Raw genomic sequence first — 144179 nt, 5'->3', positions numbered from 1 at the left:
GCAAATTTGTGTATAACAGTTGTTGGTGTCACAATGTAGCTGAATGCAACTTCAATAGAGGTCACAGTTCATTTAAGTCGCTCAGTCGTGTCTGACTCTTTGCGACCCCATGAATTGCAGCACTCCAGGCCTCCCTGTCCATCACCAACTCCCAGAGTTCACTCAGACTCACGTCCATCGAGTCAGTGATGCCATCCAGCCATCTCCTCCTTTGTCGTCCCCTTCTCCTCCTGCCCCCAACCCCTCCCAGCATCAGAGTCTTTTCCAATGAGTCAACTCTTCACATTAGGTGGCCAAAATATTGGAGTTTCAGCCTCAGCATCAGTCCTTCCAAAGAACACCCAGGACTGATCTTTAGAATGGACTGGTTGGATCTCCTTGCAGTCCAAGGGACTCTCAAGAGTCTTTGCCAACACCACAGTTCAAAAGCATCAATTCTTTAGCGCTCAGCTTTTTTCACAGTCCAACTCTCACATCCATACATGACCACAGGAAAAACCACAGCCTTGACTAGACGGACCTTTGATGGCAAAGTAATGTCTCTGCTTTTGAATATACTATCTAGGTTGGTCATAACTTTTCTTCCAAGGAGGGAGCATCTTTTAATTTCATGGCTGCAGTCACCATCTGCAGTGATTTTGGAGCCCCCCCAAAATAAAGTCTGACACTGTTTCCACTGTTTCCCCATCTTTTCCCATGAAGTGATGGGACCAGATGCCATGATCTTCGTTTTCTGAATGTTGAGCTTTAAGCCAACATTTTCGCTCTCCTCTTTCACTTCCATCAAGAGGCTTTTTAGTTCCTCTTCACTTTCTGCCATAAGGGTGGTGTCATCTGCATATCAGAGGTGATTGATATTTCTCCTGGCAATCTTGATTCCAGCTTGTGCTTCTTCCATCCCAGCGTTTCTCATGATGTACTCTGCATATAAGTCAAATAAGCAGGGTGACAATATACAGCCTTGACATACTCCTTTTCCTATTTGAAACCAGTCTGTTGTTCCACGTCACACGACCATATTAAATTGGATATTATTTTGATTTTACCCATATGACTGACACTAATACGGACATGTGTTTTTTTCCCACAGTGCCAAGAAATTCAAGACACTATCTGGGTGTCCTACAGGCTACCTGAATTCTGTCACTACTTCTATCCGAAGTAGCATCATATCTCACAGCCTAAGTGCTCAGTCTCACAAGGCTACCCCCACTTCAGATGTTTATTGCAAGTCAAGATCATTACCTATGCTTCTGACTGACTAGCAATAAATTGGAGATTCCCATGTTTCTCTCCTTGGGTTGGATTAATTTGCCAGAGCGACACACAGAACTCAGGAAATCAGTTCACTCGCTAGACTACTGGTTTATTACAACAAATATGAAAGGATATGAGTCAACAGCCAGGTGAAGAGATACATAGGATGAGATCCCAAACACAGGGGCTTCTGCCCCTGCGGAGTTTGAGGACCATCACTCTGGCTTGTGGAGAAATTTGGTTTTTCCACCTGAAAGCTCTCCGCAAGCCCATCTCTTGGGATTTTTATGGAGGTTTCAGGAAGTCAGAACAATTGATTAAATCATTGGCCTTAGGCAACTGAACTCAATCACCAGACTTTCTCCCCTCCCCAGAGGTTAGAGGGTAGGGCTGAAATTTCCCACCCTGTAATCACTTGGCTGGTCTCCCTGGCAACCCGCCCCCATTCTTAGGTGAAGTCGGGGCTTTCCAAAAGTTACCTCACTTAAATAACAAAAGACACCTTGATCACTCTCTTCACCTCGGAAATTCCAAGAGTTTTAGGAATTCTATGTAAGGAACCAGGATGAAGAGCAAACATATATATTTCTTAATAATCACAGTCACACTTGTGCCATTTAATTTTTGCACTTGGCAGATGGATTAAATATTTTCAACGGGGGATAGGTAGAACTCGGGGGTGAGGATCTTACACCCGAGTGCCTGCAGGCTCAGGCAGGAACCTCCCACCCACCCGGCCTTCCCCATCCAGCTCCTCACTTCCAGGCCCAGCCTAGGCCCCTTCCCCCAGGCTGCCTCAGCCCTTTCTAACTTGTTTTCTGAGAAATGTGCTGAGAACTGGAAAGGCCCCTTCAGGCTTTCACGGGGTTGGAGTGGATGTGATTTCCCTGGGAACCAGAACCGAGGGCTCCGGGCGTTCCCGGACCGTGAAATCCCTGCCTCCCACGGCTAGGCCGGGCTGGACGGAGTCCTCGGGTGCTCCCGAGCCTCCAAGCCACCCTGCGGGTCCCTGGGGACCTTGTTGGCCAGCGGAGCGAGAGGAAGCACTGAGGCTGAAGAGCCAGGCGACTGGCGGGCATCCCACATAAACACGCTCCATCACTGTCAATTATTTACGCGCCATATGGAGGCCGGACGGGCTTCTTGACCCGCGCGTTAATGAGAAGCCGGAGGATCCTGGCTTGGCCCAGATTCCGGAGGCGGGGCGGGCCGAGGGGCTAGTGGAGAGCAGCATGTCCCTGATTGGAAACCTGCAAAAAGTCTCGTCTTCTGCAGGAACAGTTTGAACCCCATAGCTACGCACTAAAGGCATCCCACACCCCAGCTTTCTTCACGGTTTTTACCTTCTGACCTCTGCGGCACGTGCTCTGCGCCCCTGTTCCCCACTCCCGCCCCCCGCCCCCCGTTCCCCCCGTTCCCCCCCCCCGTTCCCCCCGTTCATCCCCCCCACCGTCCCCCGCACACCCTCCCCCCCCCCTCCGTCTTTCTCAGCATCAGCACCCTTTAAGGCAGGGCTCAGACATCACCTCCTCTGTGTGGCCTCCCCTCTCACCCACCGGAGGGTGAACTTGCTCCTTCCTCGTGCTCATCCCCTATCCCCAAGCTCTGCTCATCCTATTTAGCAGCGCGGCGTCTGCTCTGAACCAAGCCACCAGCCGCATCCTTTCCTGAGAAGTCTTGTTTCTTCGAGCAGAACTAGAGACAATGATGGTCTCTCTCTAAAGCTCTGTGGCGAGGATCGGATACACAGGCAGTTTTACACAGAGCTTCACACCCAAGAATCACCCCGCAGATGAGAATTCCTCATTATTATCAATATAGGACTATTCCTCTGTGGTGTAATCACTTCCATCATAAGCTTCAGTCTTCCTAGACTCTACCCGGCTGGAGTACAGTGGCTGGAGTCTTACTCATCTCTGTTAAAAAGCAAAATTCAGTGAGTAAATGTGAAGATCTAATTGGCCTTACTCAACGACTCATGGATCAGGCAGCGTACCACGGAGTAAGTGGGCTTCCCTGGTGGCTCAGAGGTCAAGAATCCACGTGCAATGCAGGAGACGCAGGTTTGATCCCTGGGTCAGAAGATCCCCTGCAGAAGGAAATGGCTACCCACTTGACTAGTATTCTTGCCAGGAGAATTCCAGGTGGGCTACAGTCCTTGGGGTCGCAAAGAGTCAGACACAACTGAGTGACTCACACACACACATCAAATAGATAGGTACATGGAGGGGCTGGACCAAGTGGAAGGTGTTTATGGGCAGGACGGGCAAAGGAAAACATCATTTCAGCAAAGGAAAATGTTGCAAAGGAAAACATCATTTCAGGCCAGAAATTCTTCTTTTGGGGAAAGGACCAGCAGGCATCTTTGTCATGTGAATTGCCTGTCAAAGGAAGGGGGTGGGGAGGGACACACCCCTGTGACAGATTACCTCCTTGGTGCCAACCAGAAAATTCCAGACTGGGTGATTAAGATTACATTTTGGGGGAATGTTGAAATTGCAGGTAAGTCAGGTTTTAAATCCAGTTTTGATATCATGGGATTTAGCACAAGTGATGCCATTTCGGCTCCCTGGTTCTCTCCTTAATATCTCTAAACCTGCTTCTAGCCCAGTGCCCAGCACTTAGTAGGTGTTCAATCAAGAGTAAATTTTCAGTGGGAGCACACATGTAAATATCTAGCATCTACTAAGTGCTTAGTATCTTCCAGGCTGTGTTCTAAGCCCTTTGCATGAAAGAACTCATTTAAAACAACAGTCCTGTATGATTGCTGTTTATCAGTATTCTTTTAACACACGCGGAAACATGACACGGACGGGAGAAGTAAATTGTGCAAGGTGAGTGTTTACCAGAGCTGAGATTCAAACTTGGACAGATTCAAACCTTATTGTTCCATCAGCTCTCATAGTACAACATATACAGCCCAGATCGGGTGCTCATTGGTAAATGCCTGGCACTTGGTAGGTGTTTAGTGAATGTTGAATAAGTGTTTGGGGCCTTTGTATGTTTTGATTGCCCAGACTAAAGCAGGCAAGTCACACAGATCAGCTCTCCAAAAGGGGTGGGGTGGTGGGGGGAGCTTTCTATTTGTTAGACTTATCCCTAGAGAATGTGTTTCTAGAGTCTCTAGTACTGTGTGTCTTTTCCCGAGATGCCCTGTTCTAGACCCAGCACTTGACCTTCCAGAGGGGAGGAGCAGGCGGCGTCTCCCAGACAGGCTCTGTCTCTCTGCCATGTTCTCTGCAGACTACACACCTCTTCTCTCCTTCCAGAATGTTCCTTCCTCTCCCTCTCCAGCACCTTCCCCACTGGCACCATGATCCATCTGGAAAGCCCTTCCTGACTCTTCTCTGGGAAGTCCTTCCCAACTGCCATCGCACACTGAGCTCTCCCACACTGAACACGTGGTTTGTAAACACACACCTGTGCATGTTCACAACACAGTGGTGAGTGGCAAGGCCTTTCATGCCAGACTCCTGGCTTTCAGTCTGGCTCTGCCATCCTGTACAAGTCTCCCCAGCTGAGCCTCACTTTCCCCATCTGTGAAATGGTGCTAATCTTAGTACCCATTTCATAGGGTTTGGTGAGCGTTTAGAGTATGTACAGAGCACTTAGCCATGGGATATGAACATAGCGAATGTTTCATATGTGTTCCTGTTCTTTTATTCTTCTAAAATGAGCTCTTCCTTGCATATCTTTGCATCTCCAGTGCCCAGCACACTGCAGGTACTCAGTAAATGAAAATGCAACTTAATTTCAACAATGTGAGCATGTATTGAGGACCCACCAGGTAGCAAGGGCTAGATACGTGTTGGGGGAGGTGAAGCTAAAGGTCAGGATGCCTGTGTATGGAGATAACCAATGAGTGACTGGATGAGGGGACTTCCCTGGCAGTCCAGTGGTTAAGACTTCACCTTCCAATGCAGGGGTTGTTGTTTTGATTCCTGGTCAGGGAGCTAAGATTCTACATGCAGGGAGGCCAAAAAACCAAAATGTGAAATGGAAACAATATTGTAACAAATTCAATACTGACTTTAAAAATGGTCCACATTAAAAAAAAAAAAAAGGCTCAGAGAAAAAAGAGAGGGCTTCCCAGGTGACGCTAGTGGTAAAGAACCTACCTGCAATGCAGGAGACATAATAGACATGAGTTCAGTCCCTGGGTTGGGAAGATGCCTTGAAGCAGGGAGTGGCAACCCACTCCAGCATTCTTGCCTGGAGAATCCCTTGGACAGAGGAGCCTGGCAGGCTATGGTCCATGGGGTCGCAAAGAGTCAGACATGACTGAATCAACTTAGCATGCAGAGAAAAAGAGCCAGGATGATGCCAAGGTGGTACATTCATCAGCTCATCTATTCATTAAGGCATTTGTTGTGCCAGGCTCCAGGGAGGCAAAGATGAATAAAATTCACTCCTAGTCCTTAAAGAGACATGATTGGATATATATAACTTACAACATAGACAGATAACTACCTTCTTAGAGGCGTGAACAAGGTGGGCTCCGGGCTCAGGAGACACAGCTGCTGGACTCAGGATCAGTCTGTAAAGTATGGGGCAGGGGAGCTGGGTAAGACTGGCTGTCTATGCACGGGGTGGCCCTTTTGCCTGGGACATCTCTCCTTCTCATCTTTCCAGCCTCAGATGACATGTCCTATCCTCAGTGAATCCCCTTGGAAAGCCCACCTCCTCATCGCTCTGGCACTGCACAGTTCATTTCTTCTCAAGCACTAGCCGTAGTCCTTAGTGAGTGAAAAGCAGGGAAGGAAAGGCAGATAAATTTCTTGAATATCTACTATGGGCCAGGCACTGGGCTCTTCAATTGATGAACACTACTTAACAAATTTTCCCCCTGTTTCCAGGGGTGTCCGTATTGACACTTCAAGAGGGCAAATGCCTTTGCTCAAGGTCACTGGCCAGGAAGTAGTGGAACTGGACTTGGAATTTCAGGGCCAGCTGCCTCCCCACACCCAGAGAGCTTTCATGGCACCAGGAGAGGCCAAGTAGGCAAGAAAGGAAACGGACTGATTCGTTTACTGCCCCAGGGCATTTTCAGCAACAAGTAAGTGATTTCTCTAGTTCCCAGTTGGCTATTCAAGCAGAGACTTGGCAGCTGGGAACCAGGCTGCAGAAAAACAGGTTTTCTTCTTAACTCAGCAGCACCACCTGCAGGATATGAAGGAAAGCTGCAAAAAAGGTTCAGGAGAGAGGAGGGAGGGGATGTGGCGAAGGAACCTGAGATACCGTCTAATGACCTTTGATCTTAAAAAAGGAGCACATTGAGACCAAGAAAGGGACTTAAGGTCACAGTGTTAGTGGTGTCAAATTTGAAGCTGTATCTCTCCAGACTCCTGGTTCAGTGCCCTCTTCCCTTCCACCCTCCCGTCTTCCCTCTCCCTACTCACTCCCCTCCACCCTTGATTCTCATTCTCTCACTAGGTCTCTCCTTTCTCTCTCATTCAGTAAGCATTAACTAAGCACTCAATAGAGACTTCCCAGATGGCTGTAAAGAATCCACCTGCCTATGCAGGAGACTCAAGAGACTTGGGTTCGATCCCTGGGTAGGGAAGATCCCCCTCGGAGTAGGAAACAGTAACCCATAACCCATCCAGTATTCTTGCCTGGAAAATTCCATGGACAGAAGAACCTGGCGGGCTACAGTCCGTGGGGCTGCAAAGAGTCAGACATGACAGAGACGCACATACATACGAGCACTCAGTATGCCCTGGGCATATTCATCCTTGTGGGACATAAATATTGATAACTAAAATGCGCCTTTTAGGATTAACATTTAATTGTTGCTTAATTGCCATTAACCATCTACTTCATCATTACTCCCAAGACATACTGTACATTACTGTGTATCAGACACTAGGCTAAGGCGTGATCTCAGTAGATCTTCACAGATGAGGAAACTAAGGCTTAGAGAGCTTTGGTTTAGTAGTTGTGGAGCAAGGATTCAAAACCAAATCCTTCTGATCTCAGAGCCAGAGATCTTAATCACTCTGTTATAGTTACTCTTTAAAGGATCCAAGGTTATGTGAAGAAGAATCCATACTCTAATTAGGATGCTACTGCTATTTAAAATAACTGCTTATTTCCTGTCTAAGTGGGGTTGCTGACTCTCCTCTCAAATTCATTGCTTCTGAAATCCCTTCAAGTTTACATTGAGAGTCTCTGTACCAGGCACTGTGTTGGGTGCTAGAGTCACAGAGATGACTGTAGCTCAGCCAGAAGCTTGTGACCTTGTAGGTGTTAGTCTTAACACCGCCACCGGCAAGATGTTCTAATAGAAGCATGGCACAACTCCGGGGGGTGCCATTCACACCACAGCTGACGGAAATGGCATCTCCTAAATTGGCCAGTGCTCTACTTGTGGGACTGTATTTGGTGTCCTTGGCCCAGTGGGATGGGAACAAGAAAGAGGGGCATGGGGTGAGGGATGGGGACCAATCGCTTTCACCTTGCAGGGCAGGGAAGCCTCACGGCTGAGGCCACTGGAGTGTGAATGCCTCAAAGCTCTACAGACTTGGATTTCCTGTTCTCTGCAGCTGGGAGGTAGGGTCAGGTTTTGAGGAAATACGTCTCTGCGTTTTGACCTGCAGAGCAGAAAGTGTATTTCGGTTTCCATTTCTGCATTAGCACCAAAGTTGCATTTTAAGTTCCTGGGGAATTTGCCCTCATTCTCATTTTTGGGTGGATGGGTAATTTCTTTCTTTTTGGGTGGTTGGTTATTGAAATTGGAGCTCACGAATCGCAAGAACCACGTCCAAAACCAGAAGATCTAGTGTGGGCAGCCTTGCAGCAGTTAAAGAATTCTCTGCCCAAATCGCAGGAGAATGAACCCACTGCAGCCCCAGAGAATGGAGCCTTCATCTCACAGATAACTGGCCCCCATCTCTCAGCATCTCCCCTCACTCTCCTCACCATCTAAGAGCACTTTATGTGTGTGCACGCAAATTTTACTGTTTCACTTGTACCAGAAAAACAAAAGACATTTTTTTTCATTTTCCTAATATAAAAGGATTTCATAATAATGCCTATTCTTTGAAGTTGCTATTTCAGACCCCTCAAGGGAGGGCATGCTGGCAATCACAGGACTGGGCTGGGCTGGTTACTGGAAGGGTGTTAAAGGTGAGGGTACAAAGGTGTTAAAAAAAAAAAAAAAGAACCTGCTTTCAGCCTTCCAGGTGCTCTTCCTCCATTGCTAGCCCTGCAGCCACAGGAATGATCACTGTGGGAAAGAATAGCAGTAGGGGTGGTGGGGGTCCCCACGCCCATCACACCTTGGATGGCAGAGCAAGGACATGGGGGAGACTCTCTTCTCTTCTGCCCTGGGAGAAAGATGCTCATCAGCCTGTTGTGTGTGTGTGTGTTTACTTGCTCAGTCGTGTCTGACTCTCTGTGACCCCATGGACTTCAGCCTGCCAGGCTCCCCTGTCTGTAGGATTCTCCAGGCAAGAATACTAGACCGGGTTGCCATTTCCTACTCCAGGGGATCTTCCTAACTCAGGGATCAAACCCACATCTCTTGAGTCTCCTGCATTGTCAGGTGGGTTCTTTACCTCTGAGCCACCTGGGAAGCCCTCTTTTCTTCTCATGTTGTGGGCTCAACAGCCAGACTGGGACCACCGTCAGTCAGCCAAGATAACCTTGTTTCAGGGGAAAGTGAGTTCTCAGGTTCAAATAGCCACCTTAGAAATCAACTATTGCAATACCTCCTGTTGTGAAGCTGAAGTGCCTCTGCTAAAGTTAACGCTGTGAAGAAAACGCTATGAACTGGGAATTCAGAGGCCCTGGATCCAGGCTGCCCCTAGCCAGCTGATTTGGGGCAAGTCGTATCATTTTCCTCTTTGAAGCCTCACCTGGAGAATGAGAGATTGCGCCGGATGAGTTGCCAGGCTCTTTTGGAGTCTGAGTCTCTGGGGCTTTGCAGTGCGTCACTTCCATTTCCAGCGTGTTACCGCATTGCTGCTGGAACAGACTGCTTCTTTGGCCCAGGGCTTCTTGGCTCCAGGTCCACTTGTCACTCCCGTGTCAGCTGGTTTCTGGCTGGGTCTGGCACATGGGAGGCACTGGACCATTGTTGAAGGGCATCGGGAAGGGAGAAATCGGAAAGGGCATTTCCTCTCCCCGCCGCCTTCAGGAGCGCGAGGCAGAGGTTGCATTTCTTTCTTGGCTCTGTCTCCTACCACGGTTCCAGCTTCTTATAGGGTGACCCCAGGCCTTGGGTTCCTATGATCCTGCCGCTTCTCACTGTCCCTCCAGCTAAGGGACTTGCTGCTATTATTAATCGTTGGGTGGCCCCATTACTTCTTGGTGGGGTTTCCAGCCTTTCCATCAGCTGCATAGCCCATTTCCCATGTTAACATCACCTTGTTCCAATTACTCAGAGTGGGTTCTGTTTACTTTGACTGAGTAACTTTAACTTTTGCCGGCTTTACTTTGTAACAGCCATCCATAAGGATGATTTTGATAACGTGGATGATTATAACCCCTTACTTGGGATATAACCTCACGTATTAACAAAGCTTTGCTTGGGTTCTGTCATCTGAGTCTAATAATGACAGTGTGACGTAAGATGGGTATTTATCATGAATTCCACTTTACAGAAGAGGAAATGATCTCACGGAGCTCACACAGCTGGGGAGTCTTGATAGAGTTGGAACCAGAACTTAAGGCTTTTGACTTCTCATCTAGCTTTCTGCCTCTCTGCTTTTCATCATTATCCCACTCACCCCACTGGAATGGTGACTTAATGTCAGTCCTTTAGAATGGTGTTATCTAAAGTGTGGGACACAGCCCTTCAGTCGAGGATGTGTTAATTACCTGTTGCTGTGTAACAAGGGACCCCCACACTTTGTGCTTTATAGCAGCATCATTTATTATTTTGGAAATGGTCCATGCCTGCAAAGATGCTTTCTCCATTCCATGTTTTCTGAGTTGATTGTTCTTAGAGCTGGGCCAACCTGGGAGGGCTTTGAGATTATACTTTCCAATTTGAGGTGGGGCTGGCTGTGATGTGATGATAAGTAGGCTGGTGTGAAGCACTGAATACACAGGCTTCTGTCTTCAGCAGACCCAGCGAAAAAGCAGCCTCTAACCAAGGGACAAGAGCAAGGGGATGAAGCTTAAACTTTTTGTGTTAAGCTCATTAAACAAAGACTTCTCTGGTGGCTCAGATGGTAAAGAGTCTTTCTGCAGTGTGAGAGACCTGGGTTCCACCTCTCGATCTTGGGTTGATCCCCTGGAGAACGGAATGGCTACACACTTCAGTGTCTTGCCTCTGTCCGGTGAATTCCAAGGACAGAGGCGGCTGGCAGGCTGCAGTCCATGGGGTTGCAAAGAGTCAGACGTGACTAACACTTTCACTTCTTTCGTTAAATAGAAAAGAAAATTGTTTCTTTCTCTTCATCTATATTCTTCACCCAGTGTTGAGTGTTTAACAACACACTAGAAGGTGAGGTGAGTTGCTGTACTATAGGGAGTTACAATACCATTAGGAAAAACATGATTTTATATTCCTAAGTCCCCAGGGACCACATGTTTGGGCAAGAGTCAGGGTCACCATATCCGTCACATCCATCACCTTTATCATCATCAATACATTATAGTTATTTATCCATGCCCACCCGGTGCTAGTCTCTTCCACCACGGCCTTGGAGTCCTTGCCAAGACTTTCGCCTGTTATTTCTGGAAGTCCCAGGGGATGACTTGTGTGTACCTGTGAACTCTGTCCTTCTGGCTCCCATGTGGTGTTTACTTTTCCCTTCTTCAGCTCCAACTGTCTGCTCTGATGTCTACGGCCAGGCTCTGGAGGCTCTTGCCAAGGCTGGTGTGTCTGCGTCAGGGCCACTGTCTCTGTCCAGCGTGTCACTGTGTTCCCTGATGATCCGGGAAAAATGCCTGCCTCTGTTTGCATCTGGTGTGTAAGATAACGCCACCTTGCTCTCAATAGACAAGGAGATTTAAATGGAATATTTCTAATTTTTGTTTTCTTTGGTTTTAACCTCTATGCTTGCAGATTCTGAGTCAAGTTCCAAGATGTAAAGAGGCTACTGAAAAACTTCTGAGCCACTGCACTCAAGCTGATCCTCTTGGTCTCAGAGATTCTAATTCATTTATTTCTGAGAGCTCGGCACTGGCTGGCTACAGACTCTGGAAGCATTCACATCATATTCATGGTCAGGGTAGGCATGACTAGTGAACGAGGCCCTGACCTTGAGTTAACTGGTAGTCAACACTAAAGAACTGATGCTTTCAAACTGTGGTGCTGGAGAAGACTCTTGAGAGTCCCTTGGACAGTAAGGGGATCAAACTAGTCAGGCCTAAAGGAAACCAACCCTGAATACTCATTGGAAGGACTGATACTGAAACTGAAGCTCCAATACTTTGGCCACCTGATGCGAAGTGAAGAGCCAGCTCATCAGAAAAGACCCTGATGCTGGGAAAGATTGAGGGCAGGAGGAGAAGGGGGCAGAGGATGAGATGGTTGGAGGGCATCACTGATTTAATGGACATGAACTTGGGCAGACTCCAGGAGATGGTGAGGGACAGGGAAGCCTGGTGTGCTGCAGTCCTCGGGGTCACAAAAAGTCAGAGATGACTGGGCGCCTGAGCAACAAGAACAGTGTTGCAGGAGTCTGTTGAGACAGAGACTTTGTAACCAGGGGTTTTATTCATTTTGGACTTGCTCTATATCATGCTTCACACTGTCTGCCTAATGTAAAATCATTTGTGCTCTTTTAGTATAACCGCAACTTTCTTTGAAGAACCTGTCTTAGTTTGGGTTCTCCCAAAAGCAGACCCCAGGCAGAGATTTTAAGTGCCGCAGTCAGAATGGAGGTGATCTGAGGAAGCTTCATTTGGGGAGTGAGGAACTGATCCAGGGAAAGGAGGAAGCCAGTGAATGTGCGCAAATGAGTCACTTGTTACCGTGGGCACCTGGGCCTGAGGTGAACTACGGGCCCTTTAAGAGGCAGTACTGGCTGATCTCGAAGTTGCCCCACGGAGGGGTAAGCTCACTGGGGTATTTATCTACTAGTTCTTGTTCTGTATCAGTTGAGGGTCACTCATGGAGGCATTATCTCCCTGGCCTGCCCCCAGAGAGGGCTGAAGGCACTACTGTGGCATAGAAAGAGCTCAGACCCAGAGATGTAGGGATCTGGGGCAAGAAGGCAGTGGAGTTTATGGGGACTGTCACCAATCTGCTGATGATCTGCGGGATGGGCTGATGGGATTAGGATGGGACATTGGTGTGTATGAAGTGCAACCATAATATTGAAAAAGAACAATAGCCTATAAAAGGACTTGACTTTTCAAGTGCATTAAATAACCAGGGTTCATATGGAGAGACCATCTTCCAGGTCAGAAGACACGATAAAATCGACCCAGGTGAAGATGCTGTTGGAGTCAGGGACCACAGCTGCCTGTACCATCTTGCATCAGAATCCCAGCCTCTGACCTATCCTTGTCAGCTGCCTTGAATTGGTAGGACACTGGACTTGTTGATGACCAGGTGACAATGACAAGGGAGGTACAAGGCAGGACCCCAGAGAGAATTTTACGGCCCTGACCAGCCAGACACAGACAGTATTCTTGCTCTAACAGGTATCCTCTGAATGAAGAGAAATGAATCACCTCTTGTTTAAAACATGGCAAGTAGCTGAGATTATTAAGAGCAAAAATAAACTTCCTTGTCCGGAAGGGAAGGAGTTGGTCAGATACTAAGGTTTGAACTTAACTCTTTAATAACCAGACTATGAACAGACAGAGAACGGAGAGTTACTTTTCAAAATCAGATCACTCATATAAGCAAAGCTATTCGTAATTGCTGACATTTATTGAATGGTTACTCCATGCTGGGCTTTCTGCTGTGCTTTTTATGTGCCTGACTTCACTGAAGCCTCACAATATCCCAGTTAGAGAGCTATTTTGAATATCTCCAGTTCCTAGATGCGGGAAGTGGCACTTACGTTCAGTAACTTGACTAGGTCCTGGGAAGAGCAAGTGCAGAACTGGGATCTGAAATCAGGTATGACTTTATGAACTTGAGGAGTTCTCTAAGATGATGACTAAGATCAAGTGTGTCCTCTTAAATGGCTTGCATATAGGTTGGCCAAGGAGTAATTGGGTGGTTATTGTTAGGTTGGGGGCCTGGGTATGCTATCAAGACATCTCAGTGTTGCAAAGGACAGATGCAAGTCACTGTGTGTGCATGGAAGTGTCTGTGGGTGCTAGATGGTTGGAAAAGACCCTGTGGACCACTCCAGGCCCTAACATCCCAAACGTGGTTCCAGACTTCCCAAGAAGCAATCCAGCTTCCAAGGAATGGAAGGCTCTGGAGTGATGATGTCCTGGGAATTGGGTGACTGTGATGCTTATTTTGGGTTCCACCCTTTGCTGATTGTTTGACTTCAGGCAAGGGACTTACTCACCAGGGAACCTACTTTTCTCATCTGTAAAATGAGGATAATGAGTCCTGACTCCTGCCTTCCTCACAGGGAGGGCAGGAAGCTTCCTGAGATCACCTCACTAGAGTCTTTTGATCTGCTTGAAAGCATCCTCCTTAATTGCCCGGCTGGGCACTCGAGCAGCTGGGCGAAAGTTTTATGACCTGAGATTCCCACAGCCCATAATCCACATGCTCCCAGAAGCCCTCTGAGGTTTTCAGTGAAAGATTCAGCCGGCGAAGGTTCTGCCAGGCCATCAACAGAGATTTCTCAGGGCCTTAGTCATGTAATAGGCGGTTTCCCATGGAAGTGCTTGCCAAGGCTTCCACTTATTCATGTAATATTTCTTAAGAGCTCTGATGTACACATGGCGATTTCTCACCCCTCCCCAGACTTGTGAACAGCAGTCTTGCCTGGTGTCATGGAATCCTGCCAGTCCTCCAGGACAGCTCTTGGCCACTTTAGCTAGAGCTTGAATGTGCTCTGTGTCCTCTGGTTTCAGTGGTTTTTAAAAAATTTTTTTATTGGAGTAAAGTTGTTTTATAATGCTGTGTTAGTTTCTGCTGCACAGCAAAATGAATCAGCTATATGCGCATATATCCCTTCTTCCTTGGATTTTCTTCCCATTTAGGTCACCACAGGGCACTGGTAGTATTAGTACTCTATTTTATGCATGTGTACGTGTGTGTGCTAAGTCGCTTCAGTCATGTCCGACTCTTTTCGACCCTATGGACTGTAGCCCGCCAGGCTCCTCTGTCCATGGGATTCTCCAGGCAAGAACACTGAAGTGGGTTTCATGCCATCCTCTGGGAGATCTTCCAGACCCAGGGATCGAACCTGTGTCTCCTGCAACTCCTGCATTGCAGGCGGATTCTTTACTGCTGAGAACCAGAGAAGCCCTGTCTATTGTATACATAACATCCACAGTGTATACATGCCAATCCCAATCTCCCAGTCCATCCCACCCCCTTTCCCCCTTGGTAAGGTTCCAGTTTTCAAAAGGCTTCTTCAAATGAGTCATATGTCCACCTTCTCATTTCTTGTCTGAGCCATCACAAAAGCTTCGTAAAGACTTTCTCTGCCCCCAGCCCTGCTCTCTCTCTGTAGTCATGCTAGACCCTGATGCACAAGATGTATTGCTTCTTTCCCCAAAACCCATCAGTCCTTCCCCAGTGGCCACAGGGTAAAAGGGGAACAAATGAACCTGGCTTAAAAACCCTGCTCTAACTCAAAATCTGGCCCCCATTTCCTCTCTCTCCTCATTTCTCGTGTCTCCCCATTGTCATTTCATTGGCTCAGCTTGCCATTCTACTTTATTTGCTTATCATCTTCTGTGTGCCAGGAGCTGTGTTATAGTCTGGGAAACTAAATAAGAGCCCGGTTCTCATGAGGCTCACAGCCTCACAGGAGATAAAGACACATACACTGGTGAGTGCTGGGTAGTTGAGTAAGCACCATGGGAATGAACGCTTGACGGGAGCCCATTGGAAGGGAGACTGATCTGCCTAGGGTGAGGGTACCACGTCCAGCCCTCTAATTGATTAGGATGCGGCCTGCCAGAGTAAGAGGTGGATGGTGGGAGTGGAAAGTGAGTCCCGTCAAGAGTGAGTTCAGCCTGAAAGAGGGAACAGGACATTGGCGAGACCGACAGTGAAGTGAAACGAAGTGAAAGTTGCTCAGTGGTGTCCCCACTGTTTGCCACCCCATGTCTGTCCCCACTGTTTGCGACCCCATGGACTATACAGTCCATGGAGTTCTCCAGGCTAGAATACTGGAGTGGGTAGCCTTTTCCGTCTCCAGGGGATCTTCCCAACCCAGGGATCGAACCCAGGTCTCCCTCATTGCAGGTGGATTCTTAACCATCTGAGCCACAGGGGAAGTCCAAGAATACTGGAGTGGGTAGCCTATCCCTTCTCCAGGGGATCTTCCCCACCCAGGAATTGAACTGGGGTCTTCTGCATTGCAGGCGGATTCTTTACCAACTGATTTACCAGGGAGCCCTGACAAGACTGTGGCAATTCACGTTTTGTGGAGGAGCGGGGTTTCCGAAAGCCCTGGTGAGCCTTGCCTGGATCCTACCCTGGAAGGAAAGGAACTGGAAGCAGGAAAGTCACGTGGTGTCTGCCCTGGTGACTCTGGGCAGCCTGGCAGGTGCTCTCGGACCCCCGGCCTTTACTGGGGCCAGTCTTTCTCCCCCCGCCCTTCCTTCCTTCCCCGCCTCTCCCTCTCCTCCCCCTGCGGTGGTTCTTCTCATGTTTCACGGTCCCCTTCAAATGCCGTCTAGATCTGGGGTCAATATTCATTGTTCCTTCCTCTGGGCCCTTAAAGTCCTTTTATTGTGTGTTACCATTTATTGTATTCCATCATATCTTTTATGTCAGTTGCACCTGTTCATCTCCCTCACTGGACTGAAAGTTCCTTAAAGAGCATATTAACTCTGGAATATTTCTTTCTCATTTCCCACAGCACTTAGTATACAATGAGCCAGGCTTTTCTCAAGCTCCAGTTCCTCTGCTTATTAGCCATGTGATCTTGGACAAGTCACTTTATCTCTACAACCTCGAGTTGTCTCATCTGTAAAATGGGGATAATGATTTTTATTGCAGAGGATAATTGGGAGGATTACCTGGTTAGCACTAGGCAAACATTAGTTGCCCTCCTCCCTCCTCTGCTCTCTGGCTCATAAAGATTTCTGTAACATCCTGGGAGAGCATCCCTGAGGGAGGGGTACCCCAATATTCCCATGGGTCCAGATGTCAGATCCCATCTGTATTGGTTTGCTGAGCACCTGGGCAGAAAGGTGGGCTACCAACATTACTGCGTGGATACTTGGTTATCAGTGGCAGTCAACACCACCCATTCTAATCTGATCTTTTTTTTTTTTTTGACACCTTCCATGGAACACTCACCCTTAATTTAAACAAAAAGGAAATGGTGGAAAGGAATTGCAAAAAAAAAAAAATTAAATCATGTGAGTTTCCTTGGGTAGATTATGCACGCATCCAAGGTGGGCTCCCAGGGAGAGGAGGAACTGCTGTCTACCCCTGTCTTTCCCTTTTCTACCGGGTCGCTGCTCAGCCTGTGCACAGAGGCTGTACTCAGAGATGACAAGGGTCATCGTCATGGCTGTGGTGTCTGTGACGTTACCACCATCAGCAGCAGCAGGACCCCCCCCCCCCGCCCTCGTCACTGCCCTTCGGGTGGGGGCTGGGCGGACCTCCGCTTCCTCACTCCCTCTACCATTCTCTGTGGCCTCCATCGGCGTGGGTGCAGACAGAGCCTCATTAAGTCACCATCCTGAGTTTGTGCAAACTCGATTCTTACTGCAATCCTGGGAGGCAGGTTGAACAACTGCCATCATCTTAATTAGAGAGAAATCTTGGTACAGAGGAGTCGAGTGACTTGCCCAGGTCATGGCGTGAGCTGGGAGAGAAGTGGGGATCAGACAGGGCTGGGGCTGGGTCTCAAGTGGTTTGAAGCCTGGAGACAATTGTTCGAAACAGAGAACAGCTCTGCTTCCCCTTAATATAATGGTGTCTGAGGAATTTTTTTTAAAGCATCATGCACACGTGCTAAGTCACTTCAGTCGTGTCTGACTCTTTGAGAACCGCTGGACTGCAGCCTGCCAGGCTCCTCTGTCCGTGGGATTCTCCAGGCAAGAATATTGGAGTGGGTTGCCGTGCCCAGCCCCAGAGGACCTTCCAGACCCAAGGATCACACCTGCAGCTTTTGTCTCCTGCATTGACAGGCAGGTTCCTTACCACTAGTGCCACCTGGGATGCAAGAGAGGAAGCTGATTCCTTTTTCTACTTTAGGTACTTGGAACATCCATTGTGTGCCTGGGACATCTACGTGTTGGCTGCTTAAATAAAGACTGAAGGAGCACATAAAGAATGAAAAGGATATAAGGGTTTGCCCTGGGATTTATGGGGCTGGTATGATTTCTGGAATATTCCACAGATGCTGCTAACCTTCCTGCCTTGGCTCAGAGACATGTAAAATTCCATCAACATGTTCATCCTCCATGAGAGTGCTGAAGGCAGACCGTCCTTCTCTTTACTGCTTTACTCCTGTTTCCTCATGGGAAGGGCAGTTCTGTTGTCATGTTGGGAATGCTGGGAAAGACTGATGAATACTGGGTCACAGTAGTCTATGGAGCAGAGTTAATACTGAATCTTCGCTTCTCTTTCTCCTGCTGGACCTGTCTGGATTCTGATGCTGTTCCTTGCACTTTGAGTCTTCATGCTTTAAACTGCCTTCCCTCCCCTGCAGGTGTTTTAGGAAAAGTTTTGGCCAAAGAACAGAGATGATTCCTTTATTTGTTTGCCAGTCTCTTAATTAATTAAAAAAAATTGCCTCAATCAAGTTGGTATACAAGGTTTAGAATTCCAAGAGACATATATCAGCAAATGGGTTTTTCAACAAGATTTTTTTCCCATTTTCTGTGCAAGATAAAGTTGAAATCAGAGCAGGTGTTACCTGTACTGCCTTCTCAGCTGTCTGCTGGAGAGAGTTCCTTCCTTGACCCATGGGTGCTATGCGGGTGAGTGCCCTTTCTTGGGATGTAGAAAGCACTGGGGCTATGGTTCTCAAACCCAGTGGTGCATGAGAGTTACTCTGACTGCTTGAATCAGAGTTCCCTGGAGATTGGCCCAGGCATTGGACTTAAAAAAAAAACCTCTGTTTAGAATACGGATATGGATGATATATCCGTGTTCTAGCATGCAGTATGAACCACTGCTGCAAGGCAGTCTGCATTGCTAAAGATTATGACATTTAAATGAAGTGAAAATTTTCATTTCTGCAGACAGTTCCTTCTATTGTCTAGTGGGAATAGGTACCTAGTAGGAGAAGCAACCTGGTACCTAGAGAGAAGTACCTAGTACCAAGAGGAAGAAGCACCTTAGTACTCAGAGACAGAAGTACCTAGTACCAAGAGGGAGAAGAACCTTAGTACTTAGAGAGAGAAGTACCTAGTACCAAGAGGGAGAAGAACCTTAGTACTTAGAGAAGTGACTAGTACCCAGTGGTGTGCTCAGTTGCTCAGTCGTGTCAGACTCTGTGACCCCATGAACTGTGGTTCACCAGGCTGCTCTGTCCATGGAATTTTTCAGGCAAGAATCCTGGAGTGGGTTGCGATGTTCAACTCCAGGGGATCTTCCCAACCCAGGGATAGAACATGCATCTCTTGAGTCTTCTGCACTGGCAGGTGGGTTCTTTACCACTGTTCCACCTGGAAAGCCCCATACTATACCTGATCTTAGCCAAAAGGTCAAGAAGCATCTTAGTACCTAGAGAGGGAAGTACTAAGTGGGAGAAGCACCCTTGTACCTGGTGGGAGAAGGGATGAGAAATGGTTCTTTCAGCTCCAATACCTCCTAAGAGGTTTCTATAAGCCTTCATCTGTTAATCCTCTTGCCAATCCTTAAATAGGTGCCACCATTCAAATGGAATTCAGTGAAGAGACTGTGGTTCAGAGAAATTTAGGGACATGCCTGAGGCTTACATGGCAGATAAGGGTAGAACCAGGAGTTGAATGCAGGCCTACTTGGCCCCAAAGGCCAATTCCTTTGCTCTCTACCTGTGGGTCACAACCAGTGGCCCTTTCAGCCCCTATGATGTCAGTTTAGAACCCCTCCTACTCTGACGCCTCTGAACAACAGGATCTATTGTAGTTGCAGCCTGGGCAAACCTTGTGACCATGGGTCCTTTCCTCTTAACCAAAGGACCATCCGATGTTGCTAAAACTCCCCGAAGTCAGCCTCCATATTAATCTCCACGCCTGACCCACACATGAGTGGCATCCCATTTTTGATCTGATATGTATCTTGATTTTCAGCTCAGAAAAAGCAGTCCCCATAACTACAGCTCCCACTGAACTCATTTCTCAGAATCCCTCCAAGAACCTGGGACTACTGTGTGTAAGAAACATAGGACTGGGGACTCTGCGATACTTCCTGACTCTTCCCCCCCGTTCGTCCTATTCTTTTCAGCTGGGTGACAGCTGTTGAGAGGCTGGCATGGCCGCTTAGGAGGAAATAGAGCAAAGCCTCTCGGTCTCCATTAAAGGCCAATTTTACAAAAAAGGTACAATAAGATAGGTTTCACAGAGGCACGATGATATACACTTAGGCTTTTTAAAAAAATATTTATTTGTGTTTATTTTATTTGTTTGGCTGTCCTGGGTCTCGGCTGTGGCACATGGGCTATTTGGTCTTCATTGCGGCCCATGGGATCTTAACTGTGACATGTGAGTCCTAATTTCCTGCCCAGGGATTGAACCCAGCCCCCCTGCATTGGGAGCATGGTCTTAGCCACTGGGCCACCAAGGAAATCCCTATACTTAGGGGTTTGATTCACTGGAAACTCTAGATGTACCAGCAATAAGATCTGACCTCCCTCTTGCACACACACCTGATGTGACCCGAGTGTGTATTCCCATAAGTGGTCCTGTTCTACTGAAAGTCAGGCCATGTGGGGGTCATCACCAATCCTGGGTGCTGGCTTAGAGAGCAGCGTGAAGACTGAAGGTACTCAGAGATGGCGCTCTGACATAGCAGAGGGATTTGAGACGGTACAGGAAAGCGAAAAGAAATAAAACTAAGAAAGTTTGTATAACTTGGAAAAAGGCAATAGGTATATTCTTTATGGGGTCCATCTTGAAATCAGTCCTGAATATTCACTGGAAGGACTGATGTTGAAGCTGAAGCTCCAATCCTTTGGCCACCTGATGTGAAGAACTGACTCATTGGAAAAAACCCTGATGCTGGGAAAGATTGAAGGCAGGAGGAGAAGGGGACGACAGAAGATGAGATGGTTGGATGGCATCACTGACTCAATGGACATGAGTTTGAGCAAGCTCGGAGGGTTGGCGATGGACAGGGAAGCCTGGTGTGCTGCCGTCCATGCAGTCGCAAAGAGTCAGACGTGACTGAGCAACTGAACTGAACTTATGGGGTTTCCTTGGTGGCTCAGATGGTTAGGAATCTGCCTGCAGTGTGGAAGACCTGGGTTCGATTTCTGGGCTAGGAAGATCCCCTGGAGAAGAGAATGGCAACCCACTCCAGTAGTCTTGCCTGGGAAATCTCATGGACAGGGAAGCCTGTTCTCTGGACAGAGGAGGCTACAGTCCCTGGAGTCGCAAAGAGTCAGTGTGGCCTCAAGGGCTGCACACTGTGTGTCAGGCTAGAGCAGGGTAGACGACAAAAGAAGCCTCAAAGATCACACTGGCTTAATACAATCACAGTTCATCTCTTGCTCTGCTAAAGGGCAAAGCAGATGGTGAGTTCCTTTTAGTTTTGTACATGGCATTAACACCATCTGGAATACACAGCCTGTGGGGCAGCTGCTGCTGAGGAAGAGAGAGATGGAAGAGGCATATTAACCTCAAGTTACTTCAGCTTAGATGTGACCCAGTGTATCCCAAAGTAGAGAGCATGGTTTCATGGGCCCATGTGTCCTTCACTCAAACGATTGTCAACATTTTGCCAATCTTATTTCATCTATCGCCTCCCAGTGATTTTAGAGTAGGGAGCAGAATTTTTTAAATAAATCCTAGAATCCTCTTATTCTACACATAAACATCCCAGTATCCAAATTCATTTTGGTGGTGGATTTTGGGGGCAGAAGCAAGGCCTAGACCAGCCCTCTGTGGGGAGGGTGCTGCCTTTTTTCTGCCACAGTCAAAGGAAGAGTCACACACATGCATCCATCCTGTCTTGATTCTGAACTATGGCCTCCCTTCCCTGTGAATAAGGCCAGGATCTGCCAGACTCAGGCAGCTGCTGTGGAAAGAAGCAGTTCAGAAATTCTGTCTGTAACCAGGACAAGAAAAAACCATGTCTTCAGTGGATCCCTTAGTGCAATCACCCCCCTTTTGCACTGAGTCCCCTGCCCCCTGTGGGGCCTCTGAGACCTGCCGGATGGGTGTCCATGTCCGCTGAGTCACCTGTATCATTCTTTTTATCTTATTTGCCTGTGTTTGTCATTTTCAGGCAGTGTGACTCACCCGGCAGAGAGGAAAATGCAGAGCCTGGAGAGGTGAGTCTTTTGTCAAACCCTCACAGCCACTCCTCTGGAAGCAAAACCCTTTTGCTTTGAACTTCCATCTGAGCACCCCAAAAAAGGGGCCTCAGGGGCTTTTGGACCTTTTGGAAGGGCCAACCAGTCAATCCTAAAGGAAATCAGTCCTGAATTCTCACTGGAAGGACTGATCCTGAAGCTGAAACTCTAATATTTTGATCACCTGATGTGAAAAACCAACTCATTGGAAAAGACCCTGATGCTGGGAAAGATTGAAGGTGGGAGGAAAAGGGGACAAGAGAGGATAAGATGGTTGGATGGCATCACCGATGTGATGGACATCAGTTTGAGCAAGCTCTGGGAGTTGGTGATGGACAAGGAGGCCTGGTGTGCTGCAGTCCATGGGGTCACAAAGAGTCAGACATAGCTGAGTAACTAAACTGAACTGAACCAAACTGGTCAGAGTGCCAGACTCTGGGCTGGGTCCAGGCAGCCTTCTCGAAAATCTCCCTCCCACTCTCCAACCTGCCTGTTGGGTCTTTCCAGAGGGCGTGTCATTCCAGGACTGGGCCCTTTAGAAGCGGAGGAGAGAAAGCTCTTTACCCCACACCCTAAGAAGCATCTTCCTCTAGAGAGGCAGCCAAGGCGAGAAGCAGGAAGGGCCACTGGAGCACCCACTCTTTGCCCCTCTCAGGCTCAATAACATCCATGCCTACAGAGTGTTGGCCTCCTGGGCTAGGTATGGGTGCTGTGCTTGGTTCCTCATCTGTTCCTGCTTGGAAGGGAGTGGAGGAGTCTTTTGACATTTTGGACCACGGCAGACACTGGGCCTCCTGCTTCCATGGCAGCCCACCACCCTCCCATCACCCAGGGCTTTACTCTTTACACAGCAGCCAGAGTGACCGTCCCATGTGGTAGAACAGATCACAACACACCCCTGTTTAAAAGTCTGCAGGGACTTCCCTGGCACGTAAAATAAAATCCATTTCGTCACCATGACCTACAGTCTTGGGAGGCAAAGTGGTCCCCCAGCCTTGGGGTGGAAGGTGGGAGGGGAGGCCTGGGTAGAAATACAGAATCTCAGGGCCCGCTCCAGACCTGATGAACCAGAAGCTGCATCCATATCACATTAAAGTGTGAGAGGCGCCTACGACCTACGTGGGCCCAGCGGGTGGAGCCCAACCTTGACCGCTTCTCAGAATCTCCTGGGGAGTTCATAGAGCGACAAGGCCCAGCCCCCAGGCCTACTGGGATCTTGATTCAATACCTCTTTGCTACCACCTGGAAGGTAGGCGTTATTGGTCCTACATCTGCAACCCAAGAATCCAAATCTCAGCGACTTACAGGGTGCCTGTGGACTCCCGGTCTCCCAGTCTCATGGCTGGGGCTGCTGGATGCGTACATTGCTGGCTGCCAAGGCAAGAGGAATCGGGGGGACGGGCTCTGGATGCAGGCTTGTCTGGGTCTGATTCCTGTTGCACAGCATCCAAACTGGGCAGATCATTCATCACCTGAGCTTCATTTTCCTTATGCGTAAAACAAGGATAAGAAAGAACTTATGTCATGGTGATGTTAAGAAGATTAAATGAGGTAATTGTTCAGCATGGCATGCTGAGCACTTAGTAAATGTTACCTGCTACTATTATCATGGTTATTTATTATTCCTCACCCTCAATTCTTGGCCCTTTAAGCAACAGAAGCTCTGAATTGTCTGGTTCCAGGCTTTTTGTCTAGAGGTTAGATGGCCGACGTGGCACTCTGAAAAAGGCACAAGGTTTAGAGTTCTCTGGTTTGTTGTGTGATTCATCTTATTATGCATTTACTTGCTTATTTAGGCTGCACTGGGTCTTCACTGAGGCACCGGGCTTCTTCTCTGGTTGCGGTGCTCAGGCATAGTTGCCAAGCAGCACGTGGGATCCCAGGTCTCTGACCAGGGGTCAAACCAGGAGCGTCCCCTGCATTGGAGGGCGGATTCTTAACCACTGCACCGACAAGTAGTGTGATTAAATAGGCCACAGGGCCTCTCTAATCCTCTGTGTTCCTTATTTGTGAAATGGGGACCTGAACACCCATCTCCAGAGTTGGGGAAAATATAGGATGTGAGGTCAGGTACAAGGCCTGATTATAATGGGCCTTAACCAGTCTAATCTTGTTAGACTGTAAGTCATTCTATCACATTCTATCAAATGTGTATGCTATCAAATTGTGTCCTTGAGATGTCACCCTATATATAGCAACGTAAACTAAAAAGCACAATCTAAAAGTGGAGAATTGTGTTTTATTCGGTGGATTTTTCTGAGGCTGAAGTCTGATATACAGCCTCTCAGATCACTCTGAGGGACTGTTCCAAAGAGGTAAGGGAGGAGCCAGGGTACATAAGAGTTTGGCAATAAAAACCAGGTGACCGGAACATCAAAAAATTACTATTAATTAAAGGAAACCTTATCTCTCAAGTTAATGAATTTAGCATTTTTCTTTGTATGGGGAAGATGCAAGAGTCTGGGCTCATTGAAATCATTCCTTTCATAGGCACCTTGGCCATCTAGGGCTGGTGTCCTGCTTTTCTCCGTCCTGAATCCCCTCCAGGTATGCCAGTTGAGAGCAGCTACAGCGGCTGCTGGCTGGCTGCAGAATCCTTTATTTACTGAATGACGGGAGACATTGGTCATCCACAGCTATAACCTTGAGCAGCAGGGCCCTGAGGGTAAGATGGGTTCTTTCCTGGCAAGAGTCCAGGGTTGACATCCTAGGCAGATCCCACTGTCTTTTCTAATGTGGAGGGAATTGAGAACCCAAAGGTGAAATGCGATGGGCCACTGACCAGGGACACCTCAGCCCTGTCTGGGAGGCCAAGAGCACAGGTTCTGGAGCTCCCCTGCCTGGATGCACATTGATTCTACCCTTACTAGCTGTGTGACTTTAGGCAAGTGGTTTAACCTCTCTGCTCTTCATTTTCCCTGACTGTAAATTGAAGCCAAACTACCTCCCCTATTGAGTGGCTGTAAGGGTGGAATGAGTTAATACACGGAAACACTTGGAGTCAAGCTTAGCACAGGGCAAGGGCTCTGCAATTGTTCTACACTCACCCCCTGGTTAGCCGAAGTGTCTCTCTCGTGAGCCCACCTAATGGGACTTGCAATGTTTTGTTTGTTAATCTCGTTTCCCCATGAGACCATCTCTGTGTTCCCAGTGCCTAGGATACGTACTTGGTATTTATTGATATTATTATTTTCATTAGGAAGGATGAGAGTGCTCAGTGATGAGCTGACATGAGCTAGATGCTTGCAGACCAGTGTCACAGGAATTAGATCCGAGTCAGCAAGCCCTATGGTCAGTCCAGGAATGCCTGATCCTAGGCCTGGAGTCACCCAAATCGCATCAGTGGGGAGAATTACTTACCATTTGTGCTCTGCCAGGGGCCAAATATGTGTACACTCTTCATTCATGCCCATGGTGTTGGAAAGATGGGCGGGTGATAATTCATCATCAGAAAGGAAACATTCTCATTGCCAGTCAGTCACTGAACCCTCAGACTTTAATGACTCTCATCAAACTCTCTTTCTGTCCACGCTGAGTCAGGCAGAGAGGAAGCTTCCAGACTCGCAGAGTGGAGCATCTGTCAGAAAAACAAGATTTCCTCTTGCCAAAACTGGCATTAATGCATTTTATGCAATTGAAATAGTGTCTTTTTTTTTTAAACCAAATTCTAAGTCACTGAGGAGGGGGTGACAGAGGATGAGATGGCTGGATGGCATCACCGACTCAATGGACATGGGTTTGGGTAGACTCCGGCAGTTGGTGATGGACAGGGAGGCCTGGCGTGCTGCGGTTCATGGGGGTTGCAGAGAGTCGGACACGACTGAGCGACTGATCTGATTCAACTGAAAGTCCCTGAGGAGTCCCTTCTTTTGAGAAGGTGAGAAACTGCCCCTCCTTCCATAGGCACATTTTCATACTAAGTTTTAATTTAGCAAATGCTCATATGGCACTGTTCTGCCAGGCACTGTAAGTACTTTATAGCTATTAGCTCAGGATGTGAGAGTTGGACTGTGAAGAAGGCTGAGAGCCGAAGAATTGATGCTTTTGAACTGTGGTGTTGGAGAAGACTCTTGAGAATCCCTTGGACTGCAAGGAGATCCAACCAGTTCATTCTGAAGGAGATCAACCCTGGGATTTCTTTGGAAGGAATGATGCTAAAGCTGAAGCTCCAGTACTTTGGCCACCTCATGTGAAGAGTTGACTCACTGGAAAAGACTCTGATGCTGGGAGGGATTGGGGGCATGAGGAGAAGGGGACAACAGAGGATGAGATGGCTGGATGGCATCACTGACTCAATGGATGTGAGTCTGAGTGAACTCCGGGAGATGGTGATGGACAAGGAGGCCTGGTGTGCTGCGATTCATGGGGTCGCAAAGAGTCGGACACGACTGAGCGACTGAACTGAACTGAACTGAACTGAACCTTCAAAAGACCTATGGAGGCAGGTAGCATGTCCCTATTTTATAGATGAGAAAACCAAGGCACAGAGAGGTAATTAATTGTCCAAAACCCACAGCTGCTATCACAGAGTCAAGGGTCTATTAGCTTGGCTCCAGAATCTGCATTATATCCCTAGACTGTGTCGTTTCATTTAATTCTTGCAGTCCTCATGTAAGTCTGCAACCATGCTGCAGGTAACTTCCTCAGAGGACACTGAGGCTCGGAGAAGTTAACTTGGCTCAAGGTCACTCAAATATAAGTGACAGAGCTACAGTGGGAATTCACTTTTGTCTGATTTCAAAGTGATTGCAGGCTGAACTGATGGCTCAGTCTATGGAGGAAGAATGTTCAACCCTCATAGGTGCTGATACCATGGATGCTTTCCTTACATGTCCTGTGAACAGCCAGGAACTCCCGCTGTTTGAATTCTCCTTTCTCTTTTTCCATTTTCTCTCTTGTTTCCACTTGTCACAGTGGAACCGACAGTTGAACCTTGGACGATGATGCTGATAGTCAAGAGCATCTTTGCCATGCCATTCACTGTAACCGGAGTATTGCTGATATCTTCCTCTCGGTTTCCCAAGGACATTGATGTACTGGTGGCTCCTTGAGGAACAGGAAGAGCCCTGCAGAAGTTAGGAAGAAGCTGGTGGTGCTGACCACGAGTCTGCCTCTGGTTTGCAGGGCAAGTTGGACAAGTTACTTAATTTCTCTGATCTTCAGTGTTAGCTTTTAGAATTGGCTAAGATTTAGGGTTGGTTGAATAGATTTTTAAAATTAATTACTATTATTATTATTATTTTTTTTACCAAGTGTGGGGCTTATAGGATCTTAGTTCCCAGACCAGGCTCACAGCAGTAAAAGTGCTGAGTCCTAACCACTGGACCACCAAGGAATTCCCTAATTTAGTTTTTTTCTTTTAAGCTGAAGAATATTTAAATCATAAAGAACACTAAAAGTTGCTCTAAATACAAGATTGCATCACAGGGGCCATGGAGGGCTCTGCAGAGCATAAGTCTGGAAATCACTAGATCAGGAAATATCAAGTTTGCACGATTACATGAAACCAACAGGATGAGTGTATTCATTTCCTAGGACTGTGGCAACAAATGACCGCAAATTTGATGACTTAAAGCAACAAAAATTTATTCTCTGACAATTCTAAACTAGGAGGTCAAGATCAAAGTGTCGGCAGAGTTAAAGTCACTCCACAGGCTCTGGGGAAGAAACTTCCCTTGTCTCTTCTTAAACTTCTGTGGCTCTGACCCTCCTTGACTTGTGGCTGTGTAACTCCGATCTTGCTTTCCATCCTCACATGGACTCCTCCTCTGTGTTCTGTGTCTTCTGTCTCTTACAAGGACACATTGTTGGATTTAGACTCCACCTGGATATATTCCAGGGTGTTCTCAATTCAAGATGCTCTACTTATATCTGCAAAGACCTTTTGCCTAAATACATTCATATTCAGGGTTCCCAGGGATTTGGAGATGGACTTATCTTTTTGGGACCACCACTGAACCCACTGCAATCAGTAATAACTTTTAAGCATCTACTATGTGCTAAGCATGCCAAGGATACAGAGATAATTAAGACAGAAATGCTATCCCCCAAGAGCTTCTAGGCTCCTTTGACAATCTCTGCTGAATTTGAGGCCTTAGATTTTATGCTTTCCTCCCTCCTCTGCTCCCTCCCTCCCTTCCTTCTTTCCTTTTAAAGATGAGTTTATGAAGATATAATTTACAGACGGTAACCTTTGCCCTGTGTAGGTAAACAGCTGGGGAAATAGGCTCAGAGCAGTAACACAATTCCCTCCAGTGTACACAGGGAAGAGATGGCAGAGACTGGGGCTTGAACCTATGTTCTCTACCATCAGACTCTGATCAGTCTCCATGGTCTCTACTTTTTCCCCTTTGTTCTTGTTGTTTAGTTGCTAAGTTGTGTCCAACTCTTTGTGACCCATGGACTGTAACCTGCTAGGCTCCTCTGTCCATGGGATTTCCCAGGCAAGAACACTGGAGTGGGTTGCCGTTCCCTTCTCCAGGGGGTCTTCCTGACCCAGGGATCAACCCACATCTCCTGCACTAGAAGGTGGATTCTTGACTGCTGAGCCAGGAGGGAAGCCTACCAGAGCCACTAGGTAACTCTTCCACGGGGTGATTCCAACTCCTTGCATGAGGAGGCTGACAAGATGCTTTCTAGCTGCTCTGAGAGCTCTGACCTTGGAAACTCCCATGGTGAAGCGGAAGAGAACACTCTTCATTCAGAGGAGACTTCCTGAAATGGAAATTTCTGTGCCTCCTGTTAGCATCACCTATCTGTGTCTTGTGCCCTGTTAAGTGGATTTACAGCTTAGGAGATCTCATTTCCATTCAACTAATCCTCACGAAATAGACAAGTGATTGAAACGACTCCTGTGGAGAAACTGCAAGCAGACGACCCTGTTAATAATGGTGCTCTGGGATCAGCATGAGAATGGCTGACCCGATCCCTCTGCACCTCCTCGTGCTCACTGCTTCCCAGCTAATTACAGGAGAAAAATAAGGGCTGTCTATCAAGCGCAAAGTTTGTCAAGAGACTTAAAAAAAATTGCAAGCTTCCTTGGCAGCTCAGTTGTAAAAAGTCTGCCTGCCAATGCAGGAGACAAGGGCTCGATCCCTGATCTAGGAAGATCCTACATGCCTCAGAGCAGCTAAGTCTGTGAGCCACAGCTGTTGAGCCCACACGCTCTGGAGCCCGAGCTCCACAACAAGAGAAACCACCGCAGTGAGAAGCCTGTACTCTGCAACTAGAGAGTCGTCTCCACACTCCGCTCTCTGCACGACTGAAGTCTGTGCAGTAACGAAGACCAGCACAGCCAAAAATATATATACAAATAATTAAAAATTACTTTAAAGCGATTAAGAATAATATTTGAAATATTCATCCAAATGAATGAATTCACTACCATTAATGATGATGTCCTTGCGTGAATATTGTGTGTTGACATACCTAATGAAAATGTGAAGCCATTGCTAGTGGTGAAACATCTAAAAACTTTTTCCAGCTGGTTAAAGCCATGGTACATGAAACCCAGCTCTTTACAAAATTTGGTTAAATGTGATAATTTAAAATTCGTTGCTTAATAGTGAACGTAAAATGTCATCATCTGTTGGTCAAAGCCTTGGTCATCTTGCTAGGGTGAAATGGCTGAAGAAATATCTGAAAACTATAGAGTTACACATTATAATGGATGCATAAGACCTGTTGCTGAAGAGCTGAAGAAAACTTAAATAATTCAGTGTGTGAGGTTTGCTATCAGTTCAGTTCAGTTCATTTCAGTTGAGTTCAGTCGCTCAGTCGTGTCCGACTCTTTGCAACCCCATGAATCGCAGCACGCCAGGCCTCCCTGTTCATCACCGTCTCCCAGAGTTCACTCAGACTCACGTCCATTGAGTCCGTGATGCCATCCAGCCATCTCATCCTTTGTCGTCCCCTTCTCCTCATGCCCCCAATCCCTCCCAGCATCAGAGACTTTTCCAATGAGTCAACTCTTCGCATGAGGTGGCCAAAGTACTGGAGTTTCAGCTTTAACATCATTCCTTCCAAAGAAATCCCAGGGCTGATCTCCTTCAGAAAGGACTGGTTGGATCTCTTTGCAGTCCAAGGGACTCTCAAGAGTCTTCTCCAACACCACAGTTCAAAAGCATCAATTCTTCGGTGCTCAGCCTTCTTCATAGTCCAACTCTCACATCTATACATGACCACAGGAAAAACCATAGCCTTGACTAGATGGACCTTAGTCAGCAAAGTAAAGTCTCTGCTTTTGAATATGCTATCTAGGTTGGTCATAACTTTTCTTCCAAGGAGTAAGTGTCTTTTAATTTCATGGCTGCAGTCACCATCTGCAGTGATTTTGGAGCCCCAAAAAATAAAGTCTGACACTGTTTCCACTGTTTCCCCATCTATTTCCCGTGAAGTGATGGGACCAGATGCCATGATCTTCATTTTCTGAATGTTGAGCTTTAAGCCAACTTTTTCGCTCTCCTCTTTCACTTTCATCAAGAGGCTTTTTAGCTCCTCTTCACTTTCTGCCATAAGGGTGGTGTCATCTGCATATCTGAGGTTACTGATATTTCTTCCAGCAATCTTGATTCTAGCTTGTGTTTCTTCCAGTCCAGCGTTTCTCATGATGTACTCTGCATATAAGTTAAATAAGCAGGGTGACAATATACAGCCTTGACGCACTCCTTTTCCTATTTGGAACCAGTCTGTTGTTCCATGTCCAGTTCTAACTGTTGCTTCCTGGCTATACACATTGTAATTTGGAAAGTACTAATGTTTCCAACATATGTTGTTTCTAGAGTCTTCAATTCAGTAATGAAAGACATTGGAGGACTCTTTTTCATGAGCTCTTAAAGAGGTATCAGAGGGAAAAATACAGTCTCAATAGTGTGAGTTTCTTAACAAAAGCAGTGTTTTTGGTATATATGTTGAGTGGAATGAAAACAAATAGGTAAGTTTCAGCAGCTAGTACTGAATGTGAAGTTTCCTGCAGCATTGTCCATAGTGAGCTGTTGAAACCAGGAGGTTAAAGTTGCAAAGCACAGAGCACAGTGGGGCTTCACTGGTGTAAATCATTGTTGGGCTTCCCTGGCAGCTCAGTGGTAAAGAATCCACCTGCCAAGCTGGAGACGTGGATTCTATCCTTGAGTCGGGAAGATCCCCTGGAGAAGGGAGTGGCAACCCACTCCAGTATGCTTGCCTGGAGAATTCCATGGACAGAGGAGCCTGGGGGGCTACAGTCCGTGGGGTTGCAAAGAGTCAGACACGACTGAGAGACTAAACAGCGACAGCAGCAGCTGATTGCCCAGAGGCAAGGTGTTTAAAGCATGGCAGAGTCTTTGAAATGCTTTGCAATTAGATAGGAAATGCACCTGAAAATATTTTGTTCAAGCAGAGATTCTCTCACTCTCTTTTGGCAAAGTCATTTGAAACAGTGAGTGAACATAAAATCAAGGGTTCCAAATTATTTGATCTTTTCAAGGTTGACAAGTGACTGTCAGGAGTAAGCTATAATAGATACATTTGAAGAAACGAAGCAGGCACATAAGTTGTCCCTGCAGGGTAAGTATATGATTTAATAATGAATGAGATAGTAAATGCCGTTCAAGAAAATCCTTATAAACCACAACGAGATACCATCATATGTGCATCAAAATAGCTGAAACGAAAGAGACAGTACCAAGAGTGGGTGGGAATAGAACACCCAGAACTCCCACAGGGCAGGGAATGCAAATTTATGCAGCCTATTCCAGCAACTGTTTGGCAGTATCTAATATTTGACAGAACAAAACCCAGAAGCAAAGTAAACCCAGTGACCCAGCAATTCCACTCTAGGGATGTACCCAACAGAAATGCAAACAAGTGTTTACCAAAAGATGGCTCCGAGTGTAAACAGCAGCATTTCCCCTAATAGTCAAACACTGGGATTGGCCCCAGGGCCCACCAAAAACGATGTGAATAGACTCATTGTTGTGTAGTCACACAAGACAATACTACATGTGATAAAATAGAATGACCGAGACAACTTCAGTTACATGGATGAATCTCACATATGAGATTTTGAGCAAAAGGTGCCAGACACATAGAAGCGTGCCTCCTAGTGGATTCCACTAACAAGAGGTTAAATAAAACACACACAAAACTAACCTGAAAGTTAAGAGAGTGGTTACCCTTCAGGGTGGGAGAAAATAACTGGAAAACGCACAAAGAGGGCTGCAGATAATGTCTTGTTTCTTGATCTGTTGCGGTAACTGGCTGTGCTCACTTTGTAAAACTACCTTGATCTGGACACTTATGTACATTTTCCTGTATGTATATTATTTTTGAATAAAAAAAGAAGATACTTTTAATATGAAGACAGTGCTTGAACATTGAAGATATGAATCATTTCCAGTGTTCAGTTCCAGTTCCAGTTCAGTCGCTCAGTCGTATCCGACTCTTTGTGACCCCATGAATTGCAGCACGCCAGGAGAATCCCAGGGACGGGGGACCTTGGTGGGCTGCTGTCTATGGGGTCACACAGAGTTGGACTTGACTGAAGCGACTTAGCAGCAGCTGCAGCAGCAGCAGGCCTCCCTGTCCATCACCAACTCCCGGAGTTCACTCAAACTCAATGTTCATCAAGTCGGTGATGCCATCCAGCCATCTCATCCTTGGTCGTCCCCTTCTCCTCCTGCCCCCAGTCCTTCCCAGCATCAGAGTCTTTTCCAATGAGTCAACTCTTCACATGAGGTGGCCAAAGTACTGGAGTTTCAGCTTTAGCATCAGTCCTTCCAATGAACACCCAGGACTGATCTCCTTTAGAATGGACTGGTTGGATCTCCTTGCAGTCCAAGGGACTCTCAAGAATCTTCTCCAACACCACAGTTCAAAAGCATCAATTCTTCAGTACTCAGCTTTTTTCACAGTCCAACTCTCACATCCATGACCACTGGAAAAACCATAGCCTTGGCTAGATGGACCTTTGTTGGCAAAGTTATGTCTGCTTTTTAATATGCTATCTAGGTTGGTCATCACTTTTCTTCCAAGGAGGGAGCATCTTTTAATTTCATGGCTGCAGTCACCATCTGCAGTGATTTTGGAGCCCCAAAAAATAAAGTCTGACACTGTTTCCACTGTTTCCCCATCTATTTCCCATGAAGTGATGGGACCAGATGCCATGATCTTCATTTTCTGAATGTTGAGCTTTAAGCCAACTTTTTCACTCTCCTCTTTCACTTTCATCAAGAGGCTTTTTAGTTCCTCTTCACTTTCTGCCATAAGGGTGGTGTCATCTGCATATCTGAGGTTATGGATATTTCTCCCGGCAATCTTGATTCTAGCTTGTGTTTCTTCCAGTCCAGTGTTTTTCATGATGTACTCTGCATATAAGTTAAATAAGCTGGGTGACAATATACAGCCTTGACGTACTCCTTTTCCTATTTGGAACCAGTCTGTTGTTCCATGTCCAGTTCTAACTGTTGCTTCCTGACCTGCATATAGGTTTCTCAAGAGGCAGGTCAGGTGGTCTGGTATTCCCATGTCTTGAAGAATTTTCCACAGTTTATTGTGATCCATACAGTCAAAGGCTTTTCCAATGCTAATCTTGTTAAAAATAACATATATAATCTATGCCTCCATTCTTGAAAAAATTGAAACAATATTCTAGCCTGTTTTAAGTTTCTAAATGAATTATTATTAATGATTATCTATTAAGGTAGTTTTTGTTTGTTTGCTTGTTTTAGCCTCACTGCACTGCATGGCTTGTAGGATTTTACTTCTTGATCAGGGATTCAACCCAAGCACTTGGCATTGAAAATGTGCTGAGTCCTAACCATTGGACCACCAGGGAATTCCCTTGAACTAGTGTTTTTTTTTTTTTTTGGTGTGTGTGCAAGTGAAAATCCCTCAGTCATGTCCAACTCTTTGCGAGCCGATGGACTGTAAAGTCCATGGAATTCTCCAGGCCAGAATACTGGAGTGGGCAGCCTTTCCCTTCTCCAGAGAATCTTCCCAATCCAGAGATCAAACCCAGGTCTCCTGCATTGCAGGCGATTCTTTTTTTTTAAAAAATTAATTTATTTATTTTAATTGGAGGCTGATTACTTTAAAATATTATAGTGGTTTTTGCCATACATTGACATGAATCATCCATAGGTGTACATGTGTTCCCCATCCCATCCCTCAGGGTCATCCCTGTACACTGGTCCTTGGTGCCCTGTCTCACGCATCAAGCCTGGACTGGTGATCTATTTCACATATGGTAATATACACGTTTCAATGCTATTCTCTCAAATCATCCCACCCTCGCCTTCTCCTAGAGTCCAAAAGTCTGTTCTTTACATCTCTGTCTCTTTTGCTGTCTTGCATATAGGGTCATTGTTACCATCTTTCTAAATTCCATATATATGTGTTAATAAACTGTGTTGGTGTTTTTCTTTCCAACTTACTTCACTCTATATAATAGGCTCCAGTTTCATCCACCTCATTAGAACTGATTCAAATGCATTCTTTTTAATAGTTGAGTAATATTCCATTGTGTATATGTACCACAGCTTTCTTATCTATTTGTCTGCCTATGGACATCTAGGTTGCTTCCATGTCCTGGCTATTGTAAACTGTGCTGCGATGAACATTGGGGTACACATGTCTCTAAATTCTGGTTCCCTCGGTGTGTATGCCCAGCAGTGGGATTGCTGGGTCGTATGGCAGTTCTATTTCCAGTTTTTCAAGGAATCTCCACACTGTTCTCCATAGTGACTGTACTAGTTTGCATTCTCACCAACAGTGTAAGAGGGTTCCTTTTCTCCACACCCTCTCCAGCATTTACTGCTTGTAGACTTTTTGATAGCAGCTATTTTGACTGGAATGAAATGGTACCTCATTGTGGTTTTGATTTGCATTTCTCTGATAATGAGTGATGTTGAGCATCTTTTCATGTGTTTGTTAGCCATCTGTATGTCTCCTTTGGAGAAATGTCTGTTTAGTTCTTCAGCCCATTTTTTTGATTGGGTCATTTATTTTTCTGGAATTGAGCATTGAGGGTGATTCTTTACCAGCTGAACCACAGGGAAGCCCAAAAATACTGGAGTGGGTAGCCTATCCCTTTTCCAGTGGATCTTCCCGACCCAGGAATTGAACCAAGGTCTCCTGCACTGCAGGCAGATTCTTTACCAAATGAGCTATCAGGGAAGCTTTTTTTTTTTTTTTTTTAAATTCCAATAAATTGTGGGAATAATGGATTGTCATCAGGGAAGTTGGAAATTTAGTTGCCAAATTTCACCAAATACCTTTGCCAAAATTGGTAGGTGAAATGAAAACTAAGTATTATGACTGAGTAAGGCTATAATGCTACATTTCTTGCACTTGGATCTACATATTTTTGTGAGGCTTCCTTGCCAGCAATGACAGTCACTAAAAGCAAGTATCAGAACAAACTGAATTTAATACCAAACCATCAATCACTATGTCATAAAGATTCACCAAGACTGAAAAAAAAAATTGGAACGTAAAATCACATTGATCTCCCTAAAAGATTTTTGAATATTGTCAGCAATTTTTCAAGAAATCAAAATTGTTCTTAGGTGTTGCTAAATAAAATAAGAACTACTAAAATTGTTTAATTCTCTTGATTCCAATCTTCTTAATGGCTCTATATATTTCATAATATCGATAATATAATAGAATAATGGTATGTACATATAAGGGCTTCCCAAGTGGCGTTAGTGGTAAAGAATCCTCCTGCAATGCAGGAGATGCAGGCAGATGTGGGTTCAGTCTCTGGGTTGGGAAGATTCCTCGGAGGAGGGCATGCCAACCCACTTCAGTATTCTTGCCTGGAGAATCTCCATGGACACAAGAGCCTGGTGGCCTACAGATGATAGGGTTGCACAGAGTCGGACACAATGAAGTGACTCAGCATGCACACGTGCATGTACATACAAATTAAAAATACGTATATATATGTGTTGGAGGTGCATGTTTGAAATTTTTTAATTGATGTGACAGTAGATCAAAAAAGCTCAGAAACCTCTGGTCTACACCAGCATTTACCCTTTATAAACAAGTTATTTTAGTTGATGTGGGTCAGAAGTCAAGAAGATGAAGTTTTGAATCTGCCTCTTAATAATTGTATGATTTTGAGTGATTAGTCCAGTGTATTGATATCTCGATTTGGGTTTTCTCATTAGCAGAATGGGAATTTAACACCTTTGTGGAAAAGTTTGTTGGGATAATTAAAATGAGTCAATATTTGTACATTTCTTAGTCCCTTGGCTGGCTGGTGGAGGTTTAATCAATAGTCGCTTCTGCTGTCAAAAAGTTGTTTACTAGAATTTTCCAAACTAGTTTCGTAATAAAGATCTCCTGGGTGCTAGCTAAAAATGTTCTAATAATTTAAAAGTTGTTGTTAGACATTTTAACAAAATGTCTAAACCTCAGATGTTTTGAATTAGAGTCTTCACGGGTAGGGTCTTGGAAGTTGGCTCTTTAGAAGATGATTCCTATGGTCAAGGAAGTTTGAGCAAGACTGGTATACAAGGTGCTGAAGCTCTCTCTCCTTTAGTGATCATTTTCCATGTCTTATCTCCTAAGAGCCATGAACTCCTGTAGGACCATCCCTGTCCTCCCCAGGGTCTAACAGAGAGCTCTGTAGGCCACTGGTTGTGGAAGTCAACATGAAATTCCACATCTGGGATGATAAGCAAAAGTTGGGTCCTAGTTGGCAGAGCATAGGAACAGGGAGACTGGGAGAGGCAACAGGCTGAGAACTCAGCAGGAGAAGGGCAGCATGAAGAAGCAGAAGAAACTCCGCTTCTCGACATGGGGCTCAGAAGCAGGACTAGGTTCTTGGTGGGGGTGGGGCAGAGTGGGAGACTTTGGAGGCAAAGCATGGCACCCAGGCACACCGAGCAGCTCTGAGTCATTAAGTCCCAGGTCCAAGGCGGAAGCTGACCACAGGTGAGACGTAAAGTCAGATCAGTCCAGAATTAGGAGGACTTGGCATGTGACCATTTGATCTTGGTGATACTCCATACATTCCATTTCAGTTGACTTAGTAGAGATTGGTCTCTGAGGTGAGGGCTTGTCATATGCGTGTGGACCAAGCAGGCTAGATGCATAAATAGTTGCTTGCTTACCAAGGATCACCCATGTTAGGTGCACAGGGCGCACTCAGCATTCGATTGGGCAATCACACCAAATTCTGTCCTTTTGTTTTCTGTCCCTCTTCATCCTTGTTTCCCCCTTTTCTCACCCTGCTCTCCAAGGAAGACCGTCCTGGTTGAGCAGCATGGAGCAGGCGTGCTTCTCTGGCTCAGATGCTCGACTGGGTCCCGACAGCCCCTAGCTGCCCTCATTCTGAAGGTGTGGGTAATTAAGCTAATGAACACTTTTCCACTAGCGGCGGAAAGCCTCATTAATCTACACACACACTGCCACAGGCAAATTATGGCATCAAGGGTGGGAGGATCAACAAAAATAACTTCAGAAATTCATTAATCAGACTTAGTCAGGCTCACTGTTTGGAACTGAGAGTTCTTTTGCTCCAGGGGCCAGAAGATTGGATGGTTGTGTGTGTGTGTGTGTGTGTGTGTGTGTGTGTGTGTGTTTCAATGACATGAAAGGGAGCTCTTAAGCAATATTTTGGAACATCCAAGTTATTGTGCTGGCATTCATGACTGTTGTGGTTGATGCTAATGGACACTGTCCCAAGACTTCAGTGTGGAGGATTCTAGAACTGTTAACTGTGTTCAAGTGCATGATCAAGGTTTCCTGGCACAGAAGAGGGAAAACATGATTATGGGATCACACAGAGAGACATACCCAGCCATGGCAGAGCTGGTTCATGCCACCAAACATCGTCTCCGCAACATTTCACAGGTGTCCTAGACTTGAGTTGGAGCCACAGGACTATTTCCTGCTAGTGGGTGGTGAGCATTTATTTCCTAAATGTGCTTATCAGCAAATCAAATGAGCCTTAAGACAGGAGTGGTGGTGGTGGTGGTGTTTGTTGCTAAGTCATGTCTGACTTTTGCGACTGCATAGACTGTAGCCCGTCAGTCTCCTCTGTCCAGGGGATCTCCCAGGCAGGACTACTGGAGTGGGTTGCCAGTCCCTTCTCCAGGGGATCTTCCTGACGCAGGGACTGAACCTGGGTCTCCTGCATTGGCGGGTGGTTTCTTTTCCACTGAGCCACCAGGGAAGCCGTTGGGGAGGATAAGAAGACCATACTCCTTGCTCCGTATCCTTCAGCAGCTTAATCAATGGCCTGGGTAAAGAAGGAAAGAAAGAATGTACTGCTGTGGAAAATAAGACTGGGAGGAGGTTTGGGGTTAAAAGATGAGGAGCCCTCAATGCCATGCCGGAGGGTATGAATTTCAAGCAATGGAATGCCATAGCCAATATATGAGAGAGGGAGTGGTGTGATTAGATCCAGTGATGTGATTCAGGAGGTCCTCCAGGAGCTGATCATGACTTCAGGGTCACGAGTGTGAACATGAATTCTTAGTGGGTGGCTGATAGAGGAAGAGGGTGAACCACAGGTGGCAGACCTCACCAGGGGTGAGTTCTGAGGTCATTCTTTGGGTCAAGGTCTAGGATGCTATTTATTATATCTTCATTGGGATGACAAGACCCATGTGGGAATGCCTTTTACAAACTATACCACTGTGAAGTTGTCAGGACAGGCACTGTTATTCCCATTTTAGGTGAGGAATTGGAGGGGAAGTGCTTTGCTCAAGATCACAGAGTGGGTGAGCAGCCTGTCTGGGACTTCTAGCAGGACCTTATACTCCTTATCCCAGGCTCACTCACATACTCGGTGGAGCCTTTCATAAACACAGGGGGCTGGAATCACCTTCGTCATTTGGATCCCTTTAAGTATCCAGCAATAGACATTGACTTTTTAAAGTTTGTGGATCTGTTTTAGAATCACATAACTATTTCCCAGTGAAGTAAGTTCCAAACTAAAGCCCCAACAACATTCATAGTAAAATTTAAAAAATTTAGCATCTTAAAAATTACTGTGATACATACTTACTGTTGGAATTTTGGTTAATACAGAAGCACACATATAAAATTCAACTTAATTTCGCCACCCAGATTATCCACATACTTTTCCAGTATTTCCTTCTGATATTTTTCCTTTGATATAGAATTCTGTTTCCCTTGATAACTTTATGAATATGCTTACTATTTTGTTTCCTGAAATTTCACTTATTTACAAAGATCTTTTCTTCATAGAATTAAATATCCTTAAATATATTTTTAATAGTTGCATAGTGTAAGTGAACCATAAACCCTGTAAAGTGACTCCCAATTTTGGATATTTAGATTATTATTATATTTTTGTTAATATAAATTACACTGTTGGAAAAAATCCTTTAAAATATTTTTACAAATGCATGTAAGAATTAAAGATTTTAAAATTAAAAAAATAAAAATATATATTTTTACAGAAATCTTTAAATAGTTGTCATATTACTTGCTTTGGATAAATTCCTGAAATGAGCATTTTCACAGTGTACATTTGTTTTTATTTTTATGGAAATATAGTTGATTTACAAAGTTGTATTAATTTCTACCATAAAGTTTTTCAGTTATACATATATATATTCTTTTTAATATTCTTTCCATTATGGTTTATGTATATTGTCACCCTGCTTATTTAACTTATATGCAGAGTACATCATGTGAAATGCTGGGCTGGATGAAGCACAAGCTGGAATCAGGATTGCTGGGAGAAATATCAATAACCTCAGATATGCAGATGACACCACCCTTATGGCTGAAAGCCCACCCTTATGGCCGAAAGGGAAGAAGAACTAAAGAGCCTCTTGATGAAAGTGAAAGAGGAGAGTGAAAAAGTTGGCTTAAAACTCAACTTTCAGAAAACTAAGATCATGGCATCTGGTCCCATCACTTCATGGGAAATAGATGGGGATACAATGGAAACAGTGACAGACTTTATTTTTTGGGGCCCCCAAATCACTGCAGATGGTGACTGCAGCCATGAAATTAAAAGAGCCTTGCTCCTTGGAAGAAAAGTTATGACCAACCTAGACAGCATATTAAAAAGCAGAGACATTGCTTTACCAACGAAGGTCCATCTAGTTGAAGATATGGGTTTTCCTGTGGTCATGTATGGATGTGAGAGTTGGACTATAAAGAAAGTTGAGCACAGAAGAATCGATGTTTTGAAAGAAAGTTGAGCACAGAAGAATCGATGTTTTGAACCGTGGTATTGGAGAAGACTCTTGAGAGTCCCTTGGACTGCAAGGAGATCCACTCAGTCAATCCTAAAGGAAATCAGTCCTGAATATTCATTGGAAGGACTGATGCTGAACTGAAACTCCAATCCTTTGGCCACCTGATGTGAAGAACTGACTCACTGGAAAAGACCCTGATGCTGGGAAAGATTGAAGGCTGGAGGAGAGGGGACGACAGAGGATGAGATAGTTGGATGGCATCACTGACACGATGGACATGAGCTTGAGTAGGCTCCAGGTGTTGATGATGGACAGGGAAGCCTGGCATACCACAGTCCATGGGGTCCCAAAGAGTTGGACATGACTGAGCGACTGAACTGAATTCAACTGATGTTTTATCACAAGATAGTGAATACAGTTCCCACAGGGAACCATTTTGTATACAATAGTTTGCATCTGCTAGTCCCAAACTCCCACTCCATCCACTCCCCACTCCTGTTTCCCTTGGCAACCACAAGTGTGTTCTCTATGCCTGTGAGTCCTCAGCATACGTTGTGAACCTTGTTTGTGTCTCCTGTATCCAGGCCCTCATCTTTCTCCTTGGGTCTGATGCCTGCATGTCTTGGCGTCTGTCCTCATTACTTTCTACACACCTCTTCATCATGCTGATCATAAAACTTTCAGCCCAATCTGCCCTACCCTCTGTACCCTGACAAGTTTATCACCCCTCCTCTGAGAAATTGGATGAGAAGGAGATCCTGGACACCTTTTGGGACATCTCCTCTACCCTTTAATCCCCTCGCCCAAAAAGCCTTATGAAATGCCCACTGCAAGGCCAGCTCCCGCAATGCTCTCCAGAGACCCTGTCCCATCCGCTCCCCCTACCCCATCAGGGAACCACTGAAGGAACCATGTAGCTTCCTGCTGAGTGTGTGTCTCTGTCCCGGATTTGTGGAGTGCAGAGCAGGCCTGGATCTTTAACAGTCATTATTTTCCTTCTTGCCACAGCTCCTTGTTTGCTCAACAACCACTTAATCACTCAGTCACTTATGAGTGGCGTCACTTAATAGCCCATTCTATCCATCTTCCCATCTGCAGAATGGGGACCGCACTTCTGGGCCGACAGGGTGGTGGTGTGAGCTAGACTAATGAATGTTTTGAGGTGAGTTGAGATCTGTAGATAAATGAGCCTCACAAAGCCCGGAGCCCTAATGAGTCTGGTATGGAGCAACCTGCTCTGAGAGACGGCTTTGTTCCCTACTGAGTGGAGAGCAGCTCCTAATCCCTGGGACACGGTGTCTTCCAGCTGCTTCTGGATGAGCCAAAGCAGTGGATTCCAAAGGGAAGCTTTCCTAGACACATGCAGCTCCCAGGTAAACTGGAAATGCAAAATTACGTCTGAAACAGAACCAAGACAGCCCCCAAGTCAGTGTGTCCCGTGATGCACCCAACCCCCACCCCAACCCCACATGCTCTTTGGCACTTTCTGGAGTAATGCTAGTCTAAAGCTGGGATGTGTACCGCTGCTGCTACACAGATGACTAGATAGTTTATGGATGAACTTTTAATAACATTTCGTGGTTATGCATGTATTTGTGGTGATTATTTTCTATGAGTAGCAAGGGATACTTTTTTTTTTCATTTCTTATTATAAGGATAACAACATTCTGTGGGCACTTAGCATTGCTGGGTACGGTTGTAAGAGCCTTATAGTAAAACATTATCACAACAGTGTTGTGATGTATCCACTCTTTGTTTGTTTGTTTTTGCCACACTGTGAGGCATGCGGAGTCTTAGTTCCCTGACCAGGGCTCAAACTCACACCCCCTGCATTGGAAGCATGGAATCTTAACCACTGGACCACCAAGGAAGTCTCATCATGTATCAGCTCTTATTATCCCTTTGAACACATGGCATATTGAGACAGGCTTCAGGTAGCTTGTCCAAACTGGTGAGCAGCAGAAATGGGATTTCAATCAAGCAATTTGGCTTTGGGGCCCCTGGTAACCATTCGCTGTCTTTCCTTGCAATAAATTTGTGTTCCAGAGGCTGATATAAAATATGTTTTGCACTAGAAAAGCACATTGGTGGGAATAAATACAGTGAATAAAAAAGTATTGAGATGGTTTGAGGATAGGGCGAACCTTGTGATGTTGGAATGGCAGAGACGCTCCACTGAGGCTGGTCTGCTGACCATCTGTGTCAGCCAGCCCCTGCTACAAGTGAAAAATCCAGATTTATTGAATCAGTCTCTGTGGGTGGAGTCCACGGTTCTTTGTTTATAACCAATTCCTCAGGGCGTTTCTACGTATGATGAGGCTCTGACACACCTCTTGCTCACAGCCCAGTTCCTACCCAGGTCTAGAAAACGATGAGAGTAACAACGACAGTCACGCCTGTGGGTCGGCTGGGAGCTCCACCAGGCTGTGCATCTTTTGGCCTAAAGTTTGGGAGAAAGTAAAGTGACAGAGAGCTATCGTTCAGGGAGCGTGTGTTATGCACCTTATCCCCAGAGCTTAGTGTATGGAATATACCCATTTTGTAGATGAGGGAACTGAAACTGTAGAGGTGAAGTGACTTAATACATGGTGGGACCAAGAGTCAGACCTGGGCACATGAGGTGTTTAATCAGTGCCTACTGAGGCCAGATCTTCAGGCTCAGTGCATCCTGCGGACCCACTGGAAGAGGCCCGAGGCAGGGAAATGAGCTTGCATTCAGATAATGGCACTAATAGGTGTTTCCAGCACTTAGGGTTCAAACTGAAAGTAAGAAGAGGGAACATGCAAGTCAGAGAGAGGGGTCTGCTTCTGTGTGCACTCAGTGTTGGATGAGAAGCTGAGGATATGGGCAGGCAGGGAGTCAGTGTCCTCCACTGGAGGTCGATTTTGAACCCGTTACTCTAACGTGCTGCAAGAATCTCTACACCTTATCGCCCTCAGCTGTCCAGCGGGGATCGTCGTGGATTCAGGCTCTGATGGTTCATCCTGGCATTAGGTGGGACGGTGCGTGTGGAATGCCTGACACTCAGCAGGCAGTTGCTGGTGCTGCACGGAGATGGAAGGCCGGTGGCTCCGTGAAGAATTGCCACCTGGCTGAGGACGTCCCAGAGTCGACAAATACACACGGTGTCTTCACCGGGCGAAGACTCTGTTTTTCCTCAGAGTAGTGTTTGCTTATTGGGATTGTTGATATTCTCCTTATTTTGAGAGGTAAAACTGCCCTCCCAACTGCTGGCCAAGGGGGTTTAAGGAGAAAACTCCAGGGGTATCCGCTGGCCTTGCCCCCACAAACACGCTAATGCTACAGCACCTGATGAGGACAGAGAAACCTGAAGTAAATAGACAAACTAGAAATGCTCAATCGAGAAAGTGTAAGCACAGTTAACACTTTATCCAAGCTTAAGCAGTTGTGGAGTCTATGTAAGAGATAAAAAGGTCTGTGGAAACAAATCCCCTTTAGATTTTTGCTTCTGAGTATCATTTAAATATTACAATAGCTTTTAATAGAGAACATTCTATTTTCTAATAATTACTCTGTGCTAGGAGCTGTATTTGTGATGTACATATTTTGTCTTTCTTAATCCTCCAAGATGATAGTTTTTAGTAAAACAGTGTTTAGTGCAGAAATCATGAATTTCTCCCTTCAACGGAGGAGGAAAAGGCTTATCAGGGAAGCAGGGTGGCGTGGTTCCCACAGTTGGGTGGGGGAGCCAGGATTTATGTGTGTCTCACTAGGGATCATCGCCCTTACCACGATGCTTTCCCACCTCTTGAGAATATTACTCTTTATTGCGCATGTACTATGTGCGGGGTGTGAGACAATTCACACCCACGTTCCCTTTAAAGCTCTCACATCTTAGTTGCTGAGTCCTCTAATACCCAGTATAAGTTAAGGCACCTCATAGAAAACCAAGAACAGGTTATTGAGAACCTGAAAAGGGCACAATTTCCTACCAATAAAGTACCTATTTGAATACCCACTGTATTAAGAAGAGTCATGTTAATAATAGCAACCCTACTTGATAATAGAGATTGAACTAGTCTGGGCTAACGATGGTATTAGCAAGAGTGATAGACTCTATGTCATGGCACAAACTACCCTGGACACTGGTCATGGAACAGCTAAAAGATATATTTCATGGTTTGATGCTGGCTGTGTCTGGGGTATCTCTTCTCCAAATGATGATTTAGGGATATAGCTCCTTCTATCTTGGGGTGCTGTCAGCTTAGCCACTGATGTCCCTGCACAAGGGAAAAAAGCGTGGTGATGGCTCAAAGGGTTCTGTAATGACCACCCCATTGGCTGGAACTCCACTACCTAACTGCAAGGGAGGCTGAGAGAAATGGTCTTATGCTTAGGAACAGAGGAAGTGGGGTTGGTGAGCATCTGGCCAGCTTCTGCAGTGGTTTTTAAGCTACAGAAGTGGGCTCTGCCTCAGTTGAGAAGTCACTGGAGTATACTGAGCAGTTTACAGAATGGGTGGGAGAGGGTTGGAGAACCAGGCTGGGAATCCAGAGGGCTGGGCGGCAACAACCACAGCCAAGGTCAGCCCTTGGCACCACAGCTGGGATGAGGCCACAAGCACAGATGTATTAATTTGTGTGTTTATTTGTCCATATGTTCACTGAGCATATATTGAGTTTACTCTGTGTGAGGCTCTGTGCTGGGTTCTAGGGACCTGATGGTGAATATGACGTGGTTCTTAAACTAATGTTTGGGATCCAAACATGGAATCTCCCCAAAGAAGGGGCACGGTTGAGACCAGGAGAGAGCCTGGGTCTGGGAACTGTTCCAGAAGAGAAATTAATAGCTGATGCTTTTGCCCTGCATCCCAGTGAGATGAAGTGACCTGTTCAACTAGTCAGTCATTGACCAGGGACTTAAAGTCTTTAAGTTCCAGTTCTGTGGCTTCCCTTCACCCCGTGTGCCGCTCTATGCCAGGCAGAGGGGGAGATGGCAGTTTAGGGTCATGGAGAGATCACAGGCTTTGGGGTCCTGCATATTCTGCTTGTCATTTAGCTGACAACGGTCTAGAGTCAGGTAATTTTCAAGATTTAATCTTCCATCTATAAAATGTGGATAGTATTACTTATGTCCCAGGGTTGCTGTGAAGACTAATAAGCAACAAATCTAAAGAATAAATGTGCCCTTGATAATGCCAGACACAGAGGTGCTCAAAACACGGCAGCTGCATGAAAGAGGATAAGTCAGGGTTACTGGCTTCAGGGAGCTTACCCTACCTGTCAAGAGTGGGGTGAGAATAGGATGGGAGAGTGGAATTTACCTGTGTATGTGAGAAGGGAAAAAGGTACAAATGCCTTTATTGGAGAGCTTGTAAATAAGGTCAGAATTCCGAGAAGAGAGAGCACAGTACCGGCATGCGTGAAGGCTTTGCGGAAGGACCACATAGGTGGCCAGGATGTGGCTTTGGTTCTGTAATTAGACTCCGTGGGCTCATATCTGAACTCCATCTCCCTTATTAGCTCTGTGTTCTTGGGCAAGGATGTTTTTAAATTTCATCGAGCCTCTGTCTATTCTACTGTAAAATGGGTATGACCGAAGTTACACTGGGTAGTTCTGGGAATTAAATGAGCTAATTCACAGGAAGAGCTTATCACAGTGCTCTTAGCACTTAGTGCCCTGAATCCTACTTCTGATGAACTGAGTCTTAAAAAATGAATACATAAAACCTCATTCTATTAATAGCTGTAAGGATTCCAGTGAATCCTCACCTGGTACACAGCAAGCGTTCCTCAAGTGGTGATGATAACACCTAAGTAATTTTTTTTTAATCTCCCGGCCCCTGGCACAGTGGCTGGCCCGTGGTTCGTTTGCTTATGAAGGATTTGGCTGGGAGGTTGACAACAGGTTGAAGGGTTAAAGAAGGGGGCATTTTAAGGAGAGGAAATAGCAAGAGGGAAAACAAATCAGTGGAAAAAGCCCAGATGTTCAAGGAATTTAAGAATACCCTTCACATTTTGTAAGGTTGATTAAGTTCTCTTTGTCTCCCCCTGGTGGCCATCAAAAGCATACACAACAGAGAACCAGACGTCATCTTGGCCGGAAGACCCTGGAGCAGTCTCTGTCTGTGATTCAGCCTCACAGACTGATTCATGACTTGTCTCAACGGCAGTGACTTGCTTTTGGTGACATTTCCAGAGGAATAACAAACAGTGACATCAGATGAGCCCAGGAACTATTCAATCTCTTCCCTCTATCCTTCCACATCCTTTGGAATGATGCCCTTTGACCTCCATCTTCAGGAGCCACAGTGTCAAATACCCTCTTCTTTCTTGCGTCATTTAGGAGCAGTTGCGTCATGGAACAATGGCAACAGCATATTGGATGGTTACTCTGAGGCAGGCACTGTTCTGAACTCTCTACACGTCGAACTCATCCCGTCCTCCAAACAGCCTCCTAGATGTGTGCAATTTTTCAGCTGAGGAAACCGAGGCACAGGGAGGAATGGGGCTTACCCAAGGTGATACAGCTGGTGTTTGGCAGAACTGGAATTCAGACTCAAGTGACCTGGCTCCAGAGACTGTGCTCTAACAGCTGTGTGACTACAGCCTCCTGTGTCACAGCCTCCTGGTGACAAGCCATCCTGGCTCACTGTCGCCTATTGCTGGACCTTTGAGGTGTAAGGACCTTGAGTCCCCAGCTGGGGGGCCCTGGTAGACGCCAGTGTTCTCACACTTCACCGATCAGAAAATCACGGAGAGAAATGGCTTTAAAAGCTCATGACTGGTGGGAGGGAAGCTCAGGAGGGAGGGGACATATGTATACCTATGGCTGAATCAGGTCAATATATGGTAGAAACCAACACAATGCTGTAAAGCTTCAATTCAATGTTGCAATTCTTCAATTAAAAAATTCAAAAGAATCACACGACTGAGGAGGACTTCCCTGGTGGTCCAATGGCTAAGAACTCCAAGCTCCCAATGCAGGGGCCTGAGTTCTATCCCTGGTCAGGGAACTAGATCCCCCATGCATGCTGCAACTAAAAACCTGGATGCTAAAACTAAAAAAAAATAAATAGGATCCTGGCTGTTGCACTTTGACAATTTCTTAAAATAAGGCAACGAAGTTTGCCTTAACAATGCCCAGAGTGGCCGAATAAGTAACATTAAAAAGAAAAAACAAAACAAAAATAACCATGACTGGAATCCCACCCTCAGATTCTGATTCAACCAGTAGGGCCCAGGAATCTGCCTCGTTCACAATGGTGATCTCTCTTGGAGTCAAAAGAGCATGTAAAGCAGCAGCAGGGTTTGAAAAGATTGACTCCAACTTTGAAAGACGTTCTGCTGTGGATAAAATGCTATCAAACAGCTTTGCATAATACAGAGAAAGTATTTGTAAAAGAAAGAGTCAATCAGTGTGGCAAACTTTATTGCCTTATTTTAAGTAATTGTCACAGTCACCCCAGTCTTCAATGACTACCACCTTGATCAACACTGAGGCAAGACCCTCCACCAGCAAAAAGATGACGACTTGCTGAAGGCTCAGATGATCGTTGGCACTTTTTAGCCATAGATTTTCGGGCCAAATATTCTATTTACTTGTTCTTAAATCTTTGATGGATCACTTTCAGCTTCTGGGAGTCTCTGTTTCCTTGTTTGTAGAACGGTCTCTGTTTCCTTGTCTGTGTGATAATGCAGACCTCATTGTGGTTGTTGAAAGCGACCATCTGTCCAAGATGGCTCATATTAGGGAGCAGTGCAGTGCCTGGCACATGGTGGGCATGGCTTAGATGCCCTACAGTCCATGGGGTTGCAAAGAGTTGGACATGACTGAGCACACACCTATTGCACTTTGTAGAAAGGGTTGCCTCAGTTCTGACGTAGAAGAAAGGGAGAGACGGTCTGGGGAGGCCCTGAGAACATTCTACCTGACCTCTGGTGTTGATGGATCCATGGGATTGAGATTCTCCTTTTGTTGGGTGGGGGGTGGGGGTGGGCGCGGTGCAGGCAACGAGGCAGCAGGACCAGCTCCTGTCTTGTCTCCAAAAAGGGAATCAATAATGCTCGCTTCTCCTTTGCTCGTCCCACATCTTCTTCCTGCTTCGAGCACTTTGGTATTTTCTCACTTTCCATCTGTAAAGCCTGTCTGTCTCATTACTCACCAGCGATGACCCCGCATGCAGAGGCTGCCCCAGGGAGCCCACAGCCGCTCCACGTCATCCTCTGAGTCACCCTGGAAAGTGAAACCTGGGGGTGCAGCTGCGTTCTGAGGGCTGGTGGGGCTCACCGGCGTGGCTGCTGCTCCCAGGCGTCGCTCTGTGTCCCGGGGCAGGTGGACACTGCTGGACGCCTGCTCTGGGTTTCCACCAACGCCTTCTGGCCTCTGCACTGGTGCTCTGCCTGGGAGGTTTTCTCCACTCTTCTCTTTCTGGATAACTTCCATTTATCCATTAAGACCGAGCTCCAATGTCGCCTTTAAGAAACCTTGCCTATGTCTGTGAGTCTGTTCTGTTTTGTAACTAAGTTCACTAGTATTATTTTTTAGATTCCACATATAAGTGATAGCATATGATATTTGTTCTTCCCTGTTGTACTTATTTCATTTAATATGATAATGTCTAGGTCTGTCCATGCTGCGGAAAATGGCATTATTTCATTTGTTTTTATGGCTAAGACTCACAGACAAAGAAAATGAACTTACGGTTACCAAAGGGGAAGGGAGGGAGGAGGGATAAATTAGAAGTTTGAGATTAGCAGATATAAACTACTATACATGAAACAGATGACTAATGAGGTCCTACTGTATAGCACAGCAAACTATATTCAGTATCTTATCATACTTTATATTCATTAATGTATATGCAAAAGAATCTGAAAAGGAATATGTGTAACCAAAGCACTCTACTATACACTTAAAAACAATGCAATATTTTAAATAAACAATTCTTCAATAAATAAATAACCATTTGAAAGAAAGAAACTTTTCCTAGTTCGTCCTTTGCTTTCTTACCGGGCTGTCCATGTTTCTTCCCTCTTGAGTTCCCACAGCCCCGCAAACACCTCTGTAATTGTACAGGCTCCAGGCATTGTCGTCATTTGTCTGCCCTGAGATGGAGAGCCACGTGTGGGCAGGGACCATATCTTAACACCCTTGTAGCCGGAGCATCTGGCCTGGCCTGGTAGGTGCTTCAGGAACATATTTTACATGAATTTTTCACAAAATGGTTGGTTTCTATTGTGACTCCTGTTACTCACATGGGTCTCGTGCCTGTTGGATTGCTGGTTCTTGGAATCCAACTGATGAAAGATTCTGTTCTATACTAACCTTCAAAGAAGTTTGTATAGTATTTTCTTGAGTCTCATTTGTGGTGAAAGGTGACTTTCTTATTTGTCCAACCCATTCTATTGTACTGTTAGGGCCATACCATTTATTTTTTAGGGCTCCAAAATCACTGCAAATGGTGACTGCAGCCATGAAATTAAAAGACGCTTGCTTCTTTTTTAGAAGAAAAGCTATGATCAATCTAGACAGCATATTAAAAAGCAGAGACATTGCTTTACCAACAAAGGTCCATCTAGTCAAAGCTATGGTTTTTCCAATAGTCATGTATGGATGTGAGAGTTGGACTATAAGGAAAGCTGAGCACAGAAGAATCGATGCTTTTGAACTGTGGTGTTGGAGAAGACTCCAAGGAGATCCAACCAGTCAATCCTAAAGGAAATCAGTCCTGAATATTCACTGGAAGGACTGATGCTGAAGCTGAAATTCCAATCATTTAGCCACCTGATGCAAAGAACTGACTCATTGGAAAAGACCCTGATGCTGGGAAAGATTGAAGATGGGAGAAGAAAGGGCTGATGGAGGATGAGATGGTTGGATGGCATCACTGACTCAATGGACATGAGTTTGAGCAAGCTTTGGGAGTTGGCGATGGACAGGAAAGCCTGGCATGCTGCAGTCCATTGGGTCTCAAAGAGTCGGACGTGACTGAGCAACTGAACTGATTGAACTGAACTGATTCTGTTGCACAAAGCCTTTGTTAGAAAGGCCACTGTGGCATGTCAAATCATGTTAGCAAACTATATTTATATTCGGTAGAATGAGGTTCAGCTGTAAGTGACAGAAAATTCAAACCGACAGTGGCTTGAATATATATTTATTTCTCTCTCATGTGAGCATCTACAGCCCTTCCAGCCCAGGACAGCTGGGATGGCTCTCTCCACAAAGTCTTTGAAACCATGACCATCCTTCTACTCAACTCTCCCTGGGGTTTAGCCACTATCCTCATGGCCCAATTTGGATTTTCAACAGCTTCCACATCCCAAATACGGAATAGAGGAAGGTGGGAAGAAGTTACCACATGATACTTTGCTGATGTCCTATTGGCAAGAACTTAGTCACATGACCATGCTTAACTGCAAGGACATCTGGGAGATGTAGTTTTGTGGCTTGAACAGCCATGTTTTCAGCTAAGGAGGCAAGGGAGAATGATATTGAGGAATAAGAATGGCCTTTGCCACAACATTGGCTTGGCACTTTGCTATTTAGACATCATTTTAAAATCTATTATCTGGGCGGATGCTCCTATGGTAGACAGGATAAGTAGCTTGTCCCAGGACAGACTGCATGTAAGTGGCAGAGTCAGAGGAGCTGAGAGGGGTTTGATGCTGTGCCCATGTGGGGCTAGAGCTGGAGCTGCCTTCTGTGCAAATACCCAGTGGTCCTCCTTGTGTCAGAGAGGAGGCGGGAGTCCAGTCTTCCCTCCTGAGTAGTCCAGTCTTCCCTGCTGAGGAGTGAGTGCCTTAAGCCCCAGGGCCTAGGGGTATTTTGGGTATTGTGAATCCCCTCCCCTCCCCCAGCATGGTACCTGGGACTCAGAAGCACTCAGTAAACTGTGGACTTGATGACTCATTGTGGAACCTCAACTCTTCTGGTCTAATAATGATAACAGCCTGTATTCTCATGGCACCTTACAATTTTAGTCTTTCCATCACTGTGGTTTCCAGGCAGCTTCATAGCTTTGGAGTAATCTACAGTTCACAAAGCCACATTCCTCAGCAAGCGCTTTCTTCGGCATATTTGGTTGTTTTCGCTTAGTCACTCAGTCATGACCGACTCTTTTGTGACCCCATGGACTGTAGCCCATCAGGCTCCTCTGTCCATGGTATTTCCCAGGCAGGAATGCTAAAGCAGGTTGCCATTTCCTGCTCCAGGGAATCTTCTTGACTCAGGGATTGAACCCACATCTCCTGCATTGGCAGATAGATTCTTTACCTCTGAGCCACCAGGGAAGCCCTCTTTAGCATACACAAAGGATAGAATACTTGATGAAGCATTTTTGAGCGTGTTGTCCCTTTAACCCTCAATGAATTTCATAGAGTTTGGGATTATTATCCTCATTTTAGAGATGAGAAAACTGAAGTGTAGAGAGGCTTCATGCTTTCTGTAAAGGGCGAAACTGTGCCCCGACCCTACCTACCTGACTCTGAATGGCCATGGTATTGGGGTTCCTCTATTTTTTTTTAACCTATTCATGGGTTTACTTTTGAAAACCTTTTAAAAATGGAAATATAATTGACCTACAGCACTATGTTAGCTCTGGGTGTATGACATAATGATTTGCTACGTTTATATATTGCAAATAATCAGCCAGTCTGGTTACCGCCTGTCACCATAAAAAATTATTGGGATTTCTCCATCATAATCACTCCTTAGATATCAACAAATCACCGACAGTGTGGGTAAGCACTGTTCGGGAGATGTCAGTGTGACACCTGTTGTTACAATGTGACACCTGTTGTTAGAGCCTCAGGAGAAGCTACCTGCTGAATCAGCCAGCGCTGGGGCGTGTATGAGTGTGTGAGTGTGTGTGTGTGTGTGTGTGTGAGGGTGTGAAGAGGGTGGCCCGCCTGTAGGCGGAGGGTCCGAGCACTTCCTACCCCAGCAGGCGTGGGTGTGGAAGGCACACAGGGTAGGGCGGGGAGGATGGGGGCCCTCTCTCTGGAGGAGGGCAGGCCCTGTTGTTGGGTCTCTTGCCTCGGGGAGTCTTAAGAAAGTGAAGATGCATTCTCCTACTTGCCCTGCTGGACCTGAGGGAGGCTGGAATCTGATTAAGATGCCTTCCTTCTCTATCACTTGTGAGGGCTGGACAGCCGTACCACGGTGAGGTACAACCTGGAACCCAGAGTCGGCAGACCCAGGTTCCGGTGCTGTGCCCCCTCTGAGTGTGACGTCTGGGCGGGACTCTTAACCTCTCTCTCGTGTGACGGGGCGGTGATGACACAGCGTCTCTGCCGAGATGGTTGAGCAGAATGACCCAGGCGATGCACTTTCATGAGCTTTGCAAACCGTGACTCATTCTGTGTCCTTACATGCACCTCTGTCCTTCACTAAGCTTATTATAGAGCACGGGTGTGGAGGAGAAGGCGGGTGCGTGGGAGCTCAAATCTTGGCTGTGCCATCGACTTCCTGGGCAAGTCACTTCCCCTCTCTGTGCTTTCATTTCTTAATCTTTAAAATGTGGAGAGTGACAGAATCCAATAAACACAGTTGTGAACATTTTATGAAATCAGGCACATAACAAGTTCTTACCAAGTGTTAGCTGTGATATTCATGATGAGTATTTCAGAACAACTAATTATGCTCTGAGGATTAAGTCACTTAGCAGAGGAAGGCATTATGTGCCTAAATGTATTTTTATCTATTATTAAATTAAAAATTTTTTTGGCCACACTGTGGGGCATGTGGGAATCTTAGTTTCTTCACCAGGGATCGAACCCACGCAGTGGAAGTACAGAGTCTTAACTGCTGGACAGCTAGAGAAGTACCTTATCTCTAATTTTGAAAAATATTATTACTTTATTTTTATTACCATTAGTTTTACTAGGAGGATTTTCAAAGTTGAAACTAGGAATCAAGGCAGCTATTCCTCATTTTAAGCAGCAGATGGCGCTCATGCTGTGTTTAAATTTTGAAAAAGCTTTACATACATATTCATATTTCCTATTTTTACCAGAAAGAGCAAGAAAAAAAGAAAAACTTAAAAAAGGCCATTGTCTGTGCCACAGGGAGATAATTAGGGTATGTAAAACAGCTGATACAGTAATTAATAAGAGCAGTGACTTGAGAGTCTTGGAAAGCTTTACTGCAGAACTGCAGGAGAGTAATTGACCTCACCAACATAAGAAAAAAACTCACGAGTTAGCACACAGCAGGGAAAGACTGTGTTCTTACTTCTGTGGATTTAGAACCAAACCGAGGTATCCTGCAGCTACGCTTCTGAGCCACACCTGGGAAGGCTTTGAAGCAGTGAGTTCAGAGAGGGCTGTATCTCCACCCCCTGTTCACAGGGACCATGTTCACAGGGACGGAGACAATGAGGGAGCGTAATAGATGCTTGGTAAACAAGACAGCCACAGCACAAGCAAGAGTCTTGAAATCCAGGCCTGTCTCCATAAGGTAACCCTGGAGAGACTTGGAAATTCTGGGATCTTCTCTCCACTGGGTGGTGTGGCTGACGCCCCATCCCCTTTGCCTGGATGCGGTTTGCCTTCTATGTGAGGTGAGGAGGTGGAAGCAGACACTGTGGCCTTGTACGGAGTCCACGTAGTCACATCCTCTACGTCAGGAGGCAATGGGTAAGCAAGGGCGGGAGCCGTGGAGTTCACGCCCATTGGGTTGGAGAATCTGCATATTCTCCGGGACGGCAGTTGCTCAGTGTAGGGATGAGTGTTCTGAATTCTGGTTCTGTCTGGCCTTGTTGCAAAACTGCGAGTGAGTGGGCTCACTTATGGTTTCTCTTCTGTGACAGAGCAGCGGTTCCTTAATATTTGCTTGTGTGGGTAATGGAATAACACAGTGCCCAGTGCTTTATAGAAACAGTCATGAATTCTAGGTGCTGAGTCTATGACGGGTGTTAGGGTGGCCAGTATGGGGGGCAGTCAGTTGGATTTTATTTCTAGTATATCCCTCCTCTGGCCCATTTTCCATATCTACAGGTCTTTATCAAGTTATGATGGATAAGATAAAACCATCGCAGGTTGAAATTATCCTAAGCCAAAAATGCATTTAATACTGACCATCACAGCCTTCTTTACACATGCTCAGGACACATTGGCCTGAAAGTTAAAGTGTTAGTTGCTCAGTCGTGTCCGACTCCTTGCTACCCCGTCGACTGTAGCCCACCAGGCTCCTCTGTCCATGAGATTCTCCAGGCAAGGGTACTGGAGTGGGCAGCTCAAGAGGAACAGTTCATCTCTGTGCTTTATCTTTTGAAGTGAAATTTTCCTGAAAGCGTTTTCCAGGCTATACAGAAGGGCTGGCTGTTTCCTTGGTTACAAAGATTCACTCCCTGGGGCAAAGGGGCCACGTGGGCCACTTGTAGGCATCCAAAATGGCCAATTGCTAGTGTGTGTTTATTAGTATCTTAGCACTGTTGTAACAAAGCACCGCAAGGTAGGTGGTTTAAAACAGCAGAAATCTATTCTCCCACAGGTCTGGAGGCTGGAGGTTCAAAGTGAAGGGATGAACACAGCCCTGCACCCTCTGAAGGCTTTAGGGAAGCAGCCTTCCTTGACACTCCGATGGCTAAATTTCTCTCTTTATAAATCCACCCATTACTGAATTAGATCCACCCTCATCCAGTAGAGCCTCATCTCAACTTGATTATACCTGCAAAGACGCTATTTCTAAATAAGGTCACATCCACAGGTTCCAGGTGGTTGTAAATTTTTGGAGAAGACTCTTCAACACAGCACAGTATGCGTGTGGACTGCCTCTCAGACAGGCTTGGCACATTTCCATTATGGTCAGCCTCTCTGTTGCTGCCTCAACTTAGACCCCATGAATTCCCCTGTGCTTTGTGCTCAGTTGCTTCAGTTGTGTCCGACTCTGCAACCCCCATGGACTGTAGCCCACCAGGCTCCTCTCTCCATGGGATTTCCCAGGCAAGAATACTGGAGTGGGTTGCCATGTCCTTCTCCAGCTCCTGTGCTTCAGGATTTTATAAAATACATTTATATTCTTCAGTTCATCCAATCCTGTCAATAACCCCCAAATGCATTATTTTTACCCCATTGTCAGAAAGAAATGAAGTTTCAGAGAGGTTAAGAGAATTTCTGCAGATCACACAGCTGACGCATGACAGAAACAAGTTTGTCTGGTTGTGCGCTCAGACCATATGACTGCCCGTAACTTTTCACTATAGAAAGCAGCATGATTTTTCCATTGCTTCTCTAAACCTCTTCCATTAATGAAGGAAAAAGCCTTATTTTTCAGCTTAAATTTGGTTGGCAATGTTCCCTGTCCAGAGATCCATCGATCAATCAATAACCCAATCAAACCAATAATATTGATCACCTATTTTGGACTCCAAGGACAGAGTGATGAATGAACTTCTGTAATCCAGCAGCAGATGAGACAGATATGCAAACAAGTACACAGACCACTAATTACTTACACTTTGATCGGGGGAAAGGTGCCAGGTAGAGATCTACTTTAGACTGGCATGGGGGTCAGTGAGAAGGAGGGGAAGGTGACTTGGGAATAGAGATCTGAAGCATGAGCAGGACTCAACCCAGTGAAGAGGAGGTGTGGAGGTTCCAGGCAGGGCAAACTTCCAAGTTTGGAGGGAGCTTGGTGGGCTTGAGGGGGTGAGGGGAAGTGGTGGAGCTGGCAGGGCAAGAAGGGAACCAGGGAGCTGGGTTGAGAAAGTGACTTTAGAAGTATTGTTGAGAGTGAATGGGAGCTGATGTTTTGAAGAGGGAGATGGGGAGAAGCAGTAGGGTGTGAGAGAGACTTCGGATGGGAACCAGTGGGTAAAGGTGCCTTCTTGGCTCTTTGCACAGATGTGTGGGCTTGCACCTGCATTAGCAAATCTCCTTCCCATCTGTGGTTTGCTTGCTAACTTTTGCATACTCAGATGAATCACTGCAGATGGCATCAAGAAGGAGGGCCCTGTGCCCCAAACACAACTCTGGGACCTGTTCAGGATCCTGCAGCAACTCTGCAATCTGCAGACTGATGTCACTGTCTGCGTTAACTGTCAGACCTCATGAGACTGCTGTCAAATGAAACCAGCTGGAGCCACAGCCTCCAAACCCGGCAGAGTGCATTCACACTTCTACACGCCCATTTCTATACATGAGCAGACTTCAGAGAACTGTTTTCATTCAGGTTGGAAAGCTCCTCAATCCTGATGAGAAGGAAAGAGACTGGAGATGACGCCATTCGCTCCTTATCCAGATTCTTCAGGGCTTGGGGCGTGTACCTCTAAGAGAGCATGTTGATGGCCCTTTGGCTTGCTGCTGGGCTCCAGGCAGCTGAGGAAATCTGGGTGGGAGCAGCTCAGGACTGGGCAGTGGGGTGTGTATGGGATCCCGGACATCTTCAGAAATGACAGAGTGCCACGAACACCTTTGACATTTCATGGGCATTTTCCACTGTTGTCTTAATCCAAGAAGTCACGACTGATGGCCTGTGTGCATGTGGTGTTGATGTGTGTCTGAGTGTGTGTGCAAGAGTGTGAAGGGGGAAAGGAGGCAGAGTGGGAGAGGCTGCTATCTGGGGAGATTTCCAGGATCGTGCTGAGGATCAAATTTCGAGTCAAGAACCATTTGTGGGGTGTCTATTGTACCCCAGGGACTCTGTGGAACATGTCCATCTATATTATCTTTTGGGTCCTTATGTAATGCACTGAAGTAGGAAATATGTTCCCCATTTTACAGATGAGGAAACTGAGGCCCACTGAATTGAATGGGCTGCATGCCATGCTTACCTCCATCATCACTCCCTTTCTGTGTTGTAAGTCCTGCCACGCTTCCTCATCTGCCTCTGCACTCGGCTTCCAGTCCTTGAGGGATGGACTATGTTCCCAGTGCCTCTAACCCTGTGTCTGGTACACAGTAGGTGCTCACTGCTGTTTTTCAATTGACTATTTGTCGAAGTTTAATGTATAGAGAAAAGTGTATAATTGTAACTACGTATTGCATAACTATGTATACACACTATAATAGCTTGATGAATCATCACAAAGGGAACACACCTTGGGACCAGGATTAAGAACCAGAACTACCGTTGCCCCAGAAGCCCCCACGGTGCTCTGTTCTGGTCACCAACCCCTTCCCTCATCTCTATCAATGGTCACCATCATCCTGATTCTAACGCTATCATTCGGTTTCGCTTTTTTCTGAAATTGATGTGGATAAAATCATGCATACACCTCATATTGCGAATGTTTCTCCATTCTTAATACTATGTGCGTAGCGTTCCATTCTATGAACACAGCACCATTTGCTTGCTCACTCTGCTGCGGAAAGACTTTAGGTGGTTTCTAATCTTTGGTGATTACAAATAGGGCTGGTATAAATATTCCAATATAGGTCTCTAGGTGACAATGCTTACTGAATATTTGGTGAAAAAATAATTACTTGCTGCATGAGAAATCATGCAAAGTATTTTATAACCGAAGCCCCTAAATCTGCTAGCGGGCAGTTCATGGAGTTTGGGGGAGAAGTTGGATATATAAGAGGATTCCTGGGAGGGAAATCCTTAAGGGATAAAGGAGGAGGCTCCACAGTGAGTGAGTCCATTGAAAGGTCTCGAAGGGAGGAGTGGGAACAGGGTGGGAAGATGAAGGCTTGAATGCCTAGCATCAGTGCTTGGTCTTCTTCTGCTGGGCAGGAGGGAGTCCCGCATGACTTTGAAGCTTGAGAGCATGGTCAGTTTATTTTTTCTCTTTAATTTTTATTAAGGGAAATTACTTTGTCCATGGTTGCCATGGTGGGTTGGGGAAAAAACACAGGAATCAGGGAGCCAGGGTGAGAGGTCGCTGAAATAGTTGAGCTGTGTGCTAATGAAGTTGCCATGGATAGAAAAGACCTGCTGGGAGAAACATTGAGAAGAAATACTTAAAATACTAGTTACCAAGAAGAAGGCCAGGGAAAGGCACATTGAAATAGTTGAGCTTGGAAGACAGGAATGCACTTACTGTGGCCAGGTGGGTTAGTGAATCCAGGGAAGTGGGCGAAGGGGCTGCATCTAATGGTTTCTATTTCTTCAGTGACCTTGGAGGTGAGATATTTCTCTGCTCAGAGTGAGGGGAAGGCTCTGTGGAGTCAGAGGGAGAGAATCAGGCAGAAAATAATGGATTCTGAATATAAGAAAGAATTATAAATCCCTAGGAAGAAGATTGAGAACTTCTAGAAAAAAATCCTGATTGCTTGCAGTCAAGAGTTAAAACACTAGCTCTCTTTCTAATCTGTCATTTGTAGCATTTTAATGTGAAATTTCTCGATTCCTTTCTATCTAGCCTGTTTGAAGCGTGGGTGTTAACTGGTTTTCCTGCTGTGTCTGTTTTATTGTTCTTTTCAAATAATCAGCTTTTGGCTTTCCTTGTCTTCTGTGGTATGTTTTTGTTTCCAGTTTATTAACTTTTCTTGTTTTATTATATATTTTCCGCTCTTTTCTTCAGATTTGTCCTGTTGTCTTTTGCCCAAATGTTTGCAAGCTTAGCTCCTTAATCTCCCATTTTTCTTCTTTTCTAATGTAACATTTAAGGCTACAGTGTCCCTTTAAGTGCCATTTTAGGTAAATTCCACAAGTTGGATGGATAGCATTTTTGTTATCATTTAGTTGTAAATGTTTTCTAGTTTCCATCTTGATTCCTTCTTTGCTCTTTGAGTATTTAAGAAGTATATTTTATAATTTCTGACTATAATTTTCTTTTTGCTATTTTTTTTCAGTTAGTTGCATTGTGCTTGAAAACATAGTATGATTGCCTCTATGATGTTAGGAAATACTGCTGATCACTATCTAGGTCAGGGATCAGCAAACTGTGAGCCAAATCCTGATCATGCCTGTTCTTGCAAATAAAGTTTTATTAGAAGGCAGCCATGCTTATTCGTTGACATATTGTTTATGTCTACTTTTGAGCCAGAACAGCTTAATTAAGTAGTCCTGACAAAGACTGTGTGGTCTGTGAAACCTAAAAAATACTTACTAGCTGGCTTTCTAAGACAAGTTTTGCCAACCTTTGAACTGGATTCATTATTTTAGTAGGATTGCGAAATGATGGTTCTATATTGCTTTTAAAATAATTCTAGTTCTATAGTGAGAGTGTTAGTCACTCAGTCATGTCTGACTCTTTGCCACCCCATGAATTGTAGCCTGTCAAGCTCCTCTGTCCATGGATTTCTCAAAGCAAGAATACTGGAGTGAATTGCCATTCCCTTCTCCAGAGAATCTTCCTGACCCAGGGATTGTACCCAGGTCTCCTGCATTGCAGGCAGAGTCTTTACTGTCTGAGCCACCTGGGAGGCCTCTAGTTCTATAAATGCTTTTCATTTGATAGCTGGGGTCCTTCTATAAGGAGTTTTCTCTACTCAACTGTTGGGTTGTCTTGGGGTATTGTTCGTATAGGAAAGGCAAGATAAATGCTTATTTTTTTCCCCTTTATTTACTAGCTTTTTAGAAATGAATTTATTTCCTTCATTATGACCATTTAAAGGTTACCATTGTGATATATTAGAAGAGTTTCACTCTGTTGCAATTATTTGCTAATATATTTGCTATTGTAGTTTATGTGTTTGGATATTGCAAATATATTTTCTGTTCTTGCAGTTATAATAATTCTTACCGTTGCTCAAATGGTCCCATCTTTGGACAATAGGAGGGTCTTGGACTGCGCTCCTGAATCTTTTTATGTGACCCTTGTCATCTTTGGTAACTTCTTTGTTCTCTAATGTAACAAGATGCTCCAGGCTTAACTAATATATTTCCTGCCCCAGAACTGATAAACATTTTGACTCTTACTGGCAGGCTTGCTCAACATTACCCCTTGAGTAGACGATGGCATCCCACGCCAGTATTCTTGCCTGGAAAATTCCATGGGCAGAGGAGCCTGGCAGGCTACAGTCTGTGGGGCTGTGAAAAGTTGGACATGACTGAGCAACTCAGCATGCATTCTACATTTACTTTGGTTAATTTTATATTTGTACTTACTTAGATCTATCACTTTATTTGGTGTTTTATTATTTTTTTCTTACTTTGTTTTCCTTTATTTTTGGCCATGCAGCATGGCTCGTGTGGTCTTAATTCCCCAACCAGAGATTGAACCTGGGCCCTTTGCAGTGAAAGCACAGAATCTTTACCACTGGACACCAGAGAATTCCCTATTCTGTATTTTCTATTTGGCATTTTTTAAATGCTTCTTTCCTACATTCCTTTGCCTGTATTTTAATTTACTTTAGTTTTCTTTACCCTCCTCTTCCCCTTACTTCCCATCTGGGAGTTATGTTTTATATTTCTAATCTTTTAATGCATACCCTTAATTTTTAAAAAAGAAATATTTGTTACTTATTTGCCTGTATCAGGTCATTGTTGTGACATGTGGAATGTAGTTCCCTGACCAGGGATTGAATCTGGGCCCCCTTCATTGGGAGTGTGGAGTTTTAGCCACTGGACCACCAGGGAAGACCCTGCTTACCCTTAATTTTAACACGCATCTTCATTAAACAGCTCTAGAGTTAAATATATCTCTGAATTCCTGAGAAATGCAAGGCTCTTGGATTACTGTAGCCCTGGTCTTCCTCTTTAATCTCACATATTATTGTCCATTATTTACATTTAGCCTTGTTTTTATACCAAATTAATCACCAGGGCTTCGCTGAATAATTGATTTATTATGGACTTATAATTGCTGGTTTAGACTTCCTTGTTTTTTAAAAATACCAATTTCCTTGTTTACTATTCTTGCTGGAAAAAAATCTCTCACACTGCAGACTCTGTATTGGTGTCTGCTTCCTGGGGACCCGAACTAACACAGGCCTTCCTTGGCTGCCAGCGCTTTCTTCCTTTTCCTTTTCTTGTGCATCTGTCGAAAAAACCCTTCCCTTTCCTTTTTCACTCCAGTACTGTTGCCCAGAGAATTCCATGGAGAGAGGAGCTTGGTGGGCTACAGTCCATGTGTTCGCAAGAGTTGGACACAACTGAGAGACTTTCATGGCACTTTCCTTCATTCTCTGATTCTCTGTTCTTCTACCTCTGAAATACATAAAATGGAATAATTGATCTTGTGAAAACAGAGAGAGGATACTCAGAAATTTCATCCTGGAAGCTGTATTAGTTAGTGTTCTCTAGTGAAACAGAATAAGTGGGATGTGATATATGTGTGAGTGTGTATACACACAAATCCTATATATATACACACTATGTGTGTGTGTGTATGAGAGAGGGATTTAAGGAACTGCCTGATGCAATCACTGAAGCTGGCAAGTCCAAGATCCGTGGAGCAGGCTGGCAGGCTGGAGCCCCAGGGAAGAGTTGTTGTTGTAGCTAGAATTCAAAGGCTGTGAGGAGACAAGTTCCTTCTCTCTCTTGAGGATCTCAGTCTTTTTTCTTAAGACTGCCAACTGAATGGATAAAGCCCATCTCCATTATGGAGAGTAATTTATGTAAATTCCTCTGATATAAATGTTAATCTCATCTAACAATGCTTTCACAGGAACATCTAGACTCTTTTTGACTGAATGCCTGGGCACCATGGCCAGGGAGCAGTACGGTGGGAGGGCACTCCTGGCTTTCAGCCCTGCAGTCTCCCGCGGGCTTTGTGTTTCATCCCTGCAGCGAGTGTGGCTGTGTGGGGCCAGAGTTCAGACTGAAGGAGGGGCCTAGAGATTGGACGGAGGAGGTCCTGTAGAGATGGGACTGAGGCCCTCGCCTTTCAACCTTGGCAAAGAGTCCTGAGACCAGGCTTGTGGTGGGGAGCACATGAGAAGAGCCACATGGAGGAGAGACTAGAGGGTCCTCCTGGGAAGATACGAACTGCATAAGACTCCTGGGACCCTCATGGGGCCTAAGCTGGGGGTGTGGGTGGAGGGTTCCAATGGGACTGAATTTCCTGCCATATTGGTAGGATGATGGCTTAAAGCAGATTAAAATTTAATATAGAAAGCTGACATTTCTTATACCCCATCAACAGCATGTCTATAATTTGCTTTTAAATACTTCTGCATCTCAGTGTGGTTTCATACATGTGCCAATTAGTTTAAACCACATCCTGGGTGCAGTCAGTTCCATAAATCAGAAGTCCATCTCTGAGAAGTGGGCATCAAGTAATCTAATCAGAAAGCTCACAGTCCAGAAATGACTATGGCAATCACTTTTGTTATGTTTTCCCTTTGATCAATACCAGGGACTTTGCTAATTATCTCAATGAGTTTAGAAATAGATTTCACTGGTGACATACGTGGGATATTAATTAGCTTAATGAATGTAATGAATATTAGAAAGGGGCTCTTACTGGCAAAATTAGTGCTACTGACAGTGTGTGAAGTGAAGTGTTAGTTGTTCAGTTGTGCCCGACTCTTTGCGACCCTATGGACTGCAGCCCACCAGGCTCCTCTGTCCATGGGGTTTTCCAGGCAAGAATACTGGAGTGGGTTGCCATTTCTTTCTCCAGGGGATCTTCCTGACCCAGGGATCAAATCCGGGTCTCCTGAACTGTAGGCATATTCTTTTCTGACTGAGCTATGTGGGTTGGTTTAAATATTTTAGAGAATATTCCAATAATTGCATGGTATGCAAATCTAGTAAGGAAGATGTATATTGGAAAGCTGGATACCCAGGGAAGAGGTGATGTTGCAGCTCAAGTCTGGCGGCCATCTGCAGGCAGAATTCCCCCTTCCTTTGGGGGACCCCAGTCTGCTTTCTCTTAAGGCCTTCAGCTGATTAGACGAGGCCCACCTGCATTTTGGAGGGTAATGTGCTTTCTTTAAAGCCTACTGATTTAAATGATGGAAGTGAAAGTGCTAATCGCTCAGCCATGTCTGACTTTTTGCAAACTGATAGACTGCAGCCAGCCAGGCTCCTCTGTCCATGGGATTCTCCAGGCAAGAATACTGGAGTGGTTGCCATTTCCTTCTCCAGGGAATCATCCCAACCCAGGTATCGAACCCAGGTCTCTCACGTTGCAGGCAGATTCTTTACCATCTGAGCCACCAGGGAAGATTTAAATGTTAATCTCATCTGAAAAATACCTTCATAGCAACATCTAGATTGATATTTGAGCAAATACCTGAGTGCTATATGGCCTAGCTAAGTCAACACTTAAAATTAACCATTGCAAGCACTGTTTGGTCTGAGTCCTGCTTTCATATGATCTGATAGTGAGCCTGTAAGGGAATGGCTTACTCCACCCTGATCTTTAACCTATTGTAGCTTCTGAGCTACTATCATTTCCCCCAAAGAACCTAACAGTCGTGCACTTCCGAGCTGTCAGATAATAAATGTCTTGGACCTTGTAGTCCTACCATCTCTGACACAATTACTCAACTCCATCATGATATATGAAAGTAGCTGTAGGTTACATGTAAACAAATTAGCCTGCTCTGTGTCAATAAACCTTACTGATGGAAATGGACATTTGAATTTTATGTAATTTTCATGGGTTCTTCCTATTCCTCCTCCTGCCGCTCCTCTCAACCATCTAACAATAGCAAAAGCATCAGTAGCTCTCAGGTGATATGAAACAGGGGCTGGGAAAGGGTAGTTTGCCATCTTTGCTCTATCCGATTGCTGTCTCCATGCAAATTCACCTGTGCCCTCTCTCATTCTCACGTCCTACGTATATCTGGGTGTCACCTAAGGTATTCAATAAAACAGTCTGGCAGCTAAAGATATAATAGCTTCTTCTGAAAACATGCTTTTTAATTGCGGCTTCTGGGGAGAATTTCTTCCTCAAAGAAGCTATAATGGTAAAGTTATAATGGTGAAATATCCTTTTGGGGTTTTGGGGAATTTTTAAATTTAAAAATGTTGTTTATTTATTATTTATTTATTTTAAAATGTGTATTGGAACATAGTTGATTAACAATGTTATATTAGTTTCAGGTATACAGCAAAGTGGTTCGTTATACATATATATATTCTTTTTCAAGTTTTTTTTTCCCATTTAGCTTATTACAGAATATTGACCAGAGATTCCTGTGCTATACAGGTGGTCCTTGTTGGTTATCCATTTAAAATACAGAAGTGAGGCTTCCCAGGTAGTGGCTCAGGTAGTAAAGAGTCCACCTGCCAATGCGGAAGATGCAGGAAACGTGGGTTCGATCTCTGGGTTGGGAAGAGCCCATGGAGAAGGCAGTGGCAGTCTGCTCCAGTATTCTTGCTGAAACATCGCATGGACAGGGGAGCCTGGTGGGCTACAGTCCATTAGGTCGCAGACGTGACTGAGCGACTGAGCTGTCTTTTTCCCCCTCTTTTTTCTGGAAGAGAGCTTTAGTAATGTAACAGAATGAGAGACACATTAAGAGTATTAGAGCTGGAAGATTCCTTAGGTGATCCCTTTCTGTTAAATCATGGATTTATTCATCCATTCAACATCTATTAAGTAACCTAGGAGATCTACATCCTTGCTCATAGTAGAGAATTTTTAGCAAATGACAAGTCAAACCTTCCACCTTGGTGGGTATTCTCAGTTTCTCTGACCCTTTCCGACCCTCAGAAATTTTTAGGTTCAGAACAGGAGTCAGTACCTAAGGAAATCTCTGAGTTTTCCCTCCTCCCAAGAGAGTGAGCTAGTTCTTCCTCTGAGTTACCCCTGAATCTATCATCTTTCCATTTCTGCCTCTGTTTTATTGATTAATAAACTTATTTCCCTCTCATTTGTCTACCCTGCTAGACACTTAGCATCTTGAGAAGCTGCCACATTCATTTCTACATGCCAGAACCTGATACACAGTGGGTTCTCATTTAACAGGGGCTGAACTCATGTACTCAGGTAACAACTATTTTTGAGCCCCTACTATGTGCCAGACCCTGTTCTGAACAGTGAAAGAAACAAACAGAAATTCTTACCGCCTAGAGATTCTGTTGTTGGGGTGGGAGGTGGGAGAGAGAGAAGCTAAGTAAGTGAACATACAGTAGGTTAGAAGGTGGTAAGCACCACGAAGAGAAGTAAAGCAGAAAGAAGGGGGTAGGGGCTGCTGAGGGGTAGTGGTGGGACTGTCATTATAAATAGGATGATGGGGAAAGACTGAGGTGGTGAAGAGAGAGTCACGCTGCTACCTGGAAGAAGTATTTTCTGGGAGAAGGAAAGCAAGTGTAAAAGTTTTGAGGCAGGTTGTATGTCTGGAATGCCCTGGAAATAGCACAGAGACCAGTGTGGCCAGACCTGAGAGAGCAAGGGAAAGAAATGAGTTTTACTGCATTGATTTGAAAGATGAGGGCGACTAGATGACTTCTGGAGACATGGAGACAGAAAGGGAAACTGAGGCTCAGAGGGGTGAGTGATTTTTGCATAAGTCATAAGAGTTGACTCATTGGAAAAGACTCTGATGCTGGGAGGGATTGGGGGCAGGAGGAGAAGGGGACGACCGAGGATGAGATGGCTGGATGGCATCACTGACTCGATGGACGTGAGTCTGCGTGAACTCCGGGAGTTGGTGATGGACAGGGAGGCCTGGCGTGCTGCGATTCATGAGGTCGCAAAGAGTCGGACACGACTGAGCGACTGAACTGAACTGAACTGAACTGATAGTATAGCTGGTTAGTGTCAGATCGGAGTCCTTGGGGCAAGAAACCAATCTCTGCCACAGAGGACACTGCCCAGATCCTCCCAAAGTGGGCTCAAGCCCCCAGAGAGCCCAGCGCCCTGTTACAGAGACAAAAGACCTTGGTGTCTTACAAAACCACATTCTTCTGTTCTGACCTGAACAAAAGGGAGAATAAGATTCAGCCAGATACTGTGTCCTGGGAGACAGTGTCAGTCAGAGTCTAACCACCAGCAGCAATTCTGAAGTTACTCATGTTTCTTTCAGCTGGGATGTTTTCTTGCTCTGAAACCTTTTAGTGTATGACAAGGCATTGCCCCAGGTGTATTTCAGAACACAAGTCTTTGCTAACATTGTTAGACAGCCACTTCGCTTCAAAGCCAGGGACTGCTCCAGGGGATGAAACCACTTGGAGAGCATTTTATATGTGCAAAATATTGCTCCGACATGTTACCATTCACTTCTGCCAACAGATCTGTGAGATTGGAGGTGCTGTACGTTAGAGAGGAAGATGAAGGCCAAGAAAGCTGCTGATTCAATGGTGGTCATTCTTACTGTCCCACCACCACCACCACCACCACCACCACCATCATTTCTGTTTGTGGCAAGGTTTGGACAAGCATAATCATGGCTCCTGTCTGCAAGAAATTTACAATCTAGTCGGGTAGAAAAGTTTTTTTTTACTCTTTCAGCCATGTATTCATTCAAGAATAGCGACTGTTGTATTCCTGATAATTATTGGACATCAAATACGTACTCCCTGCTCTGGAGAGAGGGAGAAGGCTTTAGGAGGAGAGGAGCTTTGCTTAGTCTTAAAGAATGGACAGGATTATATGTGGGAGGCAGAAAAATGGGGGACCTTTAGTTCAGGCTGAGGGAGTAGCAAGTAAAGAGTGGAGGAGGTAAGAAAGGGAGTGTCTGTCCAGGGAAGGCTGGGGAGACTGGCTTGGCTGCAACACAGGAGATGAGGGCTGGAGTGGGTGGAGATGAGGTGCTTTGGGCACAATAAGGGTCAGGTCTACATGCCATGAGGGGCCAAAAGGCTCTTTTTCCTCTAGGTGACTAGAAGCAGGGGAGTGACATGGTTAGACACAGTTTTTAGGAAGATTAATGTTCCTCCTTTATGGCGCACCCTTGCCTCTTTCACTTCTTGATGTAGAACAGGAGTCTGATGACATAGCTGGAAGAGAGGTGGCTGCAACAGGAATCTTTCAGGATTCAGTTTGGAGTCTGCCAGGAGGCAGCACAAGGTCAGCATTGGAGGACCCAGCTGCGGGGCAGCACGCCTGAGCAAGCCCAGTGACAGGGCTCCCTTGCGAAGCGGGGACAGTAGCAACCTACGTCAGATGCTACTTGGCACCATGACCATGGGAGCGTTGTCTCATCTCTTCTTTCTTCCTAACTGAAGAAACAAGTTTGTTTTCTAGAATCTTTATGCGGAACTTCTTCAGTGTCAAGCTTCAACATTTAAGTTCAATATTCAACCTTCCCAGCAATCTGATTTTGTGCAAGTCACCTCGTCTTTCATGGCCTCAGTTTCTCCCTTTGTAAAGTGGGATTTGACCTCGAATATGGCTTCTGAAGTTTCTTTTGATTTGATCTGCTTGTTGGCTCCTATTCAGTTCAGTTGCTCAGTCATGTCTGACTCTTTGTGACCCCATGGACTGCAGCATGCCAGGCCACCCTGTCCATCACCAACTCCTGGAGCTTGCTCAAACTCTTGTCCATCGAGTCGGTGATGCCATCCAGCCATCTCATCCTCTGCTATCCCCTTCTCCTCTTGCCTTCACTCTTTCCCAGCATCAGGGTCTTTTCCAATGAGTCAGCTCTTCGATCAGGTAGCCAAAATATTGGAACTTTAGCTTCAGCATCAGTCCTTCCAATGAATATTCAGGACTGATTTCCTTTAGGATTGACTGGCTTGATGTCTTGTATTAATGGGTGAACTGTGAATTTCCAGACATTCAAGCTGGATTTAGAAAAGGCAGAGGAACCAGAGATCAAATCGCCAACATCCGTTGGATCATCAAAAAAGCAAGAGAGTTCTGGAAAAACATCTACTTCTGCTTTATTGACTATGTATGCCAAAGCCTTTGACTGTGTAGGTCACAATAAGCTGTGGAAAATTCTTAAAGAGATGAGAATACCAGACCACCTGACCTGCCTCTTGAGAAATCTGTATTCAGGTCAGGAAGCAACAGTTAGAACTGTACATGGAACAACAGACTGATTCCGTACTCCATTGAGTATGTCAAAGCTGTATATTGTCACCCTGCTTACTTAACTTATGTGCACAGTACATCATGAGAAACGGTGGGCTGGATGAAGCACAAGCTGGAATCAGGATTGTGGGGAGAAATATCAATAACCTCAGATATGCAGATGACACCACCCTTATGGCTGAAAGGGAAGAAGAACTAAAGAGCCTCTTGATGAAAGTCAAAGAGGAGAGTGAAACAGTTAGCTTAAAGCTCAACATTCAGAAAACTAAGATCATGGCATCTGGTCCCATCACTTCATGGCAAATAGATGGGGAAACAGTGGAAACAGTGGCTGACTTTATTTTTTGGGCTCCAGAATCACTGTGGATGGTGATTGCGGCCATGAAATTAAAAGACACTTACTCCTTGGAAGGAAAGTTATAACCAACCTAGACAGCATCTTAAAAAGCAGAGACATTACTTTGCCAACAAAGGTCCGTCTAGTCAAAACTATGGTTTTTCCAGTAGTCGTGAATGGATGTGAGAGTTGGACTATAAGAAAGCTGAGTGCTGAAGAAACGATGCTTTTGACCTGTGGTGTTGGGAGAAGACTGTTGAGAATCCCTTGGACTGCAAGGAGATCCAACCAGTCCATCCTAAAGGAAATCAGTCCTGAATATTCATTGGAAGGACTGATACTGAAGCTGAAACTCCAATCCTTTGGCCACCTGATGCGAAGAACTGACTCTTTGGAAAAGACCCTGATGCTGGGAAAGATTGAAGGCAGGAGGAGAAGGGGACAACAGAGCATGAGATGGCTGGATGGCATCACCGATGCGATGGACATGAATTTGAGTAAGCTCTGCGAGTTGGTGATGGACAGGGAAGCCTCGCGTGCTGCAGTCCATGGGGTCTCAAAGAGTCAGATAGGACTGAGCGACTGAATTGAACTGATTAAGGCGGGTCTGTTAACACAGGTTTCAAATTCTGCTGCTTACACGTTTTCTTCTTGCCAGAAGGTGGCAGTATTGAGTTCTTTAGCAGTACAAACAGCTCTTCACTTGCTTCAAGTTCTGGGACACCCGAGTTGGAGCCTCAGATGCTTTGAATGTAAACTTTTGGTTGCAGGGGGTCTCTTTGTAGGTTTTGGCTACTCTTCGCCCTCTTCTCCACCCTTCTGGCCGCCATCTGGTTCGTCCCTTCTCAAGCATCAAAGTGCCGATCTGCGCTGTCCCTGGACTCCTGGCCACCAGCCTGGGTTCTATGAGCATCCAGAGCATGGGGATGCCGGAGTTCTGAGACCTGGCCCCCACAGTGATGGCTGGTGCAGGTTACACTGAGATCACACTGGCTGAGGGCCTTGGCAGTAAGAGTGTTTGGTCTGACCAGGACTCACCAGGCAATTCCTGGTCCCTCATCTCAGACTCAAGTCCCCACATCCCTTCCCCCTGCCGCCTGCTATTCCCTCACTGTTGGAACCCTCAGGTCTGGCTCTCCAGGTCCAACCGGAAGCTTCAGGCTTCAGGCTGTGACCAAGAGCCCCCATCACCTGGGTTCTGGTGGGGTGGATGGTTTGTGTGTTGATTGTGTCTATCAGAAGTGAGGCCTGGGGGCAGCATTGATGTCCTGTCCACCAACAACATGAGGGGTGAGGCCTGGATGTGGCAGGCCAGCTGTCACCCATCAGTGCCGATCAGCGTCACATCCTCTCGGACACGGACTGTTGATGAAGGTGGACCTGGAGCTGTCTTGCAAAGACCAAAGCTTCTGAATGACTGTGATGAAACCAGGCAGTATCCTCATGCAGGGACAGGGTCCCAAGGGAGTCTGTTCTTCTCGGCTCAGGTCCTGGGACTGTCAGCCTCCCTTTCCTTTAGGAGCTGCCCACACCCACCAGACGCCTGGCCCCGAGGGTACCATTTTCCCCTGAAGCCCAGCTGAGGAACCTGAATCTGAGGAACCTGGTCACACCAGCCTGTCGTATAATATATAAAATATTTACACATTGTTATATTTTATGTAAAATGAATATATTATTATTTTATATATGCACGTATTTTCATTTACTTATCTATCTATCTATATACATATATACAAATGTTTGGATGCTTGGCTTTTGGCTTCTGTTGTACGTATGTCATTTCATGTCTTGCCATTGGTATATTTATTTGCACTTTAAGAAATATGAGATAATTATTAATATCCCCCTTGAACGGGGGACTCATGTGGTCCTAGATTCTGGTGATATTTTCCTTTGGTTTAGTTTCCATCACTTTGGTTCAGTAAATCTCTTTAAAAGACACCTAGTATTTCCGCAGTCCTTGGATAATAATTCTCTTTTCTTCCTGGAATCCTGTGTCAACCACTCAAGAGCACATTTGGGTGCCAACCTTCTGGCCATGGTGAAACAGTCATACAAGAATCTTCCCAGGTGTTAGGGTATCTGGTAATTCTGCAAATCTCCTTTTTTTTTTTTTCACTCCATACAAACTTTATGGAAATGGTTCCTACTGCGCATACTCTACGAAAAGCCAGAGGAGCAATGCTCTTACTCAGAAATAGCGAGGTGATTTGAATGATGGCAAATATAATTATTTTGGGTTGAAGTAATAATAATGCCTTTTCTATGTGTAATATTTCTGGTTTTTTAGAGCAGCTTCATATGGATTATCTTACTTCGACATCACCAAAGTCCAGGAGATGCATATTGAATGTTATCTATCACCATTGCTTAGATAGGAAATCCAGAGCCTTGAGATGTTAGATAGCAATTGCAAAAGCTTCTGCTTATTGAAAAGACTGTCCTCCTCTTCCTCCTAAATCCCTCTTCTTCCCTGAAGGAGCTGGGAGTGGAGACGGAAGAGAGCGGGGAAGATAGGATTGAACACAGCACCTCCTCTCCCCCGCCAAGTCCTGCAGACTGAGGGTGAGCACCGAGGAGGGCGAGGTGTGAATGCCAAGTGAAACACGATGCTATGTGTTCCACTGCACTGGGCTGCATTTTTTAACAGTTAAAAGGGCATGAAAAGCTACAGACTATCCCTGAGGGATGGAAAAGGAGAGAGGATATGGTACACTGAAGGTAGGGCTCAGAAGGAAGAAAGGCTTTCTGCTTATACTTCACCAGGTTTAGCCTGTTTGAACACTGGCCATCCTTCTTATTTAGCCTCTTATCACACATACAACCACACGGACCACAATCCTTCTTTTTCTCAGTGGCAGATTCCTCAGTTTAGGTACTGTTATGTATGTGTCCTGCATGTAGTGTTGAGGCTAAAGTGTGTTTTATGATGATGGCTTCAAACTTCAGTGCTTAAAGGAGACAGACAGGGGGCAGAAGTGAGGGAGGCAAGCCTAGCTGGGCCTGATGGAACAGAGAGCTGAGGCCTTATTTCAGCTCTGGCCTGTTGTCTTGCAGAAACTGCAGGGGAGGGAGTTTAGATGGATCAGTGATGGGCGTGAGTGGCAGACACTTAGATTGATGACAGCCACAACACCACGCTTCCATCCCCATGGTACCCTGTATTAATAGCCTTAATCCTTTACTCTCTGTATCCAGCCCTTTTCCATATAATTTACAGTGTCCTCTCATTGCAGTTGGGATGTTTTCTTATTCCTGGGCTCATCTCACTGCTATGACTTGTTTGGGCCCAATGGTATATTAGCGGCTGACACACAGATGGAGGCTTGAGAGAGTTTGTCCTCTTGCACCTCTGCCGTACCCAGGAGGAGACCCTTCCTGAGCTACCCCCGTCCCGGGAGGGGAGTGGGAGAAGGGGGCACAAGAGCTGGACCACAGCAGCCAAACCCATCCTCGACCAGCTGACCCTCCACTGACCTGCAGGTCATGAAAATAAAAGATGACTGTTGTAAGTCCCTGGGCTTTGGGGTGGGTGGTTATGCAACGATTCTGCAGCAGTAGTTAAAGGAATATAATCCCCATGACACTGATAACAGGGCACTATTTCCTGCTGAGCCTCTTAGTGGCCTCAGATCGCTCCACTATTAGTCCTCGGGAATCAGCAGATTGTTCCCCAGACTCTCAGGAGGTGCTGGAGCCTCTGAAGGTGGCCCTGGGTGTTGGCTATTTTATGATGCCAGTGGGTGCCCCTTCTTCCTTCCTGTGTTCTGTCTGCGCTGTCCTCAGAGGGCAGGTGGCCTGGCCCCCAGGAGCCCCTCAGCACTCACAGGGTATCCGATTTAATCTACCAGGTCCCTTTTTTCAGCATTTGTACTGGAGGCTTTTTACAACTTCAAAGAGCTTCTCACCCACATTCACTAATTAATTCATTACTCCTGTGAGTCAAACCTGCAGCAGTGAGAGGAGAATGTCATTAGCAAGCAGACCAGAGGCTCATTATTTAGAATAGGTTGCCCAGAGCCAGGCTCCCTCTGCTGGAGCTGTTAACCCTTTCCTGGCTAACAGGGGCTCTGCAGGCAAGTGTGTACCAGGGTCAGAACCTATCAGGCACTTGTTGGTGGCAAAGCACCTACTGTGTGCTCAGCTAGCCATCCTGGGTGCCATGGGGATAGAAGCTGTGAAACATGTCTTCTGACCGCCAGGATCCACATCTAGTAGAACACAGGCTCTGAAGTCATGTGATCCTGAGTCTGAACCCTGGCAATTTATAAGCTGTGTGGCCCTGGGCTAAGGAGCCCCTGTGAACTGGTTTCCTTGTCTGTAAAATGGGAGACTGTTACCTCTTTAGGGGCAAAGTGAAGATAAGCAACATAATGCACATAAAAGGTGCAGGGAAAGGCCTGGCATCCTGTGATGGTGGTTTGCTCAGTCGTGCCAGGCTCCGTGCGACCCCATGGACTGACTCTGTCCCAGGTAAAGAGTCTGTCCATGGGATTTCCACTGGAGTGGGTTGCCATTTTCTCCTCCAGGGCATCTTTCCTACCCAGACATTGAACCTGAGTCTCTTGTGTCTCCTGCAATGGCACGCAGATCCCTTACCACTCTGCCGCCTGGCACCCAATGAGTGCTCCACAAACTCCAGTTTTTACTGATGTCACCCAGGCCAGTGTCTTTGTGCACGTCTCTCATCCCAAGCCTGGTGCAGGTTACAGGGCAGTGTGGCCGAGGAAAGACTCCTGACAGAGACAGCCGCTTTGGGGTTGTCTTTATTTCAGTGGTGAGACGAGGGAGCAGAGGGGGAGGAGGACCACCAGGAGGATGCAAGCGTGCAGGGGCCGAAGGAGAGTGGTGAGCATGGTGAGGGGAGAAGGGAGCAGTGGGCCAGCAGACAAGAGACGGGGCAGGATATAGAGGGAGCACATTCACTCACTTAGTCACCCAGTGGGTACTGAGTGCCCGGGGTGGCCATGAAAATGCCCCACTCAGATCTCCTCCTGAGAGGTGCCAGACGGACTGCCCAGCCTCTCCCCTGCCCAGCTCCCACCCTCCCCCCACCCTCAGGTCACCCATACACAGGTGCTGAGGGTATGTTTCTCCTGGGCTGTTACCTGCCAGTGATTGCAGATGGCAGGCTATCCCCTTGGGGTGCAGGACTCCTCTGCTTGTCGCCCCTTCAGATGGCTCAGCAGGTAAAGAATCCGGCTGCAATGCAGGAGATCCTGGTTCAATTCCTGGGTCGGGAAGATCTGCTGGAGAAGGGATAGGCTACCCACTCCAGCATTCTTGGGCTTCCCTTGTGGCTCAGCTGGTAAAGAATCTGCCTGCAATGTGGGAGACCTGGGTTTGATCCCTGGGTTGAGAAGATCCCCTGGGGAAAGGAAAGGCTACCCACTCCACTATTTTGGCCTAGAGAATTCCTTGGACTGTATAGTCTGTGGAGTCGCAAACAGTTGGACTCAACAGAGTGACTTTGACATGCAGTGGGGTGTCTCAAATGCAGAAGACAAAGGAGACTCAGGTTTGATCCCTGGGTGGGGACGATCCCCCAGAGGAGGGCAGGGCAACCCGCTCCAGGACACTTGCCTGGGAAATCCCACGGACAGAGGAGTCTGACGGACTACAGTCCACGGGGTTGCAAAGAGTCGGACAGAACTCAGCACACCTAGAGACCTCTTGCACTTCTAGCTGGTTCTCTGTTTTGACTTCCCTGAGGATCCAAACTAATACACTAAGGTGGCCCCTAACACATGTCATGTGCTGTTTTATGCACGGCCTTGGGAGTGCTATGGTCTTTAATGCCATGTGGCTAGTGGCAGGAGTGGTCGAGACAACAGAGGACAAAAAAGAAAGCAAAGGAGTGAATATGCTCAATTTAGACAATGAAACCTGCTACAAAGAAAACAAAACGGGAAACTGCTTTAGATTGCAGGGTAAGGGAATGGCCTTTGAAATGGTGATACCAGAATGCTGAGGCATCAGCTATGCAAGTGATGGAGTCAGGGTGTGTGAGGGTTAATTGCATGTCAACTTGGCTGGGTCACAGCGTCCAGATACGTGGTCAAAATTCTAGATGTTTGTATAAGGATGATTTTAACTGAGATTAACATTTAAATTGGTGGGCCTTTTTTTTTCTCTTCATTTTTTGGTCTTCCTATGTAGCATTTGGGATCTTAGTTCCCTGGCCAGGGATGGAGGCCATGCCCCCTGCAGTGGACTGCCAGGGAAGTCCCAACCTGGTGGGCTTAGACCATCAATGGATGAATGGATAAAGATGTGGTCCAAATGCACAATGGAATACCACTCAGCCATGAAAAAGAATGAAATATTGCCATTTGCAGTAAATATGGATGGACCTAGAGATCATCATACTACGTGAAGTAAGTCAGACAGAGAAAGACAAAATGGTACAAAGGAACTTATTTACAAGATAGAAATTGACATAGAATTTGACACAGACATAGAAATAGAAATTGACACAGACATAGAAAATGAACTATGGTTACCAAAGGGGATAGTGGAGGAGGGGTTTATAAGATACATATTATTATCTATAAAGTAGATAACCAACAAGGACCTACTATATAGCACAAAGGACTATATTCAGTATCTTATAATAACCTATAATAGAAAAGAATCTGAAAAGGAATATATATATATATATAACACATTAATTATATATAACATGTTAACATATATAACATAACATATATTATATATGTATATATTCCAGAGGCCCCAAAGACAGCACAGCCCTACTGATACTTTGATTTAGTACTTTTAGCCTTCAGAACTGTGACAGAATAAATTTCTGTTATTTTGGTTCCCTGAGTTTGTGAGAATTTGTAGCCCTAGGAGGTTAACACAGGCATGATCAACCTAAAGCGACATCTGTTTCTGCTAAAAGCCAGGGTTCTCACTTGTCCGGGGAACATGCACTGCCTGGAATACCTGCTTTATTATGGGCTCTGTTCCCCTTCCCACTGGTTTTAAATTTTCAATGTTTGCATCTTGGGAGGAGGGAAATGGCATGGTCCTGGGAGACAGACATACCAGGCTTTGAAACCTGGCTTCCTGGTTCCCTTGCTGTTTGGTTGCTGAGTCTCAGTTGATTTCAGGTTTCTTGGGGACTGGAGGTTTTAATTTATGTAGTGTCCTGAACGCTGGTCTTGGGACCGGTATGTGCTCCACTAATGCCCCTTTACTTGACTTAGTCTAAAGGTCAGACTGTGGAGAAGCAGGTGGCGACCCACTCCAGTGTTCTTGCCTGGGAAATCCCACGGCAGAGGAGCCTGGTGGGCTACAGTCCATGGGGTCACAAAGAGTTGGGCACGACTTAACAACTAAGCAACAACAAAAGTTCAGAAATTGGGTCAGATTCATCTTTGCATTCCTTTAAGAGTCCTTAAGGGAGGCAGGATAAACTAGTAGTTTGGGATTAAAATATACACACTATTATACATAAAATAGATAACCAACAAAGACCTACTGTATAGCACAGGAGACTATCTTACCTGTAATATCTTACCTATAAGGTAAAAGAAGCTAAAAAAGGATACATGTATACACACACACACAAAAAACTGAACCACTTTGCTAAATACCCTAAACTAACACAACATTGTAAACCAACTATATTTCAATAATTTTTTTTTAAAAGAGCTGGAAAATAAAAGAAAAAAAGAGTTTCTGGAAATAATACATTTGCAATAAACATTTGCTCTTGGTTGGTTGTTGACTGATGGTAGACATATCTATTTATAGAGTAACAGCTGTATGCCATGCATTCATATCCATGCTTAAAGCATTAATTTAATCCTCATGGAAATTCTAAGACATAGTATTATCATTGCTTTGCAGGTTAGAAAACAAAGGTGAAGCTATGATTGGCACCTAGATCTAATCCTGAGTCTACTCTGCTACTCCTAGAGACCCTTTAAGAAGGAAAGATGGATCCCTCCACTCTCTTACCATCCTGACAGCTGGCCTACATCCTTCTGTGATCCGTCTATGTCCCGCTAATCCTCCTCCCTACTCCCTATCCTTGCGCAGAGCCAATCTCTGGCCTGGTTCCACTCCAGCTTTCCCACCCAGCCTTTCTTTCCCTTGTTTTTCCCACGGTGTGTGTAGGGTTAAAGTCTATTGCTAAACCTGTGTCTCCTCATGGATCTTTTCGCATAACATTTAATCGCTGGTAATGACTGCAACCCAGCGGCGCTCATCCTGTGAACTTCACCCTGGCATTTCAATTAGTTGTGCTGATTGCTGGGTTTGGGTATTTCGTGTGTTGGTGAGGGAGCTTAGCCTACGAGGCGTCAGCTAAGGGGCTTATTACCATGGAGCTTCTTGTGGGGAATAAATAACCTCATTACAGCTTCTTTTGCTCTGGTTGAGAGAAAGGAGGAAAAGTTGACTCTCTCAGGCAGTTGTTTGCGTGGGGAGGGGCTGGTGCCCATGACTACCTGTAAACCCTCCCCACCCGCCCCCAACTCCACCTCCCCATCCCCCCTTTCTTCCCCATCTCTTCTCTTCACCCTTCTCTCCTACCATCTCCTTTCCCCCCTTTCCTAATCTTGCCTCTTCTTTTCCTTCCTTTCCGTCTTTCATTCTTTGCTTCTTTCTGTTCTTGGCTGAAGACTTTGATGGAAATAATAGTAACTTACTGTTCCCAGGCCTCACAGGCTCATGAGTATAAATAAGGTAACATTAACAGTTGAACCTGGAATTTACACACACACACACACATACCTGCAAAGTCCGAGTCCTTTCTGTCTCTAGGTAGCCCTGAGTCTTTGAAATGCCTACTTGCTAAATATATGCTAGCCAATAAGCATGAGGAAGGAGCAGGGAGAAAGATGGGCTTTCATATAAATATCTGTAGTTTCAAATCCTCACTCCAGGATTTATTAGCTCTGTGATCTTGAGTAAATACTTAAACCTCTCTGGTTCTTGGTTTTCTCATCTATAAAATAAGCCCTTTTTCATAGAGTTGTCAGAGGATAAGAGTAAAGGTGTACAGAGCTTAGTACAATGTAAGAGAAAAGTAACTGGTAGGTATTTTGATTACTCTTACTTTAAATACCACAGGCCTTTTAATCATCAGCAATGCCTAGCAATCTGTCCTTTCTTCCTTTTCTTCACTTCTTTGTCCTATAAACCTTTACTGATAACGTTATTGCTAATAAGTGATTAGTTTAAACAGAAACACCTTCCATCTACACTTAGCCTTGAAATTCTGGGACTGAGACCCTGCAAGGCTGGGTGGGCAGAGAGGAACTGCTTCTGGCTGTGATGTCCCTGGAGTTTCCTATGGCTTCCGGTTCTGTGAGCAGCTCCTGGACGCAACAGCGCCCCCACGTGGCAGCATCTGAATCCTGTGTGCGGTTGGATTCAGCTAAGTTCAGTCGCTAAGTCATGTCCGACTCTTTGCCACCCCATGAACTGCAGCAGGCCAGGCTTCCTTGTCCTTTACTATCTCTCAGAGTTTGCTCAAATTCATGTCCATCGAGTCAGTGATGCCATCCAACCATCTCATCCTCTGTCGCCCCCTTATCCTCCTGCCGACGATCTTCCCCAGCATTGGGGTCTTTTCCCAAGCACATGCCGCCTCAAAGACAAAGGTCGGGCAGTGCCCCTCCTCTGACCTGAGTCACAGGCCCATGGGGTCTTCCTCTGAGCTCAGAGGTGCCAGCGTCAGGGCAGCGGTGTTCCCTTCTCAGAGTTTCACGTCCATGGAGCCCATTGTCTGTTTCCAACTTTTAATAATCATTCCAACCCCTTCCCTTGGTTAACTGAACCTAGGTGATTACTTTAGAATTATCTTTTTATTCTTTTAGTTATCAAGTTAATAACTTTTTGGCTAGTTAATAATGTTTAATTTTCATTCTCTCTGTTTCAATAGCTGCTGTAGTTTCTGATTGGACCCTGATTTATACCAGTGCCAAGCAGGGACCAGGCACTATTTTGGGCTCTGTGGAAAGAGCAGTAAACAGAATAGGGAAATACCCCACCTCCACGGCCTTATGGAGCTTACATTCTGTTCCCATAAAACAGAAGAAAACCTAAACACACGTATAAAGAAAATAAACCAAGACAGAGGTGTGGGAGTTCTGCAAAGGGGGTGGTTTGCAATTTAAGCTGTAGTGTTTATACGGCACCACCCATCATGTATACAAAAATACTTTGGTGCTCAAATATTGGGAATTGCTTTGTTTCATTCATAGCACAGCTTTTTGTAAATCTTTGAGATTGTGTAAAACCGGGAAGAGTATAGAATTAACAGGCTCTAAATAGATGTTATACCTGGGAAAAGAAGCAAAATGTTTTAATTGATGGCTAATGAGTGTGTGTGTGTGTGTGTGTGTATGCTGAATTTACAGCATAATCCTCACATCCAGCAGTCTTCCTCAGAACATGTTCTCAGGCTCATTTTAAACCACAGATAGTATTTTGCAGAAGGGGACTTCAATTTCTAAATAAAAGCTTTCAGAATTTTCCTCCTTGTTTCACAATTATCAAAGGAATCCAATCATATTTGCTTGTCTGTATTCCCCATTTACTTTTCTGGGCATCAAGTAGACCTCTTAAATCGGAGGATTCCACCATTGGGGGTATCCATTTCGATGGTTTTCGTAGGGTAGCAGCTTTTCCAGGTTTCACAGAGCTGAGTCCCAGGGGGAAGACCTAATCAGTCTTTGGGACAGAAGGCCGTGGTCATGGATTGTAATTAAGTCTCCAGGTCAGGAGAGAGAGAACCAGACTTGCATCTCAATGACCAGCTTAACTCCCGGCTGACAGGTGTTGTAACAGCTCCTTTGCAGTGCTTTTACTCCAGCCCAGAAACAATCTGGGCTCCAGTAGGTTCTCCTTTATATCTTGCAGAGCCATTTATTGTGTTAGTTGGAACATTTAGGTGGTAAAGCCAGACAACGAAAGAGCAGATGCGGGTTACGCAGAGAGATATACCAGCCTGCACCATCTGGGACTGGTTTCCCTCCTGAGTGTTTGCACACCAGCGGGATCCTCATGTCTTGAGCTCAGAAGCAATCACAGGATTTCCTTTTTGACTTTCTGAAAGTGTCCTGATGCAAGGAATGTGTTACTGAAGAGAGAAACATATTCATCTTTTCTTTTCTACCTACAGTCCCTTTGACATTGTTCAAAGTCAGAGAAAATTCATTTTATTACTGTTGTGTAGTTTGTGCCCACTGCTGGGATTCAGAGATGTAAGGTATGCTGGGGTTGGGAGGGGCAGGCAGTGATCCACAGACAATGAAAATGATAGTGAGCTGTGTTTTGTCCTGGGAACTGCACTAAGGGCTTTATATGCATTTATCTCATTTAATCTACAGAACCACTCTATGTGATAAATATATTATTATTGCCCTTATTTTACTCAAGAAGAAATGGAGACTTAGAACTACTAAATAGTTCAAAGCTATTCAGTTAGTAAGGGTTTGAAGTGGAATGCCAACCTAGGTCTGTTTGACAACACTTTGTAAGAGGTATTTGCATGAGGTGGGTGGAATGGATGGGCAAGGGTTTCTGAGACAAAACCACTTCGTGTCCACGTATTAATACATAACTGAAGGAGGGCTGAGAGAAAGGTCATCTTTGCTCTGTATTCCTAAGACAAATCAGCTCAAATCTAACCTGAACTTATTTACTGAACAGTTCTGCTAGGCCAGCTTTGGTTTTATCCTTTTCTCTCTTCCTAGAGTCAGCTTCAGTGCTGTTCCATACATGCCTGCTGAGCTGTCTATCAGCTCAGCCTCCAAAATACATGAAAGCTTCGAGGGTAGCACATGGCATCTCTGGGGACCTTGAACCTTACTCTGGCTGTTCTCAGCTGCATCCCCATCCTGACCTCCCTCTGCTTCCTAACGTGGTCGTTTCCTCCTCTGTGGGCAGACCCGCACCCTGAGTTAGCCCAGACCATCATGTGGATGCTTGTGGGCCTTTTCTGTCCTCTTTATAAGTTCCTTCTTCCCACGCTGCCTTTTCTGTCAAACAGAGAAGGGCTGCCCCCATTCTCACGCCGTGTCACCTCTCCCTCCTCAGTCTGCCGCCTCGTCCCTTTGAGCTGAGCTTCTTCCTGGGCACTCTGGGCACATGCCTCTCTTCCTTCTGTTACTTTACCAAGTCATGCCATGTCTCCTGTTCATTCACTCAACCCGTATTTATTAAGCCTGACCACATGCCAGGCACTGTTCTAGTTGCTGGGGATACAGCAATGAATAAGATCGAAAAAAATCCTGTCTTAATGTGACAAATGCTTGTGTGGAGTAACGGATGTTAAACACATAAATATGTTATATAATATTTTAGGTGATGACAACTATAGTGGAAAATTAACTAAGGAAAGCAGATAGAAGGGGGTTGCAAATTTTGGGGGTAGTTGTTAATTTTTATAAGCTGTTAACTATAAGCCATAAAGCTGAGCTTCACCAAAAAAGCCTCACGAGCCAGTCTTGAGACTTAAAACTGATCACCTCATCTTACCTGAGAGTCTCATGTTACACAGTCAGAGATAAGCATTCTTTCCTTTTCCTCTTACTTTTGGAGATCTCAAACACTGCTGTGGGCTGAATGTTTGGATCTCCCTGGAATTCATAGGGAGTTGCAATTTTAAGTAAGGTGGTCAAGGAAGAACTCACGGAGAAGGTGACATTAGAGCAAACACCTGAAGTAAATGAGGGAAGGACTCATATAAATATCTGGGGCAAGGGCATTCGATGCAGAAGAAAGAGCAAGTGCAAAGGCCCTGAGGCAGCGCTCAGTCATGACTGTGAAGAATCAGCAAGAGAGTCCATCACATGGAACATGTATATGGATGACTGAGTCCCTTCACTGTACACTTGAAACTATCACGATATTGTTAATCAGTTATACTAATATACTGATATACAATACAAAATGTTTGAAATTTAAAAAGTATCAAAAAGAAACCAAAAAAAGATACTTCCTAACACCATACACAGAAATAAGATAAAAAAAGAAACAAAAGAAACAAAAAAAACCCCATCCTCCCTGTCAAATCCCAGAGGGATAGTAACACATGTCATATTTCCTGTGTTCCTCTCTATAGCACTCAACTCAGGACTGGGGACTTTGCAGGCATGAATAGAACCATAAATGATTAGAGCATAGGAGTGACATCTAATGCTCTCACCTTGCATATGAGGAGCCCGAGGTCCTAAGAGTCAGAGTAATTGGTCCAGTTGCTATTATTTTTCTGTTTCTGCACCTGTGAGCCACGGTTACTATTACTCCTCAGCCTACTCCTTCCTGTTCCCATTACCTGAATCCCGGGGCTGTGTGTCATTCCTCCCTGATACACTGCCACATTCCAAGAGACACACTTCAACAGGAAAAATATTTACAAAGCACTTACAAACTTTACCAATAGCCCTTGAAGAACATGAGTGTAACTCCAATTTAAAACACCACCTTCCCTTTCTAAACTTCTCATCTTCTCATTCCCTGCGGGTGACCCACAACATTCGCCTTCTCAAAGCCTCTTCTCTCTCCACCTGGTCAGGTACCTTTTGCCTTTTTTCTCTTTCTTCTTTTGGCTTCTATGGCTTCTTTCTTCCCAGTCTTTCTATTCTGCATTAAAAAATTCCCAGAAGCAGGCAAAGACAGAATAGGGAGGGAGGTAAAGGAAGAATGGGCAACATGAAAGGTTTCTTTAGTTTCAGGAGGAGAATAAAGGACTGGGAACTTTCCTTTGTTCTTAATATTTGTCCTTGTCAAACTGACTTTATTTCTGTTTGTACTGGAACCATTGACAGTCATTATCACTTGTATTCTATTTTTTATTTCATAAAGAACTTTGATAGCCGGGATTTAATGGGAACCCACATCTCACAAAGGCAAACTTTCCATTTTTAATTTTAGACAATTGGTTGAATGAATGAGTGAGAAAAGGAGTGAAATGGGTATCTTTGCCCAGTTTATTAACACCTCCCAGTCAAAAGCAAAAAGGAAACAACTCAGTTTTCTTCCTCATGTATTCTCATTACTATGACTGATAAGTTTTTGTCTGCTAGCATCAAAGAAGTTCATATCAAAAGACACAGTAAGAGGGCAAATGATTTCCACTGTGAAACTGCGATGGTGAGTTTCATGTGTAAACCTGACTGGCCATGGAATGCCCAGACAATTGGGTAAGCTTTATTCTGGGTGTACCTGTGAAGGTGTTTCTGGATGAGATTAATATTTGAATGGGTAGACTGACTAAGGCAGATTGCCCTCCCCAGTGTGGGCGGACCTTATCCACCCACTGTTGGGCGGACCTTATCCACCCACTGTGGGCGGACCTTATCCACCCACTGTGGGCGGACCTTATCCACCCACTGTGGGCGGACCTTATCCACCCACTGTGGGCGGACCTTATCCACCCACTGTGGGCGGACCTTATCCACCCACTGTGGGCGGACCTTATCCACCCACTGTGGGCGGACCTTATCCACCCACTGTGGGCGGACCTTATCCACCCACTGTGGGCGGACCTTATCCACCCACTGTGGGCGGACCTTATCCACCCACTGTGGGCCTGAATAAAACAAAAGGCGGGATAAGCGAGAATGATCCCTGCCTGACTGTTCTTGAGCTGGGAAATTGTTCCTTTCTTGCACAAGGACTGGAACTTCCACTGCTGGCTCTCCTGCTTCTCAGGTCTTCAGATTTAGGCGTGGACTACTCCTGTACCATGAGCTTCCCTGGTGGCTCAGCTGGGAAAGAATTTGCCTGCAGTGTGGGAGACCTGAGCTCAGTCCCTGGGTTGGGAAGATACCCTGGAGAGGGGAAAAGACTACCACTCCAGTATTCTGACCGAGAGAATTCCATGGACTGTATAGTCCTTGGGGTCATGAAGAGTTGGACATGACAGAGCGACTTTCCCTTTCACCGCACCGTAATGCTAATGCGTGCACTCTCGACAGAGACACAACTAGATCCGAGTCCTAGCTTTGCCACTTAGTAGTGATATCAAGCAAATTACTTAACCTCCCCAGTCATCAACTTCCTTTCCTGCTAAATGGATATAATAAATATCTCACTCCCAACTGAGATTGCTACCCAATGCCCATCTGTCTTTTGATGCTTTCTGACCAAAATCCAGATTTGTTTATGTGATTCATCCCTTGCATGATTGTGTGTTTCTTCTCAGTCGCTGGGAGTTGGTTTAGAAATGGGCAGAGGATGCATTTCTGGTCAAGGAGACATGGAGATATTTCTGTTAGAGACTTAGGTGTGGATGTGAGACCGGGAGCTATGGTGACCATCTGTGGTCACAAAGGCTCAGTGGCTGCCTGAGGATGTTAGAGAGGAGGATGGTGCCTTCTTAGTGACATTACTGAATTTATTGGTTGTGGACTCATCTGCCTCTGGATTTCTTCTTATTAAACCTTTCCTCATTGTTTAAGCCAGTGAAGCTGGGATTTCTGTTCCTTAGGGTTTAAGGAATTATAAGATATATTCATTGCTTGTGTTGTGGTGAATATTAAGTGAATTAGCCCATATAAAACACTTCACACACTGCTTGGCATTTAGTGAAGAGACAATAAATGCTAGCTCTAATAAAAAATATGGCTAAATTCATTGTATCTGTCACCAGGCATAGCCTAAAATGTAATTCATGTTTTACTTGATTCTCCAAAAGTTCTTACAAGATAGAAAAATAAAGGAGAGGGAGGCCAGCTGCTATGTAGGGAAAAGTTGACAGCTTTTTCTATATTTATGATAATTTCCTGAGGCTAGATTCCTAGAAGTGATATAACTGGGCACAAGCATTTTAAATTCTATTCGCACATATTATTAAATTGCTGTCCCAAAGGTTGAAACATTTCATACAGCAATCAGCAATATGGGGAAACACTTTTTTTTTTTAACCTCATCTTGGTCAGTATTTGGAATTACTATATAGAATGATTTTTTTTCTGGGAGGAAAAATGTAGAATCATCATTTTAGTTTCATTTCTTTGACTAGTAGTAACTTTTAAAGTTCTTATCTAGGCATCAGAAATCTGGGGCTGGCTGGAGTTCAGGAGTGCTCACTAGGAGGGGCTATGGGAGTCTGGAAGGAGAGCTTCCCCACATCCCCAGTAATTGACAGTGGTTTTCTGGTTTGAACTAATTAAATGGTGTGAAATGATTTGCCTTTGTTGTGTCTTGCATCATTTAGAATTTCCTGGCTATGTTTCACTTGAACTTTTTGAGTCTTTTTCCTGAGTGGAAACAGAAAAATAGTAGCCAGCACTAAGAATAGTATCTTATGACCAACGCTGCCCCTAAGGTGTATAGAAGTGCCAGGAGAAAAAGCTTTACAAGTCCCCTGTTTACATAAACAACTTGAGTCAGCTCAAGTCAACACGACAGCACCACTTGATGGCCAAACCTTACACAAAGGAAAACCTGGCAAAGGAAATACCAAACTTGCCAGCAGGAGCAATACTCTTGCCAGATAACCCTTCTAGAACCAGCCATTAGGTTCCTGGAGTGTTTAATAGCACAAGCCCTGGAGCTCCATGGGACATTTGGTCAGCTCCATAGTGGGAGTGGAAATAGAGAGCTGAAGAACATCCTACATAGGAGAAACAGACCTGAGGATCTATTCGTGGTCCAGGCTTGGTACACCCTGACTGCCCCAGAGTCATTTTAGGTACCAGAAGTGTCTTTAGAAAATCAGAAGGAGAGCACTTTAATTCACATGGTCTTCCTTGCCTGAGTTGAAGGAGTATTTATTGATATCACTATGCTAAATAGCTGGGCTTTCTTGGAGCCTCGGACAGTAAAGAATCTGCCTGCAGCACAGGAAACCCAGATTCGATCCCTGAGTAGGGAAGATCCTCTAGAAAAGGGAATGGCACCCACTCCAGTGTTCTTGCCTGGAGAATCCCATGGACAGAGGGGCCTGGGGGTCTATAGTCCATGGGGTCCCAAAGAGTCTGATACGACTGAGCGACTAATGTACATGCATACTAGTAGCTAATTTCAACTGTGCTTTTCTCATATGCAAGGTCCCATGAGCGTGTTTTCAATTGAGCTAGATATTGCTATTCTCTCATTCTACAGACTCAGAAGTGGTGTTTAGGTGCTAGCAGACTGGCTTGCTCAGGCAGCCTGATGACTCTGCCCTCTGAGCAGCTCTGCTCAGCGCCTTAGCTTCAGAGTGAAGGCCCTTCCCTCTTCCGTCTGTTTGTGTTTGAATCTCTTTCACTTCCAAGGGTTCTCATACCTGCTTTTTCCTATCAGGTGTATGACCTGGGCTTGTACCCAACACTACCTAACTCTTTAATGATTCTTATGCCAGCCCCTTTCTTTGATGGTGTTTCATATCATAAATGTCTTAAAAAGATAGTGGTTGTGGAGAAAAGAGAACTCGCTTGCACTGTTGGTGAAAATGTAACTTGATAGAGCCACTATGGAGAACAGTATGGAAGTTCCGTAAAATATTAAAAAGAGAAGTACCACGTGACCCAGCAATCCCACTACTGGGTATACACCCGGAGAAAACCACAATTCAGAAAGGCATGTGCACCCTAATATTCATTGCAGCACTGTTTACAATAGCCAGAAGATGGAGACAACCTCAGTGTCTATCAACAGAGGAGCGGATAAAGAAAATGTGGCACATACTGGAATACTGCTCAGCCATAAAAAGGAACAACATTGGCTTATTTGTAGAGATGTGGATGGACCTAGAGAGTGTTACAGAATGAAGGAAGCCAGAAAGTGGACAACAAATATCTCATATTAACCCATATATGTGGAATCTGAAAAAAATTGGTACAGATGATCGTATTTACAAAGCAGAAATAGAGACACAGATGTAGAGAAAAAAATGAATGGATACCATAGGGGAAAGGGGGGAAGTGGGATGAGTTGGGAGGCTGAGATTGGCATCTATACACTGGTGATACTATGTATAACTCATTAGTTACCTATCTAATGAGAACCTGCTCTATAGTACAAGGAACTTTACTCAAAGCTCTGTAAAGGCCTAAATGGAAAGGAAATCTAAAAAAGAAGGGGTTCGGTTCAGTTCAGTTCAGTTGCTCAGTCGTGTCTGACTCTTTGCGACCCCATGAATCGCAGCATGCCAGGCCTCCCTGTCCATCACCATCTCTCAGAGTTCACTCAGACTCACATCCATCGAGTCGGTGATGCCATCCAGCCATCTCATCCTTTGTCGTCCCCTTTTCCTCCTGCCCCCCAATCCCTCCCAGCATCAGAGTCTTTTCCAATGAGTCAACTCTTCACATGAGGTGGCCAAAGTACTGGAGGTTCAGCTTCAGCATCATTCCTTCCAAAGAACACCCAGGGCTGATCTCCTTCAGAATGGACTGGTTGGATCTCCTTGCAGTCCAAGGGACTCTCAAGAGTCTTCTCCAACACCACAGTTCAAAAGCATCAATTCTTCGGTGCTCAGCCTTCTTCACAGTCCAACTCTCACATCCATACATGACTACTGGAAAAACCATAGCTTTGACTAGACGGACCTATGTATGTGTATGTATGCTGGACTTTCCTGGTGGCTCAGAAGGTAAAGGGTCTGCCTGCAATGTAGGAGACCCGGTTTGATTGGGAAGATCCTTTGGAGAAGGAAATGGCAACCTACTCCAGTACTCTTTCCTGGAAAATTCCTTGGATGAAGGAGCCTGGTAGGCTACAGTCCATGGTGTTGCAGAGTCGGACACAGCTCAGTGACTTCTCTTCACTTATGTATATGTATAGTATAGCTGATTCGTCTTTCTGTATAGTAGAAACCAACACAACACTGTAAAGCAATTATACTCCAATAAAATTTTTTTAAAAAGATTTAAAAAAAGCATTTTAAACAACACTTATTTATTGTAGAGTATGTTTTATTTCTATGGGCTAACTCAGAGAATAGTACAAACCAATAGGGTCACATTCAGCTACAAAGGCTGTCTCTCTCTATATGCCGCTGCTCCTGATGCTGCTAAGTTGCTTCAGTCGTGTCCGACTCTGTGCGACCCCATAGACGGCAGCCCACCAGGCTCCCCCATCCCTGGGATTCTCCAGGCAAGAACACTGGAGTGGGTTGCCATTTCCTTCTCCAATGCATTAAAGTGAAAAGTGAAAGTAAAGTCGCTCAGTCGTGCCGACTCTTCGCGACCCCATGGACTGCAGCCTACCAGGCTCCTTCGTCCATGGGATTTTCCAGGCAAGAGTACCGGAGTGGGTTGCCATTGCCTTCTCCGCTCTGTATATGCAGTCCTGCTTAATGTTTTGGTTTTTGAATAGCTGCCCCAAGACCTTTGAAAAATCTCCTCCCCTGTCCACTGTTTTCCAGGGGAAATGTCAAATGAACATATAATTTTGAAAGAAGCATCTTAAAATTAAGGGGCAGTGTAACTTGTAATTGTGTCTCATCTATGGCTCCCAATTTTGCTACATGATATTTGTTAACTTTTTCACCTGCTGGGATATACAACAATGGCAGGCAAATAGCAAAATGGAAAGTCTGGAAGTTTGCCATTATTTGTAAATTACTGTATTTTAAAAGCAATGTAAAAATAAATTTAAAAAGAAAAAAAATCATGTAAATGTGTGCTACTTGAGTCCCCTTTTCCACAGCCTCACAGAACATATTCGGGAAATATGGACAAGAAGTGAAATTTGACTGTATATATAATATGGCATGCTATTTTTGTGTGCAGTTTGCAAACACATTAAAATAATTGCGCTGTTAGTCCACCATTGGGTGGAAGAGTTTGCATTATACAGGGATCAGTAAGAAATTTGTCATTCTCTTATGAAAGAGACCTCATCTTCTTTGCTTTGCATTGCTAAAGATGGTGTGTATGAGAACCCAAAGCTTGGCATTCAGCCACGGAGCCTGAGGTTGGAATATTTTACATCTGTCAATGGGATTCCTTTTGGCATCTTATAAGAACACAATGAATTTGATTTCAGAGACGTGGGAGATCTTATACACCATTTCTCTTGTAAAAGAAACATCTATTGTGTGACCCAGTGAGCTGGTTTGAATTCTTCCAGCTCACGGTTCCATCTTCAATTGTCAAACAGCCATACTTTCTCCGGCTTTTGACATTTCCATTTTATGTGATTCTATTGAAAGGGAATTGTGGGGCCCGAGATTTAATTTAAAGCCTGTTTATTGAAATAAGCAGATGCTGCGAGAGCCACTAATCTGAATCTCTGAGGGCGAGATGGTTGAATTTGAAAAAACACAGAGATTTAGCAGGGATGCAACAAGTCAGGAGAATTCTCTGTGGTGGGGAGAGGAAGGCTCTGGAAAGGGGGCATTGGTATATTAGTATAGTTCAGTCTGAGGTCCTCTTAGACACGGAAGTGAAAAGGCTTCTCTCTTTCTCCTGTGCAAAGCACATATCAGGACCAATGCATACAAAGCACACAGAAAGCAGACTTCATCTTAATCCAGCAATGAGCTTCTTATGATTCCATTTGTCCCACAATAGAATGGGCTACCTCAAGGAGTAAAGTTAAAGTCAGCACCCCCAACAACCCAGTATGGTGAGTAAGAGGATGACAAGTAATTGGCAAGAAATCTGAGTCTCAAAGTGGCTGCGTGTCTGGTCTGCAGTCAACAGTGAGAACATGTTGGGTTTGAAGCCTGGATCTGCTGTCTCCAAACCCTTTGATTTCTCAACCCTGCCCCTATTCATTTGTAACTCAGTAAGGTCCCCATTGTGGGATCCTCTGGGGAAAGACAGGGTAGTAGAAGAAATCCGGACCCTGGGTAGGCCTGAAACGTTATTCAGGTCACTTCCAGTTTTCTACTTCCAGGGTTAGTGAATCTATGATCTTGTGATTCTAGAAGTCTCCTTGCTAAGACCAGATGAAAAAGGAGATGGATGATTTAAAGCTCATACCAGAGACTCTTGCCTGTCCCAGTGTCTCCTCTAGGTTAGTTCTTCCTTTCTCAGGGTTCCTGTACACCATGGCAGGATTGCCTTTAGCATATAACCTGCAGGATTCTATTTAATTTGGGCCCAGTCTGCCTCACCTGCCAGACTCTCAACTCAAGGCTCTTAGGAGCCATCTCTGGGTATCTCTTCCTTTTCCTGTGGCAACCTCGCTAACCACCAGATGCAGCCCAGTGTCTGATGCTTTGATGCTCTTGTAAGAAATGAATGGATATGATGATATGATCTGTTGAAGTGTCTTTTTAGCACCAGGCTGAGGACATTGTAAAAAATCCTGAGAAAATATAGTTATGCCTCTCGGACCAATGACTTCGAATAGGTACATGGGACCTTGGTTGTGGGAGGTGTGCAAAATGATAGTTGACTGTATAGATTCTAAGGCAGCAAGTGAATTAGACAACGCTAAGCATTAATCATTGACAGAGGAACCCAGCGGGCTATAGCCCATAGGGTTGCAAACAGTTGGGCATGACTGAACCAACTTAACGTGCACACACATAGGCAGGCATTAATATGTCAACATCAGAGAGAGCAAGCTAAGGCTCTAACAGTGCTCATAAAAGTTAAAACATGAATCTAGCTATGTTTAGAGTAGGAAAGATAACAAAGAGCTTGGGTCAAGTGATGTGGTAAGAATATGGCAGAGAAAAACAGATGTGTTAGTATACAATGCTTTCATCATTTTTTTGTGGCCAACCCTGAGCTTTTCTATCTAATCCTCTTTTGCAGGAATTTTCTATATCTTTGAACGATTAATTTGTGTGGGAATTATAAGTGTGATAGTTTCTTTACAAGTTGGGTTTAACTCCAGGTTAACATATAGTTGTTGAGTTATAAACTTTTCAAACTCAAAAAAGAAATGGAAATGTAGAAGTAGGAAGCATCAGCTCACATATCCAAAAAACTGGGCAGGGGAAGCTAAAGAGGGCAGCATGGTTGAATAAATGAGCTTTTCCTGTTTTAAGATAAAGGATATATGGCTTAAGGATATGTGGCAGAGGGGAAGGGAAATTATTCTTCTTTTCGGATAGACTGACTTTTTCTCCTTGATTATAAATTCATTCTATTAACCAGTCACCTAGACATCTTATTTTTAATCAGCTCAGTTCAGTTCAGTCACTCAGTCATGTTTGACTCTTTGCGACCCCATGAACCATAGTTGTCATTATATCACTTTTCATCTTCAAGTCTTTCAGAACTTTCCAGAACCTTCTGTATGGCATTCGCAGCTGATGACATGTTGGTCCTTCTTGAGTTGGTTCTTGCTTCCTTTGGTGGCCTTATCTCCATCTGCCTTCCAGGATGCCGTGATCCAGCTACGCTGTACCACCTGCAGTTTTTGGAAAGCTCCACACACTTCTACATTAATTATCTGGGCCTTTCAATGCTGTTCTCTATGCTTGAAACATCCTTTCCCACCCTCTTTCTGCTTGGATTAAGTACTCCTCTTATCTCAGGTGATGCCTCCTCTGGAAAACCTTTTCCGGTCCCAGTCATCTTGATATCTTCAGAGCAATCCATCCTTTCCGCTTTGCTAACAGAGTGATTGTCTGGTGAGCAGCTGTCTAGATTCTGAGCTTTTTTAGCAGAGACATTGTATTTTGCTGCTGATTTTTAGCCTGCCACCTAATAAGATGGCAGTAATTTTCTATCAGGCTGAATGATGTAAAAGCAAAGAACACTTAGCCATTGGTAGCATGAATTATTTCAAAATTCTGCTGCCCATTTCTATTTTGTGGCTTTAAGAGACAAAGTTTCTATTGTTTGTTATTTGTTACCGCTGTTTCATTCGAACTTCCTTTTCCTTCCATCACCCTGTGGTCCATTTCAGGTCTGTATAGAGTTCTTGGAAGCAGTTATGGTAACAATGGAGTACAGCACTCTTCCTCTTTCTTCCCTCATAATTGCCACACCTCAGGACCACATCCTCTCTCAGGGTTTGCAGTATCTGAGCAGGTTAGTCAGTCTCTCAGGATTAGCTGCTTCTAGTTTCAAGTGATAATATTTAAGGCAGCTATACACATCTCTGCAGAACTCACTTGTTCCCTTTAGAATTAATTTCTTGGGATAAATTTTACAAATTGACATCGCTGGGTCAGAGTGTAAACATTTCTATGCCTCTTGCCACCACTTGTCTAATTGCTTTCTGCAAAGACTGTTACTTTATAAGGTCTCCACAGAACTTGATTTTCCTCTGCTTTCCTCATGGTGTCTGGCCATTTGAAGAAAAGAGTGAATGAATGCATTTGTTCTCATGATTTTGGTACATATAAAGTAGATGTTTGGAATTGTTTCAGTGTAATTTCTTTACTAGTAAGGGACATTTCCTTGTGTTTCTTATATGTATTTTTCTTGAGTTGATTATGTACAAGTATGGAGAGAAATCACTTGAATGCAGAAGGAAAAGAGTAAATACTAAAACTGAAAAAAGGCTTACCAGCTGCTGGTTAGGCCAAAGCGAGAAGCCACCCGCAGTGGCTGTGTCTGCCTCATGGCTCCAACCCCTCTCACTGTGGTTCCAGACTCATGGGCAGCCCCCGTGTGGCTCCAGCTCCCGCCTCTGCAAAGCTGCTATTATCATCCTCATTTGATATGTGAGCACCAAGGTACAGAGAGAAGTAACTTCCCCAAGATCACTAGATAGTGAGTGATGGTGCCAGAATGCCACGCAGGCAGTCTGATAAGGAAACTGAGGCTTGGAGGGTCGAGGACCCTGTCCAAAGTCATATTGCTCGTAGGTGTTGGAGTCAGATGCAGGCTGTCTGAAAGCAGAGGACTGCAGATAAGGAAGTGAAGCAATGCTTTGGATGCAGAAAGCTTTTTTTTTTTTGTTCTGATTTTGCTGCCCTTGAAGTGTGGAAGCCAGGCCAATGTTGCCCAGGGAAGGAGGAAGAGAATGAGGAGGAGGGGGAGGAAATGGAAGAGGGGAGGCTCCAGCTTTGACTTCACTGTGACTTTTGTCTGAATGGCCAAATCCACTCAGTGGGCATCAGAAGCTGGGCTTTTATACACGGGCCCTTGTCCTCCCCCTGCTGTCCTGGATTAGCTCCAGACCTCAGCGCTTCTCCATAGTCGCTGCCCACCAGGGGCTGGTTCTCTTGCTCTTTGCCCAGGCTTTTGATCAGAGGGTGCTGAGCACTAAAGGCACGGCCAGAAAGTGCTTCCTTAGGGCTGCTCAGGACTTCCTGGGATGGCTTCAAAGGTCGGAAAGCAATTTGCAGCTTTTGTGTGGAAGGCCGAGGGGTTTGGGAGGGAGGGCACCAGTCAGTGGGAGAGCTAATTAGGCCCAGTAACTGTTGGGCCACCTCACAAGTCACTTGAAAGCCCTCTGAGACCATGGGGTGGCAAGGATGGAGACCACTTTGTGCTCAGCGGGCAGCTTGCTGCTGCTGCGTCAGTGGAGTGTTTGGGAAACGAGCTGTGGGGAGACCGGCAATTAACAGTCCTCAGAGGATTTACCAAATGGGCTCGCCATGAGTGATTGCCCTGTAGTTACGTCTTGTAGCAGGTTCTAGTAAGGCCACAATCCTATCATGCTATACATTTTTTTCTGGGATGCCTTTCTATACTGAGTTGCCAGCTATGGGTCACAGATGCAGTTGTATCCTTATTAATAAAAGATCTCCATTCTTATCAATGAATCAACTGTTTCCATAGTGACTAATGCACTTTGGGAGAGTGAAATTGGGATATTCTAAAAGCAGATCCCCTAAGGAAATGCTGGAAAAGTAAGAAAGATGTTTTGATTATTTATAAATCACCACTACTGCCTGGTTTTTGGGGAGGAGGAGAGTGGAAAGATGTGTTATTAGACCACTTTTGGGGAAGAGAGGATGTATATAGAGCTATAATAAGTGGCTTTATTTTTAAGATCGAATAGGACCACTTCTCACATTGAATTCCAACTTGCTAAACCTCTTGGTTTCAATTTCCTCATATGAAGGTAAGGATAATTGTGACATCTCAGAAGATGGTGAATAATAAATAAATAACTCAGGCAAAGCACATAGTAGGTATTCAGTGGGCATTAGTTCTTATTAATACCACATAAACGTTTGTTAGTACTAGTTTTGGAAGTTGATAAGTAACCACTGTTGTTCAGCCACCAGCTGTCTGATCCTTGAGACTTTCCAGGCAGCGGCACTGGGTTCATTCCTGTTTCCTCCTCAGCAGCTCATGTACTCACTTCTGTTGCTATCTTAATTAGTGCTCATTTGGTCTTTAACAGCAATGACTGGATACATGCATACAGGTCTGCAAAGAGTTAGGTGAAATCTTACAACTTAATTATGCCAGAAAGAAAGACAGTGAAGTCACTCAGTTGTGTCCGACTCTCTATGACCCCATGGACTGTAGCCTACCAGGTTCCTCCATCCATGGGATTTCCCAGGCAAGAATACTGGAGTAGGGTGCCATTCCCTTCTCCAGGAGATCTTCCCGACCCAGGGACTGAACCCTGGTCTCCTGCGCTGTAGGCAGACGCTTTACCGTCTGAGCCCCCAGGGAAGTCCGAATGATGCCAGAGGCTGTTGACTGTCCTCTAGGTCAGTGACTTGTTCTGTCCCCCTGTCCGTTGTGTTTTGATCTGCTTTCTCCGCCTGTCTGTCCTCTTCAGTGTTGTTTGTAGCCACCTTGAGGGACTCCTCTGCAGTGTTGCAGGGTCCAGGTATTCTACTGGAAGGGTTTTGTCATCCTGGCTGCAAATCCTCAGAAGCAGGCCTAATTCCTTCTCTCCCTCCCTGCCCCCACCACCCAGGTAGCTTCTTTGTCCTGTGTTCCTCAGGCTGTTTGACCCTCCAAAATAGCCTGCCAGTTTTTCTTTTTTCCCTTTTCCCCCTAAATGCAGTTCCTTATCTCCCTATTTCACTCTGCCAGGGAGCTCACTTCTTTACAGGGCTGAAATCTGCAGTAGAGGCATTCTACATGCCTTCTTTTGCTTCGCCACATTTTTTTAAAAAAAGACTCTCTGGGTCCTTTAGGAAAGCCCCTTTAATTTAGGTGAAAAACACACTGACTTTCTGGTAAAGTACTCCTAGGAAGACTCAGTCTAGGAAGTCTTTTTATAATTTTAGCATTTAGGCCTACTACCCATTTTTTAAAGTTAATTTTTGCTTATGCATGAGATAAGCCTTAGGGTTTTTATTCTTTTATTTCTTATGGCTATTCAATTATTCCAAACACCAATTTGTTAACAAGACTATCTTTTACCATTGAATTTCCATGGAGACATTGTTAAAATTAGCTGACCTTGAACATAGGGTTAATTTCTGGACTCTATTGTGCTTCTTACTCTCTAAGTCTATCCTTATAACAATGTCACACTATCTTGATTATTGCAGCTTTATAGTATATGTTGAAATTGTGTAGTGTGGTAGGCTGAAAAATGATCCTCCAAATGATATTTATGTTCTAATGCCTGGAAATTGTGCAGACCATTTTTACAATCTTTACTGAATTTGTTACAGTATAATTTCTGTTTTGGTTTTTTTTTTGGCTACAAGGCATATGGGATCTTATCTCCTGAACCAAGGATCAAACCTGGATACCTTGAATTGGAAGGCAAACTCTTAACCATGGAACCACCCGGGAAGTCCCACGAATATCCTTATAAGCAGGAGGCACGCGCGCGCGCACACACACACACACACACACACACACACACACACAGCTCAGATTTGCTGAGCTGTTCATAATACTACAGCTGGAAGTACCCAGACAGTTTTAATTAGAGGAGTGACATGGTGAGAATATGTTTTAGAAATAATATTTTGACTGTAGTAGATTAGAGAAGAACCAAGACCAGATGTCAGGCTCCTGTTCTGGAGGACAAATGGATGTTGAAGGTAGAGAGGAAAGTTTTGACAATCCAGGAAAGGCTGAAGAAGCCTGGATGCCTGAAGAGCCAGAGTGAAGTCCAGGAGGGGATTAAGGAGCACCTCTGCAGCATAATCAATAGACATTAGGAATGTCCCTTTTCCAACGACATTCAAATTGCTTTGTACTTGATAATCATCTTACATTTTCTACCAGCAGTTTGCATTAAAATTTTGTCATCTCCCAGATTAGAACTTGTATCAATGATAGAGGTTGACTTTAATATTTAAATATATATATATATATCTCAATGTTTAAACTACCACTAGACCTGTGGTAGCAGTTTAATATACTTCTGTCAGCTTGATTTAAACAGAATGGTAATTCTGAGGCTTGAAATTCCAAACTTGCTTCTAACTCATGTTAAAAGATAAACTGAGGCACAGTAAAAATTTTAAGAGTTTGAATGCAAACTTTCAGTTATAAGTAATAGGGATATAACATACAGCATGACTGTACTTAAAACTGCCATGTGCTATGTTTGAAAGTTGTTAAGAGAGTAGCTCCTAAGAGTTTTCATCACAAGGAAAAAATATTTCATTTTGTACCTGTGTGAGATGATAGATGTTAACTAAATTTATTGTGGTAACCATGTTATAATAAATACAAGTCAAATTATTATGTTATATACCTTAAATTTCTGGAGAAGGAAATGGCAACCCACTCCAGTATTCTTACCTGGAGAATCCAATGGTCAGAGGAGCCTGGCCAGCTACAGTCCATGGGGTCGTAAGAGTTGGACGTGACTTAGCAACTACACCACCACATACCTTAAATTTATACAGTGCGGTATGTGAGTTATCTCCAGGGAAAAACAGGTTACTTGAACAACAACTTGTTTGAATAAGGCAGTGGCAAACCAGAAGTGGTTAGGAGCCCACTATGACCTGATTCAGGGGAAAGACTTCTAGAAAGTGCAGAAACAAAGAAAAGCACTGACTTGTTTGGTTGTGTCTTAAAGACTAGTTGGCTGTTTGCCATTGGCTGTCCTTAGCTGTTGATTTGTAACCTTGAGCCATTTGTAGGCTTAGGTTTTGGCTTTGCTTACATAGAACCACCTTGGCATTAGGGCCACCTCAGTCTAATGGCCTTTCATTTCAGTTTCAGTTCAGTTGCTCAGTCATGTCAGGCTTTGCGACTCCATGAACCGCAGCATGCCAGGTCTCCCTGTCTATCACCAACTCCCAGAGTTTACCCAAACTCATGTCCATTGAGTCAATGATGCTATCCAACCATCTGATCCTCTGTTGTCCCCTTCTCCTCCTGTCCTCAATCTTTCCCAGCATCAGGGTCTTTTAAAATAAGTCAGCTCTTCCCATCAGGTGGCTGAAATATTGGAGTTTCAGCTCCAACATCAGTCCTTCCAATGAACACCCAGGACTGATCTCCTTTAGGCCTTTATGTTCAATTAATTAAACACTTGCCTTGGAAGTGTAGATATATCAAGTGGCTTTTGGGGGATTTCAATTCTGTATCTTTTTTTTTAAGTTCTTGTTTCTTTTTGGTTATGCTGGGTTCTGTAGCTGCATGCGGGCTTTCTCTAGCTGTCAGAACGGCGAGACCCTTGGTTGCGGTGCTCAGGCTCCTCTGCAATTGGAGCGGCTTCACCTGCTGTAGAGCACGGGCTCCACGGTGTGCGAGCTGCAGCAGCTGCTGCTCCCAGGCTCTAGAGCACAGGCTCAGTAGTTGTGGCCCATGGGCTTAGCTGCTCTAGGGCAGGCGGCATCTTCCTGGATCAGGGATTGAACCTGTGTCTCCTGCGTTGGCAGGTGGATTCTTTACCACTGAGCCACCAGGCAAGCCCCCACACTTTGTATCTTATCAATGGGAATTATAATCCTAGTATGGATAGCGTGTGTGCTCAGTAGTATCTGACTCTTTGTGTCCCCTTGGACTGTAGCCTGTCAGGCTCCCCTGTCCATGGAATTTTCTAGGCAAGAATACCAGAGTGGGTTGCCATTTCCTCCTCCAGGGGACCTGCCCCCCACCCAGGGATTGAACTTGAATTGTCTCTTGCATTGGCAGGCAGATTCTTTACCACTGGCACCACCTGGGAAACCCTAATCCTAGTATAATAATGTTAATAGGAATAATGTCTCATTTTCCCCAAGGAATGTGATGAACAGCTAAGCCTGAAGTGAATGAAATTGGCAAGCCTTAAATGTACCCTGTATGGTAAACCATACATTTCTCCCAGAATCAGCTTTCAAAGGGCGTTCAGGGCAGGATATTCTCCATCTTTTATATCACTAGGATGGCATGAGCAGATGTCTGACCTCACTGTATTTGCAAAACTTCCTAATGGTTTTCAGAAAGTGGTGTGCCCTGTGTTGGAATAACCATTTCAAAGAGAAACAATAGAACACAAGCTGGTTTTCAATATCTCAAAAGAAGAACACAGACCTTAGGGTCACACAAAATTATCACCTTCATTCTCTTTCACAGCCAGACACGAGGGAGGTTATTATTCTGGTTTGCACTGTAGATGTATAAGCCTTGAGAAGACCCTCCTTAGGAATAGGAAAACTCTGCTCTGTAATGACATTCAGATTTTCAGGAGTTTTACATTGCCTGAAACTTGTTGTCTCCATTAAATAATCTAGAAGACGTTCTCCAACATTAATGAACTATGAAATTTCCTAGGTGTTGAGAACAAGCTTTTGACAGGCAGAGAGCAGCTTGGGATGTGGTGGAAAACCTCTGAATAGACCCAGTGTCTGGACTTAATTCTAGGTTTTTCCTGGCCAAGTGTGCCTGTGAGTTCATTTCCTCCTTTCTCAAAAGAGAACAAGTTTATTAGCCATTAACGTTGACTTAACTAATATATTACACACCTAATTTTAATAATTGCTTTAAAAAAATTGCCCCCTTTCTCCTTCCAGTTTTATTGCAATATAATTGACTTACAGCACTGAAGAAGTTTAAGGTGCACAGCACAGTGATCTGACTTACACACATAAAGAAATAATTGCCACAATAATTTAGGGAAAATCCATCATCTCATATAGATATAAAAGAAAAGAAAAAAATTTTTTCCTTGTTATGAGAACTCAGGATATACACTCTTAATAACATACATAACATACAGCAGTGTTAGTTATATTGATCATGCTGTATATTACATCCCTGAAATTTGATAGTGAAGTGAAAGTGTTAGTTGCTCGGTGGTGGCTGACTCTTGTGACCACATAGACTGTAGCTCGCCAGGCTTCTTTGTCTATGGGATTTTCCAGGCAAGAAGACTGGAGTGGGTAGCCATTTCCTTCTCCAGGGGATCTTCCTGACTCAGGGATCGAATGTGGGTCTCTGTGTTGCAGGCAGATTCTTTACCATCTGAACCAATGGGGGACGCCCAAAGACATTGCATCCCTCGTACTGATTTATTTTATAACTGGAAGTGTGACGCTTTTACTTCCTTCATCTGATTTTGTAATAATTATTTTTTCATATTTTTTAGGACTCAATAAAATAGAATAAAATTTAAAAAAAATTTGCTTCCTTTGGTCAAATCCAAAGAAATACTGAATCATAAAGAGATGAACCATTTCCCCAGAACTAAAATAGTCCACTTGTGCCTGCCAGCCTCATCCTTGCAGAAATATTTTAAAGCATGGACAACCTCTGCTCACCCAAGCTGTAGTTTGGAACCGGAAAAGGGAAAATAGGCCAAGTCATTCCAGCTCTCCGCCATCAGACTGTAACTGCTGCTGCCAAGTATCTTTTAGTCTTGGTGCAAGCTCCAGCTGGAGCTGAGATGTTTCCATCTGTATGACTGCAGGTGGTTATATAATTAACCACGCATGTGTGTAGGCTATAAAGAAAAGTCTAGTAACAAATCCACCCTTCTTGTACATCTGTTGGAGGTAACAATGGACTAGAATGGGGTGTGTCCTTAAAATAAATGTATCACTATCCTTTTGCTTTCTAAATCTTCTGGAGTTGCTTATTTAGGCAAAATCACTGTTGAAGGCTGGGTGAATAAAGTGGCAGGAGTAAGCAAGCTTGACGTATTAGTGTATCCTAATGCTATGTCTATATCCTCTGCTAACCACTCAGCTTGAGCTTTTTCAGTCTTTCAGAAGTCTGTGTCATGGGGACTTCCCTGGTGGTCCAGTGGCTAAGATTGTGAGCCCCCAGTGCAGGGAGCTCGGGTTCAACCCCTGGCTGGGGCACTAGAACCCACATGCTACAACTAAAGATCCTGCATGTTGCAACAAAGACCCAGTGCAACCAAATAAATAAATAGAAATTAAAAATAAAGAAGCCTGTACCAGCCACTGATGCCCTCTGGGGAAGTCACTTTTCACTAGGCCTCCTTGCACTTGCTGTTTTCTGCATTGGGATTTGGTCTTGTCATTGTTGTTGCTGTTCACTCAGTTGTGTCCAACTCTTTGCAACCCCATGGACTGCAGCACACCAGACTTCCCTGTCCTTCACCATCTCCTAGAGCGTGCTCAAACTCATGTCCACTGAGTCAGTGATGTCATCCAACCATCTCATCCTCTGTCATCCCCCTCTCCTCCTGCTTTCAATCTTTTCCCAGCATCAATCTTTTCTAATGAATCAGCTCTTCGCATCAGGTGGCCAAAGTATTGGAGTTTCAGCTTTAGCATCAGTCCTTCCAATAAATATTCAGGATTGGTTTCCTTTAGGATTGACTGGTTGGATCTCCTTGCAGTCCAAGGAACTCTCAAGAGTCTTCTCCAACACCACAGTTCAAAAGCATCAATTTTTCAGTGCTCAGCTTTCTTTATGGTCCAACTCTTACATCCAAACATGACTACTGGAAAAACCATAGCTTTGACTAGATGGACCTTTGTGATGTAACGTAATGTCTCTGCTTTTCAATATGCTGTCTAGGTTGGTCATAGCTTTTCTTCCAAGGAGCAAGCATCTTTTAATTTCATGGCTGCAGTCACCATCTGCAGTGATTTTGGAGCACCCCCAAAATAAATTCTGTCACTGTTTTCACTGTTTCCTATCTATTTGCCGTGAAGTGATGGGATCAGATGCCATGATCTTAGTTTTTTGAATGTGGAGTTTCAAGGCAGCTTTTTCACTCTCCTCTTTCACTGTCATCAAGAAGCTCTTCAATTCCTCTTCTCTTTCTGCTATAAGGGTGGTGTTGTTTGCATATCTGAGGTTATTGATGTTTCTCCCAGCAAAACTGATTCCAGCTTGTGCTTCATCCAGGCCAACATTTTGCATGATGTACTCTGCATATAAGTTAAATAAGCAGGGTGACAATATACAGCCTTGATGTACTCCTTTCCCAATTTGGAACCAGTCCTTTGTTCTAGCTCTGATTATAACTGTTGCTTCTTGACTTGCATACAGATTTCTCAGGAGGCAGGTAAGGTGGTTTAGTATTCCCATCTCTTTAGGAATTTTCCACAGTCTGATGTATTTCTTGCTCTTCCAGACCGCTTGGATGCACTTCTCCACCTTTCACACTCACCAACGATGGAAACAACAATTCCAATCACAAGACTCTGTTAAGTCCCTATCTTGTTTCTATACCACTGCTGATTTCTATTGCCAGGACCTTGATGATGAGGTGACATGTGTGGTATGATGGACAAGGTGATATTTTGATACTCGGCCAACTGCTCATAATCTTACTTTTGAATTTGTTCAGAACCAGTTGTGGAAAAGAAGGTTAAACGCACCCTGTAAATTCCCAATAATTCTGATCTAATTTCCCAAACACTAGGCACTTCTACAGTTTCAACTTAGGTCATTTTTTCCTCCAGTTTTAGCTAAATTGGAAAATTGCCACGCAAAATTATTATTTATTTATTTTTTGGGGGGCTTCCTTCATGGCTCAGATGGTAAAGAATACACCTGCAATGCAGGAGAGCTGGGTTTGATCCCTGGGTCCAAAAGATTCCTTGGAGAAGGGAAAGACTACCCATTCCAGTATTCTTGCCTGGATCATTCCATGGACAGAGGAGCCTGGCAAGCTACAGTCCACGGGGTCACAAAGAGCCAGACAGAACTGAGCAACTAAGCATACACACGTGGACATGCTGGGCCTTCACTGCTGTGTGCAGGCTTTCTCTAGTTGCAGTGAGTGAGGGCTACTCTCTAGCTGTGGCTCCTCTTGTTGCAGAGCACAGGCATTAGGGTGCTCTGGCTTCAGTGCTCGTGGCACACAGGCTCAGCAGTTGCAGCTCCCAGCTCTACAGCACAGGCTCAGCAGCTGTGGCCCACGGCCTTCGTTGCTCCTCGGCATGTGGTATCTTCCTGCATCAGGGATTGAGTCTGTGTCTCCTGCATTGGCAGCTGTATTCTTTACCTCTGAGCCACTAGAGAAGCCCCCAAAATGACTCTTAGTCTTTCTTTGATAGTCACTTTCTCCATGCTTAAATGGTTCTTCCAATCACTAGTCAGCAAAAAGCTGGACTTCCAGCAGTAGTGAAAGAATAATATTGGCTCCTGGCTGTTGCCCCATTGTTTGGCATCCAAGTAAATATAGGATTTCAAATCAGAGTTTCATGAAAAGTCTAGAAAGTTCCAGTCTAACAACACAGTTCTGTTCTTTCACATTGCTGAATTGTCTTCCTAATGGCCATTAGAACCTGAGAACCAAACCCGTTATCTGGATAAAGGGCAGGGCTGACATGTCATCAGGGTATTGACAGATGAAGCAGCCAGGCCTTCGTTGTGCCTGTGTGTGCATTAGCAACTGAAGCGTGCCTCGTGGGCCACTGCACCTGAGAAAGTTTTGAGACTCACCCGGCAAGATGAGATAATGGGTTTCTACATTTAGCATCTTAGCTCTCCAGACACCAGAACTTTTAGCTCTGACTTAAGAGCTTATCACTATAGAGACTGAAAAAAAAAAAAAAAGACACTTTCTGATCATAAGGAGAAAAGACTTCTCAAAAGTCTCTTACAAATTAGAGCAATGAGTGAAAAGTGAGGGAGATGAGGCTGGCTGGGGTTTTATATTCCACAAAGCCAGGAGAAGGAATTTTCTGAGTGTCCTTTGCCAGGAATAAGTCCTTGAAAGCCAGCTCAAGATTTGAGCAAAGCTGGCTTGGCTTATCCTTAATTTAGGATAGAAAAGCAAAATAGGAATCAGTAAAAATTTAAACCCTGGGGACCCAGGGGAAATTTCTAAAATGTTCCTTACATTCTGTGATTGCATTCCAAGTTCCATTCCTGTCTTTTCTAATCCATTTGGGTTATGGCTGCCAGGTTAATCTTCCTAACAACTTTGTGTATGACACTTCCCTGACAGAAACCCACAAAAGTAGTGTTTTTTTTTTTGGTCTCCCAAAGGAGACCAGAGTCAATAGCCTGGCTTTCCAATGCCGTCTTGTGCTGGTGTCTGCCCACCTGCGAGACTCCTCCTCCACAGCTACAGTCAGGAATCATGCTGTTTGTCCTGAGCATCTCATGCACAACCTTTTGATTTTGTTTGTGGGTGTGGTCGCCAAAGCCTAGAATATATGGGAATTACTTAAGAAGTCCATCAAAAGTACCAGCACCACCTTCATTCTGTTCTTCCAGGTGGGATGTCTCTTTGCACCTCAATCTGCTTATCTAAATAAACCATTGTTTTCTCGAAAGGCTGGCTTTTGATTCACCACCAGCTCAATTTAGTAATGGATAAGTGGATATGAAAGGAGAAAGGTGTTCTAGGTGGGGGAAAACAAAGTGAAAAACTGGGACTGGTTAGAAACCACCAGTCAAAATTTAGGTCTGCAGATTGCATCTAAGTGACTTAGCACTGCCTGGTATGACCTCACGGGGGAGTTAGCCTGTCCTTTATTGGAAAATGTTAGTTTTGAGGTTGGAGAGGATTGAGCCCCCATCCTCTCTTAATTCCTAGGGTTGGGTTGGGCTAGCTTGGGTAAGTCGCTTATTCTTCTGACATCAAGTCATTCACCTGCAGAAAGTAGGCTCTGCCTTTATCTAGGGATTAGATATTGTGACACACACAATGTGTGTATAATATGGTGGGTGCTTGATACTGGTTCTCTCCCCTTCTGTGATGAATACAAGATGAGGGGTGATGGGGACAAGATGAGGAGCCAGTTGTGACATGGTGATAGACCCACCGATGCCTTGCCATACCCCCCATTTCCAACCACCAATCCCTACATCCCTGTGCTTGAGAACTTTCTCTCTGAGGCACGGTTTTCTTTCCTGTGGGTGGATTGAAAGTGCCCAAGAATTGGTGGCTCAAATGGCAAAGAAGGTGCTTGCAATGCAGGAGATCCGGGTTCGATCCCTGGGTCAGGAAGATCCCCTGGAGAAGGGAATGGCAACCCACTTCAGTATTCTTGCCTGGAGAATTCCATGGACAGAGGAGTCTGGCAGTCCATGGGGTCGCAAAGAGTCAGACACAACTGAGCGACGAACACTTCCTTACTTAGGAATTTCTAGGGGCAGCCTTCAACCAATGGCTAGTGGGGACAGCTGTATAAACACCCTAGCTTCCTCATCCCTTGGGTGTATCTGACACTGGCTGTCAGAGTGACCCCACGGGATTGAACTTCAGACATTCAGACCACGTGCCTCCCATTCGGCCGCTTTCTCTCTCTCATCTTTCCTTGCTCCCCTGCCAGTATTTTCTTTACCTCACAGATAAACTACTTGCGTTTGAATCTCTATCTCAGGGACTGATTCTTCTAGAAGAATCCAAGCTAAAACAGAATCCAAACCTACATTTCTGTCTACAGCTCCTCCAGTAGGGCTGGCTTAGCTGTTTCCAATTGTTTTATGGATCTGGGTGGCAGAATAAGTATATCATTTCAGTCCTCATAAGCCAGGCTGTCATCGTGTAACATAAGATATGTGACAGAGGCAGTAACACGTTTCATCTTAGCCAGTCTGGTGTGTAAACTAATACAACAGCCGGGCACATTCCACGTCTCCGATACTAAATGATGGCTGAATTATTGATAACCGGTCCCACATTTCCTCGAATCAAATATTAATATAGCAATATCTTGCATGTGGTAGCTGGATCCCTTCTGAATGATTTCATCACTCAGGAATCTGACCACATCTTTCACCTCACACAAGATGAATTGGGTGCATTCTGGAAAGACAACTTGAGGAGATGGAATGCTTAAACATTGGCTGTTGTGTTCTATCAGACTTGACACATGGCAGGCTTTCCCTGGGACAAATGTCAAACACCAAAGAAGGATTTCAATAGTCTGAGGCTTTCATTAGGGTCTACGGCAGAATTTGTTCTTGCTGACTTATTTCACGGTAGCTTTGAAATGGGAAACACAAAACACAGCCACGTCAGAATTGGAATGACCTTTTCCTCTGCACAGTTTGGCATTTGGTTTCAAGTGTTTTGGCTTATTTAATCCCACCCTCCTCTGGTTGCTTGTAATGCTTTCTTTCTTTCTTTTTGGCCTCACCACTTGGCATGCAGTGGGATCTTAGTTCCTTGACCAGAAAGCAACCCGAACCTGTGCCCCTTGCATTGAGAGTGCAGATTCCTAACTGTTGAACCACCATGGAGGTCCCAGCAGTGCTTTCAATTGTACTGCGCTCTGGTCACCTAGATATTCCTTGTATGGATATCTTTATTGGTGTGTGTTTTGCCTCTTCTATTGGATCATGTCCCCCTTTGAGTCATAGTAGTCAGTGCTGTTGACTTTGAGATATTCTTTCCCAAGGAGCTTATATCTCATCCATCCTGGCCTCCTAGAATTTAGTAAACAGCACAGGACATAGAAGGTGCTCCATAGGTGTTTTTTTAAGTGACAGACTTTGGCACTGAGCTCATGTGAAAGATGTACCCTCTCAGTAATATTTGGAGCCTCAGGGATGCTTAGTTTATACTTTCATCATCTCTCTTGTCAATCAGAAATAATCTTGTTAACTAAGGATTTTAAAAGGAAGAAAAAAAATGCTAAGAGATCTGAGAAAATCCTTTTGGAAGTATTTAAAGGATGTGTTAGCATTTACTGATTTTATTAATATAACTGGTGCCCAGTGCCATACCTTTGCATTCAGCAAACATCTATGGAACATTTGCTATGATATGGGCACTGTGCTGTGTCCTTGGGATTTTTAGATTATTAAAAACCTCTACAACACATTGCTATGTGCTTCTGGGCAATACAAGTTCATTAAGCATGAACAAGGGTTTTAACAGTCATAAAACTTTCTTAGTGTGTTTCTAAAACAGAGATCAGCTTGAGTTACCGTTCTTAACTACATGTTATATTTTACGTAAAGAGTAAATTGAAAAGATCTGACAATGACCAACTTTTAGATGCCAGGCCCTGTGTTGTAGGTACATTAACTATGCAAAGAAAGTATTGGCATATATCAACATGATCAGCCTGTATTATTAAACATATATATTACTAATATATGTTTTATTTTATTTAATTAGCCACGAAAGGTTTCTTCTCCTTGGATATGAGGGAATGAGTTTGCCTAGTTAACTTTCCAGTTTAAGAACACAAATCTTACTTATAATTTTGGAATATACTTTAAGCTATCTTTGTATTTATTGTATATAATCTAAGAGTGTTTGTCTCACTCATATTCTTTGTATTCACTTTCTCCACTAACAAAGACAGAAATATATATTGCTGCTGCTGCTGCTGCTAAGTCCTTCAGTTGTGTCCGACTCTATGCGACCCCATAGATGGCAGCCCACCAGGCTCTCCCATCCCTGGGATTCTCCAGGCAAAAATGCTGCAGTGGGTTGTCATTTCCTTCTCCGATACATGAAAGTGAAAAGTGAAAGTGAAGTCGCTCAGTCGTGTCTGACTCTTCGTGACCCCATGGACTGCAGCCTATCAGGTTCCTCTGTCCATGGGATTTTCCAGGCAAGAGTACTGGAATGGGTTGCCATTACTATAAATAAATATACACTGAATAGGAGAAACAAAATCCTCATATATATTTATATTCCAAACTTCCTAAAAAAATTAAACATTTCTTGTTGTATTCATCATTTTTAAATTTTACATCTGTAAATATTTATATCTAACATTTCATTTCCTCTCTGGAGTACTACTTTGAGCTAACAGGCTTTCATAGGTACAACTCACTTCAATTAACCATCAGATTATCATAATTATTTTTGATGGTGAAATTTTCATAGCTTGGTGGTGCTAGCTATTATAGTTAGAATCTTTTGCCTTTTAAGTAGTGTTCCAAAATGACTCTTAGCTCCACCCATAATTTCTTCTGTAATATGTAATAAATCTGTAATATGGAGTGAATAAAATCATATTCAGTGTTTTCCTCTGTGAATCATTGAATATAATTTTAAGAGTTGATTACACTCTTATCACCATGGCTGTGACTCACTGTAATTACCCTCCATCCCGTCTCGTTTCTTAAAATTGTGCTGGTTATTTCCATTGATGCTTATCTCCCCATGTGGCTAATTCATTTTTTTCCCTTCCTACTCATCTCTGTATATTTCTGGGGACTGATTTGTTTCAACTGTATTAAAGGCTCCATTGAAATACACCACTAGGAGCCTGGAGAGTCTGGGGGTCTGAGGAGAGACAGTTTGGGGTATTGGCATCCTCACCTCTCCTTTCTCTCAGTGTTTCAGTTTGAAGAATGACTGCATCCTTCTACACTGGAGTTTTTGCAGGTATTTTCTTCTCCATGTTTTCCAGTCTCACCAGTAACACTATTTCCTCCCATTGTCCCTTCAACCAAAGGCGTGGTGGTAACTCCGTGCTAGTCTCTGAGTGCCTCCACGTCATTAGTGGGTTCTCTTAATTAGATCAAAGTTCATACAGTCTCTTTACTCAAATCATTTTGAGTGGAATTTTGTTTCCTGTAGGGACCCTAACTGACACAACATTTTTTTTTTTTTGGCCATAAGTTTTATTCTATTTTTAAAAATTTTTATTTATTTATTTTAATTGGAGGCTAATTACTTTACAGTATTGTGGTGGTTTTTGCCGTACATTGACGTGAATCAGCCATGGGTGTACGTGTGCATTCCTGCCGTCAAGGCTTGAGTTCTCAGCTTAAGAGCAGATAGGACTCCTGTGTTGTCAGATGAGGTTCTGATAAATGAGGAGGCAGGTGCCTCCCTCTACTCCTGGAAACACTGGATGAACTTTAATATGTTGAATAACCAGTTTCTGAGCATCCACGTAATCACTCTGATTCTGAAATGAAAGATTAAAAACACAGCAGGATTCTTTCAATTTCAGACTTTACAGCTCAATAGTAGTTTTTAATCTTAACTCTTCAGATAGGAAAGCAGAGTGCCATTAAGATCCCACAGGTTGAAGATAAGGGATAACTAGTTTCTAAAATGAGATGATCAGGACAATCCACTAAAATGTTTAATTGGACTTATTTGCAAAACAACATCATCAAATAATCTTAACTTCTCTCTGCCATCTCCAGTTCTACTGCTTTGCTTTGTCACGTCCAAGTTCAAATCCCACCTATAAAGGTGGTGGTGGTGTCTTCTTTTTTTTTTTTTTTTGCTTCTCCCTTCTTTATCCTGTTTTGGTTACTCTCCTTGGGATGTGGCAATTGGGAACTATTTGGCCCCTCTGCTGCAGGAAATTTGTGTTCCCTCCCACTTCAGAGCTCTCATTACTGTTTTCTTATTCTTCATTTTGGATTAAATCAGATCCATTCTTAAATGCATGAAACAAGAGATGATCAAAACAGTGATTTTGATCATTTATTTCTGAGAATGTTTACCAGAGTGACCAGGCATTATCCTTTTCATTTCTCCTGTGGATTGACCGTCGGCTCTTTTCCAAGGATGTGCCTGGGAAGAGCTACCTTAGTCTTCTGAGAGGGCACGTGAGTTAATTTAACTTTTGTAGAATGTTTATGGTAGTACTGATTTGAATGACTGATATACTGGGATTATTTGTGATGGGAGCATCCCCTAGCTTATCTTGATTGATCTATTTATTGTTAGAAGAGAAAACTCCTGTTACAGACTCCCTACTTGTTCTTTCTCATGTTTGTGTTTAAAGGCTTTTTTAATGGAAACATACAGGCTATCTTTCTGGTGTCTACTTTCCTGAATTACTTCTGTAATACAAAACAAAGGCCCAAACTCTGAAGCTAACATTTGGGGTTTTCTCAAATTTTTCCCCATTCTTTTTTCCTGTGTGCCTCTTCTTGCTTATGTTTAACTACTTTAACCTCCAGTCAAGTTGGGCTTCTCACTGTTTGAAAGGCACGTCTGCCTTTCTTTTCTTCTGTGTGCAATGGAGTGATCTGGAACTGGCTTTTCAGAGTCAGACAAATTGGGTTCAAATTCAAATTTCAGCTCACAACTCTCTTCAGTGCTGTAAAACAATGAGAAAATCATTCAGTCTTTCAGAGGTGGTTTCTTCTGTAAACAGGAGCAGTGGTATCTTCCTGGCAGTATCAAGGTGAGGATTCATGAAAAAATGTTTGAAAAGTGTTTATTTAGCACAACAGTTGATTCACGGTATGCTCTCAATACCTGGAAGTTTAGCTATGGTTTCATGCATTTCTTTTAGATGGAATCTCCTATTAGCGATCCTAACTCAGTCCTTCAAGGATAGTTTAAATGCTTTGTCTGACCATCTGTGTGTTTTTATGTCCCACCGTTAATTCCTTCTTCCTCTGTAGCAACTATATACCATCTCTTATCTTTGGCAATCTCAAAGTGATTATAGCTACCTCTTCTAGGTCTAATCTGATATACTTTACAGATTGTGATCTGACTGATACCTTAATGTTTTGCATATACATCTTTCATCGTGTGTTAGATTGCCAGCTTCTTGAGGGTAGAATTCATGTCTATTTCTCAATTTTGTACATCCTACAACATCCCACACTGGGCTTGAAAACCACTCCAAGACGGAACTCAATAAAGCACTTCTGAATGAGTATTGAGTGGAAATTTATCACACTTGCCTTGGTCACATCATAGCCATTTCTCTTTTCTCTGGGTCCTTTGTTTCTGCTGAATATTTCATTTATCGTAAGAAGTTTAAGGAGGAAGAGACAAACTTTGGAGCACCACTGAGCTAGGTAATCACAAACATTGTGCAACTGAATTTTCATTTTAGTCATTTGGGGCAGGTATTTGTTAGGCTACACATCCAGGCTCACACAGGTGGTAATTGGCAGAGATGGGTGTGTTGATTTCTAGAAGCCATGCTGTTTTCAATATATGATATTTGTTTTTGTATCAGGCTTTGTAACAATTTTTACAACTTTTTCTCTAGCCCTAGGCCAGCTCTTTTCTGTCCTGACTCTATTAAATGGGATGGAGACATTTAAAAATATGGAGTCCTTAAACACATTAGGATTTCTTCTTTCAGACTGACAGAGCTTTAAGGATTGAGACAGAGACACTCAGAATGAATGCTCATGGCAAATCAATTCTAAATGAGGATTTAGCAGTCCTGAAATGACCTCGAGAATCAGCTGGAAAATAGGATTTTTTAAATTTACGTAGACTTCTCTCCAGACCTTACAAAGATTTCTTACAAAGTTTGCACAGTCTAAGGAAGATAATTTCTTCCAGAGTCCATGGCCAAGGAGAGAAGAAAGGGCTCTTCTGCAGGTGTCACCTCCCAGATCAGTATTTCTCTTGACAGCCAAGAGCTTCACTTGAGTTTGAACAGATGGGGTGAGGAAAGACTGTGGGAGGTTGTAAGAGATGGAACATTGGGTAGGGGCAATGCCAGCTTATTATCCTTGGCCAGGAAGTGCAATTCATCGATTTTAGGACCTGGCCACATTCCAGGCTTGTTTCAGCCAAAATTAGCTCTACCTAGGATGCTAATTGGAGAAGAATGCATTATTTTCTTTGGATCAGATTCAACTTGATCCTCTTAGAGATGGCCCTGTGATTCTCAGGTCAGGATTTGGTTCCAAATCATCCCCCAAGCCTTAAAAACAGCCTTGCTACTCCTAGTTTGCTTCTCTTCCTTGCTTTCTCTGTGGGTGGGCCCTTGTCAATCCAGGTTTGATTTCAGTTCTTGTACCAACTGGCAAACTTTCCTTACCATTTCTGAGCCATACATGAGATAATTTCCAGGCAGAATTTATCTCCTATTCTTTTTTTAAAAAAAGATTTATTTTATTTTTTGGCTGTGCTGGGTCTTCATTGCCACATGCAGGTTTGCATACATGTGCATATGTATGCAGGCTTGCATATTGTGGTGAGTGGGGGCTACTCCTCATTGCTCACTTTGGTGGCTTTTCCTGTTACAGAACGTGGGCTCTAGGTGTGCAGGCTTCAGTAGTTGTGGCTCGCAGGTGCTAGAGCGCTGGCTCTAGAGCTGGTTGTGGCACACAGGCTTAGCTGTTTCATGGCCTGTGGGATCTTCCCAGACCAAGGATCAAACCTGTGTTCCTTGCATTGCAGGGTGGATTCTTAACAACTAGACCACCAGGGAAACCCCTATCTCCATTCTTATTTCTCATAATCTTATGAGAACTTTTATGGAGCATTTTTCTTTTTTCTTTCTTTCTTTATTTTTTTCTTTTACTTTACAATACTGTATTGGTTTTGCCATACATTGACATGAATCCACCACAGGTGTACATGAGTTCCCAACCCTGAACCCCCCTCCCACCACCCTCCCCATATTTATTTATTTTGGCCATACCACATGGCATGTCAGATCTTAGTTTCCTGACCAGGGATTGAGCCCATGCTCCCTACATTGGAAGTGCAGAGTCTTAACCACTGGACTGCCAGAGAAGTTGCCATATTTTTCTAATTCAGCCTCTTGGGTTATATTTTTATACAGGTATCTCCCTCACCAGATTCCCTGATTAATATTCATATTCCATAAGGTTGTACTACATAGATAGATATAGAGTATGGGAAAGACTGAGGGCAAGAGGAGAAGGGGGTGACAGAGGATGAGATGGTTGAATGGCATCTCTGATTCAATGGACATGAGTTTGAGCAAACTCTAGGTGACAGTGAAGGAAAGGGAAGCCTGGTGTTCTGCAGTCCATGGGGTTGCACAGAGTTGTATATGACTTAGCAACTGAACAACAATGATATAGGTAGATAGATATACATATATGTGTATATATATGTGTGTGTATGTATGTTGATCTGTAACATATGTGTATACATATATACATGTATATTGTCTGTGATGTACATACACCAATAAATATTTGTTGACTTACATAAAATTTATGGAAACAGCTCATCTAATTGTAACAACAAATTATTACTTTTTGTAATAAATTCTTATTCAGCACTTACTATGCCAGAAACTCTTCCAAGAATCTTTTGTGTATTAACAGTTTGAATCCTCACCAGCCCTCTAATGTTAATACTATTATTTTCATCCCTATCCTCAAGATGAAGAATCAGAGGCCCAGAGAGGTTAAGTAAATTGTCCATGGTCACACTAACCCAGGAAGTCTGTCTCCAGCATCCATGCTCTTCACCTATTCTAGGTTGCTCCTGTGTATTACATTAATGGAAGGGAAGAGAAGTTAATCATATGTGTGCAAAACATTTCTGCAGAAATTTGTAGTACTACTGGTTACAGGAACTTACATCTACACAAAAATACACATTTGTTCATTCATTCAATCATTCATTCATCAACCAGTGAATATTTGCTGAGTATTATTCTAAGTATGATGTATTTGTTGAGTGTATGTTAAGTACGTGGGACAGAAGTGTTGTGTGTGTCTGTTGTGCATGTGTGTTAGAGGAAGCAGATATATTTCCTCTGTTCTGGAGTCAAGAACTTATTGTTTATTTGCTGCTGCTGCCAAGTTGCTTCTGTCGTGTCCGACTCTGTGCGACCCCATAGACGGCAGCCCACCAGGCTCTCCAGTCCCTGGGGTCCTCCAGGCAAGAACACTGGAGTGGGTTGCCATTTCCTTCTCCAATGCATGAAAGTGAAAAGTGAAAGTGAAGTCGCTCAGTCATGTCCGAATCTTGGAGACCCCATGGACTGCAGCCTACCGGCCTCCTCCATCCATGGGATTTCCCAGGCAAGAGTACTGGAGTAGGGTGCCATTGCCTTCTCCATATTGTTTATTTAGGGAATCCCAAATTTTGCTTTTGGCTTATCCCTTGATTCTTTTATCCTCAGATATTTTTTAAAAAAGGAAAAGTAGAAGCAAGAAGGGGAGAGGAAACCATGAATAATTGAACTCATAAAATCCACTTACATAGTTAAATGTTGCACTGCAGGTGACAATCACTTTGACATGCTAACTTCCCCTTCTAGTTTGATATACTCATACTCAATTCCAAATTGTTTTCCTTGTGTGATTTATAACCTATCCCTAGCCATTGCTGATTGGATCAGAGAAAGACACAGAACCCCAAGTGAATCACTGTACAAGTGAATGAAGAGACACAGAGGTGCTGTATACTAAAGATGCCTACCTGAAAGTGACACAGAATTGAGCCTCAGATATTGGGCTGGGTCCCCATCAGACAAGGTAGCCAAAAAAGTAAGGAGTTGGTGCCAGAGAGAAGCAGTTCAGGGACACTACCTGGTCTCAGAGATAGAAAAAGTAGCTGAAATTTCCACCTTCCCAGCTCCACCTCTGTGAGATCTACCTATGTTTGTTGAAGTCTTGGGTTTTCTTGAGATTCCTTGTTACATCTTCCCAAGAAAAATCTCAGGTGCTTTCAAAATAGTTTCTTTTCCTCCCAGACATAAAATGACCTTTGGCTTAGACAGGAAGTGACTCGTTTCCTTCAGTGAGAAAACTCTGGGAAATAAGATTCTTGAACCCGAGAATCAGGAGGTTGGTTCCATGCTGCCGTTGGCTCACATGTTCGTCATGTCTCCACTTCTCCTTGTGAAAACATAAATCACCACTATCTTTGCTTTCTTTTTGCTCCTGAGCACTGTGTAGAGATATTTGTCACTGTCTCTGAAGAGTGAGAAAGATGGAAATAACATTGAGAAGTCCTATCCTGTGGTTTCAGCTATAGGGCAGGACCTGCCAATTTTGCTCATTGATTATGATTTGGATGTATCCCGACTCTGCTCAGGGCTAAGGTATTGACTGTCCTTCAGAATTGATATAAACAAGTGGGAAAATCAATATAGACAATTAAAATAGTTTTAATAGAAGGTTAAACAGAAGCTCTAGAAATATCAGATGGAGTCACCCCTTCTTTCTGGGTGTGTTTTGGGAATTTCTCTACCCTTTTAAAGTACTTACTGATGCACAGGAAAACGAAAAGGTTTTAGGGGCTCCCTGTTTGCTAGGCTGCCCTCAGTTATCCCATCTCTAATGTGGGGGAATGGGTAATGGATTAGATGATCTGTAAGGGTCCTTTCAGCATTATGCTTGACTATGAGTGGCGTCAGAGTCATCATAGCAAAGTCAGCAGTTTAAGTGCCCACAAAGGTGTGATGTAACAGATCTTTCTGCATATGTGGGATCTGCCCAAGGGGGCCAGTAAATGATAATGCATACGTGGTTGTTATGGAGAAATTCAGTTTGGGTGAAAAAATTCATTCTGTCATTTCTTGGATGGATTTTCCAACAAAATAAAATTTCCATTGTGGGTACAGCCAGATGTGGGGACTTGCTCAGTCAGTCCAGTGGCTCAGTCATGTCCAACTCTTTGTGACCCCATGGACTACAGCATGCCAGGCTTCCCTGTCCATCACCAACTTCTGGAGCCAACTCATGTCCGTCATGTTGGTGATGTCATCCAACCATCCCATCCTCTGTCATCCCATTCTCCTCCTGTCTTCAATCTTCCCAGCATCAGGGTCTTTTCCAATGAGTTAGTTCTTTGCATCAGGTGGCCAAAATATTGGTTTCAGCTTTAGCCTCAGTCCTTCCAATGAATACTCATGGCTGATTTCCTTTAGGATTGACTGGGTGGATCTCCTTGCAGTCCAAGGGACTCTCAAGAGTCTTCTCCAACACCACAGTTCAAAAGCATCAATTGTTTGGTGCTCAGCTCTTTTTACAGTCCAACTCTCACATCCATACATGACTACTGGAAAAACAATAGCTTTGACTAGACGGACCTTTGTTGGTAAAGTAATGTCTGTGCTTTTCAATATGCTGTCTAGATTGGTCATAGCTTTTCTTCCAAAGAGCAAGCGTCTCTTAATTCCATGGCTGCAGTCACCACCTGCAGTCATTTTGGAGCCCCTCAAAATAAAGTCTCTCACTGTTCCCACTGTTTCCCCAACTATTTGCCATGAAGTGGTGGGACCGGATGCCATGATCTTAGTTTTCTGAATGTTGAGTTTTAAGCCAACTTTTTCACTCTCCTCTTTCACTTTTATCAAGAGGCTCTTTAGTTCTTCTTCGCTTTCTGCCATAAGGGTGGTGTCATCTGCGTATCTGAGGTTATTGATATTAGAAGAGATTAAAATTAAAACCTGTGATGGGGAGTGGAGGGGAGGCACTAAGTAAAAAGGGCTTTCCCGATGGCTCAGCAGTTAAAGAATTTGCTGGCAATGCAGGAGACACAGGAGACACAGGTTCAATCCCTGAGTGGGGAAGATACTCTGGAGGAGGAAATGGCAGCCCACTCCAGTATTCTTGCCTGGAGAATTCCATGGACAGAGGAGCCTGGTGGGCTATAGTCTATGGAGTCACAAAGAGTTGGACATGACAGCACATGGCATATAACGTGAATCTAAAGCTTTTTCTGTAAAAGGTGCTTGGTACAGCCAAGCTCTTTTCCCCTTCCATTTTCATCCATCTTTAGTTTTCTAAGACTCTTTGCACATGCTGGGTGGTTTAAACTGTCTCCCTAAGAAAGCAGCAAAACTCATTCCTAGATGAATTAAACTCATTCCCTTCCAGTGTCAAGGAAACACAATGAAGCAGGATAAAGGGGATTTGGGGTAGAATAATTCAAGCACTTTCAGAAGCAGGATTCCTTATTAGGAAATGCTTGCTTACTGATACAGAAAACAGAATCCACAGGTAGTTTGAGGACACATGAAATACCATGTCGGGGAAAAGGAAGTCTAAGCCAGTCTTAGCCAGTCTAAGCTAAGATGAAATAATGACATTTTTCATTTAATTCAGGGTGATCTTATAGTAGAATCAATCTCATTGTGTTGTGTGTTTAGGAGTGCAGTAAAAGTTTCAACAGTAAAATGTTCTAGGGCAAAATAATTAAAAAACGCTTCACGAGAACTATGCCTCAGCATTGTCACTCAGAAAATACGTAAAGATAGTTTCTGCTTTTCATGAAATAATCTGCGTGTTTTGGAGGAAGGCTTGGTGATGGTCCCAATTTTGGAAACCACAGGAGAAAATATAAGGGGGAAACTGAATAGTGTAGAGATAAAATTTACATGGCTCTTTCCTGTTTCCTCTCCTTGGCAGCAATTAGCTTCATATCCAGCAGTCATTCATCTTTTGCAACAAAGTTAAATAGGAAACTGGCCTCTCATGGCATTGAGGACTCACCTTGTCAAGACCTCATAGTCATGGACTTGATTTTGACTTTTACAAATAGTTGAGGTCAGACTAGTGGTGATGCATGTATGAGAGTGCACGAAAACATATATTGAAAAAAAGACTCATGCTTTTCTATGCATAGAGTTTTACCTTCTTCAACGTGCCCCCCTCTGAATCCTGTTTAATGCTTAAAATAACCTTGCAAGGCAGAAGTTAATTTCACCATCTTTAGATGAAGAAAGAGGCCCAGAATGTAAGTGAGTTTCTCCAAGTGATCTGGCTAAGTAGGAACTTAAAATTTCCACAGCCAAATTCAGTTTTCTTCTCCCACAACACTTGCCTCTATTGATTAGAACTTCTCCAAGGGCTTTAAGGCTTACACTTACTGGGAAAATCATTATATTGAGAAAACTGAGTTTGTCCTGCACCCAGCTGCTCTTCTCATTTTCTGCTACCAGGCCAGTAAACAGTCTTGAAGGATCTGTTTCAGTAGTTTTCTAACTTGAAGAGGCAAAAGAATCACTGAACATCTTTTAAAAGTGCAAATTACTGGGTCTCATCTCCAGAACTTCTGAGATGGTAGGTCTGGAGAAAGGCCAGGGAATCTGCATTTTAATAAGCACTGAAGATGCTTCTTTTCCAGTGATGGACCACATATGCAGTCCTACTTATTTTTCTCCTTAATGCTGCAGTAATAAGTGGAGATCTAGATAATTTGCTTTTCACTTGTCTTCGTCCGTGCATTCATAATACTTTATCATCTCTCAATACCCCCAAATGGTTCTTCCTGAAATGAAGGCTCTGCCACTGAATTTTGCAGCTTTTTGAAAACAACTGGATGTGATCAAAAGTCTTCTTAGTCTCATTTGCCCTGAACCATCCCATCATGCAGGGTTCAGGTTTCACATATTGTGATGGCACAGATCTAAGAAATCTTTTAACAATTTTTTAACAATGACTTCTAGTCTGAGCAGTCTTGAGCCTGGGGTGTAAGTATTCAAAATTTAGAATTATACAGTACGGTTTTCAACAACTGCTCTACCACTTTAGCTGTGGGAATCTAGTAATTAATTTCTCTGAGCCTTGGTTTCCTCATCTGTGTCATGAGGATAATGACATCTGTCTCACAGGATTGTTATGGAAATTTGAACAGATAAAGTATATTGAGTTTATATACTGCAAACACTATAGACTTGCCTGCTGATTTCCTGGGTATTGGCTCCAAACCAGAGTATTATCTGTCATTGACTTTTTTCAGGAGGGTAACATGGCAGTTACTGGAGTTGAGTGGCCTAAACAAAACTGGGTTGCAGAGACTGATTTTGTCCAATGACCTGATCAATATGCCCTCAATTCAGCCCCCCAACCCCTCCCTGCCCCACTCAGGTTTCTATATTTACAAGCCCAGTGAGCGGATGGTTTCAGGACAGATAGGAGAAGAGCCACTGAAGAGACTAGCATGGTACCTGCCCTAAGCCTGCTGTGTGGACTATGTCTGGTCCTTGGGCAGAGAGCAGGCAGTGTGTTCCAGATGGAGATAGGCACACTCCAGAGTTTTAGAGGGGATGTCCTCATTTGTGCAGTGAGGTTAGTGTGAATGGATTAACACATTGAAGACTGAGCTGGTTACCTCGGGAACTGTAGCTTTGGGAACAAGAAAAGACCTTGGAAGTAAAGCAGGATTTAGTTATTTTCACCAGAAGCCATAGAAGCAGAGCTGCTGCCCTTGAAAGACCTGTGGGCTGAGGAAAAGAGTGAAAGGGGAGAAATGTCCACACATATGAGTCACCTTTAAGGATCCTGAGAAATAACTGGGGAGACATGGGGAGAGATGCGTAGTCCTGTTATTGGGGTTGTGTAGATGAGTTTCACCAGGCTCAGTTCTAGCTTGGATTTTCTCCCTAATCTAAATTCTCTCTCAAGTAGATCTCTTCCTATACGCTGGTGAGATTCCAAAATACATAACTCGGCTGAGGTCTGTCATCCAAACTCCACAGATGGGTATATACTCTGTTGCTCAGCAGCTCCTCTTGATGTCTCTCCAGGGATCTCAAACTCCTGTCTCCAAAAGCGTCATCCATCAACAATGCAACTTGATGCTACCCTTGTATTTCTTAGGTCAGTTTATGGTCCTGCCACCACTCAGCTGTACCAGTCAGCTCCCTTCTTCTGTCACCATTTTTATCCCATCCATAATCAAGCACTGTCAGTTTTACTTCTAAATATTCATGATTCAGTCTATATTTCTCCATCCCATCCATTACTATAGTTAAAGCTACTACTGTGTCTTTCAACTGAATGTCTCATCGGCATATTCCTTGGGTTCCCCATATCTCCTCTTGCCTTCCTCATTCTGCCTCTATCTTGAATAGTTGCCAGAAAGATTTTTTAAAAAGGTACATCTTAGGTATCATTGTGTAGCTTAAACCTCTTCAATGCTCCAGCACTGTTTTGAAGGTGAAGACTATGCTTGTTAACATAGCTGATGTAGCCATGCAGCGGGGGGAACCATGTCAACTCTGTTGCTCCAGCCAGCAGGGTCTTTCTTTAGTTGTGCGGAGGTGTCCAGCTCATTCCCATCTCAGGGGTGTTTCATCTGTGTTTCTTCTGCTGCCAGAGACTCTTCTTTTTCCTCTTCATCTAGCCAATCAGAGAATTCTGGCGAGGTATTAAACCGAAAACCCTTCTGTAGGCTAAAGTCCCTTAGTATCCTATACTTCCCTATCATACCACGTTTATCTAAATCTGTGACCTCTTTTTTTGTGTGTAGGGAAACTGTGTCTATTCCATTCACTTTCATGTCACCAGTGCCTAGCACAGAGGACATAATACCTAACAGATAGTCAATATGCATTCAATGATTGCATAAAAATGAAACCCTGAGGCCATTTCTTTCTGTTTGTCGCAGATCTCTCATTTTCAGTAGGGTTCTACCCAGTGACTTGTCAAACCTCCGTGTTAATGGGCCAGACTGACACATGTGCCAGGCATCTAGCATTGTTAACTACAGAGCTACATTTCTTCCTTTCCTCTAAGAGCAATTACTGGCTGCTAAATATTCAAACGTGCGTTGAAAAAGCAGCTCATTACATTATGTTGAGAAATAAATTACTATTTCTAATTGCATCTAGTAGTTAATTACTTCTAATTATTAGTCTGAGTAATAAATTACTGCTTCTGATTATGTTGTGGGCACAGTTGGAGCATTCAACAATGCACTTTTCACAGTTGTTTATATCAGAATATGTTTATGGAATTGTAGAGCCATAATTGCCCCCAAATCATGGTAGCAAAAAATAATAAACATTTGATAAATTCATTTGAAACATGTCACTTCCTTGTCAGCTTATTTAAGAGATCAAGTATTAAAATGAAACAACAATGCTTGACGTTTACAGTCTCTCCAGGGGATAACACTATGTTAAAATTAGGATTTTTGCTTTGTTTTGGTTGAATAAGAACTAAATTAGAATTTCTTTTGTTATTTAAGACAACAAGAAAAATAACCAGGACTCTAATAGTGTTAAAAATTAGGATTCACAGCCAGCGTACAACTCATAAGAAGAAATAAATTATGTCTACATAAAGGGAAATTGTAACAAAGAATAAAATCTCCATAACTATTTTATTGAGTTACAGCATAGCCAACGTACACAATCTGAAGTGTAGAACTTTAGGACTTCCAAACCCCTGGCTTGAATCTTTCACTTCCCTTACCAGTTTCTCAGGTCAGTGACAAAAGTAGATACTCTATGGCAAGCTGTGAGCTGATTTTTTAAAAATTGCCTCCTACTGTTTGCTACAACCACATAACATCACTCTATTTCCCCCTATGGATTCTGTCACCATCCCTTGTGTGCTGGACAGACTCTTAAGATGCCCAAGATCTTTCTCTCCTGGGGATGCCCTTGTGTGATTCCTTCCCCTTGAATGTGGGTAGAACCTGTGACTTGCTTCTAAATCACATATGGCTTAGATGATGCAATTATGTGATCAATTATTTAAGATTGTAGGGCCTGTCTTGCTGGAGTCTCTGTCTCCCTTACTGGCTTTGAAGAAGCAACCACCATGTTGAAGAACCCTAATATGGCAAAGAGCTAGGAATAGCCTCGAGGAGCTGAGGGTAATCCCCACCAACGATCAGCAAGAAACTGAAGTTCTCAGTCCTACAAACAAGGTTTGAATTGTGCCAACAGTCTACACAAGCTAGGAAATGGATCTCTCCCAGTTGAGCCTCAGATAAGATGGCAGCTCTGGCTGATACCCTAATTGCATCCTTGAGAGACCTAAAATGATTCCCAGCAACATTTCATAAGCAAAAATATAAAAAGATTTTGATCTGGTTAGGCACCAAACCAGAGTGAACATGTTGGAGCTTTCTAATGACCATGAGCACCAGGGTCTGCGAGTTCTTTTCCTCTCTAGTTTGTAGCTAGCTATGACAGCAGAGGTTCATCTGGAGGGAGAAGGGTTATACGTAGAGGAGTGACATAGTCTGACTTGAGTCTTAAAATAACACTTTGCTGTTTGGGTTGAGAATAGACTGTGGGGAGGCAAAGTGGAAAACAGGGAGGCAGAAGGTTATTATGCTTGTCCAAGAAAGTGATGGTCTAATGTGGTATAGAAGAGGGAGTGAGAGTTGGAATTTAGACTCGGTTTAATGGTAGAGCCAGTGAGATTTGCTGCTGAATTAGATGGGGATGTGGGTGGGGAAAGGATAAGAAACAGGAAGGAAGAGAGAGAGAGACAGAGAGGTATTTTAGATTTTGGTTGGAGCTGGTGGAAGGACAGAGGTCCTGTTTGCTGAAATGGGGAAAACGCCTGGAAAGCTGAATTTAAGAGGAAGATAAGGAGTTCAAATTTGTCCATGTCAAGTTGAGATGCCTGTTAACACTCATGTTCAACAGTAAGTGGAAAAGGTGAGTCTGGCTCTCAGGGGCAGATTTGGTTGGAGGTGCATTTTTGGAGGTTGTCACGTATAGTTAGATGATGTCTCCCTGGTGGCTCAGATGGTAAAGTGTTTGCCCACAATGAGGGAGACCCAGGTTCGATTCCTGGGTTGGGAAGATCCCCTGGAGGAGGAAATGGCAACTCATGCCAGTATTCTTGCCTGGAGAATCCCATGGACAGAGGACCCTGATAGGCTACAGTCCATGGGGGTGGCAAAGAGTCGGACACGACTGAGTGACTTCACTTTCACTTTTCAAAGTCACGAGACTTGATAAGATCTCTGAGGGACTGGGGATGAGAGAGAGGTGATGCTGACTCTGAGTCGGGGAGAAGCAGTGGTAAGAAGAGATTGAATTACAACCAGAGTTAATGGTGGGGAGAAAAAAGTGTTGGAGTTGACTCAGGTTTTTCAATGAACGAAGTGGAAGAAAGGAGTTGACAGGTATTGAGATGGGGCTGATGAGAGGAGGAGCAGGTGTGGGAGATGATCAGAAATTTGATTTCCCTTTCATTAGGGTGGGGGTGGCAGCTGTGTGTAATTCTTTCCCCCTTGTGATTCCTCCTTCCTCAGAAGATGCAGAGGGCAGTTGTGAGGGAGCAAAGCTGAATGGTAGGGTGCTAGATAAAGCGCTTCATGACATAGGGTTCACCCTCTTTTCAGTTTGGAGGGAAGTTCAAGGTCACCTTTTTGTCTGCAAGGGCCTCCCAGGGCAATGCAGAGGCCATCATTTCCCTCTTATCTTTCACCCACCAGCAAGCTTACAATCTTCAATTTGAGATGCAAGCAAGTGAAGTTCAAAGAAAGACAGAAGAGCCCTTTCCTGCAACAGGGAACATATGGCTTGCAAAAGGCAAACATATTTACTATCTGGTCCTTCCTTTTCAGAAGTTTGCCAATCTCTTACCTAAGCATAACTAGTACATCTGAATTCAAGCTGTTTACCCTAAAAATTTTCCAAGAGATATGTGTGTGTATATAAATATACATATATATTTTTGCTTATACATACACATACACACACACAGAATGGTTATTTGATTTCATAGTCAAACTACAAACTCAAGTGCAACAGAAGAGACAAGACACAGGAGTTAGAATTCACTGAGTTCTAAGTATTTTTGAGTGGAGGAAAGTTACAGCATTACTTTCTGGGAATGAGATTTATTTGTGCTGGTGCTCTTTTTGAGAATCTGGGCTCTCTCTTAATATGTACACCTGTATTCCTACAAAAGTCCTCCTCTACAGAGTTCGTTTACAGTTTCAAACATACTCCTTTGAAGTATCTGTGTTAGAGACATGGTATGTTTGTGCTAGATTGCTAGGTATTGAAAATATGAAACGTTAAAAGAATAGAGCTGAAGATGTCATCAATTACAAAATGATACATTGGTCTCAGTATGCATGTGTGTGTGTGTGTGTTTGTGTGTGTGTGTGTGTGTCTGTGTGTGTGTGTGTGGCAGGGTACAGGGAAAAACTGGGGAACAGTTGGGTAAAGGCAAAACCCAGCTGGCTTAACTATTTTGGGAATTGGAGACATCTAATACATCCAAACTTTGAACACTGTATGACAATTTGTTGGAACGTGAAAAAGAGAGAAAATCCACAGTGGGATATTATGTTCAAAGTAGAATTACTGTCATCGTTATGGATGACCTCAGCATTGGTGACCCTTTGAACAAATCTGACCTGTGGGTCATCTTGAATCCCCTACATCTGTTCTTAAGGACAGACACACCTTGGTCCTTGTCCTTACTTAGAACTGCTTGACATGTGCAGGATGAATAATAATCAGGCCAAGCTGTGCAAATATGGGAGTGCTTCCTGGGGCCCAGTGAGAACCCTGTCTTGGGGAGTGTTGAAGCAGCGGGTAGGCAGTTCCTCATCAAAGATGCTAGAAATGTCACTTGACCTATAGTTGGTACGAATAAATATTCACTGAATGATAAAACCAAAGGAGTTAGATTAGAGAACTTCCAAATTTTATTCAAGCCAATTCTCTGATCCTAAGCTCAGTGAACACTTTTATAGCACATTCGTTTCTTTTCTAGGCACACAGATGGCATTTCTCAGCCTCTCCTGAACCCAAAGAGATCTTTCTTGTTCTCTCTTTTCCCATGAAGACCAGAAGGCCAATGGTGAAGATCTTGATGTTGTGGATGAAAGGAACCTGGATCCCTGAGTTACTTTTAGGAGGAAGTAAGTCCAGCAGTGTTGCCTAGTCACTTTGGACTGTGATATGAACAGAAAATAAAATTTTATTTTGTTAATGCCACTCAGATTGGGGGTTGTTTGTGGTAACAATAGTGTTAGTTTGCTATATTGATGCGTTTGTATTACATGACTAATTAGATAAAAACAATCAAATTCAGGAAAAGGAACACCTTACATTGAAAAATTAATTTCTACAGAGCAGTGGAAATGAATGAACTAAAGCCATATGTATAGAAACAGAAACATAATGTTGGGCAAAACATTTACATAATGTAAATTACACATGAATACATACCATATGATGCCACTTATGTAAAGCACAAATATACACAAGACTAAGCAAGTATTGTTTAGTAATACAAACGTGGGCAATTTGAAAAACAAAGCAAAATGCAGGACGGTATTAAGCTAGGAGAGAGTAGGCAGAGGAATTCTAGGTGAAAGGGTAACAGAGGAATTTGAAACTCTGAGCAGTATTCAATTTCTTAAATTTGGTTGGAAGTATTTATCTCTATAATATATATATATATCATACGTGTTATTTTTTACATATGAAAATATTATGATGGTGTCAAACCATGTTAGATGGTGTCACATCTAACTTTTCAATTCAATCACATATGTAGGGACTTCCCTAGTGGTCTAGTGGTAAAGAATCCTCCTGTCAATGCAGGGACAGGGGTTGGATCTCTGGTCCAGGAAGATCCCATATGTTGTGAAGCACTTCAGCCCATGTGCCACAACTACTGAGCCCATGCTCTGGAGCCTGTGCTCCACAACGCACACCACAATTTAGAAGCTCACACACTGCAACTAGAGAGTAAACCTAGCCTGCCGCAACTAGGGAAAGCCCGTGCTGAGCAATGAAGAACCAGCACAGTCAAAAACAAGCAAGCAAGCAAATGCTTAAAAGCTATTATATGTATATTGGATATTATTCAATTATACATAATTATATACACATACATTCAATTATGGTTTGCACAAAAATACTTGATTTTGTGCTGTGTATTACTGCACACACTGCAAAATTGTAGACACTTCTTACTGCAAAAGCTACCTACAAAACCCTGAATCTGGGTGATTTAATGTATCTTCAAAGATAATTTTGATTAAATGCACAAGTTTACTTAATCGCTCATGTTGGAAACCAAACTTTTGAAAAGCTACTTTGATGCTACTTTGTTGAATGACACGGATCACACTAAAGAAGTGTTTCCCAAACTGAGATCTCCAAATTTCTACAGGTTTACAAGCTAGTTTGGGAATTTTGCGATCTTGGAAGTAATTGTTCATTTGCTTGCAGTCAGGGGACCTAAGCCAACAGGTCACTGTTTTAGCCTAAAATTAAACTCAGTCTGGTTACAGTGCTTACATATTTCATGCTGATTAGAAGTACTGGTTAGCAATTTACCTGTCTTTGATTAATTAGACGGGGGAAAAGCCAATTTGTTACTATTCTCAACTTGGAAGACGAAATTTATCAAAGCACAAGGCTCACGGGAAGAAATTAATAAAATGAATCCCTTCTGGTGAAAAGGTTTAGAATTAGTGTCCTATATTAACTCAAGTTCATTTTGTGTTTGTTCACTTTTTAACTCACATTCAGTCATATTTGCTGAGTGCCAGCTCTGCCAGATAGTCCTAAGCACTGGGGATAGAATAGTGAACATATCCAATATCCTTGCTGCTATGGAATGAATGTTTAGGTCCACTGCAAATCCATATGTTGGAGCCCTAACATCCACTATAGCTGTACTTAGAGGTGGGGCATCTAAGGGAAGGTTAGATGAGGTTATACTTGGCTGTGGGGGGCCGTGTTGATCTAACTGGACTAGTGCCAATATAAGAAAAGACACCAGTGTATGCGCATTCTCTCTCTCTTCACATGCATACACCAAGCAAAGGCCATGTGAAAACAGAACAAGAGGCTAGCTGTCTGCAAGTCAGGGAGAGAGCTCTCACCAGAAACCAAGTGGATTAGAATCTTTATCTTAGACTCATAGTCTTCAGAACTTGAGAGAATAAACTTCTATTGTATGTCACCCATGGTATTTCCTGCCAGCCTTTTTGTATACATGGATACAATTATCTATGTATAAGTCACCTATGGTATTTCATGGCAGCCCAAGCAGACTAAGATGTTTGTCCCTGTAGAAATAATAGTAGTGCGATGGCTCTTAATAGAAGTAATAGTATTGCTGACAAAGGGAAAGGAACAAACATTCCTGTCGGGAGGCATATATCATAACGATGCAAAGCGTTTTCCATGGGGTCTGACAGCTCTGGGTTTAAATCCCTTCTTGGTCGTTTAGGGCTTTCCAGGTGGCGCTAGTGGTAAAAAACCTGCTTAACAGTGCAGGAGACGTAAGAGACATGGGTTCGATCCCTGGGTTGGGACGATCCCCTGGAGGCAGGCACGGCAACCCACTCCAGTATTCTTGCCTGGAGAACCCCACGGACTCCTCTGTAGACAGAGGAGTCTACAGTCCACAGGGTCGCAAAAAGTCAGACATGACTGAAGTGACTTAGAGCGCATGCACACACTTGGTTGTTTAATGACTGGAGAACTTGGGTAAGGGACTTAATTTCTTGAAGCCCCAGTTTCCCTCCAGGTGTTAATAAAATGGGAAAGCAGTATGTACTTCACAGGGTTATTGTGAGCAGTAGGTGAACACTTGATGCAGCCCCTATACATAGAAAAGCCTCACGATATTAGCCATCTCAGATGACAATTCGCATGCCCCTTTAATCTTCATAACAAACCAAAAGTGAATGTTGGACATTTTCTTCATTTTGGAAACATGAAAATTGGGGTCAGAGAGATTGGAAGATTTTCTTTAGATGATATGCGTTCTCAAGAGCGGAGATGTTGGAGTTTAGACCCAGGTCTGTCCACCACCAAAGCTTGAATTGTCTCCCTGCCTTATGGTTCCTCTGTGCAACCAGGTTGAAAAAGCTGAGAGACTTGATAGAATCCTGTCCTTCCAGCTTGGTGATTCTCAGCGATGCAGGGGGAATATGAAGATAGCCAAGTTTGAAAAAGCATGTAGTTTCTCTGATTTTATTTTATGAAAAAAAAAAAGTAATATCTTACCATTGACTTTATCTACTCTATAATTTAATTCAAGATGTTGGATTAGGAAGGGAAAGAATGATTTATTTTTATACAAAGAGGGCATGGTTTAGAAAATAGATGGAGACTCTGCTCTCCTGGGGTCTCCTCAATAGCAGGTTCATATTTTGGGCCTTTCTGCAGCTATTAGGGCTTAACCTGGGGCTCATAGGAAATTTCTATGAAACTGAAGTGAGGCTTAAAAAGGTACGGCTTTCGTATAACTAACAGAAGCCACATGCCAATAAAGATGCTGGCTGGACTTACATGTGTATGGCATTGGGCTGGAGTAGCTATCTATAGTATTCTAGTTAGGTTGCTCCCAAGTGAGCAGTAGAGAGCTACATTTCTGCTAATTATAACCAATTAGTTGAATTCTGAATGAAAAATCTTCAGGACAGAAATCACTGTTTCCCATTGCTCACAATGAGTTATTGAATTGTGTTACATGTGATGATTGCTCCATGACATATAGTGAAGACACACACATTCCCAAAATGCAGCAGAAATAATCAGTAGGCAGCAGAGGCATATGGAGCTGATAGAAGCACTGAGACAAAACTGGTATCAAGTGGCAGCTCAAGTCTTATTTTGGCACCACACTTGTGAACCACTACCAACAATACTTCTGGTTTTTAAAGCTTTTTAGATCCTGGAATTGAGGATGAGGAATTAGGAAACTTATTTTCACTTGACAAATGTGGAAAATGAAGGCTGGCAGGATTCTATTCCTTGGGCATTTGTAAGAATTACTTGCCTAGTTCCATTTTGAAGTTAGACTAAGATTTGAATGTAGACTTAGACACTTTTAAGCAGTGTGACTTAGGCAAGTAGTTAATGCTTTGTGAATCCATTTAATGCAAAACAAGAATAATAACTCCCATCTTCGGAATTATCAAAAGAATTGACTTATATAACATATATTGACAGATATAATAGTCATTTTGCTGAGCTCTCTTTGCTCAGTATTATTCTTCAAGGCAAGTCAATGAAAATTCTCCAAATACACTGACTGGAATGATGAAGTCAGGTGAGCAGCTAAATGGACTTTTAAACACACATGATGAGGCTTTTAGTTGCAGGAGCCATACTTTTGGAAAGAGCAGTGATTTTCTTCCAGGTTAAAACCCTGGCTTTGAATATCAAAAATCAAAGAGCCGCGGAAGGCTCATGAAGTATAGATCTTTATACCATAGATTACAGCATGTTATGAATGAAATTTGGTATAAAAATCATTTTTCTCTCCTGCCATAATATACATCCCAAAGGAAAACAAAAGATCTGGACAGCGGGAGACACTCTTGAGGAGACTTTGAACCCTATCCTTGGGGTAGAACTTGAGAAGGTTTCAGAGGAGCTGAGAACAGATGAAACTCGTGTGTGAATCCCCATGACATCCACAGAGGATCTACAAAGTTCCTGAGAATTTTTACCATCATAAACACTGTCAGCTTTGACTAAAAGAGAGTACTAAATGAAAGAAGGCTGTCAGCCTGCTACAGTCTACTGGCAAGAAACAAGCTGGTGAAACTACCCAGCTGTAAGCAAGGAAAACTCAGGGGATGGAGTCATGTCCAGAGGGTAGGAATGAGGGAGGGTAGAGGAGGGAGTCTTGAGCCCTAATGGAGGAGTCCTATGCCTTGGAGAACTGTTCACAGGCCTTGAAACCTAATGGAATTTTCCTAGCTGAATTCAGAATTGCTTGACTATTTTTTACCTTTCAATTTCTTCTTTTTTTGAACAAGAATGCCTATAACTGTCATTTGATGTCTTTCCCAACATTTCATTTGCAAGTAGCTAACTTATTTCTTGAGTTTCACAGGTTTATAGATGGAGAAGAATTGTGCCCTAGGATGAATTATACCCTCACTCTTGCCTAATTTTTGTAATTTACATACTGAGATTTGGGACCTTTGAGCTGATTTGATTTATATGAGGTTTCAAATTTTAAGTTGATCCTGTAATCTGTTGATGACTTCGGGGAATTTGGGATGAAATGAATGTGCTTTGCATGGGGGCGCAAATATGACTCTTTTCAGCTAAAGGCAGACTGTGATAGGTTGAATAATGACTTCTCAAAGATGTTGACATCCCTAGTCTCAAAGTAGTAAAATGTTACTTTACACATGAGAGGATGTTGCAAATGTGACTAAGTTAAAGATACTGAGATTGAGATATTATCCTGGACAGTCAGTCAGTTCAGTTCAGTTGCTCAGTCGTGTCTGACTCTTTGCAACCCCATGAATGACAGTACGCCAGGACTCCCTGTCCATCACCAACTCCCGGAGTTTACTCAAACTCATGTCCATTGAGTTGGTAATGTCATCCAACCATCTCATCCTCTGTTGTCCCCTTCTCCTCCTGCCCCCAATCCCTCCAAACATCAAAGTCTTTTCCAATGAGTCAACTCCTCACATGAGGTGGCCAAAGTACTGGAGTTTCAGCTTTAGCATCATTCCTTCCAATGAACACCCAGTACTGATCTCCTTTAGGATGGACTGGTTGGATCTCCTTGCAGTCCAAGGGACTTTCAAGAGTCTTCTCCAACACTACAGTTCAAAGGCATCAATTCTTCGGCACTCAGCTTTCTTCACAGTCCAACTCTCACATCCATACATGACCACTGGAAAAACCATAGCCTTGAGTAGATGGACCTTTGTTGGTAAGGTAATGTCTCTGCTTTTGAATATGCTGTCTAGGTTGGTCATAACTTTCCTTCCAAGGAGTAAGCGTCTTTTAGTTTCATGGCTGCAATCACGATCTGCAGTGATTTTGGAGCCCCCCAAAATAAAGTCTGACACTATTTCCACTGTTTCCCCATCTATTTCCCATGAAGTGATGGTAGGCCCAATATAATCATGTAGGTCTTTAAAAACAAAGACTATTTTCTAACTTTAATCAGAAAATAAGATATGAAGTTTGAAGCAGAGTCAGAGAGATGCTACCTGGCTGACTTTGAAGATGGAGGAAAGGATCCATAAGCTGAGGAATGCATGCAGCCTCTAGAAGATGGAAAAGTCAAGGAAACAGGATCTTTTCCAGAGCCTCCAGAAAGAACAGCCTGCTGACACCTTGATTTTCATCCAGGGAAACCCATTTTGGGCTTCTGAACCTCCAGAGCTATAAGATGATACATTTGTGCTGTTTTAAGCCACTAAATTTGTAGTGATTTTCAACAACAGCAACAAAAACTGAATGCCGGCATATAAAAGTATTTCTCATGTGAATCTTTCTAGAAAAGAGGTAAAAGCCATCACTATGGCAAAGAAGTCTGGAATAGCAAGAGATTCCAACCACAGACTTCACAAAATAAGTAGCATTTGGGCTTGGCACTACTTATAACTGATGGAGAGGACTCTCTAGTGGAGTCAAAGACACAGTGGCCTCAATGTATATGCAGAGTGCAATGGGGGGATTGGCGACCATCTGGGGTGTCATTCATTAAAAGAACCAGACACTTTCTGCCCACTGCTTTGAGATCATTTTAGTTACTGTGCCTCTGGGACTAGAAACCTCAATATATGTTGCAGTAGTAATTCCTAAATCACATTGTTCATTATCAGTGCCCTTGGAAGGCACAGTGATTTTTATACACACAACAGAGACTTGCATGAATTTGGTCTTACTTTTGTCAACTTCCTGAGTGACCTTGGGCAAATCATCAGCCATCTCCTGGGTTGCTTTCTTCTTCAAGAAGATAACAGTAGACTAGTCTCCTTCTTTTACATTTTTTTTTTGGATCATTCTTATACTTCTGCCATATTTCCAGCTTTCAGGAGAGTGGGAGGGTGAATTAGAAACTTTCTTTCAATGGCTTTGAACTTTTCTACAGAGTGATTCTCAAACATATTTAGGAGACAAAGCATCTGGAAGGCATGGAACTTTTTGAAGAACACCGTGAAATACTGATCGATATATTTAATTCTGGGATATGCAATAGGAACAGTTTTACTTCCAGACAATATGACAATCTGTGCATGAATTAAAAACTACCACCTTGAGTACACATGTCCATGAAAGGAACAAGCTGTTGGTCTAAGCATGATTGGCTGTTTCTGAGTTGTTCTGGTAATATTTGTCTGCTGCTTGTTCACTTATTTTTTCATCTGCCAGTTCTTTAGGTAGCAGATGTCTAACATTTCAGAAAAATATATATGAGAATAAAACTTGAAACTGAGAAAAATGTGATACTTTTTTCCCCCCTGATAATTGGAAGAAATACTATTATTTGGTTTCATGGCAGAACACCCCTATTAACACTTCAGAGACCTGACATTCAGCATGGGCTATGAGAACTCCTATTACTGTCAGTACATAATGAGATTCCTGAAGGGAAAGGCCAACATCTTATTTCTTTTTGTCTTCTGAAACATATTTAAATTGTTATTCTCTCTTCACTATTTAATAATAATAGCTAATATTTACTAAACACTTACTGTTTCTCAGATGTGGTGCTAAGCCCTGAGCACATATTAAGATCTGATTATAGGATACTATTATTACTATCCCAGTCTTAGAGATGAGATAGTGAAGCTCCCAAAGATGAACTGCTCAAGGTCACACAACTGATAAATGGAAGAGCCAGTATTCAAACCTATGACCTGACCCCTGAGCCTGATCCCAGAACCTTGAACAACTGTTCTTCTCCCTGAACCTAAATCTCATTTTCTCCCCATGCCCGCCCTCACTTCTGGGATGCTCTAAATTCTCCCATCCAGAGATGATTATGGCACTCACTCTGAGTCTATGCTTTCTATCCTCTGCCAGTTTAGCACTTTCTGGAATACCAAGCAGTATATGATCACGTGGGTCCTGCTGTGAGTGGAGAACAGTGCAGAATAGCAGATAGAGACATGATTTTTGCTGTAGGGAGGTCCTCTCACTCTTTACTTTTGACTTGGTTTCCATTCAAATATCAACTTTCAGAGAGATACTTTCTTGATCATAATACCTTAAAATCTTTCTCTTTTCCCTGATGCCACTCTTGTTTCCTCTGTCCCACGGCACATACCCCATACCAGAAAATACTTGTTTACTTATTTGTCTATTGCTTGGTCCCTCTTTCCAAGAATAAAACCCCTAGGAGGGCAAGGTCCTTAAATATCTTTCTCACATCAGTATCTCCAGTACCTGGAACAATGATAATATGTAATGTTTACTCAAGTATTTTTTGAAGAAATAAAAGAATGAATATGCTGACATGTTTGTTTTTGAAATAAATAAATAGTGAGTATTGACTTTGTTAGAACAGTTAGAACTGGACATGGAACAACAGACTGGTTCCAAATAAGAAAAGGAGTATGTCAAGGGTCACCCTGCTTATTTAACTTCTATGCAGAGTACATCATGAGAAACGCTGGGCTGGAAGAAGCACAAGCTGGAATCCAGATTGCTGGGAGAAATATCAATAACCTCAGATATGCAGATGACACCACCCTGATGGCAGAAAGTGAAGAGGAACTAAAAAACCTCTTGATGAAAGTGAAAGAGGAGAGTGAAAAAGATGGCTTAAAACTCAACATTCAGAAAACGAAGATCATGGCATCTGGTCTCATCACTTCATGGGAAATAGATGGGGAAAGAGTGAAAACAGTGGCGGGATTTATTTTTGGGGCTCCAAAATCACTGCAGATGGTGACTGCAGCCATGAAATTAAAAGATGCTTGCTCCTTTGAAGGAAAGTTATGATCAATCTAGACAGCATATTAAAAAGCAGAGACATTACTATGCCAACAATTGTCCATCTAGTCAAGACTATAGTTTTTCCAGTAGTCATGTATGGATGTGAGAGTTGGACTATAAATAAAGCTGAGAATTGATGCTTTTGATCTGTGGTGTTGGAGAAGACTCTTGAGAGTCCCTTGGACCACAAGGAGATCCAACCAGTCCATCCTAAAGGAAATCAGTCCTGAATATTCATTGGAAGGACTGATGCTGAAGCTGAAACTCCAATACTTTGGCCACCTGATGTGAAGAACTGACTCACTGAAAAAGACCCTGATGCTGGGAAAGATTGAAGGTGGGAGGAGAAGGGGAAGACAGAGGATGAGATGGCTGGATGGCATCACTGACTCAATGGACATGAGTTTGGGTAAACCCTGGGAGTTGGTGATGGACAGGGAGTCCTGGCGTGCTGCAGTCCATGGGGTCACAAAGAGTTGGACATGACTGAGTGACTAAACTGAATTTGTGCTGGACATTGTTCCAAGTATCAGGAATGTCACACATTGTAAAGCAAGCTACTTTTAAAATGCTGACTTGTGTCTTCAGATTATCAGCAGTCTGACCGTTTGGTCAAAATTAGGATGATCATATAGCCTGGTTTGTCTTGGATGATGCTTTTGTCCTGACATGAGCATAAACAGTGCCCCTTTCACTCTCCAAAGTGTCCTGGTTTGGATGATAAATTATGTATTTGTCGTAATTGAACTTTTTGTATCAGTGTAATAAAAACCAGCAGAAAGACAAACAGCGGACAAAGTAAAACCCTGGTATATGTCAGTCAAACAATGGATCTGGTTGCTGTGCCTAGTATTCATTTTGTTATTGCAAGTGATAGTGAAATCATTCAGGGTGACTGAAGCAAAAAACATAAAGGGGCATTGACAGGTTTATGTCGTTTAAAAATCTGCTGTGTTGCTTCCTTTATTCCTGCGCATTTCCTGGCTCACATTTCCTAGCATCTAATGACAGTGACATTTCAGTTCAAGTGCAGCTGAGGAGAGGTAGAGCCTTACCCAGGAGTACTTATACAAGTCCTGAGGTTAACTCAGACTGGTCCAGCTTGGGTCATATACTCCTCCCCTTCTCCCCAGGGAAAGATGGTGTGCTGATTGGCTAAGGCATGGGTTATGTTTTCCATCCTTGTAGCTGAATACACCACATATCCAGAGACTGGAGGAGCAGTGTCCAAAAAAGGAAATCAGGAATTTTCCAGAAGGAAATAGAATGTATTGAAGATATGGGCAGGGACCGTTAAGTGTCCTCTACAGTGTGTGGGTTTGTGGAGGTCCGAATGTGCCCACGTGTATGTTTTATAGGCTGAGCAACTATTAACGAACCTGAGCAATAGCTTCAACCATATCTACACTGTGTCTTTCTTAGGTTCTTGTTTTATAGATCCAAATAAAGCTTTATTTTTCCATCCTATTACCACTTCATGTAAGAATTCCTTACTATCACTGTTGTATACGGCAAGGTTTCTTTACTCATTCATAGTATTCCTATGCACAGATGTTCGAGTCGTGCACTGCACAGAGACTACAGTTGAGTTGTGCTATATGGAGATCCTATGCAATCCTCACAGACATAGAAAATCAGGTTAATTGATTTAGTCAGGGGTGTCCTCTAAATGCTATCCTCTTTCACTTAGAAAATCTTGTCAACTGAAAGGCATTCTCATGCTGTTTTACATGGAAAAGAATTAATCATCTTTACCATTGCATTCTCTCTGTGACTTTAAAGAAACATTTTATGAAGCCTTGGATATTATACGGTATTCTCATTTTTGTTTTACATTTAGATAGATTAAGCAAAAACAGATTTTAAAAAATCAATGAACCATCTGTAGTGTTTATTCCCTTAAGAGCAGATGTCCATAGACATGATTAATTCTATAAAGAGGGTATACAAAGCACCAGAATTTATATTGTTTGGGTCTCTTTATTCTATCTTAGCCATTTAAATAGCTCCCAAATCAACCATGGAAAGAAACATGGGAACTTAAAGTGTGGTTCTTGAATTTTAGTGTTCACAATAATCATTAGCTGTTCTTGTTAAAAATACAAATTCCCAGCTTTTTCTCCAAAATATTCTGATTCAAAAGGTTTCTGGAATCTGCATTTTTAGTGAGCACTCTGGTGAATGTGATGTGATGTTTATACAAATGTTCTTTGAGAAATAGAGATTTTTGAAATACAAAGATAATAAAAATGAAATGAGGCATCCTTTTCTGCATCCATTTTCATTCATTGCATACTAGGTGCCTATGATGGTCACAGTCCTAGGAATGTATAGTTTTTTGATTTCCAAAACAGTCTGTCAGTTTTCTTTTGATATTCACACTGACAATGGTTTGGAAAAAATTATCTATTTAAAAGGAAAGACCAGAGACGTGAAAGGCCCTAGACTCTAGGGAAGGTTTTTGAGTGCAACGTGTCTTTGCTTCTGCAATCTCCTTCAGGAGGAGAGGCAGGCTGCAGCTCAGGTGCTGGTCTCCCATCTTTAGGTGGAAGTGGCAGCGTAAGAGGTACTCAGGCTGGAAGAAGTGGGAAACATGCAGGTGCTTCAATAACGTTTTCCTCGGCTTTCTTATTTCTTGATCAAATCAAGAGGAAGAACATTCTCCCTTGGAAGATGTTGCATGAGAATGGCAAAACAACTGTAGAATCTCTGCCATAGCCTGGGATAAAAGATGCAAAAGGAATGAACATTTATTTTGTACCTCTGTGACAGCTGGGGAAACTGAGGCTCAGATTTGGTGGGATTAAGAATATCGCCCCATTTTATACATGAAGAAATTGAGGCATTGAAAAGTAACTTTCTCTAGAAACTACCATGTGGTGGAACTAAAATTCAGAACAGGTCATCTGACTCTAGGCTTCCCTGGTGGCTCAGACAGTAAAGAATCTACCTGCAATGCAGGAAACCTGGGTTTGATCCCTGGGTCAGGAAGATCGCCTGGAGGAGGGCATGCAATCCACTCCAGTATTCTTGCTGGGAGAACTCCATGGACAGAGGAGCCTGGGGGCTAACAGTCCATAAGGTCGCAAAGCGATTGAGCAACTCACACACACACACACACACACACACACACACACACACGCACAATCAGACTCTACCAGCCATCAGAGTTCATGTCTAAATCCAAAGCTCATGCTCTTCCTCTATTTCACAGTGCTTGATCTTCTAGTCTTGGTCCGGTTGAACCAATTAAGGTTTTTACAAATAGAGCGGAATCTTTTAAGAGTAAAGTTATGGAGGAATAGGAAGAATGAATTTAGTTTGCATAAAAATATCTGGTCCTGAACTGTGACATGTGATAGCAAGTACAGTAGGTCTAGGGTTCCAACCACCTCTTTCTCTTCTGCTACAAATTTTTCAGACTGTTTCCTGGCATTGAGTTGAGAACACGTGCCACGTGAAAGTGGAAGCCCAGAAATAGCTCATTTGAACTGGCGGGTGGAAGTGTGTTGTGAGCAAATGTGACTTCAGCAAGACCAAGTGGCTACCAGAGAGAAGAGGAAAGAGCACAAAGGTGGTTCTAAGCTTCAGTGACTTGAGGAGAGTATGTCTATCATCAGAAGTTCCGAAAGTTGCTGAAAGGAATGGCTGGAAGAGCCAGGTGACTGTCAGACCAGTTCGCTTCCTAAAACTTTGCTGCAAGCAAATGCCTTGAATAAGTTTTGCTTTTCATTTTAGGAAGAAAAGAGGCTCCTCTGTCCATTGGATTTCCCAGGCAAGAATACTGGAGTGGGTTGCCATTTCCTGCTCCAGGGGATCCTCTCTACCCAAGGATCAAGCCTGCATATCTTGCATCTCCTGCATTGGCAGGTGGATTCTTTACCACTGTGCTAACTGGGAAGCCCTTAGGATTAGTGAGGGAGCAGAAATTGACTGTTGCTATCTTTTAGGTAGACATGATATAAATGATTAAATTTTATATACACACATACATATATGTATATATGTATTTGGTCAGTTTCCATTATGTATACACAGATACATCTGTTGGTTCAGGAACTTATAAAATTGCTTTGTTAAAAATTATAATATTCCATTTTCTAAAGGAGGAATAGTGACACTAGGAGAGTTGGAGGAAAGAAAGAAGGAAGTGAATCATTTGAATATATAAATTATCTGGAAATGGCATGGGCATCCTGTATGTTAGCACATTAAACAGACCTATAAAATCTCTTGACTTCTTTTATAAATGAAATGAAGAATGTAAATGCATGCAAATAAAGTCACGAACTAAACTAAATGGGGAAATCTAAGAGAGGAGCATGAGATAATATTTTATTTCTCACTCTCAGTTACCAAATAGCATGGCAACCAAGAGACATGTTTGAAGAGGCTCAAAGTTCCCAGAGCAAAGTATACCCAAAAATGGCATGGTTCAAAATATGAGGATGGGGAGAGGTGATCAAAATCAGTACTTTGACAGCTCTTTCATCTTTGAGACAATTGTGATAGATGTCTTCTCTCTTATGGTGTTAAAAATCACAGCTAGATATTACTCCCTTGTAGACTGGGAATGTCAGGGTAGATCGTAATTTCAAAAAAATAAAAATCAATATGTTCTCTTTTATTTACAGTGATTAAGTTGTATTTACCAAAAGTACAGTAAGTCACTGTACACTCTTTCTGTGAATTTTCACTTTATAGGTCAGCTGTTTTAAACTTTATTTTTTAAAAAAGTAGAATAATTATCTAATTCTGTAGAGTATTTCTTTCCTGGTAAATCTCACAGAAAGCAGATGAAAGAGGAGCTGCTGCTGTTAAATCAGGGGTGGAAGCCTTAGGGCCGTGTCTCTCCATCTCTCACTCCAGGGTGGTTTATGAAGCTGTATCTCTCAGACATACCCTAGGGCTCTATGAAATTCAATTTGAAAACCACCATGGAAGATTAGTAAGCTGGAGAACTAAATCCTCAAGTGTTCTCTCTCTCTCTCTTTCAATAGCATGTGTCATCTGGATAATTCTTTATCCCTCTATTCTAGGTAGACAGAACTGATCAGTTGATTCAGGAGACCGCTGGAGTATGTACTTTGTGGTCTGTGAGCCACAACATTGCCACACTTTTCATTGATTGGATTGTGGAAAAGAAGAGTTGAACCAACTATGCACACACTTACACACCCTGAATTTTCCCCATGGTTTTCTCCCTGTCTCCTCTCCAATGTCTTTCATTGTCTCTCTATAAATTAGAGAAAATTCTTCAGAGTTCAACCCAATAGTCCTTTCTGTGTAGCTTTCCCTCACCACAACTGGAGAAATAACTGCTTCCCTTTTATCATTGAATCTTGTTATACAGATATTATGTTCCATTGTATGGTGATTGTTTGTATATCTATTCTACCAATTTATTCACTGATTCATTCCATAAATATTAGTTAAGCACCTCTTATGTGCTGAATACTATTCCAAGAGCTGGAGATTCAGTGCTAAACAAAACAGGCAAAACGTATGAGGTCAAAAAGAGAAGTCATGTTATACTCAGCTCTATCACCCTATGCTTAGCATCTGGCACATCATACAGCTCAATAAATGTGCCAACATGAAATATCATAAGATTTGTTATTTCAGCACCACTCATGCTTTATACATGCAGGAGAGATGGGTTTGAACCAAGAGAATATTTCTCTATTTGTACTACATTTTCTAAGTCTTCTAGCCCTTGTCACGGAAGACATGAGAGTTCATCATTCACTTGGCTCAGTTTATTTTTGGTTTCCATTATCTCATAGAAATAGCTTTTGATGAAGATAAGTTCCCTAACTGCCAAGACTGTACTTTTAGAAGGTATGAGAAAGAAAGCACTATTGGCATTTTAGTTGGTTTTGTTTGTTTTTATGGAAGAGAAGTTTTCTTACACTGCCTCAAGAAAAGGGGTACTTATTGTAAAGAGACACATGAATTGGACAAGGAACGGGCAAATCACCAGGACTGGAGGCAGTGCAAGGTACTGACTGTTCTACTTATTTCTCCATCTTTAACTCATGGTCTTTCTCTGAAGGTCTCTAGGCTTTTACCTGAACATCTGCTCCATTCCATTCTCTCCACTGAACAGCTTCCCCTGTTTACTTCTGCTTTTGCTCTAGCTTGCATGCAACCCTATTTTGCTTCAAGGAATTTCCCTCTCTTTTCTGGGACATTTTTCTTTCTTTACTAATAAGTTGTTTATTAAAGTAAAGTACATATGCAAACCATTGCACAACTTTTCAGCATGCAGCTCAATGATTTTCCCAAAGTGAACACCCTTGCATTACGAGTACCTAGATGAAAAAATGAGACATTACCAACATTCTAGAAACTTCCCCATCCCCACCGCAGTCACTAATCCTTCCCCAAAGGTAATTAGTTACCTGTCTTCTAACACCACAGATTAGTTTTGCCTTTTCTGATGATTGTCAAACTGTAATTCTACAGCGCTTGCTCTTCTGAGTCTACCATCTTAGTACTTACGGCTATATTCATGGTATTTAATCATGTTGCTCTGTACAGCAGTGGTTCATTCATTTGAAATCATGGTATAGTCATCCAGTGTATGAATATAGTACACCATATTTATCCATTCTACTACTGATAAACATTTGGGGCTATTTTGAATAATGCTGCTATGTAAATGTCTTTTTTGGTGTATTTATGTGCATATTATTGTGCATATGTATCTGTACTTGAGAGTTGAATTGATGAATCATACATCATATATGTTTTACTTTGATAGATACTCTGAAAGAGTTTTTTAGAGTGATTGCCCCAATTCATACTCCCCTAGCAGTGTGAAAGTGAAAAAGTGAAAATTTCTCAGTTGTGTCTGACTCTTTGTGACCTCATAGACTATACAGTCCATGGAATTCTCCAGGCCAGAATACTGGAGTGGTAGCCATTCCCTTCTCCAGGGAATCTTCCCAACCCAGGGATCAAACCCAGGTCTCCCCCATTGCAGGCGGATTCTTTATCAGCTGAGCCGCCAGGGAAGCCCTCCCACCCTGACCTTCGCCCAGCAATGTGAGAGAGTTCTGTGTGCTCCGTATCCTCATTGACTGTTGGTATTATCATTCTTTTTCTTTTCTGCTATTCTGATAGCTATATGGAAGTATCTCACTGAAGTTTTAATTTGTATTTCCTGAATGACCAGTAAAGTGAAATACCTTTTCATATGTTTGATGCTATTTGAGTAGAATGACACATACATTGTATTTGGCTTGGGTCAGTCCTGGCTTACTCTATTATCTTGACAAAATTAGGAGCAGGGTCCCTTTCATTTTCAAAAGTGGTCCCTGTTTGGGTGCTATATTAATTAGATGGCTACCCTATATAGGATAAGTTCTTTTGTGAGGTACTTGTTCAAGTCTTCTGACCATTATTCTATTATTATAATGTTGTCAGCTATTTTCCTCATAGATATATATAAACTATTAATATAACCCATCTGTAATTCCTTTGTTGGTTACAAGTATTGTAAGTATATTCTACCCTGTGACCCGACAGGAAATTTCTTAATTTACTGTTTTTGGTTTTGTATCATATATCTAACTAATTTAGTCTCTCAGTTATTTTCTAATTCAAATAATAAAAATAGTCTGAATGACTTGGTGGTGGTTTAGTTACTAAGCTGTGTCCGACTCTTGTGACCTCATGGACTGTAGCCTGCCAGGCTCCTCTATCCATGGGGATTCTCCAGGCAAGAATACTGCAGCGGGTAGCCATTCCCCTTCTCCAGGGGATCTTCCTGACCCAGGAATTCGACCCAGGGTCTCCTGAACTGCAGGCAGATTCTTTACCGACTGAGCTACTGGGGAATCTTTTCACATAGGACACAGACATGCCTCAGATACTGAAATCCTATTCAATCACTTGTGCCCAAGCGATGGGGAGAGAGTCAGAGCTGTTGACATAAGACGTAGCTGCCCATCTCTGTCACTTGAGAAAGGCCCTCGACAAGGCACTTCCTTTAGAAGGGGAAGTAAACTTCTGCTTCTGCCATTCAACTGGTAACCAATTTGTGTTTCACTTCCCTTATCTTCAGTAGGGAAAAAGGTGCCTATTTTACAGTATGTGTGATATAAGAGAAATAGAAGGCCTGATCTCTTTGTCTTGGACCTACGAGCTCACTGGAGACACATGATTTAGCATGGATACAACAATTACTGCACCACACAAAAGAATGTTAAATCAAGTACAAAAGAGAAAGGCATAGGCTCTAAGGCTTATCAAAGCTCAAAGATAGGGAGGATTGAAGATATTCTTCATGAAAATATTCAGGAATAAATTCTTTCAAGCACATTTGAAGAAGAATTAATGTTAATCAAATCTCTAATATAGCTGGCTTGAAGGAAGACCTTTAGTTATAGCTGAAGTAAACGCTTTGAAATTTCAGTTGTTCATCCATTAGAAACAGATATCTGCAATTTAGGAAGTAAAAACAAGTAGCACATTATTACCCTTCATGTCTTTTCTTCTGCCTCTTTTATTATGCACTGGCAAAAGCAGGTCAGTCAATGACATGCCACCTTAATTGATTTTAATTGGTGTTCCATTAAAAAAAAAACAGATAAAGATCATTTTGAGAGCATATACCCAGGTGGAATCTGTGAGCACTGTTGAATTTACGATTTCTTCACTTTCATGCATTGGAGAAGGAAATGGCAACCCACTCCAATGTTCTTGCCTGGAGAATCCCAGGGACAGGGGTAACCCTAGTGGGCTGCCATCTATGGGGTCACACAGAGTCGGACACGACTGAAGCGACTTGGCAGGGTATCTCTAACAAAGATGGATTACAACAGCTTTGATGAAAACATAGTCATATCTTTAGCTTTATCATATGTTCATTAACACTCTTTTAAGTCAGTTGGGATGTGGGTAATTATATGAACAAATGAAGGATAAGTGGTTTAAATTGTTTTTCATCATAATTTTGGAGCAAAACTATAAAGAGGATTTCCTCTCTCTATGTATGCCTCTTCATTTGAAAAATTCTCACTGATTTCTCAAAATTCAGGAAAACTCTGATTTTTACTTAAGGCCTTTGTCCATTTATTCCAGGAAAAAAAAAAGTACTTTGACATCTGCCTTGGTCATTTAACAAATATTATTGTGTTCCAGATCTATGCCTGGTGTGGTGGTGGGTGCTGGGTATACAACAGTGAAAAACGCAGTCACGATCCCCCTGAAGGCGTAGAGTTCACCCAGTAGAATTATCTGTTTATAGAAATCTTTCCCATCTGATGTGGAAACTTTTGAAGATGAAAGTTATGTCTAGCCGTGTCAGTTTACCCCTTATCCAGCTTAGTGCTGACACTCAATATTTATTGAATCACTTGATTTGATTCTAGGCAGACCTCCAACCAGTTTTGCTTGTTTGTTACCCATTAGAATGCTTCTTTTGCTTTTTCTCTTGTACTTTATCCCTCAAGCAATTCTATTTTAGGTTTTGATTTAGACTGGGATTATGTAGGGAAAAATGAGCAAAATTCATGCACCTTACATTTATAGGTCATCTTAGACTGGCAGTAATTTTCTAGAGTGGTGTAGGGGAGGATTTTAAGGTCTCCTTACAATTGAGTGCAAAGAGTGCTTTGTTGATCAGTGATGTCTGCAAAGGACAGCAACCAGGACGGAGGTGACATGCATGCTGTGTATTTAACATTTCTGCTTAATGCCTTGAGAATCAAACTTGAGAAAGGAAGAAAGGCAGACTATAGGTTTGGAGGTAGCACAGATAAGAACAAGCATGAACTAGCCATGTTCATTCACTCTCATAGATCTTAAGTGGGATAATTGGGGATATTCAAGTCAGAAAGTTGGGACTTTATCTGTATTATTTATCAATGATCATATGTACTCAATAACTGTTGTAGAAATTAGGCATGTGAATAAACTCAAGTCATGTAATCTCCCTGCTGTGACTCAATACATCCCCTGTGCCAGTAACTCAAATTTTCTCTAATTTCTTCATCTTTGCTAAGCAATAAGGTGAATTTAATGCCCACCCTGATGAGGTAATTGATGTCATTTCTTAGCATGGTGTTCAAGGCCCTTTGTGATATTCTCTTCAACCCCTCTAATTTCCAGCTTATTTATAGCCATTCTTCCACTGTCACTTCCGCCTTCCTGCCCACCAGATCCCTGTAGCTCCCCAAACATGACAGTTTCTGCACAACCGCATGCTTTTGTTAATGTTGTATCCTGTGCCTAAAAGACTTTTGCAGAAGTGTCCGGTGAATTTAACAATTTTTAAAGGGCCCATTTAACTTGCACCTTCCATCTCTGAGTTTCCTCAGAGATAAATTGATCTCTCATTTGCGTTCCTATAATACACTGAACATTCTGTCTCTGTTATAGCTATGATGACATATTTTCTACTCCTAAAATAAATTCCTAACAGCCGAATAGTGGGATAGAGTATTTTAAACAGAACAGAGTATTTTAAATTATTTTTATGCTTAATTTTTGAATTTTAAGACAAGATAAATATAGCACACATTAAGTCAAATAATACAGAAGTGAACTTAGAAAACAAAACTTCCCATTCTTTTTTTCTCAATTCTGGTCCTAATTTCCTGAGACAGTAGTTTAAGATATAAATTTCTTTGACCAGATAATGCAAAATTTAGCAGGATAATACAAAATTCAGCAGAATTAGAGAGGTGGAGTTAAAAGTATTATTATTATTTTTTCCCTATTTCTATCTTCCAGACTTCCATTTCTCCTCTCCAAAGGTACATACTGTTGCTAGTTTTTTTTTTAGTGTACTCCTCCTGGGATAGTTTGTGAGCTTTTAAGTGCATATTCACACAAACACACACACACACACGCACACACACAAATCATACTGTAATACTGTATACACATTGCACCTTGCTTTTACTATTTAACAATATATCTTGGAGATTTATTTCATATCTGTACATAGAGAAATTTCTCATTCTTCTGTTAGCTATGTATTATTTTATTGCTATTAGCTGTCATGATTTACTTAACAAATTCCCTACTGATGGAAATGTAGGTTGCTGCCTAACTTTTGCTTCTACAAATAATTCTGCAGTCTACATATATCATTTATTTAAAATGCAAGAAAACCTGTAGGATAAATTGTGAGGACTGGAATGCTGGGTGTACATTTTTATATTGAATAAATATTTCCAAGTTCTTTCCCATAGAGTATATATGAACTTGCACTCTTACCACAAATGCACTTATCAAATGGAGTGTGATCTTCATTCATGATTATTTTCCCTACTATGTTTTCCCTGAATTCTACAGCTGATGATTCATCTTTTTGTTATTGTTGTATGGCCATAGTATTTTTAAGCATTTTTCTCTACTTTGAACATTTATGTGTGTTTAAATTTTATTTTTATTTCATTGTGTTAAGAATATTAAGCATGAAACTTAGTCTCTTGACAGATTTTTAAAGGTACAATATGGTAATGTTAACTATAGTATCAATGTCATACAGCAGATCTCTAAAACTTATTCATCTTGTATTACTGAAACTTTATACCCCCTATTTTAAAAAAAGAAATTGGTTAATTTTTATGGTGCTAATTTTGATTACAGCTTTCATCTGCCATTATAATTTTCAGGGTCAGATTTTCCTGATCAGTACTTTTGCTATTTAGGTTATTTTCATTCTTTCTTCTATTTTATATAGTAAACCCTGTATTTTTAAGCAAGATGGCTCTTTTTTTTATTTTTATTTTTTAATTTTTATTCCATTTTTATTTTTATTTTTTTAAATTTTTATTTTTACTTTATTTTACTTTACAATACTGTATTGGTATGAGGCAAGATTTTGTAGAGTTCAATACAGTTGCTCAGTTGTTTTCGAGTCTTTGCGACCCCATCGACTGCAGCACGCCAGGCTTCCCTGTCCATCACCAACTTCCAGAGCCTACTCACATTCATGTCCATCATGTCAGTGATGCCATCCAACCATCTCATCCTCTGTCATCCCCTTCTCCTCCCGCCTTCAATCTTTGCAGGCATCAGGTGGCCAAAATATTGGAGTTTCAGCTTCAACATCAGTTCTTCCAATGAATATTCAGGGCTGATTTCCTTTAGGATGGACTGGTTGGATCTCCTTACAGTCCAAGGGACTCTCAAGACCACACCATTCTCCAACACCACAGTTCAAAAGCATCAATGCTTTGGCGCTCAGCTTTCTTTATAGTCCAACTCTCACATCCATTCATGACTACTGGAAAAACCATAGCTTTGACTAGACGGGCCTTTGTTGGTAAAATAATGTCCCTGCTTTTTAATATGCTGTCTAGGTTGGTTATAGCTTTTCTTCCAAGGAGCAAGGCTCTTTTAATTTCATGGCTGCTGTCACCATCTGTAGTGATTTTGGAGCCCCGCCCCCCCCAAATGTCTGTCACTGTTTCCATTGTTTCCCCATCTATTTGCCATGAAGTGATGGGACTGGATGCCATGATGTTAGTTTTCTGAATGTTGAATTTTAAGCCAACATTTTCATTCTCCTCTTTCACTTTCATCAAGAGGCTTTTTAGTTCTTCTTTGCTTTCTGCCATAGGGGTGGTGTCATCTGCGTATCTGAGGTTAATGATATTTTTCCTGGCAATCTTGATTACAGCTTGTGCTTCATCTAGCCCGGCATTTTGCATAATGTACTCTGCATATAAGTTAAATAAGCAGGGTGACAATATACAGCCTTGATGTACTCCTTTCCTGATTTGGAACCAATCTGTTGTTCCATGTCCAGTTCTAACTATTGCTTCTTGACTTGCATACAGATTTCTCAGGAGACAGGTCTGATGGTCTGGTATTCCCATTTCTAAGAATTTTCCACAGTTTTTTTGTGATCCACACAGTCAAAGGGTTTGGTGTAGTCAGTAAAGAAAATGTAGATATTTTTCTGGAATTCTCTTGCTTTTTTGTTGATCCAGTGGATGTTGGCAATTTAATCTCTGGTTCCTCTGCCTTTTCTAAATCCAGCTTGAACATCTGGAAGTTCATGGTTCAAGTACTGTTGAAGCC

This window comes from Ovis canadensis, chromosome 9 (assembly GCF_042477335.2).
Source record: "Ovis canadensis isolate MfBH-ARS-UI-01 breed Bighorn chromosome 9, ARS-UI_OviCan_v2, whole genome shotgun sequence".
Classification (NCBI taxonomy): Eukaryota; Metazoa; Chordata; class Mammalia; order Artiodactyla; family Bovidae; genus Ovis; species Ovis canadensis.
This window is presented reverse-complemented; position numbering follows the sequence as displayed.